Here is a 110,692-nt window from a genome sequence, read left to right as displayed (position 1 = left end):
TTTTATCAACAAATTTCTGATGGCATGAGACATGTACTGTACCTTTGTTCCTGGTATCACACTAATGTCACTTTTACGATCTTTACTGGCGGCATTGACTCCATCTGCGCCCTTTTGGCGCAAAATAACTATGGCTAGTTTAGAATCAAGGGTCTCCTTGCAAATAATGCATATCGCTTCTGAGCACTGAGCCATTCTTGTGCTGTTTTCAGCCATTGTAATGCTGTCTTCTATACATCAAAGCACATACGAATCCTGAAAGAATGAAAAAGTGATTATTAGTAATGGAAACTAATAATATAGTAATGTAATTACTTGATGTGTAACTACTTAAATTTCATTGAATTTCTGCAACAATAAATCAAGTATATATCTACAAACAGTTACAGAAAATAGGGATGATTGTTAGTTTTTTAGTTTGCCAAGCGACCAATTTCGGCCATTTTGAAATCACGATTTCTCAGTGTTCCTGTCAGCTGATTTTGTCTAATTTTTTATATGTTGTTCTACACCCAATTCTCACCAAAATGTCATTTACAGCGCTTTTGTTGCAATTTTGCCCAGGTTCCAGCTCATGTAGTTTGCCTGGACTAAGACCACACCTGGAATACTGTGTCCAGTTCTGGGCACCACAATTTAAGAAGGATGTTGACAAGCTGGAAGGTGTGCAAAGGAGGGCCACAAAGATGATCAAATTGTCTGGAAACTAAGCCTTATGAGGCGCGCTTGAAGGAGCTGGCTACGTTTAGCCTGGAAAAGAGGAGACTGAGAGAAGATAGGATAGCCATCTTTAAATATCTCAAGGGCTGTCACATGGAAGAGGGAGCATGCTTGTTGTCTCCTCAGCGGTGTAGGTAGCCACTCAGGTGCCTAGAGTGGCGTGGGTGCCCTGTGGTGGGGCGAGCCAGGGCAGGGTGTGCAGCGGATCGTCCAAGGGCAGCTGGGGGCAGGCTGCAGGCAGACGCAAGCCCCACACTGTCCTTTCAGGGAATGTGGAGCCTGCAGGTGCCTGAGCCACCGCATGACTCCCAGAAGATGTGTGTGACTCAGGTGTACTGCATGCCCCCCCTACTGTGTGGCACCCAGTGCGGCCCACCCCTCCCACTAGCTACGCCTCTGTTTCTCCTGCTCTTGAAGGTAGGACTGGAGGCAAAGGCTTCAAGTTACAAGGAAGGAAGGAGATTCCAATGAAACAACTGGAAGAACTTTCTGACAGTGAGAGACTCCCACTAGAGGCAGTGGGCTCTCCCTTCCTTGGAGGTTTTTAAGCAGAGGTTGGATGGCCTCTGTCACCTATGCTTTAGTTGAGATTCCTGCATTGCAGGGGGTTGGACTAGATGACCCTAGGGTACCTTCCAACTCTATAAGATTCTATGGTGATGATTATGGAATAGGATGTACCGATTTCCATCGGGGAAACATTGGAGAGAGTATGCACCTCTACCTCTTCTTCCTCTGTTTCATCTATTACACTCCCTTCCTCCTTCCCTCCCTCCGACTTCGCGCATAGGAGAGAGGGGGGAGTTGGGGGGAGGGAGGAGGGCACGACTCCCTCTCTACGAGCGCCCTGACGTCAACGGACGTTTTAAGTAGAGGGAAGGCTCCGTATTGGCGCGCGCCTGCTCTTCTCCCCCCCTCCCTTCTTGTCTTTTCCCTCACCCGCGCGCGCGCGTTCTCTCCCTCGGAGGCGAGGGCGTTGACGGAAAGCAAGCGCGTCGTCCCCTTTAAGGTTGCCCGGGTGACGGCTCGGCGAGTGAGAGCGAGGCTCATTGACGTCACGCCGGGCGGCGATTGGCGGAGGGAGTTGGGTTTCCGGTGGGAGCGATCGCTGAGGCGAAAGAGGAGGAGGAGGAGGAGAAGGGAGGTGGAGGAGGCCGTCGCCACTTGGGACAGCGGGAGGAGGGGGGGCCGCCCGCGAGGAAAGGCCGAGGCAGGGAGGAGGAGGACCCTGTGGTAAGTCGGGGCCGGTGGGCCTCAAGCGCTCGCCGGCGGGTGGGGCGAGAGCGGGAGTTGCGGCGGAGTGACGCGGGGGCGGCGCGCTTACCTGAGGCGCGCTGCGGGAGGCGGCGGCAGCAGAAGCAGAGGCCTCTTCCTTCTCCTCAGGTGAGGCGGAGGATGGGAGAGGAGGAGGATAAACCTCCGCCGAGTTGTGAGGGCGGCCCTGCTGAGAAAAGCCCTAGCCCGGCGGGGGAGACGGGTTGCCGAAGGGGGCCTTGGATGGGGCCCACGGGCAAAGCTTGGAGGGAGAGCACATGCGTGGCTATATTTTATTTTTTTCAGTGTTGGGGAGGAAGGGGGCGCTTACGCTGCAAGGTTTATTTCCCGGGGGGGGGGGGTTGGAGAAGAGGGTCCAGGGGACCAGACGCAAGTAGAGGGGCTAAGATTAGGAGGAAAGTGCACCGTAGAAGATGACGCCATGTAGACACAGAGAAGGAGCGTAGAATAAAGCCGCCTTAGTTTTTCCATTATTATTATTTAAGGAGAAGCCCATGAGGAAAGTGGTTTTTTGTGGGGTTACTTCTGTTAGACGATTCAAGAGAGAGGCCTATAGGTTTTTGGAGGGAGGATCCTTTTACAAAGAAACCAGATTTGTGATCTTGGATAACTTTCAGACTTGGGGGGGGGGAGGTTAGGATTAAAGGGGGAATAATAGGTCTGGGGTGTGTGGTTGGGGGGGGGTACCCGATCTTCATCTGTGTTAGAGAAGTGGAAATATTACTGCTGAAACGTGCCTAAGCCAGAGTTTAGCTGGGTCTGCTTAACTTACAAGTAGTTTCTTAGGGCCCTCCAGAATGTTGCACATTATGTATGGAGGGGAGGGAGGAAAGGGACCCTGTCATTCTCTTGGCTTTGTAGTCATTATAGTGTAGTGAATAACCTTTTGCAGGATAGGGAGAGAGTCATTTCCCCCATAGTCAAGGAGCAAAACAAGCAAGTGCTACCTTTGCAGTAGCCCATAATTGCTGTGTACAGTACTTGAATTTCTGGGTATTTCTATCCTGGGGAAATGAGCTCCCAATGAACTGTGCTCCCTTCTCACAGGAAGGAAGCATCTTAGGGCTTTCCTGTTGCTTTTATTTATGGAAGCCACAGGGAGATAACTTGAAAGATGATCAGGGTAAGTTATTCAAGGCTGCTATAAATTACAAATGCCCTTTTGTGATAGAGAGGCTCTTCTTTGTGATTAGAAAATGTGTGCTATCAATTGCACCTGAGATTTCAATAAAATGTGAGGACCCCTACCCCCACTTAAGAATTTTGACAAGCTGTTTTGATGTCCTGGGTTACCACCACCAGGTTGCTGTTTTTCATTATTCACTGTTTAAAGATGACTGTTAAATAGTTATATGAGGAATTCCAAACACTTTGTGAGTTTTCTCTGCCAGAAAAGGAGCCCCTTAAAATTACTGCAGGGATCTTAAAATTCCAAGAATTTTACCTGGAAGCTACCTGAAGCTACTACATCTCTACTTTGCAAATACCTGTAGAAAATAAAAGTCCTTTATCAGCTGTTAATTGCCAGTTGGTGAGAGTATTTTGGCATTGTTTCTATTAAAATGAATGCTCTTCAAAGCCGTGTATGATGAATACTTCAATTTTTCTAAGTAACATGCTTCAAACAATTAAGAATATTTATTTGAAATAGAAGCTTCTTGTCTGTTACTTCTTCTGCAGTTGTGTTTGAGCACTGGTGTCTGATGCTGTCTATCAGCAGTGTGAATGCTTTTTCCATGGACTTATTTGCAGGCTGTCACAGAGCCATGGCATTAACTCTTGGACAGTTAATTAAGGCATTTATTACTGACCTTCATTATGCAAGTTGTCAAAACAAAAGAAGTAACTGTAGAACTTCAAGGCAGCTTAATGTAAATGCCAGATATGTATGTGTATGCTTTTTGAAATGGAACAGGTGTATTGTAATCTTTAGATTCTTTACAAGCATTGCAGATGACAAGGATGCCATGTGTTTGTAGTGTGGGCACTTCACAGCATTATATTTTGTTGTCATGCCTCTGTTTCCTGTTGGGAAGCATTATATATGTTTATCTCAAGTATATTGCCATCTGTGTCATGTATCTAAATATCTCACCTAGAAAAGTATGTATTAATAGAACAGTAACGCATGGGAGTTATTCACTTTCTTCTTCCTTCCTTTTTGAAAGGCTATACTGGGATCAGCACTCCTTCCTGTAAATTCTGTGCATACCTGTAGTGGTTGCAGCTAGCTGCATCTCAAGTAAGTGTTGGGCAGTTGGGAAATAATGTATTTTATTTCCATAAAACTTTATTTTTACATGCTATTACGGACACAGTTATGGATATGTTTGTTTGCCAGTTGTGGAAATCTTGCATCCAGTAAGATTTTGCCTGGGAGCTGGCATTAATTGCACTATTTTATTTTTACTTTATTGGGAGCAACTTAGCTGGACATAACTACTGAGGTTACTGACCTCACTGAACTACTGACCTCTGCTTATTTCTGTTGTTAACATTCTGTTTATCCAGAATGCAGACAAATACACTGAGCACTATTTCAGTTTAGAAGCATATAATGTTGTGATTTCTGCTAATTAGCTATCTCTGCAATTAAGAGTTGGCAGCTGTGATCGTTGAATATCATTAATGTAATAGGGACGCGGGTAGCGCTGTGGGTTAAACCACAGAGCCAAGGGCTTGCTGATCAGAAGGTCGGTGGTTCGAATCTCCACGACTGGGTAAGCTCCCGTTGCTCGGTCCCTGCTCCTGCCAACCTAGCAGTTCAAAAGCACATCAAAGTGCAAGTAGATAAATAGGTACCGCTCCGGTGGTAAGGTAAACGACGTTTCCATGCACTGCTCTGGTTCACCAGAAGCGGCTAGCCACATGACCCGGAAGCTGTATGCCAGCTCCCTCGGCCAATAAAGCGAGATGAGCGCCGCAACCCCAGAGTCGTCTGCGACTGGACCTAATGGTCAGGGGTCCCTTTACCTTTACCTAATATGGTGATAGCAGGGCATCTATCTCTTGGGGTTTTAAAAATACGTTTTAATTTCAGATAGCAGCAATGGCCACTGGCAGCGCTAACAGCGAAGAGGAGCGCAGCCTCCGTGAATGTGAACACTATGTCCAAAAACACAATATCCAACAACTCCTGAAGGATTGCATCGTCCAGCTATGTACAGTGCGACCTGAGAGACCCATGGCATTCCTTCGGGAATATTTTGAAAGACTGGAGAAGGTAAAAATAAGCTTCAGGAATGAGAGTACATCAACAGTTTAAATGTTCCTAGGGGAAAGTGCAGCAGTGTTTTTGACTTTATTGCCATGTGATTGCTAGAAAAGCATCTGTGCAATGTTTTCATAAAATTAATTGAAAAATAAATAGGGGTACCAGGTCAGATGGTATTGCTTTGTGAGATACTGGACTCATGTATGCTACTGTTATGCAAATTGGGCATCAAAAATTCTCTGGTCTAAGTGGAAGCAGCAGCAAATCCAGAAGCTAGACAGAGACACTTGGTAATTCTGCTTTTGGGAAGAAAAAAGAAAGGTTTTTAGAGTAGAACATATTTTGCAAGAATTAAACTCTTGGGCATTCTTATGAAACTTTACCATTTAAATATGGTGGACTTCTTAGCTGGATTCAACCCATAGCATCCCATATAAATTATTGCACAAGCAGAAGAACTTCCATTCACATAGTGAATGGGTCTTCTCCATCTCCTCTCCCTGCACTGACCCCAGATTTACTCAGGAGGGTTAAGAGATGGCAGGGAAAGGTGGCTTTGTTGTGTCAGCAGAACTCACTCTGCTTTTGCGGTGACTGGCAGAGCAATGCAACCTGCCTTTACACTAGACCATGGCTGGGAGTGGAGGTTGATGGAGCAATTATGTCCCTCCACTTTGCTTGCTCGGCTGCTGCCAGTGGAGTAACATAGATGTCACTTGTTGGTGGGTAGATGGCCCACTGGTAGGCTCCCCAGTGGTGGAGCCCAGCAGAAGGAGGTGAAACTATGTGTTCTGAGGGAAGTGATGGGCCTGGTACCTGAATCAGATTCCTAATTACTACCAGCTGCCATCAGGCCTGATCTGAATCTGAATGAGGCGCCAGCCTGGAGCTGACACAGGGCCTAGGACTCCCCTGATTTGAGCTGCCATGGCAGAAGGTTTGGATTGTGCCCTTAGTTGGATCATCCCAGATCTGATTTTGCTTTCAGTACACTTTGTATAAAACTCTTACTAATCTAATCACAAACGAGTCCTTAGCTTGAGTAGCCCACTAATTGTGTTGCACTTTTTACGAGCTATGTGACTACCCAGTAAATTTAGATGGCTGTGCAGCAAAGCTACCCAACAATTTCCCCCTCTTGTTCTTTGACTGCTGTGTCAGTAACAGCTTCTCCCATCACTGTGTCAACATTCTGTGGAAAGAGAGAAGGTCAGCAGCATTCATCCCATAGCAGCTGACGACTTAAAGGCAAATAATAAGACCAATATTTAGTGATTCCTGCAGTCACTGCTAATTGTTACAAATTAATTCATACATTTCCCCTAAGGCACAATGTTGGGATAATAACATACTTTGTTTTGTATAGAAGGGTCATTTTGTTCAACTCCCCAGTTTTATTATGCACTAGTACTTGTAATTCATAAGAATGCACAGAGTTTCAAGTGAATAGTCCAGCTTGCATTTTGGCTTGATCTAAATGCCAAGTTATGCAGATCCCTACAACTAGGCAAGTTTATATGTTATTGGCTTGGGTCCAAAAGTGTTTTTCACCAGCAGAAAGGAAGCTTCCATGTATTCTGACAATTCCACTATTCTGGTGCAATTCCCCAAGCCCAGTCCCACACCATTTAGAGGGTCCCTTGACACTTTGGGATAGTTTTTGGGGGGAGGGAAGGTGTAGGGAACTGGAGTGGGAAGAGGAGCAAAGAAAGCTCACTTCTCTGGATCTAAGCCACTGCACTTTTAGATGGAATTCTACAGTTTTAGTCTAGTTTTGCTTTAGTTGACCAGTGCAGGTCTATTGAATAATAGAGGCAGAAAGGTTAGGGTCATGCATGGTAACTTTTAAGACTATTTTGGTCATCTTTTATTGCATGTGTATATTAAATATGGTTTCCTTTGAATAATGAGTGGTAGCTTTTATTGATTTAATTGAAAGTCAGTCCCCAAAGCTTAAGAGCTTTATTTAAGATAATTTATATTGCACACTTTCACTGTAACTTCAGTGCTCTGTGGAGCTTACAGTAAACTGTATGAAGGGATAAAAATACAGAACAATATTCTGCTGTGAATCTGGAAAAAATATAATTGGATTGTATGCAGTGTAGTGCTAAGGTGAATGTTCTGTTATTGCAAGGGTTTCTCCTTGCTCACTGGAACGCACGCCCATGCCCCCTAAATCTGTTCTGGCAGTTCCCCCAACCATCTAGGACAGATCTGGGATAGCAGAGGGCATGGGCAGGAAGTAAAGGGGTAGGATCCATACTGCCTTTTGTTTGAAAAATATTTCACATTTTTCTCCTGGATATAGTTTTATTAACTGTTTTGTGTCTGCATTCTGGGATATGAAAAAAGACTCCACTGTTTACACACCAGGTTTTTGACAAAATGTGTTTTATAGAGCCAGCTCAGCCCAGCGGTTCCATCGACCAAGGCGTAGCTTAGATCCTGTAATCACCCACAGTGGTTTGAAACCCGTGGGCACTGCCTGGCTTTAAAAAAAAGTGTTTTTTATTTTGTTTTGTTACCAAAGTATGTGTTGTAGAAATGCGGGCAAAAAGTGTGTATAGTTTAAAATATTAAAATATAATTTAAATATGTTCATGCCTTTTATTAATGAATAAAATACAAGGGCATTATGAGTAAAGGAACTCAGTTTTTTAAATTTGGTTTATGGAAGAGGGCTTGGGAGTTCATTGGAGCAGGCAAAATTGGCAAGTACATTGCTATGTTTATGCCTTCTTGGAAGTTTAGAAATGTGCCATTAAAAACCATTTTTCCAGCATGGAGTGTCCTATGTGGCACTGAGCAAGGGGTTCTTTTGGTTAAGCAACATTAAGCTGATAAATACAGGAATTAAAAAGTAGTTTTTAGAGGAGTTCATATTAATCTTATCCAAGAGGAAGTGTGTGGGTAATTACTGGTAGGCTATCAGATGAATAATAAGTTGGACTTTGTGTTAATGTTCAGTGTGTCGTCGTCCCCTTTCACGTCACTTTAATTGAAAATTGTTAATAATTGGATTAAGTGTGCTCATTTATCGACAGATCTCAGCCATGTCTGAGACAGACATGCTGTATTAGGATTGTTAAACAAGAATCTCTCAATTATGATACTAGTTTAATTCAGAGTCAGATTGTGTGTAACATTGTTTCAGGAATACTTGGAGACCTGTTGGTTTCTGTTAGTATCCTTTGGAAATTCAAGAAAATAGAATCAGTTGGTTATAAATCCATTATGCATTTGGAATTATTCATTTAGATAATGAAGCTTTCTGTGGATTTCTGTTACGATAAAGGAACTGTATGATCTTCGAAGAGCAGCTGTAATGTCATTACCCTGTATGTAAATTGTATCTGAGCTGTATTACAAAGATGAACTATTAAATTCAAAAGTTCACATGGATATGTGTGTGTGTGTGTGTGTGTGTGTGTGAGAGAGAGAGAGAGAGAGAGAGAGAGAGAGAGAGAGAGAGAGAGAGAAAGTAGAGGTATAGGATTTTTTTTAGTTTCATTGAAGACTCAAATTTTATAAACATCTTCATGATAACAGAGCACAGATCCACAGAGCAATATGCCAGAGCAATATCTGAATCACTAAAAATATATTGCATATGTTGCATGCCTGGTGCATTTCTTTGAATGCAATAATTTAACATTCAAAATATCCAGCAAATGGACTAAATTTCATGTATTGGACTCAACACCAGTATGATACATGACAGCTAAAGCATCAAAAGCATTTAGAAACTTCATCCAGATTTTTATACTAGGTATAAGTAGCTGTTAAAAGTGTGCCAATTTAAAAAATATATTCTGTTAAATACAAATGTTTGAAATATGTTAAATTCCTCTTCCCCAACACAAGACTACTCAGATGGGATTAAAATTTGTGAAATGTTAAAATCATGAATCCTATATTTTCTCACTCCTTACTTATAACTCTTTAGGACAGGGATGGAGAATCCCTGGTCTGCGGGGCAGATGCCCACATGCAGATTTCATCTAGCTCCCTGGGTCCCCTCCCATCCATCAGCTGTTCAGTGAGGGGCAGCTAAGGGAGAAAGGGGTTCTGTTGTGCAAAGTTTAATTGCAGCTCCTTTATCTACAACACCACAGCAGGGGTGAAAATCTCTCAGCAAAGAGGGAGACGTGTTCCTTGCAAAATCCATGCATTTTTGCAATTGTATACATGAAATTCCCATTGTATTTTGAAGTTTAAAACTATGCAAAGCTTTAAGGCAGGACTAGCCATTCAGTTCTGCATTGACATTATTTGCATTCTTCTGAGATTACTGAGTTCTCTTTGCTTTCTGCACAATCAGGACAGATAAAAAGGGTGTTTGAGACCTTTAGCTTGAGTGGAGTTGCTAAGAATTAAATATATTGATCTGTTGCTGTGGAAAACAGCTTTATGTGGTGGTTACTCATGTGTTACCTTTCACAAGCTTATGGAGGGCACAAACTTTTTAGTATGGAAGTCATGTGAGATTGCACAGTGCAACTTGATGGCCAGTGTTTAAATGAGAATAACTGCAAAGGAGGAAACAAGTTCTCCCAGGAGCATATGCATGGGTGTGAACTTTCTACCCTTGTGGATTATTAACATAGAACTTTTATTTCACTGCAGGAAGAAACAAAACAGCTCATGTGCCAGCAGAAAGCCAGCTCCCGTGCAGACTCGCGTGAAGATGAGATTTCTCCCCCTCCCCCCATGAATCCGGTGGTAAAGGGCCGCAGAAGGCGAGGTGCCATCAGTGCAGAGGTTTACACAGAAGAGGATGCTGCCTCTTATGTCAGAAAGGTGCTGCATCCAGTTCTTTCTTCCTGCAAGGCATATTTTATGTCTTCTATGCACAATTTCCTTCTTTGCCTACCCCAAATAAGGTTGTATCAGGCCTTTCCCTAGATAAGTTGTGCTAATGCCCTCCTAACTTGCTAATGAGTTGCCTTTATATTTCTCTCACATAAACCTGGATTTCTGCTTGGTTGGGTTGGCATATGTTGAGGAGTTGACATATGGAGGAAATAATTATTAGAAAAATCTTGGCTGGAGGAGACAAACCATTTCTCCCTGACTCTGCAATGTCTGCTCAATTAATATTGACTATAATTTTTCCAGAGGAGTAACCAGGTCTCCTAGGACATCCTTGTGACTTCTGTGTAGTTTCCAGGAAACTTGATACTGTACAGCGGTGCCTCGACTTACGAATTTAATCCGTTCCAAAGGCACCTTCGTAGGTCGAAAAATTCATAAGTCGAAAAACGCCATTGGAAACGCGATTTCCCATAGGAATGCATTGGAAATGGAAAAATTCGTAAGTCGAAGTGACCTTATCTAAAAATTTGAAAGTTGAAAAATCCCTATCTAAAACCTCTGCGGTTTTCTTTCGGATGTCGAGACATTCATAAGCGTGCGGCCATTACCCCCATTCGTAAGTCGAAAAATTCAGTGGTTGAGTCGTTCGTAAGTTGAGGTACCACTGTACTAGGGAGTTGACCCTTGGGGGACCTGTAAGTATAATTACAGCTCCTCAGAAGTGTGATGTTAGTAAGAGGGACGTATCCTAGGGTGGTAGGTATTCAAGATTCCCAATCATTGTATAAGACAGGGGTCAGCAAACTTTTTCAGCAGGGGGCCAGTCCACTGTCCCTCAGACCTTGTGGGGGGCTGGACTATATTTTTTTTGGGGAAAGAATGAATTCCTATGCCCCACAAATAACCCAGAGATGCATTTTAAATAAAAGGACACATTCTACTCATGTAAAAACACCAGGCAGGCCCTACAAATACCCCAAAGATGCATTTTAAATAAAAGAACACATTCTACTCATGTAAAAACATGCTGATTCCCAGGCCATCTGCGGGCCGGATTTAGAAGGCGATTGGGCCGCATCCGGCCCCCGGGCCTTAGTTTGGGAACCCCTGGTATAAGAGCACCATTAGGTTATGTGACTCCTAACACCTGCATCAGCTTCAAGTAAGATTATTTTGAGTTCTGAATGACCATTTGAGGTACTGGTGTGTCCAGTTTGGTCTATAGACTTATCAGAGGGAGTGGACAAATAATTTTCTACATATCAAGGCTCCTGATAGTTGTGTTTTATCTGAAAAGATACTTAAATCGGCCATTGAATCAGCACTTACCCAGGAAAGTTACATCTCAATCTGGACACTTTCCCTTTTCTGGGCATCTAGAATGTAGGCATAATTGCATGAACATGCTTCTTAAAGAAGTCTTTGAGAAGCTTTCCTTACCTCTTGAATGACTTCTTCACATAGGATAAAACTCCTGCACAGAGCTCCCTTCCAAGAAAGGAACTCCTCTCAAATATTGTTGGTAATGGGTTTGCTTAAAGAACATTTGCCTCTTAGGTCTTTAACCGGTATTGTTTGGGTGTTTCCATTCCATAGGTTATTCCAAAAGATTACAAGACTATGGCTGCTTTGGCAAAAGCCATAGAGAAGAATGTGCTTTTTGCTCATCTTGATGACAATGAAAGAAGGTAGGAAATCTGTGAACCCGGATAGTTAAATAAACAGAATTGAGCAACATGTAGAAAGAATAAATAGGTTTGCTGGGACCCAAGTTTTGGAACCATGCATAATGTTAACTATAAATACAATACCTCAAGGACCACCTCTCCCCATCTGAGGCCCTTTGTGTGCCCCCTCCATGGGACGTCCGTTTCAGTGTTGGCTCCTTGCTTCTGCAATGCTCTCCCCAGGGAGGATTGCCTGGCATCATCACTATATATCTTTAGACACTAGGCAAAGCTATTCGTTTTGTTTCCAGTCAGACCTTTGGCTTTTAAATGCCTATGTCCTTTTTGCACAAGAGGGTTGTTTTAATCTTGTGTTTTTTTTTAAAGGATTGTCTTTTGGATTTTTTTTAAATACTGGTTTTTAGTGTGTTTGTGTGTGTGTTTGCTTAAAATATTGTAAATTGCTTTGAACTGTGGCAAAAAGACAGCCAACAAATAAAAATAATGCAGTATAAGTTGCCTAGCCAGTTCCCTAGCCAGGCCAGTTAAGTTGTACTGAATGGTTTTTGGGCTCCCACTTCAGACATTGTTGTGGCTTAGATTGCAAAAATGCCATATAATGGGGTCTACATTCATACAATTATTTGGATTAGTTTGTGGCAAGGAGAAGAGGGGAATGTTCATGCTGATGTCAGCCTATTTATGTTGCCCCTGTGTCTGTTAGTATGGGAAGAGACAAGAATAACCTGAAGTTTAATTCACTAAACCTAATGTTTATGCTGTGAACTGCCCTGAGATCTATGGGTATAGGGCAGTATACTAACTAACTAACTAAAGCTCGTGTGAGCACTGCTGTTTTGTCCTCTCCAGAACATGTTGAGCAACTCTAGTCTAGACTTGAGAGATGCAGCCTCCCTACCGTGTTTCTCATATTTTAAGGCATCCCCAAAAAATAAGCCATGACAGGATTTCTAAGGGTTGGTGAAAAATAAGACATACCCCGAAAATAAGCCATGTCGTGTAGCCCCGACCGAGCGAGAGGCGAAGGCGCGGGACACAGCAGGAGCTCCCTTCCTGCTTCCCCGAGCCATCGCGCATCGGGGGACAGAGCCGAAGATCGGCGGGCGCTCCTTGCTGGGCTTGACAAGCCCGGCAAACAGCGCCCGCCGATCTTCGGACCTGTGCTGTGTGACAGGCAGGGGTGGGGGGAAGCGGAGATCGTTCTCCGCTCTCCCCCCACCCCCGCCTGTCACCAAAGATCGGCGGGCGCTCCTTGCTGGGCTTGACAAGCCCGGCAAACAGCGCCCGCCGATCTTCGGACCTGTCCTGTGTGACAGGCGGAGGTGGGGGGGGGAAGCGGAGATCGTTCTCCGCTCTCCCCCCACCCCCGCCTGTCACCGAAGATCGGCGGGCGCTGTTTGCTGGGCTTGACAAGCCCGGCAAACAGCGCCCGCCGATCTTCGGCCCTGTGCTGTGTGACAGGCGGGGGTGGGGGAGAAGCGGAGATCGTTCTCCGCTCTCCCCCCATCCCCGCCTGTCACCGAAGATCGGCGGGCGCTCCTAGCTGGGCTTGACAAGCCCGGCAAACAGCGCCCGCCGACCTGTGCTGTGTGACAGGCGGGGGTGGGGGGGGAAGCAGAGATCGTTCTCCGCTCTCCCCCCACCCCCGCCTGTCACCGAAGATCGGCGGGCGCTGTTTGCTGGGCTTGACAAGCCCGGCAAACAGCGCCCGCCGATCTTCGGCCCTGTGCTGTGTGACAGGCGGGGGTGGGGGAGAAGCGGAGATCGTTCTCCGCTCTCCGCCCACCCCCGCCTGTCACCGAAGATCGGCGGGCGCTCCTAGCTGGGCTTGACAAGCCCGGCAAACAGCGCCCGCCGACCTGTGCTGTGTGACAGGCGGGGGTGGGGGGGGAAGCGGAGATCGTTCTCCGCTCTCCCCCCACCCCCGCCTGTCACCGAAGATCGGCGGGCGCTCCTTGCTGGGCTTGACAAGCCCGGCAAACAGCGCCCGCCGACCTGTGCTGTGTGACAGGCGGGGGTGGGGGAGAAGCGGAGATCGTTCTCCGCTCTCCCCCCATCCCCGCCTGTCACCGAAGATCGGCGGGCGCTCCTAGCTGGGCTTGACAAGCCCGGCAAACAGCGCCCGCCGACCTGTGCTGTGTGACAGGCGGGGGTGGGGGGAAGCGGAGATCGTTCTCCGCTCTCCGCCCACCCCCGCCTGTCACCGAAGATCGGCGGGCGCTGTTTGCTGGGCTTGACAAGCCCGGCAAACAGCGCCCGCCGATCTTCGGACCTGTCACCAAAGATCAACGGGCGCTGTTTGCTGGGCTTGACAAGCCCGGCAAACAGCGCCCGCCGATCTTCGGACCTGTCCTGTGTGACAGGCGGGGGTGGGGGGGAAGCGGAGATCGTGCTCCGCTCTCCCCCCCACCCCCGCCTGTCACCAAAGATCGGCGGGCGCTGTTTGCTGGGCTTGACAAGCCCGGCAAACAGCGCCCGCCGACCTGTGCTGTGTGACAGGCGGGGGTGGGGGAGAAGCGGAGATCGTTCTCCGCTCTCCCCCCACCCCCGCCTGTCACCAAAGATCGGCGGGCGCTGTTTGCTGGGCTTGACAAGCCCGGCAAACAGCGCCCGCCGACCTGTGCTGTGTGACAGGCGGGGGTGGGGGAGAAGCGGAGATCGTTCTCCGCTCTCCCCCCATCCCCGCCTGTCACCGAAGATCGGCGGGCGCTCCTAGCTGGGCTTGACAAGCCCGGCAAACAGCGCCCGCCGACCTGTGCTGTGTGACAGGCGGGGGTGGGGGGAAGCGGAGATCGTTCTCCGCTCTCCGCCCACCCCCGCCTGTCACCGAAGATCGGCGGGCGCTGTTTGCTGGGCTTGACAAGCCCGGCAAACAGCGCCCGCCGATCTTCGGACCTGTCCTGTGTGACAGGCGGGGGTGGGGGGGAAGCGGAGATCGTTCTCCGCTCTCCCCCCACCCCCGCCTGTCACCGAAGATCGGCGGGCGCTGTTTGCTGGGCTTGACAAGCCCGGCAAACAGCGCCCGCCGATCTTCGGACCTGTCCTGTGTGACAGGCGGGGGTGGGGGGGAAGCGGAGATCGTGCTCCGCTCTCCCCCCACCCCCGCCTGTCACCAAAGATCGGCGGGCGCTGTTTGCTGGGCTTGACAAGCCCGGCAAACAGCGCCCGCCGACCTGTGCTGTGTGACAGGCGGGGGTGGGGGAGAAGCGGAGATCGTTCTCCGCTCTCCCCCCATCCCCGCCTGTCACCGAAGATCGGCGGGCGCTCCTAGCTGGGCTTGACAAGCCCGGCAAACTGCGCCCGCCGACCTGTGCTGTGTGACAGGCGGGGGTGGGGGGGAAGCGGAGATCGTTCTCCGCTCTCCGCCCACCCCCGCCTGTCACTGAAGATCGGCAGGCGCTGTTTGCTGGGCTTGACAAGCCCGGCAAACAGCGCCCGCTTGCACTTTATTAAAAAATAAGACATCCCTCAAAAATAAGCCATGTCGTGTTTTTTGGAAAAAAAATTAATATAAGACATGACTTATAATATGAGAAACACGGTAATAACTTCATGCTAAGCTTGTCTGTATTAGCACACACATGCAATATGTTAGATCTTTTGTCGAGTAATTTTGAAATCTTTTTCAGTGATATTTTTGATGCCATGTTCCCTGTCACCTATATTGCTGGCGAGACTGTGATACAGCAAGGCAAGTGATTGATTGTGATGTTGGTGGAAAAATTACTTAGCGTTTGAAGCATTGAAGATGTGCAGTTGCTTTCTATTAATCTCATTCACAAGGTTGCTAAAAAGATCCCAAGTATAGAATTCCAGCTAGTTATGCAGAGGTGGGTGGGCAAACATTTTTTGGTCACTTACCTTTTAGAAGGGACCAAGGCTTAACGGTAGGGCATGTATTTTCAATTCTAGGTAGAGCTGGAAGTTTCCCCTGAAACGCTTGAGAGCTGGTGCCAGTCAGTGTCAACAGTACTGAACTAGATGCACCAATGGTCCAATTTGTTATCAGGCAGCTTCCTATGTTCTGGCCTCAATGGTAGCTGTTGGGGGGTTGCATTCCAGTGGTGGGCTGGGCCAGATGTGCGCACAGTCACACACTTCTTAACACAGGCATGCACCTATTCTTCACTTTCTCAACTCCCCATCTCATATGATCCATGTAGATCAGCTGAGAAGGGGGCATTTTCATTCCCACTGTAGCATGCACTGTGGGGAGGATTAAACATCTCTATGGGATGTTAGGAGAGGGGTAATACCTCTGCTGGGGGACATGTTATGCTCGTTCTGGGGTAGTTTGTCCACCTTTGGTCCCCACCCTGCACACAACTCTCACCTGTGGCTCCTAGAAGCTGTCAGCATGCAACAGCAGCCACACCCCAGGAAATGGCTTTTACTGGCCGACTAAACCAGGTGAGGGCAACCAGGTGAGGGCAACCAAACTGATCCTACACCTCTGCTGCCTTGAGGGATATCTTTGGGAGAAGAAAAGGCTAAGGAGTAAACCCTGCACAAATCCGGAATGCAATCCCTATGGCAGTTGGATGACGTCTTGTACACTCCCCTCTGGCACGCAGCCAAGCTGGACCACAACAGCAAGGCCATGAGAGGAGTGGGGGCGGGCGGGTCTTATTGTCTGGGTGTCCCAGGACCTCCATGCACACTGCCCAGGCTTGCACCCCAGGAAGGTCACTTCAGTGCTGCTAACAGAACAGTTTGACTTTGCCCCCAGACATGCATTCCATTGTCTCTCAAGACAGACGGATGCCAACAAAGCAAGAACAACCCTGCACACTGTAATGGGGATGAAAACCGCACCCTCCCAACAAATCAGTTGAGAACCCAGGGAGGGCCAGTTTTCGTCCCCATCATAGTGTTGGGTGGTGAGGTTAAAATCTCCCCACCTAGGTTAATAAGGGAGATACCTGTGAGGAGGGGGCATAGCCTGAGGAGGGTCAGAAGGCAATGAGGTTCCCCGTCACTGAGCTTAGACTAGTTTTCCCCACATTGTAACCATTTCAGTGTTCTATTTGAGTTTTGTGGACAGGTGAAAATCCTCTGCCAGCAATGGCTTTTGCAATAGGGCTTTGATCAAGAGCACTTTACCTAGACTAGTTACTAGTCTACCTGTCAACCTGTCCTACTGATAGCTGGGTAAATAGCATCCTTCATTTTAATTACATGTAGGGGTGAAGTGGGAATTATAAATATAATGAATATATTTGACTATAAAGCCTAAAGGAAAGCATGGCTGTTCCAAATGCAAAAAAGCATATGTGAGCTTATGTATGGATGTCATTTTGTGCTGGATGATTCTAGGATGGAAGAGGTTGATAACCCCTCTTCTAAACCTATAATTGTTTCTCAAACTTGTATTTCAATTTTTTGCTGTAGGTGATGAAGGGGATAACTTTTATGTTGTTGATCAAGGAGAAATGGATGTAAGTCTTTTCTAAACCATATTACTGCAGTGCTCCAGAATATTTAAAGCACATACAATGCTTCACATGGGCAATAATGGGAACGTGGTCTTTTGCATTTCAGACAGATAAATATCAGGGACCTCCATCTTTCCCTCACCACAGTTTCCCTTTCTCTAGCCTTGTCTGAAGCTTATTTCTTACTGCCGTTTGTGTGGTCAGCTATAGGTGGCCACGGCAACTCCAGTGTGATAACAGAACAGCAGGCAGACCTGCAAGGAAGCAGCATGGGTGGCAGCAGCGGAGGCTAGCTATTTAAAGGAGGCAGAGAGGTGCTTTCTGAAGCTCCTCCCCAATTAAATGCCACCAGAGGGGCATTTAAAGGAGCAGGTGGAGGCATTTCAGAGAGCAGCTTGGTTAGGTGTAACAGGAGGAGGGGTTGGTGAACAGGGGTGGCAGGTAGTCCATCATATGTCATATATTTCTGTTCTGCCTTTCAAGACTAGTCTTCCCAAGATGGCTTATATTAAAAACATATGCATAATTTTGTTAAAACAAACAGAAAAAAAACCATACAGTATAAATCATAACGCAACAGCCATTTTAAAACAAGTCAATTACAATAACATTCAATAAAACCACTTCCGCGCCTGCGTTGGAGGTGGAGTTGTGGGCGTAGTCTGGTCCGAAGCCTAGGGAGGTTAGGGCCGTAAGGCAAGCTCCTAACGGTGATCACAGGAGGAGTTCCGGTTGATGTACATCACTGGGCTCCTTACTGGTGGTTAACTCTTCCCGGACGTCCAACACACAGGTTGGAGTCGGATATAGACGGTTAGGGTCCAGTGCCTAAGCCAATACCACTCAACATCCATAACCAATAAAGTTGTAGCCTTTTCACCCATTTAAATCTATCTGATGTGTCGTGTCTTTATTCTCATGTGGAGGGAGGGACATTGCCACACAACAAAAATGTACCAGTAATCAGGCTAAACTGAGACTCTGAAATGTAATGTCTCAGAATTACTAAACTAAAAAGCCTTTGTTTTTAGGTTGCATTTTTATTTACAGTCTTTAACCTGCTTTTCTAATTCTCAAAGTGGTGGAGAAGCAATTAAAAACATTGTAAGCCTATACATATTTATTCAGAGTTTAGCCAAGCTTACTCCCAGGTAAATGGGTATAAAATTTATGCCTTACGATATCAAATCAAGCTGTAAGTAGCTGGCACATTAGGTAGTACAGCCTGTTAAATAAATCACTTACTCTCTTAAAAAAAATTAATTTACTTTTCAACAATGTAAAAACAATACAAGAAATTTTCCCCACCCCTGGAACAGAAAATTAATGTATAAAATTTTGCCATAAGTCCATGTGCAAGGTTGGTGGATGCCAATCATCAGGATATTTATTTGAGTAGTTTGCAAATGGGTAGTAAACTTAAATAAAATAGTCTGCATCAGATATATTGTTCAAAACTTAAATCTTTCGGGTTAGTTTTTCAAATAGGGCAGTAGTCTATGCATTCTGTCTCCATCATATGCAAATGTTCAAGCCCTTTCCAATTCTGTACTATAAGTAAATAATCACAGCATTAACAGAAGAAACATCTAATATCCTTATATAATAAAGCTCGATGATCTACCATAGAAATGGTTAATAAACCCAAACTGGGATTAAATAGTACATTGTGATTTGTAATATTACTTATTTCAGCTAATACTCCTTCCCAGAATGAAATCACTTATTATTTGATTATTATGCAAGGGCCAAACAAATGGTGCCCAGTGATAAGCTTTTCTCAAAACAAAAACCGAAAACCTCTTTGGCACATGTGTTTTGTGGAATATTACTGTGAAAAGAAATTAGAATATTATCCAAATTGGAACATTTAACTAGTTTTGAAATGTTCCGTATCATATTTTTTGAACCATATTGTTTCAGGGGATACATTTGCAGCAAAATTCCTGTCCTCCTTCAACTTTGTGTGTTGCATCCTTAGGTATATGTTAACAATGAATGGGCCACCAGTGTTGGAGAAGGGGGCAGCTTTGGTGAACTTGCACTGATCTATGGAACACCCCGAGCAGCAACTGTCAAAGCAAAAACTAATGTGAAACTGTGGGGTATTGATAGAGACAGCTATAGAAGAATCCTTATGGTAAGAAATTTTTTATGTTTTTAAATAAATGAATTTGGAAGAGAGTGTGGCTTTTTTGGTGTTGAGGTATTGTGACTTGAGTTTGTATAAATCAACATGAGCATATAGGAAAGTTGTACGGCAGCGTTGGAGAACTCCTGAATATAGCTCAGTCAGTACAGCATGAGACTTTTTAGTAATCTCAGGGTCGTGGATTTGATCCCAACTCTACAGTTCTATTATTCTAGCTGCACCCACTCATCTGATCTTCTGCTGGGGGGGGGGGAAGAGGCTTTTCATGCAAAGTTAGCCCTAGCCCTAGCCCTAGCCCTAGCTTTAGCCCTAGCTTCATTTTCATGCAGAGAAGAGAATGTCTCAGCGGACTTGTGTTTGCAATTAAGCAAAAAAGTAGTTATACATTTTGCAATTACATGCATGCAATTTTCAGGATGCAATTGCATTTTGAAGTTTTAGACTTTCAATAGCAGTAAGTCTGGGCTTTCAGCTGAGATTATTTGCATTCTTTTTTAAACACACACTGCTGTTTTTCCAGACAAAGCCAGTCTTCTGGGATTACTAAGTGGTTTTTACACACTCAGGACAGAGAAAGGGTGTTGGAATTTAAAATTAGCACAAGAGAACTACAGTGGAACCTCGGTTTACAAATTTTCGGTTTACGAACGCCGCAGACCCATCTGGAACTGATTAATTCACTTTCCCTTACTTTCAATGGGAAAGTTCGCTTCAGTTTATGAACGCTTCAGTTTATGAACAGACTTCTGGAACCAATTGTGTTCATAAACCGAGGTACCACTGTATATTTATATCCAAGGCTTAGATTCCTGAAGGCTACTGCCACAGAGTGTGTATTGAGTAATTAATATGGGAAGGTGAGAAACACATCTTTTCTTCACACACTGATGGGACCTGTGGGTTTCTAGTGTACTATATCCCAGCCAAGCTTTTCTTTTCTTTACTAAATAACTTTTAATGGACAAAAGCTTTTGCCTATTAAGTTGAGCAAACTGACACTTCAGTAAGAGTGAATATTCCTGCTTACTCTGTTGTAAAGGCCGAAAGAGACCTGAGTGGGATTTATGGACTGTCTGGGATAGCAAAGAAGCTGCTACCATGAAAGGAATGTGAAATCCCATTGCTTGAGCCAAAGTTCATTCTCTTTGTGCAGGCATGGGCAGGAATGGGCAAACTCCAGATGTTTTGGGACTACAATTCCCATCATCCCTAGCTAACAGGACCAGTGGTCAGGGATGATGGGAATTGCAGTCCCAAAACATCTGGAGGGCCTAGTTTGCCTGTGCCTGTCTTTGTGCATTGACAGTATTGGATAAAGTCCACCATTTGACCATTTACAATGCAAGCCTATAGGTCCATTCTTTGAACTAAGTTCAGTGACTTCAGAAGAGGCTTACTTCAAGATGAGTGAGTGTATAATAAAGAAGGTGATGATGATAATACATAATTTAAACCCCACCCATATGACTGGGTTGCTCTAGCCACCCAGCCTTAGCATAAATTTTAAGGGGATATGCTGTTCATGATTAGCTAAAAAAATTATGGTGGAAAACTGGGCTTACAGGCAGCTTAGGGCTTATATTAGAATGGTGTACACAAGACTTGAACCATTTAAGTTTGCTGTCCTATATCCAGTCGTTTTCACCCAGTGTGCTGTGGCACCCTGGGGTGCCTTGAATGATAGGTAGGAATGCCACGGGCAATACTGGCCTCTGTCCCTCTTTCCTTCCCTCCCTCCCTCCCTCCCTCCTCTGATGCCTTCTTGTGTCTCTGCCTCCCAAAGGCTTGCATTGCTGTTAGTTGCAGCAGCCCTGGCTACAAGCTCCCCAGGTGAATGGTGCCTCTGGGGCCAGCCAGGGGGTGTTTCCCAGACCCCAGTGGGGCAGTGTGAGGAGGCACCTCTGTTTGGGGCAGGGGGTGGTCAGCTCAGAGACCAGGGGCAGCAGCTGCCCAGAGGACTCTCAAGGAAAGGAGAGAAGGCTGAGAGAACACACAGGGGTTGGTGTTCAAAAAAGGAGTGACATAACTGGGCTCCTGAGTACCGCAGAAAGAATGTAGTTGGTCATGGGAGCCGTGGACTCAAAAAGGTTGAAAACCTCTCCTATATGCACTTATCTGGTAGTAAGTTTAATTTAACTGAGGAGGACTTACTTATAAGTAGAAATGAATAGGAATGCATTGTAAACATTTCTATGACCTGTTCCATTTTTCCTGGTATTCTGAATTGTTAAACAGAAGAGTATTTTTCAGATCCATTTGTGTGTGTTTTTCTCCTCCAGGGTAGCACACTGAGAAAGAGAAAGATGTATGAAGAATTTCTTAGTAAAGTGTCAATATTGGGTGAGTGTGAAGAATTTCTTAGCATCGCTATTAGAATATTTGTGTCTTGCCTTACTGTGAACATCACAGAGGGAGCAGATATTGTTGAGGTGCTGTGCTAGAAGCTACAGCTGCTAAATCATGATATGTGAATGGATGATTAATTTGTTCATGGCAGTGGGAAGAAGTGTGGTAGAAGGGTTTGCTGTAGGAAAACTGGAGGAGCATATCCTTATGTGAGATGAACTGGGGATCTAATTCTAAATCATTGAGATACAGCAAAATAAACCAACTTGTTTTATTTTTATTTAGAATCCCTTGACAAATGGGAGCGTCTCACAGTAGCTGATGCATTAGAGCCAGTACAATTTGAGGATGGACAAAAGATTGTGGTGCAGGGAGAACCAGGAGACGAGTTCTTCATTATTTTGGAGGTGAGTATTTATAACAATGTTGTTTTGGAATTAGCTACTAGCAGCTGTATTTGTCTCATACATTTCAGTTACTTGGGTTATATCAACCTTCTCCAACTGGGCACTTTCCAGATGTTTTGAGCGACAGCTCTTACCCTCTCGGACCGTTGGCTAGGCTGGCTAGGGTTGTGGTTCAACATCTGGAGGACACCTGTTTGGGGAATGCTTCTGGATATGATGAAAGGTGGTTCTGTGTTTTTAAAAAGTCATTTGTAGACTGCTTGCATCAATACTGGTTCTCTGGACAAAAAACGTACAGTATTTGCAAATTATTTTCTGTGATAACAGGTTTGATCATAGATGACAATAAATCCCTTTAACAAATTCTGTGGTGGCAGAATTATACATGTAGGAACAGGGCCGTCTTAAGCATATCTGGCGCCCTGGCGCCGTGGTGTGAAGATCCCTCCGGCGCCCCCCCTGCCCAGTTTCCCAGCGCCAGCTGCGGGCACAGCAGCCCGCCGCCCCCCTGGCGGTTCTGCGCCACCCAGCCTTGCCATAGGGCCGGCCCTGTGTAGGAATGCTTAGTTCAATTGTGAAATGTGCTTCTGAATGGTATTTTATCATACTCCCCTTTTGAGGATATTAGGATTAAAAGGGATAGGTTAAGACAAGTAATTTAATGGGGATGTTTCTGCTTTCTTGAGTCATGAAGTTGCTGCTTTTTGCACAGGATTGCTAAAACAAATCTGGTCATTAACTCTTTAATTCATTTGAAGGGTACAGCTGCTGTGTTACAGCGCAGGTCAGAGCATGAAGAATTTGTTGAAGTGGGCAGGCTTGCACCATCTGATTATTTTGGTGAGTTTTCTTGCTGTTTAAGTTGACAATGTCGTTTAAATACTTAAGGCATAAGACCAGTGCAAATGACATAATGGTATATATTTTTAAAGCAGCCCCCTTCCTGGTCCCCTGAGACTTGGCTTTTCTCCCCTTTGCTCCTTTCCATCTCATGAAGCTCACAAAAACTCTTAGGCTCCTATAATACTACCCTTCCTGGAATGGAGAATAAGCCACAAGATCATATTGTACAGTAAGAAAACATTGAAATCAGATTTATATGATTTTAACCCAAATTTTCAAGTTGGATGCTGGCTTCTGCAGTTGCTTACAGTAGTTGTTTTTTGGACATAGACTGTACTTGCACGATCAAATTCTGGCTTAATAAGCCAGGATATACATGAACTTCATACACCCACAGTTGTATCCTTCGTTCCTCCCTTCATGAGACCAGAGAAACAAGTTGCAAATACCATAGGTTCCCATGTCATGCAAACTGGGAACAACTGTTAATTGCTTCCAGACCAATGGGTTAGGGATCAGAAGCTGTTTCAAAACCATGGTTGGCATCTGCATGTTTGGAGCTTGTTTGGAGATCATGAAATATAGCTCCTGGTTTGTATGTACCAGGAGCTGTGGTTTATAACAACTTCCTGGTTTGTTTTCTCATTTGCATGAAGAGAGGGTACACGTGGGTATATTAAGCTCATGCAAAACTTGTCTCATCCATCCAGGATATGATCATTTGAATTGGGCCATTTAGTAGTTTCGTATCTTTAACACACTTCTAAAACTTTGGATTCAACTTCTGCAATGGAAAACATGAGTTTGGGACAATGTTACTTCCTTCTTGAAGATCATGTGGTACATGAGGGATAACTCAGCACATAGAATTGTACTATTTGAAATATTAGAAGTATAAATACCTGAGTATTATTTAAACATTAATTGCAAGGATACCTAGTGTTAGAACTGGAATCCGATTTCACAGCCAATCCCTGCAGAAAACAGCTTTGCCAAACATAAAGGTAAAGGTAAAGGGGCCCCTGACCATCAGGTCCAGTCGTGTCAGACTCTGGGGTTGCGGCGCTCATCTCGTTCTATAGGCCGAGGGAGCCGGCATTTGTCCGCAGACACCTTCCGGGTCATGTGACCAGAATGACAAAGCTGCTTCTGGCAAACCAGAGCAGTGCACAGAAACGCTGTTTACCTTCCCACAGGAGCGGTACCTATTTATCTACTTGCACTTTGACGTGCTTTCAAACTGCTAGGTGGGCAGGAGCTGGGACCGAGCAACAGGAGCTCACCCCGTTGCAGGGATTCGAACCGCCGACCTTCTGATCAGCAAGCCCTAGACTCTCTGGTTTAACCCACAGCGCCACCTGGGTCCCTTTGCCAAACATAGGGCTGGCAAAATCCGCTTGCGCAGTAATTGCCAAGTGTCTTGACAACCAGCTGGCTACTGATTGCTTGGGAAGCACTGCTCAAATGACTTTGGCACTTCCCTTTCCTCTGCTCTTTCCAAGCACACTCCGTGTTTTAAAGCTCTGTGTCCAAGCACCCCCCTTTTTATTCCAGAGTTTCCCCACGAGAACCGCTTTTTAGCACTCAATCGAAGCAAACAACAGTCCACAGAAACCCTGAATTGATGTTTGCTCCAATTGAGCCCTGAAGATCAGGTTTTCACAGGGAAAGCCCCAGGGCAAAAAAACAAAAACAAAAACCAAAACCACACTCGGATACGGAGCTATAAAGGGCAGACCTGTGCCTGGAAAGAGCAGGACAAAAGGTAAGTGTGAATAAGCACGCTAAGCACACTTCTCCCACAGTCTTTCTGGCCCTTCACATCTCTGTCTATAATTCTTAACACTCTTACACTATGCAATGTTTGGGGATAATTTTAGAACAGTCCTCTATTTTGGGAAAGTCTGTTGATCTGTTTCAAATCACCTCCCCCTTACCCTGTTTTCTTTGAAATGAATATTTTGTTTTTTAGGTGAAATAGCTCTGTTGATGAACCGTCCTCGTGCTGCCACGGTTGTTGCTCGTGGCCCATTGAAATGTGTAAAGCTCGACCGGCCCCGATTTGAGCGTGTCTTGGGTCCATGCTCAGATATTCTCAAGCGGAACATCCAGCAGTACAACAGCTTTGTGTCTCTGTCTGTCTGAAGTCTCCCTTCTTCTTCAAATACATGCTTCACAAATGCAGACTGCTTCATTACTCTTGTGCAGAGCCACATGGCCACTGGCTATTGCAGCTTCCTGTCTGTCTGAGGGAGGAAAAAAAAGAAAGAAATCAATTGCTTTTCACGGCACCATTTTAAATTTTAGAGCATTTATTTTGGTGCTCCCAATACCATTTAAAATAAATAGAAAATTATATGGAGACTTTTTGCTGTTACTGCTTCTCTCTGTGCAATGTACAGTGTCCAACTCGGGCAGTGACTGCCATTCCTTTCGCTGGGAAAATTTCCTAGTACCAAGGTTATTGCCATAGAGTTAAGGATGTAACAGTGGAAAATTATTAAGAGGCACACATTTCTCAACTGGTGAGTTCCTACATTTATTTCAAGGCGTGGTCACTTTCTGCTGTAAGTACTTCTCTTAGCAGAGGAACTTGCCCTCTAAGCTCAACTTCTTGGCATAAATGTTCTGGATATGGTTATCTTTGGTTTGGTTTACTGAGATCAGCTCCTTAGTAAAACCACAGTTAGAGGTTTGATAGTTTGATGCATCAGTATCCATTTCAGTTGGTTCATGACGGGCTTGGTTGTCGTTTGTCAGGTTTTTGTGTACAAGCTTTTGTTCTGGCACCTGCTGCCAGTGTTGCTGATATTCTTGCCATAGCTACCCTTCCCATTTGCCTGTTCTCAGCTGTGAATATTCATATTTGCCCCTTCTATTTTTTCCTGTGCAATTTCTCAATACCCAGCCAATGGATTAGACACCTATATATTGCTGGTGGTGTTGGCAAAATAATTGCACTGCTCCTTAGCTAGTGCCAAATAGTATACCCCATGCAGTGTATGTAGACCAGGAAACTGAAGGGTGCATCCTGTGCTTTCAGTCTTCTGTCTGACCCTTTCAAGTTTTGCCTTCCCTTTTAACTTCAGCACCAGATATTGAATGGTTCTGTTGGCATTCAATGCAGGACCAGACTACACACTCCTTGTTAGACGACAAGAATCTGGCTCATGTGGAAGACTGGAAACAGAAAATCAGTGTCCTGTTAAACTCTTGTTACTGAATCTCTTTTGTCCAATCAGAAGTTTTAGCAACTTCTAACCTTTCTCAGATATTCAGTCTGAGCAGATGTTCAGTCTCGAGTCTTGTTCTCTTTGGTTTGTCCCAGATTCTCATACCGATCTGACAGAATAGCTTTTGGGAAAGTTGACCCTGTTGTCAAGTCTGAAATGTGTTTCAGTATTTACCAGGTTTGTGTTACAATATTTTGTGTGCACCCTGTGCTGCCTACTATATGGAATGTTGCAGGTGGATATTGTAGGCAATTTGGTTTCCTTATAACATGTAAATTATCTAAAACTAGTCTAGGGTTTTATTTGGGAGTGACAGCAAGTATTTTGCATTAGTTGTGCAACTATTTCTTACCAGTCCAGCTCCCTGCCATTCCCTCCTTACTTTCCCCCCAGAAACTGGACCTGGTATGTACCATTCTGACTTGTTGGCTGCTGGAAAGAATGCTTAATTAAATATGATTAGCAATGTCTGGGGAATAGGAGCCTATATATATATATATATATATATATATATATATATATATATATATATGGGAAGGGGTATTGACATGTCCTCATCTCTAGATGCATATAAAATGTAAAATCTACATTGTGAATTCTTTCTGTCCATGCTGAAGACACTGATGAGGATATGCCTTTGGGAATTTCCACGTGCTCTCTTTGGGAGTCCATTAATGCTATTTTCCTCCAAAACTTCATTCAGTTTGAATCTATCCAGGGATTTCCCCCCCCCCCCATACCTTTCTTACTTTTGAAGCTTGATTTGATCCTTGTTAAAAGCACCAAAAAGATTTTAAATCTTATGTAAGCTAGTTAGAGCGCCACAAAAATGCACATTTTTTTATATAAGGCTTTCTAATCAAGTTTCACTACTGCGTCTTTTTAGCTTGCTGTTAACTCCCTTTTGTAGTTTTACCAACAAGATTTTAAGATGAACCAGCTACGTCTGAGTTAAATATTAATCACAGTTAAAGCTTTACCTTTGTGTGCAATTTAAACATGTTTGAATCCACAGTTGGTATAGTTTGCCTTAGCTAACATTCAGGGCTTTAGAGGTAATCTTTTTTGCTAGGACACCTTAGCAAATTAAAAAAAAATCTACTGCCCTAGAGTGCTATAGTCAACCAGAGGACCATTTTTGTATCGTTACCTGACTATAAGTCTGACTTACTGTATGTGCTAATATATTCCTTTTGTTATAGATTGTCCTAATGGCAGGTAAAGCAATAAAATGATTTAAATTCTTAATTGCAATCAGCGTTTTTATTATACTGGTCTGCAGTTTCTAGGCTTCTACGGACTAGGCAGGGACGGGCTGCATAATAGCTCTTGGCCTTTCTTTGGCAGAAAGTGAGTTTATAGACTGCTTCCCACATGAGATGCCTTCCTTTCATGTGAATGACTTGTGGGTTAAATAGATGTGATATGGGATGCAGTCTTCTTAATGGGTGGCTGCAGGTGTGAGCTGTTTCCGAAGTGCCAGACTTGTGGATGTTTATGTAGAATTGTTTGCTGTGACTCTGTGAGCAGCAGCAGCATCTCTTAGGTCGTGTTTCTACTTTTCTATTCAACTAACCAGTGTCGGCAGGTATCTCCATGTGTACATGACAAAAGAGAAATGCAGCAATTTACTCTTAATTGTTCTACTGCAGTTTATTCCAGAATTTCCCTGTACTTGACATCTTTCCAACTTGTTCAGCTAAGTGTGTACTTTAGGCCCAGGTGAGAATGGTCTGGGAGTACCTGATTTCACAGTGTTACTGAGGCTCAGCCCACGCTGATCTGGCTCTTGAGTTAAATAGGAGCCCAATGTAAGGGCAGGGTATAATATAAACAATAATAGTGTCACCTCCTGTTGTAAATGGCAGCCATGTCAACATAGGATCCATGTTAGTGGAATTTCTAACACTAAGTTTGTGTTGCAGTTTCTCTTACTGTATGAAAAATATGCACACATCTCGCTGATCACCTGGTAAGCAATCATTAAATCTGGGCTTTGTTTGGGGCCAAAACTGAAAAGTAGGATGGCTGACCAAACACCAGTCTAGTTAAGATAAAGAGACTACATCAGGGACATTGATTAAACTAGTCTTTTCTACTGTCTCAGCCACAAAGTGACTGCATTAGTGCCCTTCTTCCTTGGATCCTCAGGAATGGCAAAATCTTTGCCATAAACTGTTAATACATGGAACCTATCAGCAGAGGGAGCTCGACAACAAGATTTTCAAAGCAAGTAACAAAATACCGGGTATAACCCATTTAATGCCTCTTCATAGTCAATGTAAGAGAAAGGGCATTCCAATTCTAAAGGTCAAATGGAAAAGGAAAATAAGATCACATGTTTAATGGAAAACACTGACCAGGCAAAATTCAAATGAAGGATTAACAATTGTGTTGGGCTGTTTTCCAGGGTGGCTGATAAAAGGTCTTCCTGCGACTTGGCCAAAGCAGCTGATAGGGCTGAATTGTGCCCTTTCACCCAGGTATAAATATTTGAAACGCACCATTTCAGACTTTGGGACTTAAGTAACTTTGGGAGTTACATAATGCACAGATATGGCATTGATTAGCATCCATGATGTTGGAAATCAGCAGCTGAACTTTGGAAATCTTAAATGTAGAAGCTATTGGGTTGTATCCAGTGAAGCTGTCCTTGTAGTGCAAGGGTTTCCACCCATGCAACGGGTCGTCCTCTCCCTACATGCACCTTCACTCTGCCCTGAAATCTCTGGAGGTGGGGTGGGCAAGGGATTTTTTTAATTAAAAGGACAACAACCCTCAATAGCTCAAATAGAACTGAGCATGATGAGTGGATTGGGGAGCGGGGCAATAGAGCAAGGGTGGGAAAACTGACCAGCCAGGTATTTGCTGGACTACAACTCCCATTATCCATGACCATGCTGACTGCGGCTGATTGGAATTGGAGCCCATAAACACATGGAGCACCACACATTCCCCCAGTGGCTAGTAAGAATTCCGGTTGCAGGTCTCACTTGTGCCATTTGTATTTCAAAATGCCATAGGCTGAGTTCACTGCATCTCTTGACTATCCTTATACTTGTTTTGGAAGCCACTATTGTTTTATAGCTGCTTAGAAGGATCCCACTTTAAAATATAGGTACTTTCCCTGCTCTGATGCAGTTGGGGTGTGTGAAGGAGAAGAAGTTAGCGTAGCTAGGGGTTGCTGTTGAGATACTTTTTGATATATCTGCTCAGTTCTTAGACTGTACCTGCCCAGCTGGAGGCTGAAAGGTGAAAGGCTCCTTCATGTGGCTGCTGTAATGTGCATTTTGCCGTTATATCTTGCATGTCAGTACTGCCACTGTCCTGCATGCTGTGATCTTGATTATCTGAAGCCCTGTGGCTGGATTCAACTAAGCTGTTGCTCTAGCACAGTGTTTCTCAACCTTTTTTGGGCCAAGGCACACTTGTTCCATGAAAAAAATCACGAGGCACACCACCATTAAAAAAGTTAAAAAATTTAACTCTGTGCCGCCCTATATTGACTATATAATTATGACTGTAAGAAACACTTGCCAATTGCTGTGTTGGTTGCAATCTCCTGTAATAAGGCTTCACAAGCCGCTGATTTCTCTGCCAGCACAATCCTTTGCTCAGCAAGTTTCAGGTTGAGCTCATCCAGCCAGCTTCTTTAAGTTTGTCTAAAACCACCCTCCTGTGGTGGTGGCTGTTGAGAGCTGCACTCGCCCCGCGTCGTGACTCGGCCGGCTTCCTTTCCGGCGGGTCAGTGTTTATTATTGGCGGCTGCCAGGCACGTGACAATGCAAATCGCCCTTCTCGCCGCCGCACGTCGCGGCACACCAGCCAGCGTCTCGCAGCACACTAGTTGAGAAACGCTGCTCTAGCAGAAGGCAATGCTACAAAGTCGCACTAGCACAACAGGACTTCCTCCCCTTCATTCTCTCCCCTGTGCCCACCCCAAATCTGTTTGGGAGGACCCCTAGAGCAGTATGTGAGGGGAGGTGGTTCTTTACAGCAAGGAGAAATGCTTACGCTGATAGAACAGTCACCTTACTTAGCACAGACATGGCCAAACTTGCCCCTCCAGGTGTTTTGGGACTACAACTCCCATCATCCCTCGCTAACAGGACCAGTGGTTAGGGATGATGGGAATTGTAGCCCCAAAACATCTGGAGGGCCAAGTTTGGCCATGCCTGCCTTAGCATAACATTGAATTCCATCCCTGCATCACAATTTATGAATTACTTTGTAGATGGAAAAGAGAACTTTCTATTTAGCTGCCTAAATGCATGTTAGGTTGTAGTTTTTTTAAAAAAAATAAATAAATAGTATTTTTGTGGATAAAGGCCATGCCTTCCAATACTATTCCCTGTAAGTTGCCACATTATAATCGGGAGAATTATCGGTTCCACAACTCCACCATGCCAGCATTTCCCCCTTCGCCTTTTGTCCAGGGTTGCTGGTCTTTCTGTTGCGGTTATCCACTTGTTGAACGTCCCTGAGTGCTACCTTGGTGTCATAGCCTTAAATTGCGATGTGGGTATACAGAGATACGTTTTATGCATGCTTCCCTTTCATCGCCCCCTTTTATTTTGGACCCCAGTCCCCCCCCCAAAAAAATCACAACAACCTGACGTAACAAGGGCATGGGCAGATCCTGTGAAACCATATGATCACCCCAAATATGTCTGGTTTGCAGCTACAGAGTGCCCCATTTATTCAGGTCTCCTGGAGAAGATGCACAAAGGTCACTGGTGGTGATAATGCGATAAGATTTCTGGTTATGCATATGCAAAGGAGACTCAGACCGTGGTGCAGTCTTTATCACCTGCCCAGCAGCATGTTTAGAGTTCGGTGTGACAAAGACCATCCCTCTTGTCAATCACAGTTGTCCAGGGGTAGGGACAAACAGTCACCAATTAAAAAATTCAAGTTCTGGTTTATCCCCAAGGTCTCTAGCTTGGCTGTGTCATTCTGTCAAAGGCATCTGTCTCCAGGGGCTCAGCATCAACCACAACATTGTATTCTCCATTAGCCTCTATGCATTCCTCCACCGCCTTCAGGATGATCTGTAGCCTCCTGTCCAGTGCCAAAAGGTGGGGTTCTGTAAGTACAGGTGCTAGGCGGTCCTCAAGCAAGGATTCCCGCATGATGTCACTGAGTTTGTAGGCTGGTTGCGCCAAGAGCTGTAGGCGTAATAACGTAGTCTTCTTTATTCTGAAGGAGGACGGGGAAAAACAAGGTTCATTATGCTCATTATGCAAAAGCAAAATTCTACCTTCCTGTCTCAGATACTCCTGAAAGTTGGATGGACTTAAATATGCATTGCTGCGACTTGTGCTCAGTTATAAATAATAGCAATGCGGTGGCTTAAGCTTTCTGGGAAGTCTTTCCTCCCATCTCCAGATGTTTGGAAGCTGGTTGTGGATACTCAGCAGGGAAGTTGCAAGGGTAAATAAAATGTGCTTTGGGATATAGGGAAGGGCTGTGGCTCTGTTGCGAAGCACATGCTTTTATTATTACTGTTCATTTCATACACCACTTAATGCCAAAGTCGGCTTCTAAGCAGTTTACATAGTATGAATGCCAAGTTACACATGCAGAGGTGCTTGGACTGGAGAAAGTTTCAGATTCGCTTCCCCACATCCTCCACTTAAAATGATGTCAAGTAGTAGGGCTGCAAAAGATAACCCAGCTGTCAATCATGCGGCTGCCAAAATCTTTTGTACAGTACTTGGGAACTACAGCACAAGGGGCATTGCCATCTCAGTGCTCAGCACTTTGGGAATTGCCAAGCATAGCACTGACAAAGCACTACTTTTTCCTGCCTGTCAGCTGATGGCAAGGGGGGGGGATATAAGCCAACTTCTTCCAAGTATGCACTGCAAAAAGAAGTTCCCCGTTCAGCTGGTGCCTGCAAATAAACAGGCATCTTTCTATCCTCTTGTTTTAGCTGCAGTTTCAAAGGGAACACTTCCCCTCTTGAAGCAAGGCCATGAGCTGGTGAGGGAGCTCACGTTATGTACTCTGCCCCATTCCTGACATAACGTGGTTTGGGGGAAACAGTCACAGAAGCCAAATTGGGACACCTGATGGGACTGCAGATGAGATGTTTTCCAACCTTGCTTTTAGTAGATTCTGCCATACCTTACAGCCAGAAATCTAGAAACTAGACTGTATATAGATAGCGCTCGTTTGGGTGGGATTCAACTAAGCTGTTGTGTGCAGAATGAGGTCCGTTTGTGCAATGGGACTCTTCCCCACCCCCTCTCTTGTGTTACCCCTGCATCCCTAAAGCTGTGCTGGAGGCTTTGAGAAAACTCCATAAAAGGGGGCATGTCAGGGAGAAGTCTTGTTGCACAAGTGGACCTGGTTCCCCACATGCATTAATCCATTTACAGCACTGCATTGGGTTCGACCCTTTGAGTGAGCCCAGTGGAGCCATAAACTACTTTTTTTTTTTGCCGTACCACCTTATTCAAAGAATCAAAGAATCAAACTTAGAAGCAACCACTTCTTTTGGTTCATAGCAGAAGCTGGTTGCCCATTGGTTGGTCTGTATGGAAATCACAAGCCGCTCTTCTTCAATCTGAATTGACATGAGTTTTTTTCAAAAAAGTTTTTTTTAAGAAAAGAGGAACTGAACAAATGTTTAAAAATAGCTAAATGAGACAAATGTTTAAAAATAGCTAAATGAGACAAATGTTTAAAAATAGCTAAATGAGACAAATGTTTTTAAAAACCAACCACCTGACCACAGGTTGAGGAAAGAAGGGTTTCTGTTCAGAACTGATAGCTAGAGGAAGGTGAGTAGTTCTAACCCATACCTGCAACCAACCTTTGCAGGTTAATGCACCTGTGCACACCTGGGGGTGGGGGTGGTCTTTGGTAATGCAAAAACTGAGGAAGGCAAAAACCCTTCCATATCAGTGAAATTTGCATTGCTGATTCTCTATTCTGTTCAAACAGGAATACAGTGGTACCTCGGGTTAAGAACTTAATTCATTCTGGAGGTCCGTTCTTAACCTGAAACTGTTTTTAACCTGAGGCACCACTTTAGCTAATGGGGCCTCCTGCTGCTGCCGCACGATTTCTGTTCTCATCCTGAAGCAAAGTTCTTAACCCGAGGTACTATTTCTGGGTTAGCAGAGTCTATAACCTGAAGCGTCTGTAACCCGAGGTACCACTGTAAAATAAATGGCTGATGCTATACCCATGCTTGATGTTGCTGCAGGCTACCTGCATTTAAAAGTCAGAAGTTTGTGGCTGAGAGGACGAGATTAGTTCAGGAAAGGTGTGTGAGCAAGAGCCAATTTAAATCACAAAGACTTGGAGTTCATTGCAAGGATTTATTGGCAACCCTATAATTACAAACCAGGAGGCTTGTAAGGTGTGAATAATGGCTTTTGAACGTCAACCTGGAGGCTCAATATAGCTGTACGGCCAGGAATGATGCCACTGACATCTGGGGGCACAGAAATGCACAGGGAGTACGGTGAAAATAGTTAAGATGTGGTGGGGCAGAGGAACACGGTGGGGATGAATAACCCTTGACACAGTTTTTTAAAGGCCTAGCTTTTGATTTATATGAATTAATAAAGCAGTAGCCTGAAGAGGATTTAGGCAGTAAAATTTATGAGCAGCCCCCTAATGGCTGGAGGGGGACACAAATGTAATTGATGGCGTTCGGGTTCCTTCAGTCCCTTTAGAAGACAATAAAATCTGAGCGTTCTTGGCAGGGATCAAAAGAAATGTCTCAATTTCCTTCAGCTATGACAAATGGCATGTTTGATGGGGAAATGGGCGGGCACCCAGTTACACATCCAAATGCTGAAGTCTGCATGCAGCTGAGACTTCATTCTGAGTGATGGACAGACTCTGCCTAGCCTGCTTTAGAAATAATTCAGGGGAAGTGAATTATGTTGTCAAATGTTGGGCAGGGGGTGGAATGACCTAACTCCAAAACCAGCAGGAGATGGGGTGATCTCCCAGCCCTTAGTTCCCTACCACAGTAGCTCCTGGGAGACTTTTCGGCTAGCCCTCCCCGTTTTCTCAAGTTTATATGGCACAGGGCAATGTGGAGATGCTGGAAAATGCTATGGCAGTGCTTTGGGTCCTAGCTATATGAGCGTTGTTTGGGGAAGTGCCCAGGGACACTGGGAGCCATGGGAAAGCACTTTTCCCATGACTTCCATCATTCCCTTTTCCAGTTCCCAAGAGTACTATCCACCATTCTTTCCTAACTAGCAATTTGAGGGAGTTGTTGCAGGCCGACACAGAAATGGACCTGTGAGAAGGGGTGCAGTGATGTCTCACTCCATTGCCATCAGGTAAAAGAAGTGTTCACCTGCTTGTTACGGCCCAGGGAGCTGCAATTGAGCCTTTCAGTTTAATCCAAAATGACTTGGGAATGACACTTACATGCAACACTGTTCGAGCGGAGCCAGGATGGAGATCTCATCATGGGAATGCTTCCCAAAACTATGGAAACAAACAAAATGTAAAAGGTGTGTCCCAAACCACCCGAGACTTCAGAGACTGGAATGCTTCAAGTACAGTGGTTAGTGACACGAGGCAGAAAATTTCCCAGTGCTATTTTTCCATGGAGAAAAATCCACAAGTTCATCAGTAACATGGAATGGATGCCAATTGCAAATACAGTATTAGGCAAACTTAGCAGTTGCAATGTGTTTAATGTCTACTAAATACAAGAAAAATAAACATGCTAAATTAAATCACACATCAAGGCATCTGAAAAATTTCCAATTTAATCTGAGCTTTTTGATGCAAATTAGGTTGATAGGATGTAGCAATGGGATGGGGAGGAGGGTTAATAGAGCCAATTTGAGGGTTTTTTGTACCTGCTTTCAAAAGAAATTCAATAATAATGATGATGTTGTTGATGATGTATTATTTATTATTTATATGCCACCCATTTGACTGGGTTGCCCCAGCTCCCAACAAAAAAACCATAAAAACACCACACCACAGACACTAAAAACTTCCCTGAACAAGGCTGCCTTCAGATGTCATATGAAATGGGAAATCATAATGTAAATCTTCCATGCCTCATTCAGTGCCCCCACTTTGAGACACTTACATTAAAAGCACATATATGGATATATTTACCTGAATCTTCCTCATTTATGGGAAAATCCATAACTGAGGATTTACCACACGACTTGTGACATTACCTGTTGCATTTGGTCGCAAGCCAATGCAAATATTTTCATTTCAAATGCCGTAGGAATATAAACAGCACATTATTTATTTTCAAAATTAGTTTATTTGCCTCCGGGGCTAAATGAATAAATGTTTGTAGCAGCCGGTCAGTTTTGTGGTTTCTGAACCTCTCAGATTTTTATGTAGTGTGGGTTAGATGCAGTATGAGAACATTTGCTGTAGGGTATTAATGGCTATTCTGCAGAAGATTTCTGCAACCTGGTGTCCTCCATATGTTGTTGGATGAACAACTCTCATGCTCTTCAGCCAGAATAGCTACTTATTGGGGATGATGGGAGTTGTAGTCCCATCTTCATCTGGAGGGCACCAGATTGGGCACCAGATGGGTAGATATGCCCCTTTTGCTGTTTATTGCTATTTGTGTGTTTTGTCAAGGTTATATAATGACAATGGCATAAAAGTCTGCCCAGGTAGTCCTCATGTGTAGAAGCAATGATTCTTCAACATCAACTTTGTTGGACTGGTCATGTTGTGTGGATGCCTGATGATCGTCTTCCAAAGCAACTACTGGTACTCTATTCCGAACTTAAAAATGGAAAGCGTAATGCTGGTGGTCAACAAAAGAGGTTTAAAGACTGTCTCAAGGCAAATCTTTAAAATTGTAGTATAAACACTGACAACTGGGAAACACTGGCCTGCAAGCGCTCCAGTTGGAGAACAGCCTTTACCCAAGGTGTCATGGGCTTTGAAGAAACTCGATCTCAGGACGCAAGGGAGAAACGTGCTAAGAGGAAGGCATGCTTGGCAAATCCACACCGTGATCAACTCCCACCTGGAAACCAATGTCCCCACTATGGAAGGACGTGTGGATCCAGAATTGGTCTCCACAGTCACTTACGGACCCATTGTTAAAACCATGTTTATAGAAGACAATCTTACTTGGCTATGAGTGATCACCAAAGAAGAAGTACCTTCGTGAATGAGGTAGAATTCCTGCTGGGGATTCAGTAAGAACCTGCCATGATTTTTCAACAGAATTCACCGAGCTCACCCTCCTCCTACAATTCCCAGAATCCTGGGATGATGGCAATGACTGTTTATATCAATGTTTAAGCCAACACAGGCCTTAGTTAAAGACTCTGCCTAGTCACATGGTTTCCAAGAGGGGTTCTACAGAATTTATATCCCAAGGCAGCATTGTATGACTTACAGGGTAACTTCTTGAGTCTTGTTCCTGACACCCAGGACGGACTATTCCTACCCACAGCACCAGCTCTTCCCCCTTTAGATCCCAGAGGCAATTTGTGGGGTTCCTTACCCTCTTGCGTTGTCCAAATGGAGCAAAAAGCCATCATCTCCAAACTTTGTGAACATCTCGTAATGATGACGGTCCATGTTGCCTTTCAAAACAGAGAAGGAAAAGCATTTGGTAGTTCCAGAGTACTAACCCAATCCAACTGCTTGAGATCTCTCACGCAAGACACATCTGAGGTATAATATCAATGTATTAATAGAAGCTTTGAAACTAAACAAGAAACAGTGAGCAAGACACAAAATGGCTTTTATCAGGATCAAATGGCTGCTTATAAGATAGGCTTGTTGATATCTACCGGTACTTGTTCCAAAGTTCTGCAAGGATGCATGATGGGATACGGCAGGAAAATAACCCCACAGAGTTACGTTTGAAGGAGGGGGATGCCCTGATATGAGCTTACATATTGTAGGAGAAGACAGACATAAATAACATAGTTTGGAAATGACTACACCATGTCAGATGGTGGGATAGTAATGAATGACAGTTGATTAGTATATTCAATGCAGATAAAAAGAAAGGTTTTGCAAAAGAAAATTCCAAATTTGAAAATGAAGTGATTCAAAACAAAAGGAAATTACTATCTAAAACATATAATCTCCTATTGGAGTGGGATTTGATGGAAGAAGGAATAAAAGAATCAATGATTAAGTGGTCTAAGGATCTCGGCCATAAAATACATATAGATCAATGGGAGAAATTGTGGAGTCAAGATATTAAATTCACAGCTTCATATAGCATAAAAGAAAATTTTGGTAAGATATACCATAGGTGGTATTTAACACCTGTAAAATTGGCTAAAATATATAGATTAAAAACTAATCTTTGTTGGAGGTGCAATAAAGAACCCGGAACATTTATACATATGTGGTGGACATGTCAAGTAATCAAAAAGTTCTGGCTAGTTGTGCATGAGGAATTAAAGAAAATGATGAAAAAATCAATAATAAAAAACCCAGAGATTTATCTACTAGGATTATTAAACGAGGAGATACCAAAAGAGAATAAAAAGTGTTTTTATATGCTAGCACAGCAGCCAGGATGATAATAGCCACATATTGGAAAACACAAAAAATACCAACAAAGGAGGAGTGGATTAGCAAACTAAGTGAGTATTTATTGATGGCTAAATTGACAGCAGCAGTGAGAAGTCAATCAAAACAAAAACTAAGAAGCGAATGGAAATGTTATGATGAATATATGAACAATTTTTACTCAAAGGATATGCTTTCATGCTTAGAATGAAAGATATGAAGTGACACAAGAGGATAAAATTGGAGATAAAGAGGATATGGACTTAGAAATATATGAAAATAGAATGCATGCAGAGATATATATTTATGGGAATATATAGATAACAGAATTTACAGAATTAAAACAATGTTAGAAACAGAAGTCGAGTAGGTAGTGGAGGGAAGTCAGGGGGGGGGGAAATGGTGGAGTGTGGTTATATTGCATTATGTCTTTTTTGCTTGTATTATATTTTTTGTTGGTATGTTTATTTTCTTTGAAATTAATGTATGAGATGGATTGTATTGATCGTTATAATTAATTGTTTAAAAAAATATTTATTTATTTTTAAAATGAATGGCAGTGTAACTGCATTGGCTAAGGGAGGAGAGGAAACACTTGATGTTAGTTATGAACACTTAGTTTCCCCCATTTTAGACTTGTTTTCTTCCAACAGATCTATCACCATTCTATTTTATTAGGACTGACCTAGAACTCTCAGAGGGCAGGCTTGATGCATCCAGCTGTTAAGCACTTTAAAACCCTGTTGATCAATGGATGAGCGTTCGGCATGAGCTTCAACTCCCCCACTGAAATCAACGGAGCTTAGAAGTGCTGCTTACCTTTTGGTTGCATTGAGCCAGAAATCTGCAGAGAGACAGGCCACTTTGAAGGGGAATGCTATAGGGAAAGTATTTGCCGCAGCAATTCAAAAGCGAGGGGAGCTTACACGTGTCATCACTTTAGGAGTTAAGGCTGAAAAATAGTGACTTGCCATGGCATTCCAGTGGGACCATTGCACTAGGAGCTAAACCAGGAGGGCTTTAACCTCTTGCTTCTGCCATGGCCCCAAACTGGAACAGGAGGGATTCAAGCCCGATACTGTCATTGCAAAGAAAGTTACTATTTGTTTGGTTCCTGTAGCTAATGGAAAGATCGGGCCAAGGAGAAGGAAGCAGCAGCAGTAGAAAAAGGATGTAATATGTCAAGGGGAAGTCCTGTTTTGGACTCACAGCTGTCCATGGAGGCGCAGGTCAATTCTGTGTCCAGGGCAGCTGTCTACCAGCTCTATCTGGTACGCAGGCTGAGACCCTACCTGCCCGCGGACTGTCTCCATGCTCTGGTTATCTCCCGCTTGGACTACTGCAATGTGCTCTATGCGGGGCTACCTTTGAAGGTGACCTGGAAACTACAACTAATCCAAAATGCGGCAGCTAGACTGGTGACTGGGAGTGGCCACCGAGACCATATAACACCGGTCCTGAACCAGTACATTTCTGAGCACAATTCAAAGTGTTGGTGCTGACCTTTAAAGCCCTAAACAGCCTCAGCCCAGTATACCTGGAAGAGTGTCTCCACCCCCATTGTTCAGCCCGGACATTGAGGTCCAGCTCCGAGGGCCTTCTGGCGGTTCCTCACTGTGAGAAGTGAGATTACAGGGAACCAGGCAGAGGGCCTTCTTGGTGGTGGCGCCCGCCCTGTGGAACGCCCTCCCATCAGATGTCAAGGAAATAAACAACTATCTGACTTTTAGAAGACATCTGAAGGCAACCCTGTATCGGGAAATTTTACAATTTTACAATTTTTTATGTGTTGTAAGCCACCCACAGTGGCTGGGGAAACCCCGCCAGATGGGTGGGGTATGAATATATTATTATTATTATTATTATTATTATTCCATTTCTGATTTAGCAAACTAGACGCATACAGATCATTGGTGTTTAAAAACTTTTGCATAATGGCTAGAAACAAGCTGATCTCAAAACACAAACTATGCTACCAGTGCTGCCAAACTATTTACAAGCCATCTGGTTTCAACATAGCAAGCGATGTTTGCAACGTCCGCAACAGCGTGTCAGATCCATGAGATTATTACTTTCCCACTTACCTATTAAGAAGTCAAATATTGCCATGTCGATGATATTGAGTAGCCGGCTGCCACTGCTGTAAGGATAAATCTCCTTCACTGTGTTGCAGTAGAGTGGGTTCACTTCCCACCTGCAAGAAATGCCAAAGGAGCAGGTTGAATGCTACCGTAGCACTACTATTCTTGGAGTTCCTCCCTATTTTCTGAAATAGTCGGGAACTGGTCCTGCATTTATTACATTGGCTCTTTAGTAAGGATATACAACACCAGGTTTCCCCAATCTGGTGTCCTCCAGATGCTGCGGTGTAACAATTTCTGGAGGGCACCAAGTTGGGGCTGATGGGAGTTGTAGCCAAACATCATCCGTTGGGGAAACCTGGTCCGTGCTGCTTTTGAGCAGGTAGCTACTTTTCTAGAAGACTTGTCAATCTCTTCTGTGTGGGAACGAGTTGGCAAGTGACATCACATCTCGGCCTGTTTCGTTCTGGCAATGGTAGGTGAAAGGAACAACAGACCCATGCTTTTCTGAAATGATATCCACAAACTAAGGTTAGGGATATGGGTAGGGCCCAAGTGCTCTATCAATGGACAAAAGCTTATGATTCTTGCACCAATGAACAATAGTGGTTCTCAACCAGGCACTTGTTCAGAGATAGAACAGGGTCTTCTTTGCCTCCTCTCTTAAACATTCAGTAAAGTCATTCTCAGGCACGTTCTTGAGTGAAACAGAGCAATACAATAGCTTGGTGAAGCAAGCTGAACATGCTTAGGACGACACCCCTAGCGACACCCCTAGTTTCACCATCATAAAATAGAAATACTTCCGACGTCTGACTGCTAAGCCCAACAAATACTGCAAAATATGCAGCACGTTTCAAGTGCTATATAAATAAGAATACTAGTTAAGGGCAGGCCAAGAGAAAGATCCATTTACCCACTTACTCCTCTTTTCCAGCAAAGGTGTAGGATCGTATCCATGGGTTTGGGATGGAGATTCTTGGTGCCAAGTTGAGGGATGGTAGGAAAACAGAGAGAGATCCTTCCAGCAGGTGAGGATTCCCACACACGGCATATTCTGTCTTGCACATATAAGGGCATTTGGCAAAGAAACAGACATTGCTGGCTGTAGAGAGAGCAGAATCTACGAGTGAGAGGGCTAATGCAACGCTGCACAGTTTTAAGAATCTGGGGAACCTCGGTGAAAACTTGAGATCAGTTATTTTCTCATATTAAAGCGAAATGACATTAAGATCACAGGGGAAATAACATCTTAAGTTACATACGAGGCAGCATTTTGAACCCATCTTTATTTATACACTTTATAAATAACAACGGTTTGTTGAGCGGCTTGTGATTTTTTTTGAACATTTGGGATAGGCAGTAGCAGCATGGTCACTGTCAAGGCTAGATGCCAGGAAGCAGAGCAAAACAGAGCAAACATTTCTCTTCAAATCGTATAAATCATTTGCCTTTTATTAAGGAAGCAGAGCAACCATCGCTAGGCCACACTCTTCCTGATGGTGGAGTACAATGGCCATTTCAAATGTGACAAATGTCCTGGGCAAATACTTGTCTTTAAAAGAAAAATTGCATTTATCACATATGCAGATCCAATTTGTGCTGTTTTTTGCGGCATGCATGCTCTCTGGATAGCTATGGCCAGCTCATACATTTTTTTTCCCAAACAAAGAAATACGCCAGAGCTTCCTAGCACATGGTATCCACAGCATGAGATGCAGGGGCAATCATGATGTCACGCACACTGTGTGGTTTGCACCGTGTGTGTTTTTTCCTACATAGAAGTGATATCTGTGTCACGTTTGAAGTGGCTCTTAAAACCACAGCTTCTGGAAAGCTGTTGTTTTCCTCTTCTGCAGATAGCACAGGTGAAACTTACCTGGTGAAACAAAAAATACACTTTGCAGGATTTCATTTTTAGTGACCTCTAAGATTTCCTTTGTAACGTTAATCATTCTCCCAACCACCGGAGGGACGCGGCGGAAATCCAGGATTCTGCAGTGGGGAGAAGGGAGACATCAGCTAGGAAAGTGTAGCTGTACCTTGGAAGTCAAACGGAATCCGTTCCAGAAGTCCGTTCGACTTCCAAAACATTCGGAAACCAAAGCGCAGCTTCCGATTGGCTGCAAGAAGCTCCTGCAGCCAATTGGAGGCTGTGGAAGCCCCGTTGGATGTTCGGCTTCCAAAAAGAGTTTGCAAACCAGAACAGTCACTTCTGGATTTGCGGCGTTTGGGAGCCAAAATGTTCAAGAACTAAACTGTTTGAAAACCCAGAAACGACTGTATTTCTCAGAGTAAACACTCTCTGGGGGTGCGGCACGTGTTTTGGGGGTGGGACGTGCCATGCGTAATGACGTGCCGCGCGTTTTGGGGCGGGGCAGGGCGCACCGCGCACAGAGGCGAGGTGTGTGTTTTGGGATCGCATCGCTTGGGGCGATCCGCCCCCACCGCCCCTATCTTCCTACGCCCCTGAACAGAAGTAGCAGACCCCTCCCATTAAGCCATAGCAGGGGGAGTTGTTCATCCCATTGTAAAACTGAACACACTTCCCCAGACCAGATCTGGCCAGCTGATCCATTATATTTAGTATGCTCTTGAGTAGGAATCCAGCCAAATGGGGCTGCCTGCTACGATGGCATTATCTGTAGTTTACTGTGTGTGAAGCATGTGCCAATTCTGTTTCCTGCAGAGCATTCTTCTTTTAAAGTTCCCTGCATTCCTCAACATGGTATATATATTATATTACTTTTATCACATTTAGTGAAGCACCGGCTATTCTCCCAACTAGATTATTTTGAATAATGACAGCCAGCTGAGAATAGTGAAGCTAGATTTTACATTGCAGGTTTACACTGCATTGTCCGTTAAGTCCAGGCAAGATTTAATTGTGTGCTAAGTGCCCCACATAACAGAACCCCAGCAAAGCTGGAATGTGATCTGGTTTAATGACTGAAGGGATTGACCGAGGAAAACGCTGCGCCTGCTTTGCGCGCAACACCCGGTTTCTTAAATTTTCCTGCCAATAAAGAAAAGGACAACTGTTTCCTTATTACAAGATAGGGGAACAGTTTTCAGCCTCGGGGAAATTTAGAATAATCATAGTACCGGTAAATAAATGGCAGATGGTGCAAGGCCAAAACACTCATTTCACTGCCAAGATTTCAGGGTGAAAAAGGAGGAAGCTTTGCCCTCCTTTGTAGAGAGGCACTCAGCTGACTGATAAAAATGTATGATTCATAGATTCAGTTCTTCTTAAATCGGACCTCAACTTTCATCCCTTTTGTATGATAAATTTCTGCAGCAGAAGTTGGGGGCAGAAATGTGACTTGAGGTGAAATATCCCCAAATAAGCCGTTTCCTTTGTAGCTCATGGTTTTTATTTGTAGCTTGATGGCAGAGACCATGCCTTGCGTGCAGAAGATCTCCCGGTTTAATCCCAGGCTGCACCAGGGCAGGGATTGTAAGGAGACCCTGTTGAAACCTTGGAGAGCTACTCTCCTTCAGTGTGGAGCCTGTAGACAAGGCGGAGTTGGATGGATCAATCGTCTGGCTTGGCATAAAAACACTTCCTACGTTCCAAGTATCCAGAGAATAGGTGCAATATGACCGGGACAACCAGTGGGTCAGGAGGGGGAAGACACCTCTGCCTTTAATAGTTGCGTAAATGAGGGGTGGTTTCCCCCCTCCTGCTGAAATTCTACATACCTATTGAAAGAAGAACAGTCATGTCTTCCTTTGCATCACATTACTTTAAAGAAAAAATGAGGGGGCGAATACTAAGTAAAACAAAACTTTGATAACGCAGCTCAAAGGGCAAACAACTGCAAAGCATCAAGTGCTGTGCTGTTAAGTGGAGGAAAATATTCACTGCTGTTGTTAATATTTAAGTCACCAGGGAGCCTTGATCATCCCAGGTCTTAGGGGGATGTCTATTGGTCAGTGGTAGAGCATCTGCTCTGAATGCAGAAAGCCCCGGGTTCAATCTACAGGTAGGGCTGAGGGAAAATAGCCCTTCCTGAAACACTGGAGAGCCTCTGTCACTCAGTGAGACAATACTGAGCTAGAGGAACCAATGGGCTGACTTAGTACAGGAGTGGTGCTTCCCAAATTTGGGTCTTCAGCTGTTTTCGGACTACAATTCCCATCATCTTTGATGGGATGGTAGCAAGGGATGATGGGAGTTGTAGTCCAAAAACAGCTGGAGACCCAAGTTTGGGAAACACTGGTATAAGGCAACTTCCTATGCCTCCAAATTGCACATTATATTTTGAGAGTCACTGGTGTGTGAATCATAGAATCATAGAGTTGGAAGAGACCACAAGGGCCATCCAGTCCAACCCCCTGCCAAGCAGGAAACACCATCAAAGCATTCTTGACATATGTCTGTCTAGACCTCCAAAGAAGGAGACTCCACCACTCCTTGGTAGCAAATTCCACTGCCGAACAGCTCTTACTGTCAGGAAGTTCTTCCTAATGTTTAGGTGGAATCTTCTTTCTTGAAGTTTGAAACCATTGAAGTGTGGGTGTAGCCAGTCAACTTAAGCAGCTCCATGAAGATTTTCTTCATTCTTCAGTTCCTTTTAGTGGTCCACCATCCAAAAACATGTCCTCTCTCTGTGTCTTGGCACATCTCCCACATGCTCATGCTCAACCGTGTACCATCTACAAATATGCAGACCAGCTGCAATCTCACATGTTGTGGCATCGTTCCACTATTGTTGCCTTCGGTGCAGAGGCAATTCAGAAAGGCTCTTGATTGACGCTCTGTATGTGCCGTGCATGCAAGAGCTTTGCACAACCTGAAAACTCTTGGAAGATCCTTCCAGGTGGGACATATATTTCTACTGCCTAGGCTGATCCAAACCACTGAAAATTGCAAATGGTGCTGTGTGGGCTCGGCGGTGTTTGCTCAGCAAAGCAAAACATTATTGGCTGGTGAGTCAGTAACCACCAGGCAGACTGACTAATACTGGCACAGAAGCCACTTAAAAATGCCCCCAAGTCGGCTGGAACTCGCTTTTTAGCCTGTTGCTTGCTCAACACAAAAACAAAACAAAAGCTTGGCTTGGATCTGACTGAGGACTTGGTGAGACACACAGCCCTATTTTTGCAGCCTGCCAGAAGCTTGTCAGGCAACTAAAGCGGGAGATGGATTGAGCCCATAATAGGCTGCCACATACATACATAAGCTGGTCTTTAAGATGTGGTGCAAAACATGTTGTGCAAGCCTGACCTAGCTTTTGGGATGGCCTGGTTACATTTCCTATTAGGAAATGGAAAAGATTCACACTTCAGGAGTGTAAAACCAGGGATATATGTAATGTCCTGTGGAGCTGGAACGGTTTGGAGTAGGGAGCGATATTTGAAAAATAAGGAACATATTGTGACAGTGCTGGAAAATTCAGACAATTTGCTTCATGCTCCCCATCTGTGCTGGTGGAAGCTCCTCTGGCCTGCGCATGTTTTAAGAAGATAAGATCATACCAAAGACCCATCTAGTTCATTATTCTGTTCTCCTAGGTGGGATCCAACTAACTTGTTCCACCAGCTCAAGGATTTTGGCTTGAGCAACACTTATCTATACAAACTGGCAGCTCTCCCGAGTTTCAGACAGGTGTGTGTGTGTGTGTGTGTGTGTGTGTGTGTGTGTGTGTTTCTCTAAACCTGGCACCTTCAGAATGCAATGCAGATGTTCCACCACTGAGCTGCCATAGCCTTTCCTGATGATCCCAGACACCAATATTCATGCCTGTGGCCATTCAAATGGTTTGCTCCCAAAGCAAGAATGCATATTAGGGCGATGACTTTTTCATTTTTTTCCTCAAAAAATTATTTCCTGTAGCACAAATGGATGAACTTTTGCCTATTAATGACTAAAATGAGGTATATTCCATTGAAATATTTAAAAAGGTCACGCACAAACCGTTTTAAATTTTTTGTATGCCATTTTACCATTTCATAAAATCGTATTAACAATTCTATATATATATTTCGTATTTAATTTGGACACAACACCACATTCCACAATGGGGAGTGTTCTTAGCAACATAGGGTATACAAATGTCACACCTGCGCAAGGTAAAAGCCCCTTTTGGGGACCTCAAAACTCAGCCAGCAGACCCTGCCGGGCATGCTGGGGAAAGAACCTACAGGAGAGGTAGCAAAACACCGTCCTCTAGCGGCGTCTATACTGTTAGTGCAGCTAAAAAAAGCTTCCTTGTGTGTTTGATGACCCTATATAATGTTGTATATATGTGACTCTAAAGCTTGGGTTCAATTTTATATCCGCTTACAGTGACTTCAAAAACGGTCAAAAAACTGTTAAATCAATTTTTTAAAAATCATTTTGTGCGTGAGGGTTTTTTTTTAATCAAATCTCTTTGAAGGTAAGATTTTATCTAATCTTTAATGAAAGCTCATCAAATTATTATACAGTACAGTACAGGGAAATGAGGTTGTAAAAAAGTCCTCACCCTAATACATACACCAGGACAGGCATTCTATGGTCAGCTTGAAACAGACGTCATATATGGTTGAAATCTGAATGCAGATCTCATAAGAATCTCTTCTTATGACAACACTGCCATTCCTTGGGCTTTTGAGCATCTCAGCTCTTGTTTTCTTCTCCCTGACTATGCATGCAAAGAAGGGGTGATTCAAGAGCATCAAATTACCTGTCGAGGTGGAAGGCAGCTATTTCTGCATTGTGCCTTTGAAAGTCAACAAAATAGAAAAAGTCTTCTGGAGTCTCCTCATCTCGTTTCTGTCTGAAAGGAAGATAGGGGTCACTAGGAGAAAGGAGATTCTGTCCTTCTGCACAACCATTGACATCCTCCTGAGTACAAGGGAAGTATTTATGGTACAACTAGAGAAGCAGGGCAAATGATTGTCAGAAGAGACGATTGTGAAATCGTCTCTGTTTTAACGTGTCTCTGTGCTTACAGTTATTTATAAAATACAGAAAAATAGAACCTCTTCCCCCCCTTTTTAAGGTGAGGCAAATCTGCACAAGGGGGCTTCAAAATAAGAAGGCCTCCTTCAACCTTTAATTGTGTTCAATTAATGTTGGTGGGTTGTTGTTTTAAACTTTATAACTAGTAATCTCTGGTAACTGATTCACCAGGAGCACCTCCATGATAGAATTGACAATTTATTCAGTTTTTTTTAAAAAAAGAATATTATTTGCCAAGCAAATGCTTACAAAACCTGTGGGTGGGTAGCAGGTGCCATCTTAGAAGAGGCATTTTATACTCTCTCACACGAAGGAAATGCCTCTTCTAAGATGGCTCCTGCTGTGACATAAAGCTGCATCATCTAAAAACGAGAAGCATTTTTTTCAATCTCTAGAGGAGGAAAATCCAATCGATTTATTTTATTTTAAAAATAAAAACCTCATACAAGTACAGTGGTACCTTGTTCTGGAGGTCCATTCTTAACCTGAAACTGTTCTTAACCCGAGGTACCACTCTAGCTAATGGGGCCTCCCGCTGCCACCGTGCAATTTCTGTTCTCATCCTGAAGCAAAGTTCTTAACCCGAGGTACTATTTCTGGGTTAGCGGAGTCTGTAACCTGAAGCGTCTGTAACCTGAGGTACCACTGTAACCAGTTAAGATTTAGTTGATCAGGTGGCAGCTCTCATTTTTATTTCAATTAAGTAAACATACCTCATTCTCACACTTCCTGTGAGCTTTCCCCTTCTCTCTCTCTCTCTCTCTCTCTCTCTCTCTCTCTCTCTCTCTCTCTCTCTCTCTCTCTCTCTGTTGAGTAAGGCCTTCCAGATGTTATTGGACTCCAGCTCCCATCAGCTTCCCCTCCAAGCATGGCCAATGGCCAGTGAGGAAGGGAGCTGTGGTCCAGTAACATCTTCCTCACCCTTGTTGTAGAAGAACTGATTCCAATTACCATCTTGTGCCAGAGTGGGAAGGGAAAGCTAATGTCCTGTTCACTCAAAGCAAGAATGGTCCAATTCACTTCTTTCTTTCTTTTTGCATTTAATTCCCCGCCCACAACCTTACTCCTTAACTTTGCGCCTTATTAAGAATGGTTGACATCTACTGGTGAAGGTCCCCTGACAGAAGAGAATCCATTAGCAGAACGAGGAGGGAGGCAGGCGATTTTTAGCAATCCCCCTTGCAGCACTTTGTGCGCCCCCCCCCCAATCTGTTCTAGAAGGTCCTCAACCCTTTGAAGAAGATTTAGAGGGGGTATAGGGTGTTGCTGAGGGACGCGGGTGGCGCTGTGGTCTAAACCACAGAGCCTAGGGCTTGCCGATCAGAAGGTCGGGGTGAGCTCCCGTTGCTCGGTCCCAGCTCCTGCCCACCTAGCAGTTCGAAAGCACGTCAAAGTGCAAGTAGATAAATAGGTACCGCTCTGGCGAGGAGGTAAATGGCGTTTCTGTGCGCTGCTCTGGTTTCGATGTTCTGTTGTGCCAGAAGTGGCTTAGTCATGCTGGCCACATGACCCGGAAGCTGTCTGCGGACAAACGCCGGCTCCCTCGCCTATAGAGCGAGATGAGCACCACAACCCCAGAGTCGTCCGCAACTGGACCTAACGGTTAGGGGTACCTTTACGTTTAGGGTGCTGCTGGGGGTGCTGGGTGAAAATGACTTACCTTCTAGTCCTGCTAAGGAGTTCCCCTTCTGTAAACAGTCACCAGTTAATACCACCTGGGATTTACCATTGAACCTTTCTCTCTGTTCATGGTGATGTCGTCATGATGAAAATGCACACCATACCAAACAAGATAAATAACAGCAAGGGCTAGGCAAATGTTTTCAGACGAACTGAGCTTACCTCATGGGTTTGAACATAGCTTTGCCAAAGTCCTGGAACCGGAGAACAAGTTTCAAGTGCACACCACTGGGCTTGACAACTGGAAAGTGAAACCAAGATGCTCAGCTCATTGTTCAAACGGACTTTTTGAAAATGGAAACTTTGTGTAAACTTGGCAAGTTATTCAGGTGGGATTCAACTAAGTTGTTGCCTGGAATGAGCTCCACTCATGCAATGGGACTTTCCTCCCCCCCCCTCCCTGCACTCCTAAATCTGCCCTAGAACATGCTTAGGGGACATGCGGAGGTAGGGTGTACTGAATTCTTCAACTTTCAAATTCCAAAAATTGAAGTTGTTCAAAAGTTGTAACATGACTTGGGAATTCAAATCATATTTTGATTAAATTAATATCATTTAGCTTTGCTTGGTAAGCAAAATGTGTGTAAAATTGCATAGAAATCGTGTCCTCCCTAAAAGAGGGCACGTGTTGTGGTGAGACCTGGAGACCGACCTCCTGTGTTGTGGGTGGGTAAGATTGGTCAGCCACAACACCTGATTGGTAGGTCCCTCGACGTTGGGTTCAATCTGGCCAATGGGGCACAGTCCAAACGGATCGAGGGACCTATATATACCCATGCACATGACCCAGAGCTTCCTCTTTTGGCTCATGCATTCGGAACACCCGCCCACCTCTCCCTATATTTAGGGCTTGCGCTCTTGACCTTGCTATGCTGTCGTGTGTCGCCTGTCATTGGGACAGGGGCACGGCAGGAATTTCCCCCACTTGGCTGATTGGCTGGTGCCTTTTGGGTTTCGTGTGCCATGTAGCAAATCGTCACAACTTGTAAGGTTGCAGATAGGCACTGGTTCAGGTGATAGGGATGGGAGAACGCTCTCGCCATCCCTATGTGAAGGATATTCCATTAAAGGAATCCAGGGACTCAGATGGTTTGGTCAACCCCTGAGAGGGGGTTGTGCCCGTGTCTGAGTCCAGGGGGACATCTGGGTAGCGGACATAGTCTGTTCCTGGCTTTTTGCCTATCCAGGTGTTCACCCTTGGCTGACCTATGCTGGTGCCCTGGGCCAGCGCTACCTACAAGGGTGCAGGGAGCTAGTCGAACCAGAGCCTATGCAACCACCGACTTTCTGTAATCAATAAAGTTGTGGCCTAAATTCTGCCAAAAACCAAAACTAAAATTTGAGTCAAGTGTGAATTTATTTAGGGGGGAGGTCTCTGGGTCTGAACACGCAAATCCTTAAAAAATGATTCCCGAATACTTTGTGTTTGCTACACACACACACACACACACACACACACACACACACACACACACATATTATTATTATTATTATTATTATTATTATTATTATTATTATTATTATTATTATATCTTTTAGCATTACCTGACATTTTAAGAAGGTAAAATTAAAATTCTTTGGTTTTCCAAATGCAGTTTATATGCTTCTTCATTGAACGTAGACTTCCGAAGCTAGATAATAGCAGATTTGAATTCCTCAAATGAAATTCCCTAAAATGACACCCCTAATGGGGGGGGACACACAGAGAGGAGCGGGGAAAGTCCCTTTGCACAAGAAGACCTTGTTCTGCTAAGCCTTCCCCACTCAGTACTGTATTGAATTCAGGGGAACAACACTCTGCATACAGTCATACCTCGGTTTGCGACCGCAATTCGTTCCGGGGAGCCGGTCGCTCCCCGAGTTCGTCGTAAACCGAGGGGCTCTTCTGCGCGTGCGCGAAGCGCCAATAGAGTGCAAACGGAGGCGGTCGCAAACTGAGGTATGACTATAACAGCTGCTTGCTACTTGCTACACAGCCAAGACTGAGGTTCTAACTAATTCCTAGTTAACTTGGGGGGGGGGGGACTACCCTGCAAACTTAGGAAAGGAGTTTCTTTTTACAGGCTATGCCTGCTTCTTAAAAAGACAAGCCACACACACTACAGGTATGGGTGGGGGTGAGAGGGACTGAAACCGGCGGCTCATTTTGCTCTGCGTTTCTGTTCCAATCCGTTATTAGCATCTAGACTTTGCCTACTGCTCCACTAGGAAATGAGGGTTGCCTTGCCAGAGCAGGCTGCCGTTCTATGAATATGAAAATTTCAATTTAGGAGCATAACTTTGATTGAAGTGTTCTGGGTCAAAGGCTCTCCATCCAATTTAAGTGGCTCGTTTCCATGCACGCCAAGCTGATTAAAAGAATTCTGGATTACTGACCCAGCTCGGTTTTTGCAATATTCACAACATAATTAAGATATTTGCAGATGGAGGTGGTTGCTTACAGAGCATAAGAAAATGCAAAACAAAACCTATAATATCTATGGAATAAAGGGAAGGAAGGAAGCAGCAGCAACACCAGATCAAAGTTAAGTTTAGGGTGGCACAAAACACAAACCTAATACAGTGGTGCCTCGCTTAACGAATGCCCTGCTTAACGAAATTTCCACTTAACAAAAGGATTTTTCGAGCGGAGGTTGCCTTGCTAGACAAATGCGTTTTACAAAAAATTTGTCTAGTGAATCGCGGTTTCCCATAGGAATGCATTGAAATTCAATTAATGTGTTCCTATGAGCAAAAAAAGGGCAAAAAAAATTCAGTGCATTCCTATGGGATTCGCTATAAGAAAAGACCCGTGGAACGAATTAATTTCGTCTAGCGAGGCACCACTGTAATCAATGTAATGGCTTTGTTAATGACCATGTGACTAGAGAATGCTGTTATTAAAATTTCTCCAATCTTCCTCTCCTCCTCTTCATTGGATATTTTTTAAACAAAGTTGGATGGCCATCTCTCAGGGATTCTTTAGCTGAGATTCCTGCATTGTATGGGGTTGGACTAGATGACCTTTGGGGTCCCTTCCAACTCTAAGATTCTATGGTTTTTATTATTCCTGTGACTCGTAGAAACTGGTGCACTTGACTTACTTTGTGTGCAGTCACAGGCACCCAGCAATGCTTTCTCGTCCTGGCTGTAATCTGGAATGAAAATGAAAAGCAATGCGCTTCAGACTCACCCAATAGGAATGTTGTTTTTAGGAGATGTGGTGTGTGATAGAAGTCATGTAATCGCCTAGCAGGGGCATATTAAGGTCTTCCCGAAACTCTGCATGATGACGGTCTTTTTTTGGGGGGGGGGGAGAATACAGTACCTTAAGTCTCCTTTAGTCACGACAAAAGCACTATAGGAAATTTTGGCAGGCAGAGGGGTGGGGAGATTTCAGTGGTGGGGGAGAGGGTAAAATCCGCAGCCAGGTTTAGAGGCCCACTCTTGGACGCATTCAAGGTTTAACTGCTAAAAACACCAGAAAAATTTAAGAGCAGCCCACTGTGTCACGTGGCGGGAACTGCCTTTGTAATCAAGAGGGCTTTCGAAAGCAGGTCTTCATTTCTTCTATTTTATAGCAAAATGATATTATTAGCTACCAAAAAATGGAGGGAGAAACAAGAATAATGGGAGGAAACCAGTGCTTCCTTTTCCTGGGGACAGTAACGGACATTGTGATAATTAAGGGAAGCTTTTCCAAGGGCAATTAACAAACTACCCCTTTGTTGTCTCTCTATACTTGTGCTCATCGGAAAGCAATAAAATGGACTGAATGTGCAAACAGGAAGTGTTTAATTAAAGACAAAGGGAGCCCCTTAAAGCCCAGTATTTGCCTGTCCACATTAGTGGTTAGCTGGCTGCAATGGTATTTCATTAAGAAAAAAGAAACTCTGCCACTAATCAGTCATGCATCCCCCCCAACCTTCCTCTGCACTTGTATTTCATGATCTGGTGGAGGTGGCAGTTCAGAAAGGAAGCTTTACCAGCGCTGATGGTTCCAAAGTTTTGCGTGTCCCGGAGGAGCTGGTCAATCGGAGGGCTAGACCGTGGGTACAAGGCATAGCGATTGATTCCCAGGTGGAATTGGAGCCAGCTTGCCTCCTGCCTGAGCTGCATTATTGAGTCCGAGGTGAGGTTGCGCTCCTCTCTGTAAATCTTGTGTCTCCTAATGCACACACGGAAAAGAAGGCGCACATAAAACCAACCCCTCAAGTAAATCACATTCCCACATCCAGGGTTGTATACAATGAAGCCCATACCCTCCAATATTTCTCTGATGAAAGTAAGGACGTCCTATTCAATTACAGTGGTACCTCGGTTTTCAAACGTAATCCGTTCTGGAAGACCATTCGAGTTCCAAAATGTTTGAAAACCGAAAAATCAGTGCGGAAGCATCAAAGAGGAAAACTCAGTACAGAAGCCGCGTGGTATGTTTGACTTCTGAAGCAAGTTTGAAAACCGAAGCATTTACTTCCGGGTTTATGGCTTTCGATAAACAAAATGTTTGAAAATGGAGACGTTCGAAAACCAAGGTACAACTGTTCTTCTTCTCCTTCTCCTTCTCCTTCTCCTTCTCCTTCTTGCCCCACCCATCTGACTGGTTGCCCCAGCCACTCTGGGAAGCTTCCAACATAATAAAACATTCCCTAGACAGGCCTGCCTTCAGATTTCTTCTAAAGGTTGTATAGTTACTTCTCTCCTTGGCTTGGGGGTGTCAAATAACTCCATGCCCTCCAGCATTTCTCCAATGAAAACAGGGGTGTCCTAAGGAAAAGCGGGACATTCCAAGGTCAAATCAGAAACCGGGATGCCTTCTGTAAATCTGGGACTGTCCCTGTAATATAGGGAGGGTCTGGAAGCCATTGCAGGAGCAGAACAACTTCCACCCATGTGGTGGTACATCCCTCTCCCCCGCTGCACCCTCAAGTCTTATCTGGGGTTTTCTACACTGCTCTGGAGCAGATTTGGGTACAGCAGCCGTCATCTGGAAAGTGAGGTGTTGACAAAACTGTTCAAATGAAGGCTGTTGCTCAGTTTGGTGGGGGAGCAGGATTTGTGGTGGGTGGCATAGCTGCCAAGTCTCCCGTATTCCCCGGGAAACCCCCATTTTCCCAGCTGTTCCCAGCCGAAAAAACAGATTTTTTTGTTTTTCCCCAGTTTATTCTGGCGTGGCGGCCATTTTGGAACTGGGTGGAGCATGCTCAGAAGCGACTTTTGATGCTGCTATTCCCAGTTCCAAAATGGCTGCAGCGCGACTTCTGGTGCGGTGGCCATTTTGGAACAGGGCAGAGCAGCATCAAAAGTCACTTCTGAGCATGCTCCGCCCAGTTCCAAAATGGCGGCAGCGCTACTTCCGGTCTGCTACTTCTGGTCCAGTCCCTTATTTCTCAGGCCGGAACGTGGCAGGTATGGTGGGTGGTGGGATCCCAGCCTATGTCAGTTTGGCTTGGGTCTGTAGCAAGCTGGAACAGTTAAAAAACTGCACTGGCCATCGACTGGGCTGCTGCTGCTGCTATTTAACAAGAACGCTCATTGGCTGCCTGGCCCAAGATGGGGTTTTCTACATTTGGGATGCAATTTTAATTGTGATTGATAATTGCTAGCACCACTAAAAGCTCCCAGAAGCTTGCACCACCATGGTGAAAGCGCTCAAGATCAACAGAGTGAAACTGCTAATCTCCAAAACGTCCCACACTCGCTGTCCCTCCCTGCCTCTCTCTCTGGCCCTTGTAGAAAAATGCACATTCTATATGCTTGCTAGCATTTTTTTTTTGCCAGACCATAAAACCAACAGGATGAGGAAATCCGACATTTGTTGGATATACAAATGCTGGGCGAAATTACACAAGGAAAAGCCGGAAACTACTTTGTGTGGCAAAGCTCCCAAGTCTCTCAAGATCAGAGGCCGAGTCTTCAACCTCTTCGTAAGTTATGCTGCAAGGAGACATTGTGGTTTCAAAGACCACTGAGAAATCATGGGCCACTGGGTTTCCCCCCCAAACCATAATGACTTGTCAACCTCTTACAGATATATATATATCTACCGTAGTACTCATGTCCATCTGTGTTAGTACATGCACCATTTTTTTTAAAAAAAAATTAAGAACACTGTGTTAATTGTGTTCTCTTCAGATGTGGTGTGAGGAACGCCTGCTTCAATAATAAATTATAGAATAGCATAAAACTATTGTTATGTCTCCATTATTTCAGAGCCAGAGGTCATTGAGGTGTTAGAGGCATTCTCTCTACAATGAAAACAAGCAGAGAGGGGGGCCGTGCTTTAGTGCAGAGATGGGGAACCTGGGCCACTCAAATGGGACGCACAACCCCCATCTGTTCCAGCCTTTGCAGTCCAGCAACATCTTGAGAGCCTCAGGTTCTCCACTCTAGTTAACTCATCCCTACTTATGATTATCAGCGACTCTGATTAGCAGTACCCACTCTTTCTATTGGTAGGGATGCTGGATTTGCTTTTTAAAAAACTATTTCCAGTTTTATACATTTCAATAATTTTACACTCATTTTAACATTTCAAAACTTGGCTTCCTTCCCCCCCCTTTCTGCGGTTCCTTAAATTTATTTTTTAATATCCAAATTAACTTAATTTGCTCATTTATTCATCTACTTTAAATATATGCTCTTATAAAAACTGCAGGTCATTACAATAACCCGGCCAGTGTTCTTATCTGTTTACAGTTTGTTTGTAAATATTCCATAAACCATTTCCATTTTTTAAATAATTTTTTTTTAAAAAATCTTGATTTCATATTTTTCTGGCAAGTTTCGCCATTTCTGCATATTCCATAAGTTTTTGTATCCATTCTTCTTTTGGTGGGACTTCTTATTCTTTCCGTTTTTGGGCAAGTAACATTCTCGCTGCTGTAGTCGCATACAAGAATAAATTTCTATACGGTTTGGGTGGTTCTGTCCCTGTAATTCCCAAAAGCAAAGCTTCTGGTTTTAGGGATGCTGGGTTTGTACGTACCTGAGCTCAGTTTGTAGAAGTCTCTCAGTCTGCACAAGAAACAGGGCTCAATTGGCAAAGTGAGAGGGACAGGCCTTTGCTGGGAAAGCAAACCAACCAGAAGATGAGCTAAAACTGAAGTTCTAGCCTCTAATATGTGTGGCTTGGAGCTGGTTGTGGTCATTAAGAAGCGAGGGAAAGACACTTTGCACATGCTCAAAGGGACTCGGGTATATTATTATTTTGAAATTTTCAGGATTCATTCCAAGAATAGGGAGTAGATTCTGGGTCAAGCTCTGTTGTACTCTAGCTCAAATTAAGCCCCTCCGTACTGGCAGTGGGGAAGAGACATATGTCACCATTCTCTAATTTTTTATTATTGGAGATCGAAGTCCTTTTCTCAGCAATAGCTATTGATACTGTATTCTTTGCACCATAGGACGCACCTAGTTTTTAGAGGAGGAAAACAAGAAAAAAATATTTTGCTTTCTTGAATTGTCCTAGGCGTAGCAGCCAACTCCTAGAGGCCTAGGTGCCTTTGCCCCCACCCCATTAAATATTTGAGGAAGCTTCTTTTGCAAAGGGGGAAAGCTCAATTTTTTAGGATCAGCTCAAAGTTGCTGAGTTTCCTTCCAAAGGGGGAAAAATCCTGTTTTTAGTTCAACTCACAGTTCTGCAGCTTCTCTAGGAAAGGAAAGAGACCCATTTCTACAGTTTCCAAACAGATAATCTAATCAGCCAGTCACATGTCTCCCTATGCAGACAACAATTGAGGCCTAGGCAAGGGGCCGGGAGGGGCCGGGAAGGGAGCTAGCTCTCTTATCTCCCTCCCCGATCTCTTGCAATCAGCTGCTGAGCTGGTTCCTTTCAAAGCACTCATCCCCTCTTGTTAGCTTTTAGCTCTTTCTTTCTTTTTCTTTTTTTAAAAGCATGACCTGCCTTTAGCCCCTGGGCAATTTGGCTCCAGGGACCATGCATTCGCTCCATAAGACGCACAGAAGCTCCTCTTACTTTTTAGGAGGAAAAAAGTGAGTCTTATGGAACGAAAAATGCGGTACATTAATGTCTTTGTTCTAAGCACTCATGCCATCACGGCACATTGTTAGCAATCCAACAGAGACGCATGGTTTATTTTTACATTGTGGATTTGGCCTGATTATTCTTTAGCTGTCAGAGCCTCGAAAGCATAGCGGCCATACATTGTCAAAGCGCTAACGCAGGACCTTGTTTGCCAAATAGGCAGTTACAGTATCGACAAACTAAAACAGCCTAAATTACGTGGTCCCTTTTTGTTTGCTCTAACCATCAGACCAACAGTACAATTTTTCACGTCAACCTCATTTACAGTCTTCTGAGCCTTCCCAGGCAAAATTAGTAAGGCACAGTGATCAGCCATCCACTTGAAAACAGAAAAGTAGTTTGGGTTCTACGGTAATGGGCAGCTTTCAATTAACTTACATATATCATTACCTGAAATTCTCCCCACAAATCAGCTGGTTTCAGTTCTGCTTTCTGCAGGTTCCAGGTGCACCCGTGAGTTCCCAGTAGGGAACTTGCTTGGGCACCCAAACCAAGCAAGATTGAACCCCCTGCTTTTCAGCTGATGTGCAGAGAGTTCAATCCTGCTTTCCAGCTGCAGGATCCAGCCATGTCTCTACCTGCCCAACACATGACATCACACATGACATCCACCATTCCCTGCAAGAAGCTACTTTATCAGCAGGGATTCAAATGTGCTTTAAAGATTTATAGTGTGTACACAGCCCTAGTCGCAGTCCAATGCGATGCAAGTTTTATTTAGGAGTAAACATGCATCAAATCAGCACCGTCCATTTTAAGAGCTTATGCACATGATCTTGCAAAGAGTATCTCAACCCCTGTTTATTCCTCTTAACCTGTGGCAATTGCACTACATCTAGTCACTGGAGGTTGCAGTTGTGGGAAGGACCGGGGTGGGGGGTGGGTCCTGTTATGTACTGAACTGAATCCTAGAACAATAGGATTCAGAATCAGCAGTCTGATTGGTCCGCAGGAGCCACCCAATCCAACTCCAGGTGGAAGTGAATCAGCAACCTGATTGGCCTGCAGGAGCAGCCAATCAGGCTGCTGGCAGAAGTCAATCCACAACCTGATTGGCCCACAGATGTAGCCCTGAAGTAGCCAATCACGCAAGGTCCATTGTGTAACTAATGTATATAAGCAGATGTTTTTGGGAAAAGAGCGATTATTCTCTTCTTCTCCTTTGACGACTACGAGCTGAATAAAGAGCATGAAATTCACTCTCGACTCAGAGTATATTTCAGGTCCCTTGCTGCAGAGGCTACAGCCTTGGTTCAGGGAAGAGAGCAGGCAGCAAAGTGCCCTGATGAATTCATCTTTTTAAATTCCTTCCCTTTTCTCCAAAGGGCAAGAGGTGCACTCTAGCAGCTGAGTGGCAGAAACAAACCCTTCATTTCTTTCCCCAAAGCGCTTCTCTCAGCGCTGTGATTAAGCCTTGTCAATTTCACTTCTGAGATCAAAAGCCGGACCATGAAACTGACAGGACTTCTTCATGGCACGAAGCAAAATTAGGAAAGTTCATTTAAGGTCAGCTGCAGAAATGATCTTCGGCCATGTTCAATTGCGAAGCTTATATTGGCTTTGTTTCAAGTCATCTTCCGACATGAATATATGAACTTACAGTGTCCAGGATGTGCTGTCGATTGCTTTGCTGGGCAAATTGTTCAGAACAGATCTCAGCCTCGCAAACTGGCGCAGGGCTGGCAGGCCAGGGTGAGAAGGATGCAACAGCTGTGTGCCCTTTGATCCCAGCCTTGCCCTCGCTTTGCGAGGATGAGATCGAAGGCCACGTGGCCGTTGTGTCTTTCTCATGCCACCCTGCCAGCATGGAGCTGCTTTGTTAAGTTAACTTGCCATATTTTGAACAATGAAAATCCAGACAGAAAAGCTGTGGGTTTTTTTTTTTTTTGCAAAGTTGTTTTTTACCTATTTTTATGTGAAATTGGCCAAAACAGCACTGCTGGCATGGGCTTCCATATGTCTGGATTTTCCCAGACATTTCCTCGATTTCTGCCCAGACACTGCTGCTGACTGCAGTATTATTAATATGTCCAGGAAAACCCAGGCATATGGCAACCCTATTGTGAGGCTGGGATGATCCAAGGCCCAGACAAACTCCCCCCTGCATGAGCGGGCAAGCAGTGCAGTGCAGCTCCGCTTGGCTCCAGCGGTGGTGGTGGTGGTGGGCTGGGCTGGTGTGCTGGGCTCCGTTACCCTCTGCACCCTGTCCCCCTGGCGCCTGCCTGATCCCGGGCACCTGCAAACCACGCTACGCTGCTGCATTAAAGGTAAAGGTAAAGGGACCCCTGACCATTAGGTCAAGTCGTGACCGACTCTGGGATTGCAGCGCTCATCTCGCGTTATTGGCCAAGGGAGCTGGCGTACAGCTTCCAAGTCATGTGGCCAGCATGACAAAGCCGCTTCTAGTGAACCAGAGCAGCACACGGAAATGACGTTTACCTTCCCGCTGTAGCGGTACCTATTAAGGGGTGATATGATAGCCATGTTCAAATATATAAAAGGATGTCACATAGAGGAGGGTGAAAGGTTGTTTTCTGCTGCTTCAGAGAAGCGGACACGGAGCAATGGATTCAAACTACAAGAAAGAAGATTCCACCTAAACATTAGGAAGAACTTCATGACAGTAAGAGCTGTTCAACAGTGGAATTTGCTGCCAAGAAGTGTGGTGGAGTCTCCTTCTTTGGAGGTCTTTCAGCAGAGGCTTGACAGCCATGTGTCAAGAATGCTTTGATGGTGTTTCCTGCTTGGCAGGGGGTTGGACTGGATGGCCCTTGTGGTCTCTTCCAACTCTATGATTCTATGATTCTATTTATCTACTTGCACCTTGATATGCTTTCGAACTGCTAGGTTGGCAGGAGCTGGGACCAAGCAACGGAAGCTCACCCCGTCACAGGGATTTGAACCGCCAATCTTCTGATTAGCAAGCCCAAGCTCTGTGGTTTAACCCACAGTGCCACCTGCGTCCCAACGCTGCTGCATTGGCATTCAGCAACTTGTCCCCAACACTCACCAATATCCAGGGAGCCACTACACTGGAGAGGCATCTACAATCTCCTCTGACCCACTGGTGCGGCCTGGTATCATAGGAACATGAGAGGAACCTGCTGGATCAGGCCAATGGCCCACCCAGGAGAACCTCAACCTTGCTTCCACCCTGCCTTATCCCTGTCCAAGTAAGTTGCAGCGAGACTGATGTCAAGAGGGTGCCTCTTCTCCACCAAACTGGCTGCTACTGCATCTAACTCGCTGTTGCTTGCACTGAATTGGCAGCAGGTCTGCAGGATTCTTTCCCCGTTCTTTCTGGGGATTTCAGGCATCAAACCTGGAACCATCAGCATGCAAAGCAGATATTCTCACACTGAGCTACGGCGACACCCCAAGTTCTGGCTCATCCTTTGACTTTCTACCTGTCTCGTGGATTTACAGGACCTCGCATGCCATCTTAGTCGCCCTAATGAATCATGAAGTGTAGAGGATTTAGCACACAAAGAATTCTCCGTTCGGAAAATGTCCTCGCTCCCCTCTGTTTCATTTGCATTTGGGCACTAAGGGAGAGACAAATTTAGTGTTAGCACAGTCTGAGAAGGTGCTCAGAATGGTCCCTGTGTTTACGAGTGCCATATATTGCGTTCCAAAGCGGCTGGAGAATAATCAATACCCTCTCCCCAAAAGAATGAGAGGAAACGCTAAGTCACGCAAGGGCAAACAGCTTGCCCAGACAGCACAGGAACGACCCAGGCAGTAAATAAGTGAAGTTAACAAAATAAAAAGCAAGTAGCAAAGATAAGCCGGAAAAGAGATGGAAAATGGTCACACAAAAACCTCCACAAGGTTCTGTTTCCCAGGATGGATGGAATGAGAGACACTGTGAGTGGAATTCAATGCTTCCCATCTTTCTGTCTGCACAAGGATTCCAACTTGTCAGACAGAATTATTCCCCCCGCCCCGTTCCTCCACCTTCCTGTACACTGTTTTAGGGGTCCTTCCAACTCCACAGGGTCCATTTCTGGACACACACAGGAGGAGCAAAGCCCCATTGTGCAATCAAAAGCCCTTGCACAGGGCTTGAGCTGACAGAACTTGTTAGGCAAATCTCACTCCCAGGGTGGTATTCAACCAAGTTTTACTTAGCCATGTTAATTGATTTCAGTGGGTCTGCTTTGAGGCTTGTGCCCTGGGGAGGTCACTTCAGTGCTGCTAATGCAATGGTTTGACTTTACCCCTGGAGGCACACTCCATTGTCTCTTGAGACAGATAGATGTCAACAACCAAGTTTCATTGCACATCTAAGAACTAGCTTTGTTAAAAGTGTTCTCTCTCTCTCTCTTTTGGGGCTGTAGGATGCTATCACATCTGATCCAATTCCACTGAAGGGACCCTCTGTGCCACTTGGTTTAGCAACTTCTGCTTCCGTTTTGGAATTTCCATGTGTGCCCCGTATGTTGCCCAACTTCCAAAACTGTAAACTCTGATGGCCAAGCAGTGCATTTTGAAGAACTAGAACAGCAAAACATTACTGTGAGAGAAAGGTCTGGAATTCAGACAACTCTAGCACCACCTAACTCATGAGCATCTCTTGTAGTATTGCTGGTGTCTTCCACAGTTCACCACACAATGGCCGAGCTTGGAGCTTCTACTTTTGGGGAGGAGACACAAGCCCTGGGTTCCTATGTGGCCCAATTACCATTGCACAGACCAGATCAGGTGTTCACCTAAAGCCCAGGGGCGCCTTACCCATTGAGGCTGGTGGCACAGGGTCCCAGGGCACCATGTTCTGAAGGGCGCCAGGGAAGAGGCGGAGGCAAGACGCAGTGCCTCCTGGCATCAGCTCGCTGCCCTCGCCCGCCTCGACCATGTCATGCCAAAGCAGCGCCACACCCGGAGCCTCCGTCTGCTGTGGCCAGTGCGGCACGAAGCGTCCAGCTGAGCCGGGAGGCAGTGCGTCCAGCCTCTGCCGCTTCCCTGCTGGAGTAGCCGCCCTCCAGCCACTGCCGGCCTCCCTAAAAAAAGGTGTACAACTCTGGGAAAGGGGGGCACCAGAGGGAGCTTTGCACCACAGCGCAGGATATGCTTAAGACGGCCCTGTGTATACATCAATTGTAGAAGCGCATCCTACTCAAGTAATCCAACTGCCTTTCCAAAAAATGTGTGGATGCAGCCTGTGGGCAGTGTATATGTTATGTACTGAGCTGAATCCTAGAACAATAGGATTCAGAATCAGCGGGAGCTACCCAATCCAACTCCAGGTGGAAGTGAATCCGCAACCTGATTGGCCTGCTGGAGCAGCCAATCAGGCGGCTGGCAGAAGTGAATCTGCTACCTGATTGGCCTGTAGGAGCAGCCAATCAGGCTGCAGGCAAAAGTCAATCCACAATATAATTGGCCCACAGGTGTAGCCCTGAAGTAGCCAATCACGCAAGGCCCATTGTGTAAATAATGTATATAAGCAGATGGTTTTGGGAAAAGAGCCATTCGTCTTCTCTTATCCTCCTTGATGACTATGAGCTGAATAAAGAGCATGAAATTCACTCTTGACTCCGAGTATATTTCACTGGCGACGAAGGTGGGATCCTGCTGAGCTGACCGCCACCACGCACTGCACCGCAGCACCGCCACCTGCTGCACCGCTGCATCGCACCGTGCATCCAGGCTTCAGCTCCAGGACCCAAGGAACCCAGAATGGCAACCGACAGCAGCTTCTCGCCATTCAAACCAGCATCAGGAGACTGGGAAGGGTACGCCGCCCGTTTCAACTTCCTCCTGCAAGCGAAAGAAGTCACCAACGACGCCATGAAGAGGGCGACATTCTTCAGCGTCTGTGGAGAGGAGACGTTTGAAATCGCCCGGGCTCTCCTTGCACCTAGAGATGTCGCTACCGTCTCTTACAAAACAATAATGGAACGGCTGAAGGAGCACTTCTCACCACAGCCCTCGGTGGTAGCTTGCCGAAATGCCTTCTACGCAAAACGGCAAGCCCCGGGGGAAACCATAACTGGGTTTGTGACCTCCCTCCGCCAAGCCGCCCGGTTATGCAACTTCTCAGAATTGGAGAACATGCTTCGTGACCGCCTCGTCGGTGGCCTGAGGGACGAGATGTTGCAACGACGCCTCTACGCCAAAAAAGACCTCACGTTCCAGATTGCTCTGGAGGAAGCCCTGGCAACCGAAGCCGCCGAGAGGTCAACGCAAGAGGCACGACCGGCCCCGCCATCCCAACCGAGGGTCTACCACGAAGACCTCACCGACGAATCCGAATCTGACAGGGAGGAAGTACACCGAGTACAGCGGCGCACTCAAGCAGCACACACACCACAGCAGCCTCGACGAGAAGGAGGGAACTGTGCAAGCTGCGGGGAGAACCACGAGAGGAGGACCTGTCGTTTCCGTAACGCAGAGTGCAGGCAGTGCAGAAAATTGGGACACATCGCCCGGGTGTGTCAGGCTCGACTCACCCGTCGACAAGCATCAGATGACCGACCCAGGAGCCCCAGGTCACACGGCACCATGCACCAAGGCAACTCAACGGAGATCACGGACTACCAGGTATTCCAGTTGCCCCATCCCAGCACAGAGAAAATTTATATAGAGGTACAGATAGAGGGAGCCCCATGCCGCATGGAGCTGGACACGGGTTCAACTCTATCCATAATCTCGGCCCGAACATTAAGGGAACTGTGCCCTAATGGGGGTCCCAAACTAAGGCCGGCCCCATTCACCCTCCGGGACTTCCAGAAACGTAAGGTCCCTACTATGGGGGTGGGGACCTTCAGGGTGCAATATCGAGGGCGAAAGCAACAATTGGACTTGCTGGTAGTTAAGGGCCCCTACGTTAGCTTACTGGGACTGGCATGGTTTGGACCTCTGGGGCTAGCCGTTACCGGGGTGAACCGCACTAGCTTACAAGTGGACGTGGACGCCATATGCAAAGAGTTTCCAGGGGTTTTCGATGGGGCATTGGGACGATATACAGGACCCCCCATTGCCCTACAGCTAGACCCTGCTGTACGACCCATCAGGCACAAGGCCCGCCGGGTCCCGTTTGCCCTGAAACCCCGCATAGACGAGGAATTGGACCGGCTCGTGGAGCAAGGAGTGCTGGAGCCGGTGCCCAACGCCCCCTGGGAAACTCCAATTGTCACACCCGTCAAGCCTAACGGTTCGGTCCGCATCTGTGCAGACTACAAATGCACCATAAACAAGGCTCTCACGGCCCATGCATACCCAGTGCCAGTGGTCAGCCATGTCCTCGCCACCCTGGCTGGGTCAAAAATCTTTGGCAAACTGGACTTGGCCCAAGCGTATCAACAGTTGCCTGTGGACGAAGCCACAGCAGAGGCTCAGACGATTGTGACGCACAGAGGGGCATTCAGAGTAAAGCGGCTGCAATTTGGCGTTAGCGTGGCACCAGGCATATTCCAGAATCTAATGGACTCTCTCCTTAAAGGGATTCCTGGTGTCACCCCCTTCTTCGATGATGTACTGATCGCCGGGCCCACACCAGAGGAATTTGAGGACCGCCTCCGCTCCGTCCTGCACCGTTTCCAGACGGCGGGCCTCAAGGTGAAGCGGGAAAAGTGTTTACTGGGAGTGCCGCAGGTGGACTTTCTGGGATTTAAGGTGGACGCAGAAGGGGTCCATCCAACCGGTGACAAGGTACGGGCCATTTGTGAGGCCCCAGCGCCCAAGAGCAAGCCCGAACTTCAGTCATTCTTGGGACTATTGAACTTTTACCATGCCTTCCTTCCCCATAAGGCAGCGGTAGCGGAGCCCCTACACAGACTCCTAGATAAAAGGGCCCCTTGGGTGTGGGGCCAGCGACAAAGGGCCGCATTCCAGGCAGTCAAGGACTTGCTCGTCTCGAACTCGGTCTTAGCACACTTCGACGAGAGGCTGCCAGTGGTGCTGGCATGCGACGCCTCTCCCTATGGCATCGGCGCTGTCCTGGGACACCAACTCCCGGATGGAAGAGAGGTGCCGGTGGCATACTTCTCCTGAGTATATTTCAGTATACATGTGTAGGAGTTGGATTGTGCAATAGTCAAAGGTAAACACAAGCTAGATATTAATTCCCGCACCTCTCACTGTGTATATTGACTCTACACACCTGAAGCCTTGAGAACTGGCTCTCTGACTTAGCTGTTTGTTATGCTGCTGTCAATTTGGTTTTGGTCTTCTGTTTATGCTAGCAGTTGCCCTGTGAAGATACGACTTTGCCTAGCAGCAACCTCCACGAGCTCAGAGGGCATCGATGCCCACCTTGAGGAGTGGGAAGAACAAGGGCCTATTCACCTTTGGGAAGAGGCCAAAACTCAGTGGTAGAGCTCACACTTTGCATCGAGAAGGTCCCGGGTTTAATAATCCTTGTCATCTCAGCAGAAGCAGATGCAGCAGGAGGAAAGGGAAGAAGGGAGCAGGTGATTGTAAAGATTTTTGTTGGAGCCCCTAGTTAGCAGATAATATTGGGTTACAGACAAATAGTCTGACTCGCTACAAAGCAGCTGATTAAGAATCACAGGATTCAATGAATGAATCCCATTAGCAGAATCCCTGTGCAAGATCTTCCAGTTGTTCAACTGGGCTTCCCCCTATGCACCTCCCCTCCAATGACTCTTGGGGTGCCTGGGCAGCACAGGGAGGGAGGAGAGAGGGGATTGCTCCATCTGCAATGCTTGTGCTGATGGGAAGCTCACCATTGTACATATACCTGTACAAAAAATATATATGCATTTAAAACCCAAGAACACCACAATTCGCAGATGGTTCAGGACTCATACTACCTGAATGTGCCGCCCGATCTCGTCTGATCTTGGAAGCTAAGCAGGGTCAGGTCTGGTTAGTACTTGGAAGGGAGACCGCCTGGGAACACTGGATGCCATAGCCTTTTGCTTCATTTGGTTGGAACATGGTGCTGATAACACCAAGGTTGCAGGTTTGATATCCATATGGGACCACTGCATATTCCTACATTGCAGGGAGTTGGACTAGATCAGGCACCCCCAAACTTCGGCCCTCCAAATGTTTTGGACTACAATTCCCATCATCCCTGACCACTGGTCCTCTTAGGTAGGGATCATGGGAGTTGTAGGCCAAAACATCTGGAGGGCCGCAGTTTGGAGATGCCTAGACTAGATGATCCTCATGGTCCCTTCCAGCTCTACAGTTCTATGCATCTATATACAATTTACACCCAGCTCTCTATTAATTCTGACCCTTGCACATTCAGAGATCTGCTATAACAGCTCCGTGCTCACCTACTAGCCTCTGCAGCTATCTTTGGTACGGCCATTTAATAGCATAACATCTTGGCTTACATTAGTTCTTCTGCAAATTCTAAATCAATATCCATTTGCAGGCACACCAGCATAACCTCACGCTGCTTAAACACTTGCTACTTAGCTGGCCTCGAACATTTCACTGGCTCTTACTGTGATTAAGTGCAGCGTTGTCCATGCCTTCAGCACCTTGCCCGATGAACCATGTGCAAACGGCAGAATGACATGAAAATGAAAACACTTCCGCTGGTATAGGCTATTAGTTTCATTTATTTTAGGGCCATTTGATCATTGCCATTTGCTTCCACATCATCCAGGAAAAGCCGCTCTGCATTTTAGGACAAAATGTCGAATTTGCAGTATTCGGAACTGCAGGATTGCAAAGGGAGAAGAAGGGCAAGGCTTCTCTCTCTTTAATAAAGGTCCAGCAGGGGGAATTTCAGCCAGTGCAACTTCTCCCAGCCTCACCTGACAAGCTGCATCAGCCAAAAATCCCATGACAGGGCTGCTGATGTATCCAAGGCTCCTTTTCCCAACTGCGCTTCTGCTCCACGCAGACGGAAAAGATCCCCTTGCAAATCAAAGATGATGGTAAGTACTGAAGATAGTTTGAACCTCAGAACATTTGTACCGTTACAAAAGTTGGGTGCCACCCCCACTCTCTGCTGAGCAATAGCAAGATCCCAGGGAATTCCAGACACTCACCCAGGGTTGAGACACAGCGGAGACCATCGTAGTATTAAGAAATATGGTTTATTCACCTATTTACACCTTCATGGTGGGAGTCCAGAGCTTACAGCACTTTCATTTCAAGAGGGGCTCGTCCCCCACAGCAATGCAGCCACGGAGTTCAAGGCATCTCCCACAGCCTGCCTTCAGCCAGCCGGGCTTCCGGGTTCAGCGCCAGCGCTGATCGGCGGGGTTTCGTCTCGTCTCCGAGACGGCCCGTCCCTGCTAGGAGTGGGGAGGGCAGCGAGAGCGACGCTGCGCCCCTTAGAACCTCGGGAAGGGCGTCCCGGGGGCAAATTTGCTCGGCACAGCCCCAAACCGGACTCCCCAACCCTTCGGCTAGCTCTAATAAGAGCTCCGGAGCGAGGAGGGTAGAAGTCGCAGGGGCCATTTTGAGCGGCAACGTTATTCTAGCAGGGAGAAGCTTCAAGCCGAAGGCGGAGAGCACTGGATTCTTCCGAAAATAAAACGATTGGAAACAAGACTGTAAGTAACCTCACGATTTGGATTATAAAACAATTTGGATCTGGGAGAGAGGGGAGAAAAGAGGAAGCCACCCCCCCCCCACGGCAACAAAAGAGACAGTAAATAGAAACCCGAAGCCGTAAACAGAAGATTTGCAATTCAAAAGGATCCCTCAAAGGCATCAAAGAGAATCTCCCCTTTGATGCAGGGTGAAAGGGGAGAGAGACTGTGGTTTTGAGTGCCCTGCAGCAAGAGGTAAAGACTAAGAAAAACCTTTCTTTTCCTCGGGAGCCGGCAGCCCAGACAACCCAGTGAGTTGATCAGGATTTATAAGTCAATTTTTATTTCACTTTGTATTTCTGGACTTTGTGGAATTTCTTTTTTGGTTTAAATGTTTGTGAAATGTGAGTTCGAACTTTATTGTTAATAAGACTTGAAGAATGCAGCCAGTTTGTTAAAATGGAGTCGAGAAAATAAACTGTGATCATATTCCACCCCACGTGACAAGTTTTGACCTTGGCAGGATTGAACTATGTCAACAAAAAAGTGTTCCCCTGAGTTCCAGCGGTCTGTTTTGACCTTAATGTGGGAAACAAGAATAGAACTATGTCAAGAGGAGACACGACGGCAAGAGTTACAGCAACAATTTCAGATGGTGATGGCAGAATATGATTTTTTAGAAGATGAAGCTTTTGACACTGAAAAAGATGAATGTGAGAATGACAATGATGGTGATTGTGATTTGGAAGGAAAAGATGAAGATGAGGACTGTGATGATTCAACACAAAATGAAGCACACCACGAAAAAAATGATGACTTTACTCTACAAAAAGTTGGATGGAGTGCCCTGCCTTTGAGGGGGGCACGATTGGTATTATTGGAACTCCAGAACGCCCACAGGGAAGAAGGAAAAAATATGCAGAGAAGAGAAGAAATTCAGGGGTCCTGTATGGTGGCCTGGATGGCAAAAGACTGTAAACAGGGGGTGGGGTGAAGGGAAAGTGATGTTGTGATTATAAGGATGGATTAACAGGTTTATAACTGGTCTGCTGATTATGGAATTTGCTGGATTGGGGGGGGTGGAGCCGGTAATCGGGGATGTAAGGTTAAATTGAGAATAGTTATAGTTTTAAAAGTGAATGGATTTTGGAAAAATGTGAAAATATGAAGGCTTATAGAGGGAGTAAAAATTAGGCACGGGAAGATAAAATGGGAGTTTGATTTTTCAGTGATTTGAATATTAGATGAAAATGTTAACAATTGATTTATAAGTTGTATAAGATACAAAGGTGTATTTTTATAAAGTAAGAAACTGTTGCAGATGATAAAAAAGGGATGAAAACCGGGGAAGGGGGGGGAGGGGAAGCCCACAAAATATGGTTTTACAATTATGAATATAAGAAAATTTTTTCTGTTTTGTATTGTTTTTTTCTCTTTTTTTGCCCTTTCTTTTTTCTCTTTTTTCCTATTTCTATTTTTCTCTTTTTTTGGTATGACAATAGATGGTTGGATGGATGGCCTCCTGCGTACTGCCCTGGTTTGCTGGAGCTCCCTGGTGGCAGGGGGGGGGGCTTTGGGGTCAGGGGAGGAGGACAGAAATCCAAGCATAAAATGGACCATCTCTGACTGTTCACATACATGGGATACTTCTGTGGCAGGGGAGGACCCATGTGGGTGGGTAGGAAGGAGGTGGAAAAGGTATTTATGTATGTACCTTTTTTTTTTGTATTTTGTAAAATTAATAAAAAGTATGTTTTAAAAAAAAAAGCCTGCCTTCAGCCAGCCTGCCCAACATGGACCTCACTCTTCTTTCTTCCCAGAACACCCTGCCAAAACCTCTCTTTTCCTGTCACCCCACACCCAGTTACCATGACAACCTCCCAAACCCCTATTCTCAGGCACGGGGTAGAAGACAGTTCTCTCACATTGCCAACGGCTCTCAATGGCCCTGAATTGTTTCTTAATGGCCCTAGCTTGGTCAGGTCCTTTTGCATAGGCTAGCCCAGAAATTCCTCTGCAGCTTGTATTCACCTCCCAAATAATCAAAACCCTACCATTTATTAATTACGGTACTAGAGTTTAGGGGGGACCCCCCACAAATTTACAACATTATGTTAGATATGGAGCCAATTCCTCACCCAGCCTTTTATAATTTGCATTTTGGAATTCTTGACATCTCCCTGGTTCTTTTATTTAGTTCAGGGATAGGGAACCTTTAGTCTGCCAGGTACTGTTGGACGGTAAGTCGCATCCTCCCTGACCATCGGCCAGAGAGCTGGAGTCCAACAATATCTGTAGCGGCGGAAACCTCTGTGCATTTAACTGTTATGCGACAGGCAGAAATTCTATAGGCAGACTCCTATGTAACTGCATGGAAGTCTGCACCAAAGTAAACATTGGCTTGTCACACAGATATTAAAGGCAGAAAGTGTCTGTTGGGGAAGAGCAAGGAGGAAGGTGGCAATCCTAAAACAGGCTGCATTTAATATGTCTCTGAAGTCAGGCCAACCATTGCCGAAGGAGGATGTTTGGCTTTTGACCACATACAAGCTAAGTATAAAACAGACACTCTCTAGAAATGAACACATTTCAACGCCTGGTGAAGAAATCGGGATTTTGGAAATAATCCCGGGTCTAATTCAGACCTAAGCAGCCAAGAGACTTCCATTAGTCTAAAAACACAGCGCTGTTTTGTGAGTGTTTTCCCTGGCACAAAAAAAAACCTCTTCCAGTGCACCAGCTTTTATATTATGGACGTGTGTCCATGAGTTTAGAGGCTAAAGACTGCTGCCCCCTTTTTTCTCCGTTGCAAAACAGTGTGAGCTCCTCCATGCTCCAGTTAACACTGGTTCGCTTGGAAAGAACAAGATGTCAGTAACTTTCTGACACGGGGACAAGCAATCCATCAACGGCAAGCAATTTCTGTTCACTGCCAGCCAGCGGAGTTTCCACGACACCAACCTAATTGGCTAATTGGGGTGTGTGTGGGGGAAAAGTTTTCTGGGACATTCTCTCCTCCTGCATTCATTTCTTTCCCATGCTCTCCCTTCAGTTTTGTCTCACCTCTCCCAGCTTGCAATCTCCCCTTTGCTTCTCCCACAAAACCTGTCAGAGCTGCTCCAGGCTTCAGCTAGCCCAAACCCTTGCCAACGGGGGACCCCCCTGTTCCTTTGTGAAGCCATAGCTTTCGACAACCTACCCAGAGGCATTTGTAGCAGGAGTCTTTTAAGGCTTTTCTTGCTTGCTGGTGGCATCAAGAAAGTAGGCAAGGGGCAGCCAGTGTACTTCACCAGGTCTCCATAGAGCAGGGGTAGGGAATTTTAGGCCCAGGGGCTGAATGCTGACTGAGAGGGTTTATGTGGATGGGTACATAAAGTAGCTTGCACCACAAAGCTAACTCTTAGTTATGATGATGATTAAATCAATTAATTAATTAATTTTAAATAAAATTTCAATTCAACAACTAGAAAGGTTGTTTTCTGCTGCTCCAGGGAAGCGGACACGGAGCAATGGATTCAAACTACAAGAAAGAAGATTCCACCTAAACATTAGGAAGAACTTCCTGACAGTAAGAGCTGTTCGGCAGTAGAATTTGCTGCCAAGGAGTGTGGTGGAGTCTCCTTCTTTGGAGGTCTTTAAGTAGAGGCTTGACAGCCATCTGTCAGGAATGCTTTGATGGTGTTTCCTGCTTAGCAGGGGGTTGGACTGGATGGCCCTTGTGGTCTCTTCCAACTCTATGATTCTATGATTCTAACTAGGTAAATTAATCACCCTTGATTTATTAATTACCTGCCCTTGCCTTTCTTTTAGGAATTCTAGGTGCCGAAATCCCAAGGGAGCAGAAAAGACTATTTATGTATGTGACCACAGCTGCACAGATGTTATTGACCCAGAGATGGAAAGAAGATAAAGTCCCTACCAGAGAAGAATAGCAGATGAAGTTGATGGGTTATGTTGAAATGGCTAAAATGACCGGAAGAATCAGAAACCAGGGAGACCAAAAATTTAATAAAGAATGGGGAACATTTATATAATTTATCTTAAAAACCATTGTAAACAGCTAAAATCGTCCATAGGATTGGAGTAACATTTGCAGTTTCATGGTGAATTTTGGACATAATGGAGATGTAAAAGGTTTGGATTATTATCATAAAAAATGCAGGAGGAAATGATTAACAATAGTACCCACAAAGGGGAAGAGGGAAGTCCAGGAGATTCTTTGGAATCTTGTTTTTATGTTTTATGTTGGATACATGATTGTAAAACTTTAATGTGAAAAAAACCAAATAAATAAATTAGAATAATAATAATAATAGTAAATATTAATTACCTGCCCCTTCACCCTAAGATGTTAAACAGTACAGGGGACAAAATGCAGGACATCCCAGGACAACTCCTGTGGTGCTAAGCGGTAGCCACCCATAACGACTTTCCGGAAATGGCCCCAGAAGTAGGAGCAGATTCAAGGTAGGAGAGTGACTTCAATCCCCCCACTTGCCTGAGACTCTCCAGAAGGATACCATGGGCAACAGTATCGAAAGCCGCTGAGAGATCAAGGAGAACAAGCAAAGATATACCCCCCCTACCCCCAACATCAATCTCTCAACCAGTGGGCAAGCCAGTTTCAGTGCCATAGGCGCCAACTTTGTGGGGCCCTGGTTCCCTCAGCCCAGCCCAATAAAATATTCAGGGGATCCACCCCACCCCCATATTTTCTGCAAGTTGGTGCCTCCCTCTTTCCCTCCCTAAGCAGCTATTTCTCCCCCAGCTGGGCGCTGTCCTCTTTTCCCAGCTTGCCTCCTGGCTTTCAGTGCCATTTCCAGTGGGGCAGATGGGGAGAAGCAGGCTGCTGGTAGGAGAGGCAAATGGGTGGCAGGTGGGGATGGGAGCTGAGCGGGCAGAAACATCTTGCACACCGGCAGTAGGAAGCATTCCTGATGGCATCCCGGCACGGGAGTGACTGCGCACAGAGGACAGCAGTGGTTTCTGCTGGAGAATTTTCAGGACAGTAGTACAAACAGAAGAAGAAGAGGAGGAGTTTGGATTTGATATCCCGCTTTATTACTACCCTAAGGAGTCTCCAAGTGGCTAACATTCTCCTTTCCCTTCCTCCCCCACAACAAACACTCTGTGAGGTGAGTGAGGCTGAGAGACTTCAAAGAAGTGTGACTAGCTCAAGGTCACCCAGCATCTGCATGTGGCGGAGCGGGGAATCGAACCTGGTTCACCAGATTACGAGACTACCGCTCTTAACCACTACACCACACTGGCATACACAAACAGGTGCGTGCATGCATTGAGAATAGTGTTGCTAAGTGGCCGGGGCAATACTGAATTATGTTTTACTCGGGGAAGACCCACTCAGTGACTAAGTCAGGTTCATTCATTGCAATGGGTCTACTCTGAGTAAAACCTAGTTGAATACCACCCCAGGTACTGTCTTCGCCCCCATTCTCCACATTAAAATCTCTCTCGCACACCCAAGCTGCTATTTGCACCATTAGGAAAAAACATATTGCTCTCCCACCATCACCGCCGCTGTTATTTGCAAAAGTTTCAAGAGACCAAAGAGCTGTGCTTGCATCATGCTTTCTTTTGATCTAAGGTGACAGGCTTATTTATCTCTCTAGTCACGTTTCAGTGGTTCAAAGAGAAATACAGTTGTCCCATTGAACCAAAACAAGGTCACACACTCTTATTATGCTCCTTCGAGCTCAGACCAGTTCTTGTTCTTACATTATTACTTTGTTTTCCTTTGCTGGTGACACGTAAGCTGTACTGATTAGGCACTAAGCACAAAATAGACACGGTGGCAGATTTGTGATAAAGATTTTTGGCTCTGGCGCCAAGGCTTTCAGCTGAACTTTTTCCTGCAGGATAGAAGTGGCCCTGTTATAAGTTTAAAGACTAAACAAAGCTCAATCGCAGCATTTAGAAAAGGCACGGTTGCTCAACGCACTCCCCAATTATTATTTTTGTACAGTGTGCATTTTAAAAGACTAAGGCTGCAGTTTTCAGCAACTTTACCTGGCCGTACGTGCCAAAGCAATCAGCATGCCTTACTTCCAAGTAACAGTGAATAAGACTGAAACGTAAAAAAAAAAGCAGCCATTTCTCCCCCTTCGTTTATGAACCGTGATCAAATACTGCATGAAATCTGGGATAAGGGAAGAATTCGTGGGAAGCATGGAGGAGAGAATGGGTAGGGGAAAGTTTTCCTCCCTCTTGCAATAACACTAGAACTCAAGAACATCTAATGAAACTGAATGCGGAAAGATTAAAGGAAGTAAAAGGAAGGAACTACACGGCACACAGTTAAATTATGGAATTTGCAGGGATGGTTATCAACTTGGATGGCTTTTAAAGAGGACTGGACAAATTCCCGGAGGGGATGGCTATCAATGGCTACTAGGCATGATGGTTAAACTCTGCCTCCACCGTCAGAGTTCTGGTTGGCTGCTGTGGGAATAGGATGCTGGACTAGATGGGCCAGGGGCCTGATCCAGCGGGCTCCAATTAGGTTCTGACATTTAGTTTACAAACTGTGACCTCCTGGTCAAGTACTGCATGAAATATTTGAGGAAGGGAGAATTCACATAAAACAAACTTCAAACTGTGCCTTACCCTAGATAATCAGCTGTAATCAAATATACAAAGAGCTACCAAATATGACAGCTGTGGCGTTCGATGAATTAATTTGATGGGAAGAGCCATAGCTGAGCGGTGGTGCAAATCATTTGCAATGAGCAAGGATCGAGGTTCCCTCAGTTAGGACTGCACCCCCCCTTCCTTCTCCCTTTAGTGTTTATTTCTTAACTACACTTTATGCTAATGAACACATGTTGGCTCTTTTATTTTTGCATTTTCTATTTTGCATAAACAAATGAATTAAATAGGTAAACATATAATCCCTTCTGACTTCCCCTCCCAATTGTGGATCTCAATGTAACGGTTTCCCCCTCTGCATCTGTATCATAGCTTGATTTTTTATAAATCCTTCGTCAATCCATAGTTCAATTTTTTTACTACAAGTTTTCTGTCAATCCTACCAATGTATGTAGTCGTTTAACACGTTGACTCTGTCATAACCTCTTGCAAGGAGTTAAAGGAGCACAGAAATTGTCACATTTTAAAAGATCATGTTACCAAACTTGCTCTACGTCGGAGGACAGATGTTCTGCGTAGAATCATGGAACATTTTGTGCTATCCAGTTTTAAAAGCAGTTTTCTCCTCTTGCAATTCTGAGCACCCCAAAATATTCCAGCAAGTGGGGTCTTGGGCCTGAGCTACTGGTTTTGATCTACTCCAGTAGTGACTAAGATCCTCATCGCAACCCAGACAAATGACCTCTTAACCTCAGGAACTGAGCCTTGCTTAACTTACTGTTTGGTGAACATGCTCAATGATGCCACATATTATTTCTTCCAGCAGCCAGGGAGAAGCCAGGGCCACCACCCAACTGATGTGCAAGAATCACAATAAGTTGCAGTTTCTGTTCAGTGCGGCTTACTCCAGTAAGTAGCACTTTCAGTCTCATCCCACCAAGAGCATGAGATACAAGAATGTCCAGCTGTAAGGTCAGGGAACCCTGGCATCTGCATTGAGCCCTAAGCTGTGGACACACATGCCACAAATTTAAAGCATATCCCCCAAGAATTTTTGGGAACTGTAGTTTGCCCCCAAACTATCATTCTCAGCACCCTTCACAAACTACAGCTCCCAGGATTCTTTGGTGATAGTAGTGGGAAATACGCTTCAAGTGTACGGTGTTTAACAGAGCAAATCTTAGCATTCTCTCTCTGTCTTTTTTTTTAGTGTGGTGGTAGGGTTGGCAACTGATGAGAAAAAGGCCAACCTGTCTTGTCCCTATACCTTTAACAAGCAACACATTCTGCAGAAAGAAATCAGCAGGTGAAGCATTACATAGCCTGGAGATAAGCAGGATCAGCTGAAAAGGTTATCGGGCTTCAAGACTGACATAGTGGACCTTTATTGCCTGAAACTTTTCTGTTTTTTTTTTTTTTAAAAAAGGAAGAAGCCGGGTTGGGCTATGCAGACCATTAAAGCAATTTCACTCAGAACAAAGAGGCAAAGGGCTAAAGCGGAAGGCTGGAAACTTACAAACTTGGATCCAATGCATGCCTTTGCTGAATTCAGTGGGATTTAGAAGAAACAGAGCTAGTGGAGAAGCAGCAACTCTTGCCCACTGGAGTTATTGGTCTGCTCTCAAGAAGGCCACTTCTTTGTAGCCAGAAGTTGCACATTTTACTCTCAAATAGTAGAACCAAGTTACAAAACACTCACAAAACCCAATCTTCCAGAATTGACATTGCAATGAACTCTCATTCCCCTCACCCACCCCGGCTGAAAGGGCTTTTCCATTTCCCTTTTGAACAACAGGAGCATGTTTCTAGTCCTTATGGTCGAAATTAACACGCGCTGTTTAGGAGTTTGGGGCACTGGTAGGAAAAGAAAGGCGATGGTAACGGGAGAAGGAGCGGCGGCGGCGGCGGCGGCGGGGTCTCCCTGCCCGGGGAAGCCCCCCCACCCCACCCAGCTCTCCTCCGGAGGTCTGCTCCCCGTGCAGCCCGGCTTACGCACCTGTTCCAGCGGGCCACTTTGCGGCGGTAATAGCGCAGCGCCTCCTGCCCGCTGAGCAGCTTCTCGGCCGGTCCCTCGGGGGCGCTGTAGAGCGGGTGCGCGAAGAGCCTCCGCAGCTTGGAGCCGGCGGCCTGGGTGCTGCGCTGCTCCTGCAGCCGCGTCGAGGTCTCGGCGCTGGGGGGCTCGGCGGCAGCGGCGGCGGCGGCTTCTTCGGCGGGGCAGGAGCAGCCCGGCCCGTGCGCTCCGGCGCGGGCCAGGCGGCGGCGCACTTGGGGCCAGAGGTGGAAGTAGAGATCCGCGCTCAGCAACGCCCCGAGCAGCAGCAGGATGAGCAGCCGGTCGCGCCGGAGCCCCAGCATGGCCAGCCCGGCGCTCGCTCGGGGATCGCTGCGCCCCTGAGACGTGGGTGAGGGCACCCCCTTGACGCCTCTTCGGGTGGGGCGAGGGGCTTCCTGGAGACGAGTCCCGAGGGGTGTGGGTGTGTGGCCTCAGGAGACGCCAAGAGCCTGGATCCGGAGCCAGGCCTCTGCCCCGCGGCAGCTGCAGGAGCAGGTGAGGCGGTGGGGAGAGAGCAAGGGTCCCTCTTCTCCAGGAAAGCGGCGAGGCTGCCCCTTCGCCAAAGCGCCTCTCCGGATCTTCCCTGCCCTGCCCAGGCAGGCAGGCAGCGCAGCCTCGGGGAGGATGGAACTGCTCGGGGTGGGGAAGGAGAGGGAGGGAGGGTAGCAGGCACCACAAACCTGACCTACCCCTCTTCTTCCTCCTCCTCCTCCTCCTGCCAGGGAGAGCTTAGCTCAGTGGCAGCAGCTGCTCTGGAGAGGCCAGCAGACCCCCATCCGGACGCAGCCTTGCGCCGCTGCCTCCCTGCATTCTTCGCCAGCCCCGAAACGCCGCCGAAAGATCCTGGGCAAGCCTGAGGCAGTTTCTGGGCACGGAGCAGAAGCGGCGTGCACAGCATCCATCGGGGGGAAGGAAAGCTCTCGTCTCTTGAAGCAGCAGCAGCAGCTCCCAGCCCCTCGGCGGAGAGAGAGGCTTATCCACCTTCGGAGAAGGAAGCCACGCGCGAGGACATTCCTGCGGGGTGGCCAGAAATGATCTAGCGTCGTCGACGGCTGGCGGAAGGTGTAGTCCTGCCTCCCCACCCACCTCCTCACGCTCGCACGTTTGAGGATGCCCAATAGCTCTTTTCAAAAGGCAAGCGAGCTTCTAGTCCTCATGATGGCACACAAGATTTCTTTACAAGTCCCAAGGTTGCACATGGCTCTTATAAGTTTGGGTCAGCTGCTGCCCATGGCTTTGTATTGGCATGGGATAGGCAACCGCATACTCTTACCGATAACTTAGGTGACAGTAGTGCAGCCTAGTGGGTATAGAGTGTCAAACTAGGACCTGGGAGGTTCAAATCCTCACTTGGCCCTGAAGCTGACTGTCAGCCTAACCTTCCTCACAGAGTTGTTGTGAGGAAAAATATGGAAAGGGAGAGAAGTGTGTGTGCCACCTTGAATTTCCTGGAGGAAATCTGGGTTATAAAGGCAAGCGGTTCATCAGTCAGCTGAATTGCTTCACAGCTTCAGGAAGGTTAAGGTGGAGCCATTAGAGAGAAGCAACTTCTTCACCTGAACCACTGACAGTTTTTGCAACTGGTTAAAACAACAACACCTGCTTCACTGTACAGAGTGAAATAGGGCTTAAAAGGGACCCCTGACCATTAGGTCCAGTCGTGACCGACTCTGGGGTTGCACGCTCATCTCGCATTATTGGCCAAGGGAGCCGGCGTATAGCTTCCAGGTCATGTGGCCAGCATGACAAAGCCGCTTCTGGCAAACCAGAGCAGCACATGGAAATGCCGTTTACCTTCCCGCTGTAGCGGTTCCTATTTATCTACTTGCATTTTGACCTGCTTTCAAACTGCTAGGTTGGCAGGAACTGGGACCAAGCAACGGGCGCTCACCCCGTCACAGGGATTCGAACCGCCGACCTTCTGATCAGCAAGCCCTAGACTCAGTGGTTTAACCACAGCGCCACCTGGGTCCCTGAAATAGGGCTTAAGAACCCATTATTTTCACCAGCATTTCCCCCTGCATACTCCCTCTTACATTTAAACAAATATTCATAAGTTCAAGCACTTATTTGGGGAGGCTTGGTGGTAGAGAACATGGGAAAGCCTCTAAGTCCAATCTCTGGCACCTCCACTTTCTCTGTCTCCCCAAGGGCTGCCAACAGGGTGCCCATGGGCAGAACGGTGCCCTTGAGGTCTTCCACTGGCACCCACAAAGCTTCTGAGCCCGCTCGCCCCCTGCCCCCTTGGTCATGAGGCGGTGAAGAGGACAGCGCATAAAACTGAAGGAGGAAGTTGAATGAGTGACACTCTGTTCTATGTGCTTTTCAAGGCTCAAGATAACGCTTCTGGATATGATACATTGCTCTAATCCCTTCAAAAACCGAAGTGTGCGCACACACCCTTTTTCCTTCTGCTTCTTGGGGGTGGGGGGATGCTAGCCACTTAGACACTTCTGCAAAGAATGCATCTTTTATTAAATAAAATAAATGGGCGGGGAGAGAGAGAGAAGTGGCAAGATGAGATGACGGCCACACCACTCACTCAGAAATCCAAATGTGCCACATCGTAGTACACGATGCCAACATTTACTCTCTTCCTGAGACCCTGCCAGCCAGAGGAGACTGGTACAAGGGATCTGCCTATATTCTGGCTCCGGATTCTGGATTTTTTATTTTTATTTTTTGTCCTGCAAAAGCAGCACTTGCACAAGCCACTTTAAAAATTCATTTCCTGTCTTCATTCCTCAGGAGGACTGTTTCACACACCCTTCCCCTTCTCTGAGCTATTTCCATTTCCTTAGGTAACCTAACAGAAGCTACATGTGGGCGTCGTCAGGTATATATAACCATGTTGCTAACAATGGGCAAAGCATTTTTGCTTCCCCCCTCTCTTAACCCAGAGTAAAGTAAGCTAGAGTTGAGTGGTAGAACAAAATTGTACCCTGCTTTACTATTTAAAACTTTTGCATGTTTTGAAAGCAGGGTTGTGGATTTTTCTCAGTTTTATTGTTTTATCCGGGTTGTGTGTTTTTAATGGAGAGATTTGAGGAGTTGGATCAGAACAGAGGAAGACAAAGGATTGATGGAGAGATTGCACTTAAAGGGCAAGCAAAAATATTTTTGCGAGTAAACAAACAAACAAACAAACCGCCTGTCAGTTCTTTGCCCCTGAAGAAGGAATTCAAAGAGGGCTTGGAAAGGCTGCCATTTAAATAAAAGATAAAAAAATATCCTGACTAGCTGAAATATATTCAGTTTAACATAATCATCACCACTGTCTTCTTTACCATTGTTCACCCTGACACCCTCCATCATATATGATTCCAGGGTGGGATTACATAACAAATGACAGTGAAATAATTGCATACAAAAAATGAAAGTCAACTAAAAATTAATACGAATACTAATCAGCCATGAGCAATTGCAAGAAAACCACTGAATTGCAACAAAACACGTTCTTGTTTAAATCTTTGCTTATTGTGTGGGTGGGTGGGGGATAGGTCTGTAAGGCCAAGATGATTTGGCCAGAGCCTTTATTTCAGCAAACAAATAATTTTTGATATTTGTTTCCAAGCATCCAAGAATTTCAATGATGCGCCATTTGAAGGAGAGAAGAAGAAGAAAAAAAGAAGATCACCATAGAGGTGGGTTTTGCTGTTCATTCTATCACAATGTATTGTCATTCTTGTCAGTCACATTTGTCACAGTGGGTCGCAGGAGGGGATGATCGATGGAAGCAGTTTGAAGAGACATATTTCGAAATTCCATTAAAATATGCATTACAGACTTTAAAAAAATATGTAAATTAGAGAATGTTAAATATAATCCTGGTCTTTGGGGCATTTTAAAAAGTTTGAACATTATATACATTCACAGTAAGCTCTTCTGTGCCTCCTGCAGTTTTGTGGGCCCACCCCAAAGAGATTTTAATTGAAATGTTATTTGGGGCATGATCCCCCTGAATGCAACAGATTGTCCAAACTTAGATATCAATGTTTTCTTCTAAATAATAATAATAAAACGACCATCTTAACTGCAGTGAAATGTCATTAGAGCACAGTGGGAACAGATTACCATTATTTCAATTTCTTCACTTGAGGCATTATATATTAATGAAACGTCGAAACAATCAATCGAGAAACAGTACATCATTGGAAAAAGAAAATTGGGGCTTAAGAGGGAGCATGTCAGACATCAATAAGACTGTAATGGGAATTAAACAGTGATGAGTTTCATTGCAACCAATTTATGAAAAGTAGTTCAGGCTATGGAGTTAAATTACTTTTGCTGGTAGCTAGCTACCATAGCTTAAAATGCTAACAATATTAATTACATTAATCCATTAGGTGAAAATAAGGTAAAGGTAAAGGGACCCCTGACCGTTAGGTCCAGTCACGGAGGACTCTGGGGTTGCGACGCTCATCTCGTTTTATTGGCCCAAGGAGCCGGCGTACAGCTTCCAGGTCATGTGGCCAGCATGACTAGGCCGCTTCTGGCGAACCAGAGCAGTGCACGGAAATGCCGTTTACCTTCCTGCCGGAGAGGTACCTATTTATTGGCCAAGGGAGCCGGTGTACAGCTTCCGGGTCATGTGGCCAGCATGACTAAGCCACTTCTGGCGAACCAGAGCAGTGCACGGAAACGGCGTTTACCTTCCCGCCGGAGAGGTACCTATTTATCTACTTGCACTTTGACGTGCTTTCGAACTGTTTGGTGGGCAGGAGCTGGGACCGAACAACGGGAGCTCACCCCGTCGCGGGGATTCGAACCGCCGACTTTCTGATCGACAAACCCTAGGCTCTGTGGTAAACAAATACCTATAGGCATACCAAATCCGCCATGAACTAGAATTTGGGCATGCTTGAAATTAACAGCAGAAGGTGTGGCATGACCCTCCCTTTCCCTCCTCTCCTGCTAGTTGCCAGGAACATGTTCAGCTTGTGGCATTTCTAAGCAACCTGGCTGTAACAGAATATTTTAGTAGTTCGGCCCAGAGCAGCAGTATCAGATGATTGGGAATGTCTGCCTGGAGTTTGTTGTTTACAGCCTTTCTTTGGCTGCTTTTGGGAATATGCTGGGATCAGCATCTTACAGTAATTCTAAACTTTTGGCTGCAATCGTAAACATACTGACTAGGGAACAAGCCCTATTGAAAACACTGGGTCTGCTTGGGACTCTTCCAAACTTATAGGAAGCTGTTCCTTTCATGAATTTTCACAGCTTACCGGTACTTGGCTAAAGAAAATTCCTAACAGTCAACGGTTGAACCATCTAAAAGCAGCAACAAGAAGTTTTAATGTTTACATTTTCAACCGGAGGTATGCTTCAAACTAATAATAAAAGTAGTTCCAATTCCTCTTATGATGATGTGGCGAAATTAAAACTGTTTTAGTTATTGTAGTTAAACTTCTCAAAGGTAGTTGCTGGAATTAACCTATGATGTAGTTAAGGCAAGAGGAGAAAGAATGGATATCAAATTAAAATGGGATGTTGGAATAAAATCTGGAATCAAAGTCTTTCCCTCACTATAATTTCTTCTTATTATAAAATAATCTCTAGATCAGGCATCCCCAAACTTCGGCCCTCCAGATGTTTTGGACTACAATTCTCATCTTCCCTGACCACTGGTCCTGTTAGCTAGGGATCATGGCAGTTGTAGGCCAAAACATCTGGAGGGCCGCAGTTTGGGGATGCCTGCTCTACATAGTATGATATACTATTGAGACTTAAAGAAATAATGTTTACAGGCTTACTTGGGCTGTGTATACAATCTCCCACCAAAGGTTTGGATAGAAGTACCCAGGTGGTGCTGTGGGTTAAACCACAGAGTCTAGGGCTTGCTGATCAGAAGGTCGGCGGTTCGAATCCCTGTGACGGGGTGAGCTCCCGTTGCTCGGTCCCAGCTCCTGCCAACCTAGCAGTTCGAAAGCACCTCAAAGTGCAAGTAGATAAATAGAGACCGCTCCGGCGGGAAGGTAAACGCCATTTCCGTGTGCTGCTCTGGTTCGCCAGAAGCAGCTTTGTCATGCTGGCCACATGACCTGGAAGCTGTCTGCGGACAAATGCCGGTTCCCTCGGCCTATAGAGCGAGATGAGCGCCGCAACCCCAGAGTCGGACACCTTTACCTTTACAGTATATACTTTATGTGATTTTAGTCACAATCCATAACTGTGTTTCTATATTTTTTCTCCCGAACTAGCTTTGATCTGAATTGAGAAAAAGAGCAACCTAGCTACATTTTAACCTGCCAGTGTGTACACAGCCTAGGAGAGGACATATATTCATATGTACTGTACGTGGCATTCGTAATCTAAAAGTTGGCCGAGGTGGTGGGAAGCTTTCATCTAGATTACAAATGCTCTGGCTATTACTGCTGATGACCAGACATTGAAACCAAATCAAATCTGGAAGAAGACTGACGGACACAAGCTCTGCATTTAGAATGGCTGAGGCGATGGCATGGGTCTATAAAATGAAGCAAAGCTCTTTTTTACTTGGCTTAGCCATTGGAGAGCACTGTGTAGAATGTTAAAAAGTAATTTGTACCGCAAGCAAAAGGAAAGGGTCTGATTTAAGGGCTTGGACCGAGAATGAAGCAGTCGCAAAATCAAAAAGTCAGCAGAAGGATGCAATGTGCTTGTGGGCATTCAAATGTTTTGAATCTCATGGTACCGTTAGTATTTTCCCTCTGTGGCATTCTAACCAAATACATAGAGGATTTGGCCCAATAATTGAAATCCACAATGGTGAGAAGAATCTTGGTAGTTCTGAGAGCTGAGCTCATAAGGTAAAGGACCCCTGGACGGTTAAGTTCAGTCAAAGGCGACTATGGGGTTGCGGCGCTCATCTCGCTTTCAGGCCAAGGGAGCCGGCGTTTGCCCACAGACAGCTTTCCAGGTCATGTGGCCAGCATGACTAAACCGCTTCTGGAGCAACGGGACACTGTGACGGAAACCAGAGCGCACGGAAATGCCGTTTACCTTCCTGCTGCAGCGATACCTATTTATCCACTTGCCCTTTTTGGCGTGCTTTTGAACCGCTAGGTTTGCAGGGATTCGAACCACCAACCTTCTGATCGACATGCCCAAGAGGCTCAGTGGTTTAGACCACAGCACCACCCGCGCCCCATCATACAATCAGCTGGCTATCATAGTGGAGTTTACTACTTCAGACTTGTTTGCATGCTCCCCTGTGTGAACAGGGGCTTCAGCTGTAAAGCTGGAGAGGCTACTACCTATATTTCATTTACCCAGAAGCTGGAAATGTTGCTAGTGTCCCCGCATCTGCTTAGTGGTGACTTCAAGGAATGTTCAAAGTGTCTGGATTGATCCCCTTTCCTTCACTGGGATAATTCTGGTAAAGCCACAGGAAGAAACACAATCTGGAACTTTTATCCTCAATTTACTGATCAATCCAGACTTGCAGCGCGTAATTGGACCTCACCCTTTTAGTGTCCTAAGCATGTCATCCACAGGACCTGGTCTCTTTTCAGTTATCATCCTTTACATGCATTTTGCAATGGAAAACTGGTTGCAGTTGCCTAGGATTCAGGCACAATGAGATGTTTTCAAAAAGAAGGATTAGCCAGCAGGTTTTAGCAAGTTATCATAGGATAGCTGAGAGACTATCGTAGAAGCCCAGTAAAATGAGTCAATAGCAGGAAACCACAGCATTAGGATCGAAGGCATTTATTACCTCATTGTCAGCAAATGAGAGACTTTACAAAAAAGGTCTCCACCCAAAGGGTGAGGTTAGCTCTGTATTAAATTGTCATTTTCTCTGATTCCCAGTCTGTGGTTAGGACTATTCTTCAGCCTTTTCTCTGCACAGTACTGCCTTCTTTTTTTAACTCCATAGGGAAATATCCAGGCTTTTATTATTCATAAATCACCAGCATTAAAGATTAGTTTGGTTAGGCTAGTTTAGAGCAATCGGGGAATGGTTGATCGACTGATGCCCTGCAACATCTGCCACCTGAGGCACCCGCCTCCTTCTGCCTAATGGTAGGGCTGGCCCTGAGCACTGGACACACTCGAGTGGGAACGTCTCCTGGGCACGTCCCATTGAACTGAATGCGAGGTGCACAAGAACATGGTACTCTTATGCCAATCTTCATTTTAATGGGGCTTGTGCTGGAAAGTGCCCCATTGAATTGTGTTCCTTTGTTATGTAATAAAACATGACTGTGCAATATTATTTTTATTTATTTTGTTGCTCAGAAATCTCTGCAGGCATGCCTGTAATGTCTAATATGTCAAAAGTCTAGCTAAATATATAAATACATTTCCATCAGTATGGTTTTCCCTGTTAAGGTGAAAGACTAGCTCCATTCCATGTGCCAATCAGTATTCATTTCTCTGGCTAAAGTGACGAAATGCCAACACTACAGATGGTATTAGATTATACATCTCATAATGTATCCACTGTGATCATGTCACAAGGTGCTGAAGGGATGTTTAGTGTGCTTAGAGAAAGACAAGCCTAAAACCCTTTGATTATTCCGCAATATACACTTTGCAGACTACATGGGGAGAAGATTACATTCCAACAATGTGTTTTGCCTGTGAATAACGAGAAAGGAATGTAAATTATATTGTACATTCTGCACTAGGTAAGAACACATGCAGATGTATTCTGTTCTAACTGTAGCTTCTTGTCCCACATAGAGATTTCTCAGGAGACAGATGAGGTGATCAGGCACTCCCATTTCTTTAAGAACTTGCCATAGTTTGCTGTGGTCGACACAGTCAAAGGCTTTTGCATAGTCAATGAAGCAGAAGTAGACGTTTTTCTGGAACTCTCTAGCTTTCTCCATAATCCAGCGCATGTTTGCTATTTGGTCTCTGGTTCCTCTGCCCTTTCGAAATCCAGCTTGCACTTCTGGGAGTTCTCAGTCCACATACTGCCTAAGCCTGCCTTGTAGAATTTTAAGCATAACCTTGCTAGCGTGTGAAATGAGCGCAATTGTGCGGTAGTTGGAGCATTCTTTGGCACTGCCCTTCTTTGGAATTGGGATGTAGACTGATCTTCTCCAATCCTCTGGCCATTGCTGAGTTTTCCAAACTTGCTGGCATATTGGGTGTAGCACCTTAACAGCATCATCTTTTAAAATTTTAAATAGTTCAGCTGGAATATCATCACTTCCACTGGCCTTGTTATTAGCAGTGCTTTCTAAGGCCCCTTTGACTTCACTCTCCAAGATGTCTGGCTAAAGGTCAGCAACCACACTACCTGGGGTGTACGAGACCTCCATATCTTTCTGGTATAATTCCTCTGTGTATTCTTGCCACCTCTTCTTGATGTCTTCTGCTTCTGTTAGGTCCTTACCACTTTTGTCCTTGATTATGGTAATCTTTGTACGAAATGTTCCTTTCATGTCTCCAATTTTCTTGAACAGATCTCTGGTTTTCCCCATTCTATTGTTTTCCTCTATTTCTTTGCATTGCTCATTTAAGAAGACCCTCTTGTCTCTCCTTGCTGTTTTTTGGAAATCTTCATTCAGTTTCCTGTATCTTTCCCTATCTCCCTTGCATTTTGCTTGCCTCCTCTCCTCTGCTATTTGTAAGGCCTCGTTGGACAGCCATTTTGCTTTCTTGCATTTCCTTTTCCTTGGGATGGTTTTCGTTGCTGCCTCCTGTATAATGTTACGAGCCTCCATCCATAGTTCTTCAGGCACTCTGTCCACCAAATCTAAGTCCTTAAACCTGTTCCTCACTTCCACTGTGTATTCATAAGGGATTTGATTCAGATTGTATCTTACTGGCCCAGTGGTTTTTCCTACTTTCTTCAGTTTAAGCTGGAATTTTGCTATAAGAAGCTGATGATCTGAGTTACAGTCAGCTCCAGGTCTTGTTTTTGCTGACTGTATAGAGCTTCTCCATCTTTGGCTGCAGAGAATATAATCAATCTGATTTCGATGCTGCCCATTTGGTGATATCCATGTGTAGAGTCGTCTCTTGTGTTGTTGGAAGAGAGTGTTTGTGATGACCAGCTTGTTCTCTTGACAGAACTCTATTAGCCTTTGACCTGCTTCATTTCGAACTCCCAGGCCAAACTTGCCAGTTGTTCCTTTTATCTCTTGATTCCCTACTTTAGCATTCCAATCCCCTGTAATGAGAAGAACATCCTTCTTTGGTGTCATTTCTAGAAGGTGTTGTAGGTCTTCATAGAATTGGTCAATTTCACTTTCTTCAGCTCCGGTAGTTGGTGCATAAACTTGGATTACTGTGATGTTAAAAGGTCTGCCTTGGATTCGTATCGAGATCATTCTGTCATTTTTGAGATTGCATCTCATTACAGCTTTTGCCACTCTTTTGTTGACTATGAGGGCCACTCCATTTCTACTACGGGATTCTTGCCCACAGTAGTAGATATGATAGTCACCCGAACTGAATTCGCCCATTCCCTTCCATTTTAGTTCACTGATGCCCAGGATGTCAATATTTATTCTTGTCATCTCATTTTTGACCACATCCAGCTTACCTCCATTCATGGTTCTTACATTCCAGGTTCCTATGCAATATTTTTCTTTACAGCATCGGACTTTCCTTTTGCTTCCAGGCATATCCGCAACTGAGCGTCCTTTCGGCTTTGGCCCAGCCGCTTCATCAGCTCTGAATCTACTTGTACTTGTCCTCTGCTCTTCCTCAGTAGCATGCTGGACGCCTTCCGACCTGAGGGGCTCATCTTCCAGCGTCATAACTTTTATATGCCTGTTGTCTTTGTCCATGGTGTTGTCCATGGAACAACTGAGTGGTTCAAAATTGGGAAAGGAGTACGACAAGGTTGTATATTGTCTCCCTGCTTATTTAACTTATATGCAGAATTCATCATGCGAAAGGCTGGACTAGATGAATCCCAAGCCGGAATTAAGACTGCCGGAAGAAATATCAACAACCTCAGATATGCAGATGACACAACCTTGATGGCAGAAAGCGAGGAGGAATTAAAGAACCTTTTAATGAGGGTGAAAGAGGAGAGCGCAAAATATGGTCTGAAGCTCAACATCAAAAAAACCAAGATCATGGCCACTGGTCCCATCACCTCCTGGCAAATAGAAGGGGAAGAAATGGAGGCAGTGAGAGATTTCACCTTCTTGGGCTCCTTGATCACTGCAGATGGTGACAGCAGTCACGAAATTAAAAGACGCCTGCTTCTTGGGAGAAAAGCAATGACAAACCTAGACAGCATCTTAAAAAGCAGAGACATCACCTTGCCGACAAAGGTCCGTATAGTTAAAGCTATGGTTTTCCCAGTAGTGATGTATGGAAGTGAGAGCTGGACCATAAAGAAGGCTGATCGCCGAAGAATTGATGCTTTTGAATTGTGGTGCTGGAGGAGACTCTTGAGAGTCCCGTGGACTGCAAGAAGATCAAACCTATCCATTCTGAAGGAAATCAGCCCTGAGTGCTCCCTGGAAGGACAGATCGTGAAGCTGAGGCTCCAATACTTTGGCCACCTCATGAGAAGAGAAGACTCCTTGGAAAAGACCCTGATGTTGGGAAAGATTGAGGGCACTAGGAGAAGGGGACGTCAGAGGACAAGATGGTTGGACAGTGTTCCCGAGGCTACGAACATGAGTTTGACCAAACTGCGGGAGGCAGTGCAAGACAGGAGTGCCTGGCGTGCTGTGGTCCATGGGGTCACGAAGAGTCGGACACGACTAAACGACTAAACAACAACAACAACAAGATGTATTCTGTCAGGCAGTTGAATAATTCACTATATAAAACCTGAATTTTCACCCAGTCCTGAATCCTACAAAATTGGCAGGAGGAGGGGCTTATGATGGGATATGCAAAGCATAATTCTTTGCTTGTGTAACAAGACTATTAGAACTTTTAGTATATCACAGGTCATTTTTAAAAAGCTGTCCGTGTACCAGAGATGGGCTTCAATTAGTTAATGATGAATGCCTTCTGGTCTAACAGGGCAATCCTACAGATGTTAATTCAGAAGAAAACCCCAGTGAGTGCAGTGGAGCTTGCTCCCAGACCCAGGTAAGTGTGTACAGGTAAGTGTGTACTTTGAGGCTCCAGGTTGATGGATGCCTGATCTTGAATACCTACCTGCCTGGCATTTTCATGGGTAAGAGTAAAACCAAGGCTGAATTGGAGCCAGAGCTCATCAGGTTTTAGAAAGAGGCCAGAATTAACACTCTGCCTGTTGTTCACTTATGAGTGATTGCCAGTGAAACCCACACTGAAAGGGGATGAACACCTAATGTTGTCAGCTTTGGGGCTATGCTTAGGGCTATGCTTAGGTGTGAAATTATTTTACTTTGGTGACCTTTATGATCACTTAAATTTCGATGTATGCAAATATAAACTTAGTTGGTCTTTAAGGTGCTACTGAAGGAGTTTTTTTATTTTGCTTCGACTCAGACCAACACGGCTACCTACCTGTAACTAAATACCGGTATGTCTGCTGTTCAAAAGCCAATTCTTTTATTTTACCATTAAAGTGGTAAGCCAAGTACATGAGAAGCTAGTGTGCTCCAAGTTTAGATGCATCTTCCTCTGCAGATTTAAATTGCTTTGGGAACCCATCTAAAATGTGTTCACACAAAGTTTGCAGGTGGTTCTGTGACATCCATGGTTGATCAAGAGTCCATTATGATTTATCCCACACTTCCCAGCGCACCTTCCTATTACTTTTCTTACTGCAAAATGTCTGGTTTTTTTTTTTTGAGAAGTAAAATCAAACAAGAGCACCAAATCCACTCTAATTGTGCAAACTGAATTTGCCTGTTTTGTGATTCAATGCCACCACCCACGAAACAGCAACAGTCTGGCAGCGGCCGTGATTTCTCTGAGACCAAGGGAATTTCCAGTTCTGAATATTGCAAGCTAGAAGCTTCTTGCAAGGGGTGGGGGGAATTATCCACAACACAATCAAGAGGAACGGGTGTCACATCTGTACTAAATCTGATTTCTTCCCCAGTTGCTAAGCACCTTAGTTATAGATGCAGTTGTTTTTTGCTTCTAACGTCACATCTGGAGCCTGAGCCAGAGGTTTTGTTTCCTGAATTCTAATTACATACTTTTTAAAGGTCACCCAGAAGGAAGGATGGCAGAGGAGTCTTAACGCAACACCAGGGATGAATTAGGGCACCGTGAAACCTGAAAGGTGGTCTCTCCAGTCCCAGACCAAAGAGGGGAGTTCTTCAAGGGTGCAGATTTTCAGCAGACTCTCTGAAGGCGCGTTGGGAATACGAAGGGAGTGGTAGGAAATATTATGGCAGTGTATTAAACCTTGGCTGCACACGCATCTGAATGAGAAAAGCAATGAAACGAGCAGCCAAAAACTCTGCATCCCAGACTCAGAAAAGCAGTTCAGTGATTTAAAAACATTCAGTTGCATCTCAGGAATGCCTGCGAAAATGTGTTCTGTTTCACAGCCCAGTACAAAGCTTCCAACACCCACTTCTCCCCAGAGAAAATCAGCAGTTCATTTTGCATACCAAAATATAAACTTAGTTGGTCTTTAAGGTGCTACTGAAGGAGTTTTTTTTATTATACCGGTATTTGTGTGTAAATGTGTCAGTGGCACTTCCTATGGCAAGTCTGGCCTTGTAAGCTGCCTAAATGGCTGATTGCCTAGGAAACATGCAAGCCACTTTGAGCTCTTCTTGCATATCACAAGTAAAGGGATCATATAGGTTATGCCACACTGATCTTGCTCAGCGTGTTGGATATGTACCTCCAAACACATATCCGACTCCTTCCAAAACTACCATTCATACACTGCAATCCTATGCACCTTGATGCGGGAGTCAGCCCCCTTGAATTCTATATAGGACGGTTCTGTATGTGCCCTCTTGTGGGCTTTCCTGCTGCTAGGATGCTGAAGAAGGAAATAAGGGAGAGGAAGTCAGTGGAGATATTCTTGAAGGGACAAATCAGCAGCTAGGAGAGCAATGAATGAAAACCCTCTTTGCTTCCACCATCCCCTTGCTTTTTCTTAAAAGCTCCCCACATTTAGATCCAGCAAGGTCCAGGAGTTGGAGTGGCAGAAGTGGATATGGGACTCAGGGCCGTCTTAAGCATATTTGGTGCCGTGGTGCGAAGATCCCTTTGGTGCCCCCCCGCCCCGTTTCCCAACGCAGCTGTCTGGCGGGTGTAGCGCAGCTGCCGCAGGCACAGCCACGCAGCGACCCCTGGCGGCCCTGCGCCACCCAGCCTTGCCGTAGGGCCGGCCCTGATGGGACTTGGACCAAGTGCTATTTTTGTCATCTAGAGTTACCGTGATGAAGTCATTTTTTCTCTCCACTTCTGTTTGCCATCTGTAAAATGAGAAAAGATAGCGACTCGTCCTCAGAAGGTCGTTGTGGGGGCAAGTAGAAAGTGCTCTAGAAAGGATGGCCAGTTGTAGCATTCAGAGAAGATGGAAAGAATTGCATGCGAAAAGGAATAGACGTCAAGAATAGACCGCAAGTTATTTTTGCACCACAGTGCTGAGAAAACGTAACAAAGGATTTGTTTTGCTTAGTGTACCAAACAGGAACAGTTATTGGCATAATTACTAGATGATTTATTGCTTGAATGCTGTGATGGTCTCATGAGTCAGAGTCTGGATTTAAGGCTGCTGGAAACTGTGGTGTTACTTTTTGCAAAACGGTGGTTAGCAAAGCATCACAGACTAATGGCCTGATCCCATGTGCCGAGCCTCCCCTGTCTCTCACTTGACAGTCCAAGTACTTGCTTGGCTGTCTGGTGAAAGATAGCAGCATTCAGCTTGATTGTAGCCTATTTTGTATGGGATTGGGAATCACCATATTCCTGTGGCAAGAAAAAGCTCAACCCCCCCCCCCCACATAGAGTGACTAGATTGAAAGATCGACAAGGGTCCTAAACTCAATATCAGTGAGTGGGTTTGGCCTGCTGGGATTCCCTTTTCTGCACATCTCATTAAGGTACAGTCTTGCTTTGCATATCTGACACCTGTCCCATCTTATTTGGGATTTTCTTGGTCTCATTTGGTGCTGGTTGTGCACTGATATTGAACCGTTCTAACAGATCTCATTAAAATTGCAGCAAAGCGTTCCATGAAAACAACCGCCCTGTTGCCTTATCAAATCTCTGCTGACAGCTGAGGAGCACTTTCACCACAATTAGGAATACACAGGGGCGTGTGGATGCGAATTAGCAAGTTTCTGGGTCAATAATAATTTCAATAGTAAAGGATGACTGACAGACACTACTATGATCGATATTCTTATGGCAGCAGGCTCCTGAGTCTTTCAGCCGTTACCACTAGGAATCTCCTTGATTTGGTAGCATTCAGATTGCAGTGTGTGCAGGGCAGCCAGGTCCCTTGGAAACGGGACAGAGATGGTTGTTTTCTTTATAAATAGCCATTTTGGTGTGCTGATAGGTTTTGTTTCCCTTTGAAGTTTAAGCTTCATTAGAAAGAGTTTACAGCTTGCTGCAGAACAGCTAGAGTCTAGTTGGTTTTGTTGTAGATGTATCATTAAGGAGAGAGAATGAATATTATAATGCAATGGACCCAGCATTGCTCATAGGTGCCAACTCCCTGGAGCACCCACAAAATTCCCCACGAAGGGGCCAGGCACCCACAAATTTTGGTGCTGAGCCAAGGGCCATGCATACTACAGGGCACCCACGGCCCCAGGCACCCATGGTCATGGGGCCAAGTTGGCACTTCTGGTATTGCTTAAGTTAATTTGATGGAAAGAAAGAAAGAAAGAAAGAAAAGAAAAGAAAGAAAGAAAGAAAGAAAGAAAGAAAGAAAGAAAGAAAGAAAGAAAGAAAGAAAGAAAGTGTTCAATATCGATACCTTTAGCCACAATAGTGGTATCAGTATCCACTAACAGGGAGGGTAGGGAATTTATTTCCTACAACATTTTACAATTTAAAGCTAATAAATATCAAAATAACTTACATATAATAAAATTAAAATGAATAAAAGCTTCCTGTCTGGGCTCAATAGAAGCTTTTTGGGTGGGGAAATGTTCACTGAGACTGTGGCAGAGGGGAAAGGGTTAAAAAACCCTCTCCGATTGGTGTTACAGTCTTGATCAGTTTCCCACTGCATCCCCGCAACTGCGCTTTAACATTTTAAGCAACAGATTTGCAAAATGCATTCAAACATTTTATGTATTGATTTTGTCCTCTGAGTGACAAAAGCAAACATCTTAACAATATCTCTGATGATAACTGGATAATCTGAATTATTTTTTTTTGTAAATAACTAATAGAAGGCCCTATTTTCTGAGCATTGCCAGTGCTGGTTTGGTCCAGCCCTCAGCTTCATTCCCTCCCCCCTCTCACAACAGATTTAGGAATTTTCAGGATCGGTTGCTGCAAACCTTTTGCATTTATTTCCTCTTGTGTTTTATGTCATCTGAACAAACAGCTGAAATCCTCGAGAGATCTATAAAAGTGGTACACATCCTGAATTACTTAAAAAAAACAACAAACCCCTAACTTCTCTTCTCACTGATTAAAAGAAAAGACACCCTCTTCTGGTATAGGTTGTTTTCAGTGCAGAAAGTTGAATTTTCTAAAGATTTTGGAAACGTATTCTGCAGAATCTGCTTAGCAATAAGAATGCAAAGACTTCCCCTCCAGACTCTGCTACCAAACCCCCCTGGGTGATCCATTTAGGAAATGTGGAGGAGGGAAGGGGTGAAGCAAGGACAAAGTATCTGTTTACGACGCAGTGCCAGTTTGTCATGACCTCAAGACAATGCCAACAGGGTCCCTTTTATTCAGAAAACCAGATGCTTAGCGTAAGCATTCTTCCAAGAGTTTCTCTGTGGGCAATGCTCAGTTGTGGGCACAGCCCAGTTCAGAGAAACAGCAACCCATTAGTTACCAGTCCAGTCGTGATCATGATTAGGTTATGAGAAAGTTTAATTGCAGGGAAAGGCTAGTCACTTTCCCACTCACTTGTCCCTATGAGAGCAGATCACAAGTTGCATGTTTGCCTACTGCTTGGTTCAAAATAAGCTTTTCTCCCTGTGCTTCTTAAAAGTACAACTACCCCTTGGGGCATTAGGGGGAATACTTCGATCTCTCTGAATCAATGCCATGCAGTTCAACAACCGCTTTGTGACTTGCATTGGGTCGTGCAAAATGTTAACAGTGACCACCAGATGGCATTGATTATGACGATTCCATCTTCCCCCATAGCCACGTTGAGTCGCAGATGTTCTGCCTACTAAACTGGGAAGAAGCAATTTTTGACGGTGTGTCTGTCCTCCCAACACTTACTTGGTCTGGGCTTCAATTTCTGGAAATTGGGACTGTGACGTAAATTATTGTATTCATAAGAAATGAAATAAAGTGGCAAGATCCATGAGATTATGGGCAGCTAAGATCTGCTGCTCACAAGGACAAGGCCCCTACCAGTTTTATGAATGCTCTGCTCAACATAGCTGCTGTTTAGGAGAGCTCTGCCCAACCGCCAATTAGACAGACAGAGGGATTGTACTAACAGGATAGCATCAAATGCCCTAATGCCATCACCCAATTCTTTGGTTGGGCTTCTCTCAGGGTCAACTCCAGAGGACTCGGCAGACCATACAATCCTCAACTCAAGAGTGCTTCCACCGTTGCACAAAATCTGTGAGTCAGAGGTCGCTGTCGAGTTGGAACCAGGAATCATGCCAGGGGCCTGAGCCAAGAGATAAAGCCAGGAATCAGCAGAAGGCAGAGAGACAGGGAAGACAACTAGTACTTGGACTTCTTCCCTGCTCATGGAGATGCTCCAGCCTGTAGACCTGGTGGCTCATCACTAAGCTGGCAGCTCCTGCCAATCATCGGCTACAGCAGGCAAGCCAAGGGCATTATGACATTTATAGGGGAAGTGGAGGAATTTGATCTGGTTCACATTTCAAGGTGAACTTAACATAATTTGCACTTTCTGAAACAAGGTATGAACTAAAACATAGCTGTCCCCCCACACTCCTCTTCCTCCGCCAGTGCTACCCAGGGATATGGAAGCTACTATAAGAGTCGTTCGCGACTGGACTTAACTGTCAGGGGTCCTTTACCTTTACCTTTTTTATAATGACTGCCTCTGGAGGACCAATAAGTGCTATAACTGCAACAACTGTATTTGCAATACCAAGAACAGCCTTTAATTCCACAAGTCCCATCTTTTGCAATATTATGAAGCTCTTGGTAGAGGTTAAATATAGGTGCTGGAGGAGACTCTTGAGAGTCCCATGGACTGCAAGAAGATCAAACCTATCCATTCTGAAGGAAATCAGCCCTGTGTGCTCACTGGAAGGACAGATCCTGAAGCTGAGGCTCCAATACTTTGGCCACCTCATGAGAAGAGAAGACTCCCTGGAAAAGACCCTGATGTTGGGAAAGATGGAGGGCACAAGGAGAAGGGGACAACTGAGGACGAGATGGTTGTTGGACAGTGTTCTCGAAGCTACGAACATGAGTTTGACCAAACTGCGGGAGGCAGTGCAAGACAGGAGTGCCTGGCGTGCTCTGGTCCATGGGGTCACGAAGAGTCGGACACGACTAAACAACTAAACAACAAATATAGCCCACCAAAACACTGCCTACGGAAAGAAGAATAAGAATGGGTAAATCATTTCTCATACAAATTTCCACCCCAGCTTTTTTTTTTTTAAATGTCATTTCAGAATGAGTCACATGATCTAGGACTTTTGCAAACCCCAAAATGGAAGAACTTCATCATAAAAGACACAGATTATCTGATGGGCATGCATATTTATGAAATCTCGGGTTGCTTTAAGGCAGTGCTGGGAACACAGTAAAATTTGTCAATCTGTACTGGCAGATTTGAGAAAGTTTGCAAGTAGGTTCTTGAATATGCAAACTTCACAGTGTATTAAAGAATTTATGTGGATAGCATTTTGGGGAAAAACCAACAACAACACTTGCTGTATTTATATACCATTCATCATTCATATCAATGCAATTTCAACTTCTGTTACAGAAGCAGGCAAGGGTGACAGAATATCTGCCTGTCCTGGAGGCGGTGAATGCTCCTTACTCATCGTGAGTCTTCTGTTGATCTCCTTTGTGGGTCTGAACTGCATCACATACACATATACACACACCCCTACCCAGAGAAGAAGCATGTTCTGGGAAGCGTAAGGTGGGAGCTGGCCCCCGCCTACTTCCAGAAAGAATTACCGTGATGCCTCCCACCCCTTTCATACAAGCAGTAGCAGGAGTCAGGATTATCCACCTACCTAACCAGATATTCTTTGCTATATTAAATTGCAAAGGAATCGTGATCACGTATCCTGGAAGCTACATAGCTTCAGAAACCTGGCGTGGCCAGCCAGGTCATGACTAATCCCAACTTTGGGGTCTCAAAATGGATATGGGAAGAATACGAGCCCAAGTAGTGTTGGAAATGTGCATTGAAGAAATGTGCATTGCATGAAGAATGCTCATGGGCAAAACTCCTAACTGTCTCCAGTTGTGCCATCCCCATTCCCAGAGTAGATAACACTGCGCAGTCATATGTATGGCAGTGGATACTAGCAGAATGCCTAGCAGAGATAATCATCAGAATGGAAAGAGCTTTTGAGCATACAAGATAAACATCAGCTGATTGCGAGAGTATAGGCGCCGTTGAATTAAAAAAGAGTTTCATTGGAAGACTCTCAATTCTTTGCGGCTTCAGATCAATTGACATGTAATTCCGAAGAACACTGATTTCTCTGAGGTTGTTTCAGGGCAACTATTTTTGTCAGTATGCCCTAAAGTGCTTTTCCTTTGGACTCATTTCAGACAGAATTAATTTTAAAAAAGCTGAAGATGTTGCTCTTCATGAGAAAAGATCCCCGTTCTCTTTGATGAGGCTAAGCCAAAGAGGGCATGCCATCTAGATCAAGTATGGCGTACTCTAGTCCACTTTAAACACTGAACTGGATGTTTAAGCCATATTTTGTGCTCAACAGAAAATCCAATTCATTCCCCAGTTTTACTGCACCGAGGTACAGCAAAGAGAAAATAAAAATCTACGTTCCATGAAGAGATCTGACACAGTCCTGGAACTGCTAGCAGAATTATATACTATGTGCAAATAGGTGTGATTCAAACATTGCTCTGGCATTACTCTGGTTTGGGCTATCAGCTTTGCTGTAGCCTGTGGTCTGGAAGTATGGATGAAGTCCAGCAATGTATTACAACCAGCAAGGGAAGTAATAGTACCACTGTATTCTGCTCTGGTCAGACCTCACCTGGAGTACTGTGTCTAGTTCTGAGCACCACAGTTCAAGAAGGATACTGACAAGCTGGAACGTGTCCAGAGGAGGGCAACCAAAATGGTCAAAGGCCTGGAAACAATGCCTTATGAGGAACAGCTTAGGGAGCTGGGTATGTTTAGCCTGGAGAAGAGAAGGTTAAGGGGTGATATGATAGCCATGTTCAAATATATAAAAGGATGTCATATAGAGGAGGGAGAAAGGTTGTTTGCTGCTGCTCCAGAGAAGAGGACACGGAGCAGTGGATTCAAACTACAAGAAAGAAGATTCCACCTAAGCATTAGGAAGAACCTCCTGACAGTAAGAGCTGTTCGGCAGTGGAATTTGCTACCAAGGAGTGTGGTGGAGTCTCCTTCTTAGGAGGTATTTAAGCAGAGGCTTGACAGGCATATGTCAGGAATGCTTTGGTGGTGTTTCCTGCTTGGCAGGGGGTTGGACTGGATGGCCCTTGTGGTCTCTTCCAACTCTATGATTCTATAATTCTATAATTCTATGCTTTGCATCTCAGCTACGGTCCTTCCTTTGTTGGCTCTGTTGACTAACTGATTGAGAGTATTAGGACCAAGCTCAAAGAATAACCCAAGTAAGAATAAAATTGCCAGCCTGGCTTTCTTTCTGGCCTGCTTTCCCTCCCAGTGTGCATGGTTTGTTTGTTTTTGTCACAGTCTTGTTGGGACCAACCCATGGGTAAGTGTTCAAACTCTTTAAGCAGATGTTTTACTAAGAATTTCCCAGGATTAACAGCAAAGCAGAGTGTTGAAACCAAATTCACAATAAACTGAAGTTTGGGATGAACGCAACCAGAAATAGTCGCCTCCCTAACCCATTTCCACCTAGCTATTCGCCGTCACCCCTCTCCCTCTTCCAAATGTCAATTGAGAAAATTCCCACTACAGACCCAACTGTCCTTTCCTCTTCCCTTCAACTCTTTCCACACATTTAGCCTGACATCCTATTCTCCAGAGATTTCCTCTCAAAACATTGCCCAGACTTAGTTCTTTACTCACCCACCCAATCCCCAATCCCCGGGGAGCATTCTAACTCAAGTTATTTTATTATTACTTGCATGCTGAGGTGATCCAGTCTGGAAAGAATGTTATTGCTGGAGTCCTCAGACCCTTTATTGAGTGCCTAGGTTTCTGGAACTAGGAAGTATGTACTGTTACATGATTGTGTAGATTCCCTGCGTGGGGGATACAACCAGCAGCCTATTCCCAAACTAGCTGTGCTGTTAAATGTGTGAATTTGGTCATGTGTCTATTTCTGCCCTTTTAATAATAGCTTGTGGAGCCTCAGATAAGAATCTGGGCTATGGACACTTGGTGTCTTTCCCAGTTACACTCCTGAATAAAATTGTATGGCCCCTTGGTTGCCATTAGCCCTGGGAGTGAAGCTTCCATTGGTGAGCTCATGAAGAGACAAAAGGGAGGAGGCAGCAATTTCAATGGAACATGTTACTCAAACTGTAGAGTTTACAAGGTCAGATCCAGAATTTATGTGTAGTGGAAGCCAACAAAATGATTCCTGTTTATACAAGAAAAGCTGCCAATTCCTCCCTTTGAACAATCTGTCTCCCATTGGTTGCTTTCTTTTGCTTTTTATTGATAAGCTGCTTCTTGTCTGATCTGTGCTCTTTCTCAGCTGAACATCAACTAAATTCCAGAGTCCTTTAAACTAGCTGACACCTATGGCCCACTCCTTGACCCATGACATAATTGGAGCCTTTGCCAGGATGCAGGTGGTGCTGTGGGTTAAACCACCGAGCCTCTTGGGCTTGCTGATCAGAAGGTCAGTGGTTCGAATCCCTGCGACGGGGTGAGCTCCCGTTGCTTGGTCCCAGCTCCTGCCAACCTAGCAGTTCGAAAGCACGTCGAAGTATAAGTAGATAAATAGGTACCGCTACAGCGGGAAGGTAAACACTGCTCTGATTCGCCAGAAGCGGCTTTGTCATGCTGGCCACATGACCTGGAAGCTGTACGCCAGCTCCCTCGGTCAATAACGCGAGATGAGCGCCACAACCCCAGAGTCAGTCACGACTGGACCTAATGGTCAGAGGTCCCTTTCTAGCACTGCTGTTTGATGCAAGAACTGTTCGGAACAGCTTCATATGGACCCATGTTAACATTTTAAGGAGGCATTTAAAATCCCATTAAAAAATGCTGTGAATGAGCCCTACAAAACTTTTTGAATCAGGGCAAATATTCTGCTCCCTTTTTTTCATATTGGTGTTTCTGCTTGGGATAGAAAGGTTTTTCCACACATGGAAACAACTTTCATCGTGGTTAGTGATAACATCTGGGTTCCAGAATAGAAAGGTGCATTTTTGATAGTTGCTGGTGTGGCACTGAAACTCCTTTGGGATGAGATCTAGGAAAGCAGACCTAGTTATTTATTTGATATCACTAAAAATCTGTGTTTGCTTCCTTAGCCACAAATCAGCCTTAAAATCGTCTATGGAATTTAGGCTGGTGTGCATGGGGGTTGTGCAATTCTTTAATCATTTGCTGTAAGTTAGGCTGAGAGACAAGTGGGAATGTCTCTCAACGTTCTATAATGGACTGAAGGGTGGCCACAGATGCAGCATGAAAAAATGAGGAAGTGGATGAGTACAAAAAGGGACACAGATTTGCATATGCTTGTTGTTTAGTCGTGTCCAACTCTTCGTGACCCCATGGACCAGAGCACGCCAGGCACTCCTGTCTTCCACTGCCTCCCACAGTTTGGTCAGACTCATGTTCGTAGATTCGAGAACATGCATATGCTAATTTACACATAATTTACACATATAGACACAAGTTTGGAAATAGCTCCTATAATTAAAACAGAAACACAGCATGTCTCACCATAGTGGAGGAGTGTGACTTGTGTGCCTAAACATTCTGCTGAACAGATGCTGGCTGTTGATGGGCAATAAAATAGAAAACAACATAGAGCAAAAATGCATATGTAAAGGGTTAATTGCGAGAGCTGAATAACTCTATATTTAATCTGCTAATGCAAGTACACTAAGCAAAAGTTGTACTGTATGTTCTTTAAACCTTAAAAGAGGGTGTCTTGGGTCGTTTTTTATTGGAGGGGGAAAAGAGGACTAATTAAAGGGTCAACTGACCCAGGGTTGTCTTCTGCATACTCTGCTAAATGGGAACTAGAGTTTAATTCCCACAAAAGGTAGAACACCCCCCACCCCCACCTTGATCTGCTTTCAGAGAAGGTGGCATTTACAAATGGCATCTTTCACCTGCAACGCCAGGTGCTACAGCCTCCTCTATAAACTAGTTATTCTATCAAAGTAACTGCAGCAAACGTTCTCTCAATACACAGTGGCTTCTTCCGCCTCCTATAATCAGTCATGAACATATTCAAGAACGTTCTTATTGAGAAATCCCACACACACACATCTGTTTGTGCCTGTGTAAATTCCTGCAACAGTTAGCAAGACCAGACCTGCCATGCAGCAAGGTGATAAGACCTGCTTCATGGAGTCACTGCAATATTTTGTTGGCCTTTGTAGGCTTGGCTGAAACAGCCTCGCATGGGGATGCCTGGGGGTGGGCCTAGTTAAGTCTGTGACCCACTGCCTCACCACTGCCATAGGGGAATGCATTTGCCACTGGGGAGCCCTTTCAGGCAGGGAAGGCGCTATTTGGTTCCTGTTTCAAGTCATCGGCAACTGGCAGCTTGGACGGACCTTGTTGTTGTTGTTGTTGTTGTTTAGTCGTTTAGTCGTGTCCGACTCTTTGTGACCCCATGGACCACAGCACACCAGGCACTCCTGTCTTGCACTGCCTCCCACAGTTTGGTCAAACTCATGTTCGTAGCTTCGAGAACACTGTCCAACCATCTCGTCCTCTGTCGCCCCCTTCTCCTAGTGCCCTCCATCTTTCCCAACATCAGGGTCTTTTCCAGGGAGTCTTATCTTCTCATGAGGTGGCCAAAGTATTGGAGCCTCAGCTTCAGGATCTGTGCTTCCAGTGAGGGACCTTAGCTGGACCTTAGCTGGACTAAAGCAGATTAATTTTGGGGAAAAGACATAGCTCAGGGGTAGGTCAATCCTTGTGCTGGGAGAGATCCCTGTCTGTAGCCCTGAAGAACCACTGCCAGCCACTGAAGACCATGCTGAGCTAGGTGGACCAATGGTTTAAGGCAGGTTCCTATGTTCCTAGCTTAGGTTTCTACCACAGAGATAGATGTCTATGGTACTCCAGTGTTTGAGCTACGACTCCAGAGTGGGGAGGCGTAAGGAAACCTAGTTTAATTATCAAAGCAGCACAGGATGGACCAGGTTAATAGACATGCTGTTAATGGCCAACCAAAGTCTAGGAAGGGTCACAGAGAGCGCAACTGTACAACAGGCTAAACAAATATGCCCCAGCAAGGTTACATTTTGTGAGCGGTGTCAGCCTTTCCTGCAAAGTTATGACATAAAGGCTTCTCCTCTCTGGAGACCAGCTTAGTGGTGATTATTATCAGTGGCTGTAAAAAAAGAAAGAAAAAGAAGTGGTTTGGAATGTTCTCTTAAAAGCATTGACGCGCCAGACATAAAAGCTTTGCATCCCCAGAAGGAATAAAGCAAAGTTGTGTAGCCTTCAGGAAGAAATTATTTGCTGGGCAAATTTGACACCCCCCCCCCCACATAGATAGTTCCTCCTGAGGATAAAGAGAGGTCAAAATCCAGACTTGTGCATATTGAGCCCCCACTACCTACCACTTAGTCCCACAAAGAATACAAAGGATGTGGCTTTTATTTTCCCTCAGCATTTTCTGGGACATGATATGGCTCACAGGAGACCATTCTTTTAGACATTTTCTGTGAGGATGCTGAGAAGCTGCTTCGTGACTCAGGCTTGAATCCCACCAAGGAAGGACAAATCTCTCAATGTCAGCTTCTCTCTTAGTTTCTCATTTCTCTGGTCTTAAGTTCAGTCCCCCACATTCCTGCATCAGTTTGCAATTTTTGTTTTGTAAAACTTCTCATGAAAATTCATTCGTATTTTAGTGCAGATTTCTCTTAATAGACACATTTTTGTACGCAAAATTATTGGCTATATGCATCTTTGCAAGCTACTTCCCCTAATATAATGCATTTTATATGCTATTTTCATCCATATACAATTTTTTTAATATACATTTTCCCTGATATATTCATTTTGTACACATTGTTTGGCTGGCCAACTGTATCACAAAATTCAGAGAAGAGCAAATTTCAAAGGATTGCTGTAGTCCGGTTCACATATTGCTTGGGAAAGTACAGGAAGTTTTGCTTTAAAATCCTAACCAAAGCAATTAGGTAGGATTGCTTTAAAATCCTAACCAAGCCAAATTTCTTCCCTATCCATTAATCCAATGGAACCTCCCCTCCCCTTCCTCCCCAAAATCTGCTGTAAAGAGTTGGTATATATGTGCATGTTTGCTGGTAAAGCAGACCCCTTCCCAAATCAATGAATAAGCCTGTGGTCAGTTGCCATGGATGAATTTAAGGGATGACACAAACTATTATTCCAAACGCTAAACTCTTACTCCCCAACCCCAACACTCCAAGGTTACTGAAAGTTTAACTTTTGTTTTTTCTCTTCCACACAAACAGGATGTGGCTACTCAAGGGCTTGAAATGCATGAAAATAGCACCCCTAGGTTCTATCTTTTTGCAAAATTATTTGAACTCCATAGATGCTGCAGAGTTTATATCCGTATTTTTAGAGTTTGTGAGCCCTGGATACCTATAATCTGTGTATGAGGGTGTCAAGGGAGCACTGAAAATGTCAATGAGTCTGGATCTTAGAAGAAATAAGCAAATGCAAACAAACACCAGCACTAACAGAAACATAGGCCCCATCTGGACTGTACTTTTAAAGCAGTATCATGCAACTTTAAACAGCTATGACTGTTTAAATCCTGATGGAAAGTGTAGTTCATGAAGGGTGCTTAGATTTTTTAGGAGACCCCTATTCCTCTCAGAGAATTACAGTTCCCATAATGGTTTTACAGTCCTTTTCCTTGGGTCTAGGTCTTTAAAACAGCCACACCCACACACCAGGGCAACCTAAAATGGACTTTTAAAGAAAAAGCACACAAAACTAAATGTTTATTTTATTTTTGCCATCATGAAACTCAAGGCAGTAGGTATGTAACTCCCTGGCTAATCCGCCATCGATGTACCAACCAGACCCAAAATTGCTTATCTTCAGCAATGTTCTGTACCCTAGGAGCCATGTATGCATACAAAATACACAACTCAGTTCCCATCTTCTGAGAAAAAATAATAATACAAGAAATTTTTGGAAGAGAGCTGTTTTTCTCTCTGGATATTTGGATCTTAATGGCAAGTGCACTTTGAGTTCAAAATTCCAGTCTGGAATGCCAAACACTTAAATGATGTTCATTCCCTAAAAACATCCAGGTATTATGAGGAATGGTGGTTCAGAGGGCAAGCCGATACAACTACACTGAAATTTTGCTGCATTATGATGGGTGGGGAATGAAGCCCTTTTTTATACAAAAAACAACAACAACAACAAAAACAGGTAAACATGAAGAGAAATACTGTAAATGCAACACTAAAAAAAGTTTTTCATGTGTATGCAGAGAGCTCCACTGAATCTTAGTAAATTATACCTCTCTGATTAAGCTACTCATTAAAGTACTGTGGAAAAAAATCCAGTATATTTAGGAGCATGGCAGGAGACAGGTAGAAAATTATAGTAATTTGAGCTGCATTTAAAAAGAGGGCTGCGGATCACCCCAGATGTCTAGATCAGGGTATCCTACATTTAAGTCATGAGGCAATGAATTACTCTATCTATAATGCAAGGCATTTTTTTTTTTGCTGAAGTCTGATGGATGTCAAAAGGACACACTTTCACAGATGACACCATTAGCATAATCATGTGATTACATATTGTTGGTGAACAGTTATGCTTTCCCCCCCTCATCCTTTTAGTATAGCTATATGTCACCTCGCTCCACAAAGGTTCAGTACTGTACATAGTTTAACCATAGCATTCGCTATCACAAGATGTGGCGATGGCCACCAAATTAGGGCTTTTTAGTTTAGAGGGCGAAAAAAATCCACATGGTGTGCGGGCAGAGAGTTTTTCTCCCTCTTATCTCCTAATGCTATAATCTGGGGATCATTCCATTAAGTAGTTCTCCTCCTTCCCATTTTTTCCTCTCAACGCCATGAGGTAAATTAGGCCAAGGGACAGGCCTCAGGTTCACCCACCAAGCTCCTTGCAGCAATGGGGACTCGAACCGTTTGCTTCCAGGTCTCCCATTGCCAGGAGATGGTTCATTCAGATTGGTATACTGTATAGGCATGCTTTTTTTTTTACTGCATGGGCTTTGGTTGCTGGCATCTCTTATCCCAAGTTACCTCAAGCGCGGATTTTGAGAGAAGAAAATGGGTTATTTGTCATACGCCGCCATGTAAGCTACACTCAGCTCCCTTGAACACAAAAGTAATGAATAATAATCTTCAAAGCACTCTGCTGGAAAAAGCCTGCGATAGGTAACACATGGCTTGCCCCGTAAGAGTGGTCTGAATGCTGAGACCCACTGTGGTGACTGGCCCTTTGATGGCATTTAGCTCGAAACACAAAAGGGCCATCTTTGTCCGTCTCTGAGAGCCTTCCCAGTGAAGCTCAAGAGTGTTTGCAACATACAGAACATTGTCGTCTGCCTTTTTAAAAATGCCAATTGAACAAGCCAGTTTAATTGCCATCCAGGCAAGCGACCGCTGTTACTGCAAACTGTGTAAATTGTCTGTTTGTTGGGTTTTTTTTTTGTTTTTGAAAACACGAACAAACTAATTTTTCTGTTCAGAATCTCCTGCTGATTCAGCTTTTTTTTTTTTGGCACGCAAAGCCCTGAATGACAGCCAAGGTGTCCTTCAAATATAGGGGGAGATTAGTTAATGAAAAATCAGGTCAGATAATTTTCTAGAGTGCATTGCTTTTTGTTGCCACTTACTCTGGTCTAAATAATAAAATAATAAATACATGCCATTATTAGGCATGGGCTTTGCTTCCTTGCTGAATTTAGTCTTTTTGAGACATAGCAAAAAAGAAAAGAAAAAAGAGCTTCTTTCTGTGAGCAGAAGTAGATGTCATTTTCCCATCGATGCTGTGTAGGGGGAGAATACCTACACCTTTTTGTGGCGCTCTGTGCTCTTCTGGATGTGGCAGCCATTTTGTGTCATGCACCCCTTCCCATGGCAGCCATTTTGTAACTGGTACTCATGACACTTTAAAAATTTCAAATATACCCATTGACCCCGAAAGATCGGTGACCCCCCATAGTGCAAAAAGATTGTCCCTTGTCAGTTTTCTCCCACCTTCATGAAATAATTGACTTTACAGAGCTGAAATTGGCTTTACGGAATTCCAGAGAATCATTTTCATCTGGCCTTCATATCTGACCCACTGAGCCTAGAACAGGCACCCCCAAACTCGGCCCTCCAGATGTTTTGGGACTACAACTCCCATCATCCCTAGCTAACAGGACCAGTGGTCAGGGATGATGTAGTTCCAAAACATCTGGAGGGCCGAGTTTGGGGGTGCCTGGGCTAGAATGAGCCCCACTGAAGTCAATGGGACTTACTCCTACATAGATACATAAATGATTGTGTTTGTGAGTCTGCTGTCATTCAAACTGACCTGTGTCAGCTGGGGGTAAAAACTAGCCCTCATTGCTGAAAATGAAATGTAAACATAGGTGAAGATTTAAGATTTAAAAACAAAAACAAAACCAGAAGTGAAAGAAATGCCATTCTCTGAATGTGACTAGTTGTTAAACCAACACTCATGCACTTTACATCCTGCCAAGAATTGTTTCCATAAAGTGGAAAAATATGAGAGGCATTTGGCTTATGTTGAGAAACAAATGTTGATGAAAGAAATAGTTTTGCTGGAATAAACCAGTCTCTGAAAAGTTTAAAATATGAAAGTTTTTGACAAGGCCTGCATGTATGAGCAAAAATCACCAGTGCTGGATTCAAAAGAGCATGAATTCAGATTTGAGGATTCATTCAGTACTCCTTCAGTAGCTCTGGGCATGATCCTTGAGAATGCTTATATCTCAACTTTTCTTCTTTGCTGTAACAGGTCACCTACACAGTCCCATTAAAAAAGGCTAACAATGTTCTAATTTATGAACTGCTGTAAAGTCTGTATTTGTTATATGTATTTTTCCTTTGTAATTCAGCCATTTGTATTTTTCGTTTGTATTCTTCTTGTATTTTTCTTTTGTAATTTTAATATACAATAAAGGTTTTTCAATAAAATAAAAATAAAAAAGGCTATCAGGAAATCAAACTTGGCTCACATGGTTTTTTAGGAGAAACAGAGCAAAGATAGATGATTGATGACCCATTCTAATTAAGAAGTGTGCATGCACACGAAAGCTCATACCAAAATAAAAACTTAGTTGGTCTTTAAGGTGCTACTGAAGGAATTTTTTTATTTTACTTCGATCCAGACCAACACGGCTACCTACCTGTAACCATTCTAATGAAATATTTTCATTTGCATGCATCTATGGGGGAAATACTTCAGAAAGGGAAGAATGTCAATTTTACAATAATAAGAAACAGAAATCATCACTGCGGTACAAATGTACAGTTTCAAAAGAATTGGCACAATGGGGCAATATTTGAAATGTCCCACTTTTCTTTTACACAGGCCACACACAGCCAAATTCTCCATCTGGTTGTTGCAATGACAGCACGGAGGACCGTTCTTTCTGGCATTCTAGTTTGGTGTAATTCCACAGGACTCTTAGAGGAGAGGAACATTCCCATTTGATAAACCCTATTGTTAAAACTGGAATAATGTGTGTGGGGGGGAGAAGGTGCCTCCCCCCCCCCCCGGGAATGCATGGAATAAAATACCACAGCATTTTGAAGACTAATCCATTTATTATGGCATAAGATTTAGTGGACTACTAAAAATACAATGCACACATAACTATCAGCAAAACAAAAACTAAAAACATTGTGGCAACATTGATAACAAAAAGAAAAGACCCTGAACACTTTAACGCTTCATGTTTTAAACTCGCCGACTCGCCATGCTTTTTCACTTATGAATTTGTTACATTTATATAGCGCCCTCCATCCGCAGATCTCAGGCCGGTTCACAACTCAAAAAATACAAGATAAAAACACAAAACACTTCCTGCCTTGGGCCAATTACTGAGTCTCAACCTAACCTACCTCACCTGGAGGGGCAGCCTGCCCCACTTCACTGCTTGAATCCCGTTCTGTGCCACCTTGCCGCCCCCTCTGAAGCCTGCAGCTTCTGAGTTGCAGCAAGGTCTAGAGAGAGACCTGTGAGATCTTGTGAGAGACATGAGATCACCCGGAGGGAGGCCTCCTCTCTACACCATGTTATGTTTATCTGCCCTATGTACAGTTCTGCTCGTGCTAGTATACTAAACTCCATAATCCAGCCTATAGGGCTGACAAACCAGTTGACCTACAGCTTGCCTGGGTTCTTCAAGATGTGGATCCTTATATTACTCTACAGGTTGCTAAATTCCTAACAGCCGTCCTCTCGTACAAGAGACGGAATGGAATGTTAGCTGATTATTGATAGTTATGAGAATTTTCTAAAATGACATCTGATATTGATTTTAGCGCAGTGCCTAAAATTTTAATCTTAATCTTAAACTTTTCTTTTTTGAATTGTTAATATTTGTCCTTGTGAGCTGTGAATTGTGTTATATTATTTGTGGCTTGTACGAGTCCGCTGTTTTATTTGTTTTGTTTTGTTTTATGATGGGCGTAAAGCCAAATAAACATCTCTTTGACTTTGGCCTCCTCACGATTTCGTAGGGTTCTTGCAAGATCTCGTTGGAACCTAGAAAGTGCTGCTGCTGCTTCTCCCCGTTTTCCTGGTGGCGGCGGTGGGCCTGTGCCCACAGAGGTGCCCCTTGGATTCTGTAGCCTGAGGCATCTGGCTCAGTCTGCCTCATGAATGGGCTGGCCTTCTTCACTTGGCTGTTGCAAAGATATAGGAGGTCTGAAATGGCTGCAAAATGGGACTTAGTGCTTGTATCATATGCATCAAATTTTGATTCCTTTAATCAGGGTGATCCATCTTTGTACTATAGGGGCATGTTCTTCTGCTCCCACCCATCACAAATTAGTGCAACCAGTCTTAATCTGGCCAGAAAATTACATGTTTTAGGTGTATAAGTGTCATCTGTGTTCAATCGTGCTTACCCTCAAGTTAGTGTGCACAGAGGACTAATTTCCAAGAAGACTCGCCTTAGGCCTGTAGCCACTATGGGTGGGAGATAGTTAAATTATATTTTAAAAAAGTTTCTGTCTTACTTTTATAGGCAAAATTGCAAGGAAAAGCAGAGAGTAACTATTTTTCCCCTAATTGCTCAGTTAAAGAAAACAAAATCTTCTCCCACTTTCCAAAGTTCTGTCCCAATGGAAAAACCAGTGAGATAGGTAACAGGATTTAAAATGTTATAACATTTATTTTATTAATGATGTAAGTGTGTTGAAATTACTTGATTTTGCAATTGTGTACCCATTTACCTGGGAGTAAGCCACATTAAACACACATAGATTTACATGAGTAGACATGTCTACCATTGTACTTAAAGTTTCCAGAGTTTTGGAAGGAAGCAACTTATACGGAGTACCTGATCTCAAATGAACCCACCACAGGAAAGATGAATTCTGGTTGTTAGGTAGTTGGGAAGGGTAAACTACAGAGATTCCAAGGATTAGAAACTGAGACAGAAGCAAGAAAGAAACGCACACTAAAGGGAAGGGGAAATGACATCTTCAGGACCTCAGAGATTCCTTTAGTTTTTTCCCCAAACTTACTCATCAATCACAACTTTGGCTGCACTAAAATATTGAAAGATAGGAACAACCAGCTCATCTTGCAGAAATTGCTTAAAAGGGTACCTGCACATTTTGCTTTATAGCTTTCATCTCAGGAGGACTGGTTGGGCAAGTTCTACTATATTATTACACATTGGACAAACATCTCAAAAAAGAAACGTGGCATTCCTGTTATGGTGATCCATAATGTTTAAATGAAAAATATGTCCAAAATAAAATACGAAAACCTTTCTTCCACAGACGGCACATTTTTAGCCCACATTGCCACACTCCTTGCTTTGTGAACCAGATTGCTGCCCTTTGAAGCAAATTCTCCTTGATGTGCTCTTTTTACAGCCATTCCTTGGCTTAGGGACTTGAGCTCTTTCCATAGCTTTGCACTGCAGCAGTGTCATCAAGAGCAGCATCTCTGGGGTGGGGTGGGGGAATGTTTAGACATTGCTAATGTCAGTTTGATTCAGAAGACATTTCCATTTAACTCCTGCCCTTATAAAGGCTTAAATCAGAGCACAGCTTTTATCACCAGTGCCAAATGCTGTCTCAGTGTACAAATAAATGAGTTGTGCTTGTCTGGAAAAGTCTCAGTATGTGACAGCGCGGTGTTCTCATCATGGTGGCAGGTAGCCATTAGCGGTGTGTGTGTGTGTGTGTGTGTGAGAGAGAGAGTTTTAAAGATGACTATAACTACCGGTAATTACATTGCAAGGCAGAGCAGCCTAGGAGCGAAGCAGACCTTGGTTTTACCTTGTAAAGCTAATTTTGTAATGGCATGCAACATGGCTGCAAGAGATTATATCCTACTTTCCTGCAGAAGGCATGCTGAAAGTCTGCTAAATCCTGTCTCTTATAAGACTCTTTCTGGGGAAAAAAAGAGCTTTTCCATTTCATCCTCCGTTGGTATGTCCACCATAGTGCGTGTTCCTCTTCACCAGGGATCTGGATCTGCATTCCACAGGAGACATTAGATGGTTGTGGCAACGGACAGGCACTCTAACCCAGGCATCCCCAACCTTTGGCCCTCCAGATGTTTTGGACTACAGTCCCCATCATCCCTGACCACTGGTCCTGTTAGCTAGGGATCATGGGAGTTGTAGGCCAAAACATCTGGAGGGCCGCAGGTTGGGGGTGCCTGCTCTAAGCAGTGCAGCAAGGGAGAAGGAGACCCTCTGAGGGACCTACCCTTGCAGTTCAGCCATACAGGCGTAAACTACTTTAATAGTCATTCTTTTCCCACCGTGAACCAAGGAACTATGGTTCTGCGGTGGGGAACTTAGATAATCTCGAAGCTGCATCCAATAAACTCTGAAGGAGACAGGAACCCAGGGCTGTTTGGAAGGGGGTAACCCCACTGGTAATCCTAAAACAGACCTGTACCAACCACACTGAACAAAACCCACCACTCGTGAAAGGCAGTGACGCCCATCCCCATAGACTTACTGCTATATGCTTGGCACTGAAAAAACAGGAGGGTTGTCAGACATTAGTTGCTGAAGTTCATCCCATGATGTGCAAGCTAGTTCTGAAACAATGATGCTGTGCTGCCTGGTATAACTACAGTACAGCACTCTTAGGAATCAAACTATTTAAGCAACATCAGGTACTATCTCCTAATATTTAGATCTACTCCCAGACTATAATTCCAACTTAATACAGACCCAAGTATTTGCAACATCATTTCCACCTTTGCTGAAAAAGCAGGAGTACAAAACCGTACCTGGGGTGATTACTACTATTGCAGACATAGTAATGAGGTGAAGATTACAGGGCAATTATAGCTCACAAGACTGTGATTTTGCTTTATAACTCACTATTAATGTCGCTTCAACTGAAGGTTTTTGGTTTTTTGGCAACATTTTGCTTTATTGGGAGGTATAATTAAGCAAACCACTGTAGAATTAACAAAGCGTCTCTTGAAGCCGCAATTCCAGATCTCGCCTGCATCCAAAGCAGCCTAGTCTTCTCCACTACTAAGCTGCCCAAGAACTAATCAGACAGCAGAGCCCTGGAGGCAAGCCCAATGGCTAATTAGACTCTTGGGGATCTCTAGACTAGAGGAAATAGGTCAGGATGGGCCACATCTCACTATAACAAACCCAAGACACACTTAAGCTAACTCAGAAGAATAGGAAGCCTTCAAAATACAGCTACTTCTGTCTTGCTCATCGCGAGACCTCTCCATTTGTGGACTGGCCTAGAGAGCTTGAGGGTGTTGGGCCAAAAAGACAGATGGGGGGGGGTGCTGCTAGTGTACTGGCCACCTATCTGCTTCCCTGATTGAGATCTTTAGCCTGACACACGGTGCAATATTTGTGTTTCTTTGCTCCTGGTGGTGAGGCTGAGGGCCTGGGAAACGGGTGACCGCATTGTCATAGTCAGGCCACTTCCTGGTGAAGCTTGGGCTAACGGCACCAATCCCCCCCTGCAGGGATGGGGGAACTGATTAGGACGATTCGCCCCTGGAGGCTTATGTATTCTGATGGATTCCTGAACACTCTGAAGCAGGGGTCAGCAACCTTTTTCAGCCGTGGGCTGGTCCACCGTGCCTCAGACCATGTGGTGGGCTGGACTATATTTTGAGGAAAAAATGAATTCCTATGCCCCACAAATAACCCAGAGATGCATTTTAAATAAAAGGACACATTCTACTCATGTAAAAACATGCTGATTCCTGGACCATCCGTGGGCCTGATTGAGAAGGCTTTAGGTTGCCTATCCCTGCTCTGAAGGATTTTCCTGGTGGACAGAACTGGCAATCCTTCTGAGGCTCTTGCTGGCTGCCCATCTGCTACTGGGCCAAGTTCAAGATTTTGGTATTTGTTAACACAGAAGGCCCTGCACAGCTCAGGACCAGGTAGCTTGAAATAGCACCTTATCAAGTGCTCTTTTTCCAGAAAAAGAGGTGCCAGAACTCTCCGTGAACTCCTCTGTTTTTCTCTTATAATGGCAATGGTGCCCACCTGAAAGGTGACAGAACTGAGTTCCAGTAAGTTATGGCTGGGGAAAAAAGGCCTGACTTTATCCCTCATGTGCTCAGTAGGTCACTGTGTTCTGCAGGAGAGATTCTCCTTCCAAGTGTCAAAAATATCAGAAGCCTAAAA

The 110,692-nt window shown here is 44.8% G+C and overlaps 2 protein-coding genes across 4 annotated transcripts; one reads left to right on the top strand and one right to left on the bottom strand.

The window, feature by feature from the left end:
* Positions 1-1,816: 1,816 nt before the first annotated feature.
* On the top strand, positions 1,817-27,379 carry PRKAR1A (protein kinase cAMP-dependent type I regulatory subunit alpha). 2 transcript variants are annotated; one of them, XM_035104058.2, is made up of 12 exons: positions 1,817-1,953; positions 4,164-4,237; positions 5,036-5,218; positions 9,839-10,012; positions 11,624-11,715; positions 15,345-15,406; positions 17,107-17,153; positions 19,132-19,290; positions 21,582-21,642; positions 21,934-22,055; positions 22,814-22,895; positions 24,871-27,379. In XM_035104058.2, the coding sequence occupies exons 3-12, from the start codon at positions 5,045-5,047 to the stop codon at positions 25,041-25,043; spliced, it is 1,146 nt and encodes a 381-aa protein (XP_034959949.1). In that variant the 5' UTR covers positions 1,817-1,953; positions 4,164-4,237; positions 5,036-5,044; the 3' UTR covers positions 25,044-27,379. The 2 variants fall into 2 exon arrangements, with proteins under 2 accessions (XP_034959949.1, XP_034959950.1); XM_035104059.2 differs by lacking the exon at positions 1,817-1,953 and adding an exon at positions 2,000-2,103.
* A 3,421-nt stretch (positions 27,380-30,800) lies between these two features.
* On the bottom strand, positions 30,801-75,808 carry FAM20A (FAM20A golgi associated secretory pathway pseudokinase). Of its 2 annotated transcripts, none has more exons than XM_035104056.2 (11): positions 75,450-75,808; positions 52,321-52,502; positions 51,439-51,489; positions 48,518-48,596; positions 46,398-46,490; positions 41,603-41,718; positions 40,648-40,828; positions 39,727-39,836; positions 36,615-36,696; positions 34,535-34,594; positions 30,801-31,330 (listed from the first exon to the last, which is right to left on the bottom strand). In XM_035104056.2, exons 1-11 carry the CDS (start codon positions 75,806-75,808, stop codon positions 31,069-31,071), a joined length of 1,575 nt encoding a protein of 524 aa, XP_034959947.1. In that variant the 3' UTR covers positions 30,801-31,068. The 2 variants fall into 2 exon arrangements, with proteins under 2 accessions (XP_034959947.1, XP_060127950.1); XM_060271967.1 differs by lacking the exon at positions 75,450-75,808 and adding an exon at positions 74,232-75,422.
* Between the last annotated feature and the right edge of the window lie 34,884 nt (positions 75,809-110,692).

This window comes from Zootoca vivipara, chromosome 2 (assembly GCF_963506605.1).
Source record: "Zootoca vivipara chromosome 2, rZooViv1.1, whole genome shotgun sequence".
NCBI lineage: Eukaryota > Metazoa > Chordata > Lepidosauria > Squamata > Lacertidae > Zootoca > Zootoca vivipara.
The sequence above is the reverse complement of the archived record's forward strand: the minus strand, read 5'-3'. Positions and strand labels throughout refer to the sequence as shown.

Bases quoted from the DNA above. Each gene is read 5' to 3' on its own strand.
- PRKAR1A (XM_035104058.2), top strand. From the start codon at position 5,045: ATGGCCACTGGCAGCGCTAACAGCGAAGAGGAGCGCAGCCTCCGTGAA. The intron at 10,013-11,623 runs GTGCTGCATCCA...TCCATTCCATAG, and splicing joins CTGCCTCTTATGTCAGAAAG to GTTATTCCAAAAGATTACAA. The intron at 17,154-19,131 runs GTAAGTCTTTTC...TTGCATCCTTAG, and splicing joins TTGATCAAGGAGAAATGGAT to GTATATGTTAACAATGAATG.
- FAM20A (XM_035104056.2), bottom strand. From the start codon at position 75,808: ATGCTGGGGCTCCGGCGCGACCGGCTGCTCATCCTGCTGCTGCTCGGG. The intron at 40,829-41,602 runs GTAAGTTTCACC...CTCTCTCTACAG, and splicing joins TGTATTTTTTGTTTCACCAG to CCAGCAATGTCTGTTTCTTT. The intron at 31,331-34,534 runs GTAAGTGTCATT...GTCCTCCTTCAG, and splicing joins CCGCTCGAACAGTGTTGCAT to AATAAAGAAGACTACGTTAT.